This window comes from Rhincodon typus, chromosome 9 (genome assembly GCF_021869965.1).
Source record: "Rhincodon typus isolate 14 chromosome 9, sRhiTyp1.1, whole genome shotgun sequence".
Taxonomy (NCBI): Eukaryota; Metazoa; Chordata; class Chondrichthyes; order Orectolobiformes; family Rhincodontidae; genus Rhincodon; species Rhincodon typus.
The window spans coordinates 27,281,461-27,396,123 of NC_063340.1; the positions used below are offsets into that span (position 1 = coordinate 27,281,461).

Consider the following 114,663-nt stretch of genomic DNA (forward strand, 5'->3'; position numbering starts at 1 on the left):
TCATCAACTTTCCTGCTCCTCTGATGCTGCCTGGCCTGCTGTGCTCCTCCAGCTCCACACTGCGTTATCTCTGACTCCAGCATCGGCAGTTCTTACTATCCCTGATGTATTTGGAACAGCTGTTCAACTGACCGCAAGTAAAATATTAAGAGAAAAACTGAAACATGCAAAAGAAAACAAAACAAAATGGGTGTCAAGCTTAGACTCCGAAGTGTGATTAAGTCTAGAAGGCGGCTGTAAAGTTCTGAACTGAAAGATGAAGTGCTGTTCTTCAAGATCACACTGAGTTCCATTAAAACAGTACACTAAGCAAAGGTCAGAAATGCTAAAGTGAGAGCAAGATGGGAATTAAATTGACAGGGTACAGAAAGCTGTGGGTCATGCTTTGGGAATCTACACAATGAATACTATTTGATAGCCTCAGACTCAAATGGAGTCAGGGAGGTCAAGGAAGAGAAGTGAAGAGTTTGAGAAATGAGTGGAAATTGAAAGCAAAATTGATACAGTCATCAATGCACCTGAAGAAGAATTTAGGGAGAGGTCCTCAGTAGGACTGGAACAAGAAATGTTAAAATATCAGACAAAAAGACAAGCAAAACTGGGACCCATAGGGTGCCCTAGCAACATATTTTACTTGAAAAAAGTGAGATAAATTAAAAGAAAGTTTGTTCAATGAAATAATGTTTGACTAGGTGGAAAAGGCTGACCTAGTGGGGAGCAGAACTGTAGACTGATTGGATGTCCAGGGTGAAGAGGAGAGATCAAGGCCAGGTATTTGGAACTTTTAAAGTGATAAAGGACATCAGAAGAGTCATGAGACACGATAAGCGCAGATAAAATAAAGTCAAGGTTCAGTTGGGCAAAAACAGACTGAAATAATATATAAGCCAAGACAATTCTGTTTATCGTCTTGAGAAGGAGGTAAAAGTGAGGCAGACAAGGTTGAAAAATTACAGGATGAGAATGTGTGGAGGAAAGACCACTGGCGGAGATGAGGTTGGTAATTCAGCTATCTCCTTTCATTATATGTGCTGTTGTTTGAAGGAGTAATATTGGTCAGAATGTCAAGAGAAATTTGGATTTGTTTTCAAATAGCATCATTTTTAATATTCATCTCAGCAGGCAGGAGAGAGCTTCAATTGAAATATGGCACATCCAATAGCGCAGCAGAATAGTTCATTTCATCACGATGATGTGGAGGTGCTGGTGTTGCACTGGGGTGGACAAGGTCACAAATCACACGACACCGGGTTATAGTCCAACAGGTTTATTTCAAAACACAAGCTTTCAGAGCCTCACTCTTTCTTCAGGTGTTAGTGAGAGAGGTAGTACCAGGCACAGAATTTATAAGTAAAAGATCAAAGGGTCACACCACTAATGAGGATATATTAAACAAACCTAAGACGCTGTTAAATCTTTAATGAGTTATAAGATTTTAATTGATTAATATGTATATGTAAATCCCCAAATTCCTTTCAAGCCACAATCCTGAGAGAAATAAAGGTCTTACCAGTGTAAAGAGGAAGTAACATTTTAGGTCAGACAATGCATGTTAGGTGTGAGACCTTGTTTAGAATCTGTTTGTGCTTTGGTTTGAAGTCAGACTGGTTTTATTTCTAAAGTAGGAATGTATAAAATGCCACATTGACTGACTGTCTATAAATTGTGTGCTTTTTGAACAAAATAGAATGTATCTGCAAATACAAATTCACCCCATAGATTCACATGTGTGTGTGCGTGTGTGTGTAAGAGACAGAGAGAGTGTGACTGTGTTTGTGTGTGTGAGAGGGGGGGAGAGAGAGAGTGTGTGTGTGCATACATGTGGGGGTGGGAGAGAGAGAGAGTGTGTGGAGAGTGTATGTGCACGTGTGCATGTGGAAAAGTGTGTGGGAGAGGGTGGTGTGTTTGTGTGTGTGTGTGTATGTGAGAGAGACAGACAACGTGTGTATCAAAGAGGATCTGTGTGAGAGTGACAGTCTGTGTGCGTGTGTGTGTGTACGTGCGTGCATATGTGTATGTGTGAGAGAGAGACAGTGTGTGTATGTGACAGGATCTGTGTGTGTGTGTGTATATGCGTGCTTGAGAGGTAGTGTGTGTGTGTGTGAGAAAGAGAGACAGTGTGCATGAGTGTATGCATTTGTGTGAGAGCTTATAGTGCAGTGGGGTCACATGTGGTTCAACATGAACCCAAGATCATGGTTGAGGCCGTCCTCATGGGTACCAAACTTGGCTATCAGCCCCTCCTGGGCGACTCTGTGCTGTTGTGTATTCCAAAGTCCACTTTGGAGGACGTTTACCTGAAGATTCTGTGTCTGGTACTATCTCCCTCACTAACACCTGAAGGTGGAGATAGGCTCCGAAAGTTTGTGCAATCAAATAAACCTGTTGGACTATAACCTGGTGTCGTGTGATTTCTGACCTCATTTCACCACGACACCACGACACACGAAAGCAATTATTTTGAAGTGCAGTCAATGAAAATCATTTCCCATGTTGTTATACTTCAATATCAAATTTAAGACAATCAATGCTATAATTTGAATATCTCTCATGTTTTCTATGGCAGTACCTATCACCTATCATAGTTTTTTTTGGCGTACATTATAAAATGTACAGGGGGAATGTTAGATCTCATGTTTTCAATGAGACTCTGAGTCACGGGCGGATTTAGGTGACCTTTATTTGCAATTTATAGCTCAGTTACAGCATATAGCAAAAAGCACACACAAAGCTTTAAAATATCTAAACTTTTACATTTTAGCTTAGAGCGCAAACAGCTCCCTTCAATTACTATTGGTCAGTGGAGCTGAATTATCTTTTTGTAATTGGCTCTCTCGTACAGGATGTTCACGGAGTTGGAAAGGCTCGTGGCCCAATCATGGTCCTTCATGATATACTTTCTTATCTTTCTCCTTGAGGCTTACAGTATTCAACTAACATTTGCCAGTACTGCCAATTAATTAGAAATTTATCAGTTCCGACAAAGTTGTGTGGTTTTCGCCTTAATGTTCAACCCGCATTCCTCTATGCAATAAGGGGGGTGGGGGGAGGTATTTTTACAGTATGAAACTGGTTTAAATCTTTTAGTAATTCTTTTTAGTAATAACAGATTGGTTAAATAATTCAAGAGAAACAACTAATTATGCAACCTTAGATAACAAGGTGTAGAGCTGGATGAACACAGCAGGCCAAGCAGCATCAGAGGAGCAGGAAAGCTGATGTTTTGGGGTCTGGACTCTTCTTCAGAAACGGGGGAGGAGAAGGAGATTCTGAAATAAATAGACAGAGAGAGGGGGAGGCGGATGGAAGATGGATAAAGGAGCAGATAGGTGGAGAAGAGAAGGATAGGTCAAGGAGGCAGGGATGGAGCCAGTAAAGGTGAGTGTAGGTGGGGAGTTAGGATGGGGGTTGGTCAGTCAAAGGGAAGGTCAGTCAAGGGAAGACGGACAGGTCAAGGAGGCCAGGAAACTTCTCTACTGACAGGAAGGTAGTGAGAATATGGGACTCACTATTACAAGGTGTAGTCAAGTGAATAGTGTAGATGCTGCATTTAAGGGAAATCTGGGTAAATATATTCGGGAGAAAGGAGTTGAGGTGTAGGAAGAGGATCATTGCAGCATAAACACAAACGTGTCAAGTGGTTTGTTCCTATGCTGAAAACAATGTTTGTATTTATGTGTGAAGGTAGGGGATGCTATAGGTGTGCAGGGGTATACGTGTGCAGGGTATGAGCAATCTGGAAACAAATCCTGATCCATAGAATAGCAACTGCCAAGTGACGTTTGCTCAAAAGTGATTTTTTAATTTTCCTTCACAGGATGTGGGCATTGACTCAGTCAGCATTTATTGCCCAGCCCTAATTGCCTTCCAGTGGGTTGTAAAAAGTTGTCTTCTTGAATTGCTTCAGTCCTTGGGGTATAGGGACCACCCACATGCTGTTAGGAAGACAGCTCCCAGATTTTGACCTAGCCACAGTGAAGAAACAGCGATACACTTCCAAGTGAGGATGTAATGTGGCTTGGAGGGGAACTTGCAGGTGGTGGTGTTCCCAAGAAGCCACTGGCCTTGTCCTTCTGGATGGGTTTATATATGTGGCAGACAGAGTGGTTCAATCGGGATAATTTCTTTGATATTTATGCTACATGTGGAAAACTTCAGCTAGTGGTAATGTCAGCTGTAAATGTATGTTTGAGCTGTGTAAAATGTCCTTTAACGGTCAAATTGGAAGGCCACACACAGATCCAATGCAAATGTTAGTTACGTACCACTGATTCCTGTCAGTAGGGAAAACTTTTTTAAAAATCCTCTTTTCACGACAAATGAAGTTCACAATACATTTTTAATAGCATCTACTTGACTGCTTTGGGTGAGTAGCAACTGACCTCAAGTCTGAAAGCAAAACTGTGCCATGATGATAAAAAGAAAACAAAAATGCTGAAAACTGAAACAAGCACAGAAAGCCCTAAAACTCCATCCTGAAACTGTCAGCAGTAGTGAAGTGTCTATAGCTATGTTGCAGCTTAAAGGCTATGTTTCTTTTCTTTGCACAGTAGCTAATGGATCTGGGGCATTTCATCTGAAATATAGCATCTGTCTTGAAAGCTGAACACGCACCTTTTGACAGAGTAAACTGATAAAGATTGCCCAATTAAAATCAGGGTAAAAGTTGCTAGTGCCACTATGATGTTAACATCCATGACCTTTGTTAGACAGTGTCAGGATATGTTAAGGCTGCAGAACTACTAGTGAACAGGCAAACAGGCTGCATCGCACAGCAGTGCCATAAGCTTCCTATTCTTTTATAGTAACCTTTAAAAAACCATACTCATTTTCTGCATAAAATGGGCTGCTTCTGACAATAGTTTTTATCGGTTATAATGAACTAAAGTTTGTTTGAAAAATGACTTAATGATATATTTCAGTTATACATTTGAGTAATATTGCATGACTTCAGCATATAGGATACAGGTTGTAAATCAACTAACATTTAAACAAAATAATTTCATAACTGAAATGATATGGCACTGAGATCATGGGCTCAAATTCCTTTACATGCGCTGTACTTTAGAAGTGAAGGGATCCTTGGACTTTGGCATAAAGATTGCTTATGCCTGCTTGTAGTTAGTTTGCCATGCAGCCATTTTATAGAAATTTAGCCATTGTTTGATCAGTTCTTTTGTTCCCTGCAGAGAAGTCCCACCACCAAGAACTGCCAATCAACCAAATAGCCTGCAGCTTTTTTTTTGTTTTAGCAGAGGCACCATGAGAAGTAGCCATCGCTAGTTTACAGACAGACCCAAAAAGGCGGTAAAATTCCAGAACAATGCAGGAAAACTTTAGGTTACCCTTAATTGGCTTAAATGCAACATTGGTGTTTAATACAACTCTTAAATTGTTATTTTAAACAATTTCTACAAAATTAATATTAAGAAAATCAGATTGATTCACCAGTAACAACTCGGAGAAGTTTAAGAAATTTAATGAAAGACCTCGGAATTAGCTAGTGCCCAAGCTGGAGGAGCTGTCACCGCTCTTACTATTCCATCATTATCATTCCTGGATCTGAGCAGGAGAGACTCAATAGAGGTGAATGCAAATTAACATAAGCAGTTGGAAATGGCCCTAGGAGCTCTCAACATTGAGTTAAAACTTCATTTCATAGATTCATAAAATCCCTACAGAGTGGAAACAGGCCCTTTGGCCCAACAAGCCCACACCGACCCTCAGAGCATCCCACCCAGACCTATCCCCCTATAACCCACCTAATCCACTCATCCCTGAACACTACAGCAATTTAGCATGGTCAATCCACCTAGCCTGAACATCTTTGGACTGTGGAAAGAAGCACCCAGAAGAAACCCATGCAGACACGGGGAGAATGTGCAAACTCCACACAGACAGTTGCCCAAGGGTAGAATCAAACCTGGGTCCCTGATGCTGTAAGGCAGCAGTTCTAACCACTGAGCCACCGTGCCGCCTGTTCAGGTTAAAAAGACACAAGGAAACCTCTGAAGATCACCTCCTCCTGCATCCTTTAACTGATGAATCGGTACTCCTCCATCTTGAAGAAAACTAGGACACCAAATGTAGTCTGGCTGGAGTACTTTAACATGAAGAGCACCTTTGCGGATTTGCCAGTCTTAGTCTTGTGTAAGCATTTCAGGATCTTGGAATTATGTTACAATGATGCCACAGAGCAAAAATCACTGAGCATAAAGAGCACAAGTGGGCAGAGTTAGAAGAGACTAGAAAACTGAGAGAACACATGGGCATAACATAAAGAAGACAGATTAATCCCCACCTAATCTATAGTGGTAATTAGTGTTGACATGTAATAAATAGTGTTACATTGAAGTTTAAGCCTGAAGATGGTTCTTGTTTTTGTTTTCTCCTCAACCAGTTTGTCTTGAGCCCAAATGCATAGAGTGGCATCAAACCACACAATAAAAGATGATGCCTAAAAAAATCATGGCAGAAGTGAAGATCTGGAAACAGAACTGAGATGGTCTGGAAAAGAGAAGAATTCAAAACTAATCTTTCAAGAAACTTTGAAGAAATCGTCAGCACAGTTTTAACCAACCAGCAGGCTGAAAATCCATAATGGTGAATAATTGTTGTGAAGGAACTATTTCTGAACAGAAGATTCCCTCCAGAAAAACCACCAGAACACTGAGTCCTGAAAACCCCTTTTAAGTCAGTAGTAGGGAAAGAAAACTTTTTAAAATGCAGCGAGATCAATAAAAGCCCACTTGCAGCTTATTGATAAGTTTAAATTGAATACCCATGAAAAGAGGCTGATTATCAGATACTCAAAGCAAATTTGGTAAAATGGAAAGGATAAAAGAATTTTGTTTCTACACAAAAAGATAAGCTAAGGACCGCAGTTAAGACTTCTAAAAGCGAGTTAACAAATTTCTGAACTATTCACTCTATGACAAGGTTAACAACTGCAAGTTCAGATAATTCTTTAGGTTTTTTTTATTTTATTATGTTATAGGTTTAAAGAGAGTAGATTGGAAAAGGAAAACACAGTCAAGAACAAAAATCATCATTGCAATTCAAAATAGCAGAGTGCTCATTGTGAATTTAGTGAAACTTTTATTATTTTGATGGCTTGAATGACAAATTTAAACTTGGTAACTTTTAAGAAATTTTATTGATTATATTTATTAAAATATGAAAAACTAGATAAAGGAATAGAGTGTGAAACTGATTACATGGTGTTAAATTCAGCTTGAAAGTACCTCTAATAGATCCATTGTGTTTTATTTTTATTCATTTGTGGGATGTGGGCGTCGCTGGCTGACCAGCATTTCTTGCCCATCCCTAGTTGCCCTTGAGAAGGTGGTGGTGAACTGCCTTTTTGAACCGCTGCAGTCTTCCTGCTGTGGATTGACCCACAATGCTATTAGAGAGGGAATTCCAGGATTTTGACACAGCGGCAGTGAAGGAACGGCGATATATTTCCAAGTCAGGATGGTGAGTGACTTGGAGGGGAACTTGGAGGTGGTGGTGTTCCCATATATCTCTGCCCTTGTCCTTCTAGATGGAAGTGGTCTTGGGTTTGGAAGGTGCTGTCTGAGGATCTTTGGTGAATTTCTGCAGTGCATCTTGTAGATAGTACACACTGCTGCTACTGAGCGTTGGTGATGGAGGGAGTGAATGCTTGTAGATATAGTGCCAATCAAGTGGGCTGCTTTGTCCTGGATGGTGTCAAGCTTCTTGAGTGTTGTTGGGGCTGCACTCATCCAGGCAAGTGGGGAGTATTTCATCACACTCCTGACTTGTGCCTTGTAGATGGTGGACAGGCTTTGAGGAGTCAGGAGGTGAGTTACTCACCACAGTGTTCCGAGCTTCTGGGCTGCTCTTGTAGCCACTCTGTTAATGTGGTGAGTCCAGTTGAGTTTCTGATCAATGGTAACCCCCAGAATGTTAATAGTGGGGGATTCAATGATGGTAACACCATTGAATGTCAAGGGGCAGTGAATAGATTGTCTCTTATTGGTGATGGTCATAGCCTGGCATTTGTGTGGCACGAATGTCACTTGCCACTTGTCAGCTCAAGCCTGGATATTATCCAGATCTTGTTGCATATGAACATTGATTCCTTCAGTATCTGTGGTGTCATGAATGGTGCTGAACATTGTGCAATCATCGGCGAACGTCCCCACTTCTGACCTTATGATGGAGGGTAGTCATTGATGAAGCAGCTGAAAATGGTTGGGCCTAGGATACTACCCTGAGGAACTCCTGCAGAGATGTCCTGGAGCTGAGATGATTGACCTCCCACAACCATGACCGTCTTCCTATGTGTCAGGTATGACTCCAACCACCGGAGTGTTTGCCCCCTGATACCCATTGATTCCAGCTTTGTTAGGACTCCTTGATGCCACACTCGGTCGAACGCAGTCTTGATATCAAGGGCTGTCACTCTCACTTCACGTCATTGTGTCGTACTACTCATTCAGAGTATGTGGTCAGGCTGCCAAAACAATTGAATCTCAGATCTAATAGAAACCAGCAGAGGAAATACAAAATCATCTACTTTATCTCAAGTGTTTTAATACCTGGTCATAGGATTTCCTGGTCCACCCGTAAAACATTGAATCAGGTCAACAACTTGGGGAAGTATTGAAGTGATAAGGAAAATATGTACAGTAAATTTTGCAAAAAGGTGTAGTCCGGGTAATTAATTTGAGAGTGTATATCACCGTTAATCAATGAATTTGACAAGGGGAATAAAGCTTATGAAAGAGAATTGTGCATGACCTTGCTGTAACCTTGCAATGATGTCACAGAACTGCACACGACTGAGTATAAATAGCAGACCAGAAAGATTTGGAGAGCTCGTGGACATGAACAAACCAAGGAAGCTGACAGCCTTGTGGTATGATTGTTAGTCTATCAATCCTGAAATCCACATAATGTTCTGGGGCTCCAGGTTTGAATTCTGCTATGGCAGATGGTGATGTTAATGTGAAATGAATTTTAAAAATTCTGGAATTAAGAGCCTTAACATTGCCAGTTGCTGGGAAGAAACAGAACTGGTTTTCTAACGTACTTTAGGGAAGGTAACAATGTGGTTGACTCTTATCTGCCTTCCAGTCAATTAGGGATGAGCAATAAATGTTGGCCTAGCCAGTGACTCCCTGTGAATGAATTTTAAACAATAGATCAGTCCCTACCTTTTTCTCCTTGGTGTTCTTTTCCCTTCTTCGCTCCCGGCCTTAGATGATTCCTGGCCTCAGACTCGCGGCGTTTGAGGACTGCCAGCCTCCAACGACTCTTGACCTCAGCACAGACATGACAAGAATTCCTCTTAGCCTGCCTCCCATCCTAGCGTAGCAAGCCCCTGTGGTGGCCTCCCAGCATGGCATGGTGGCTCCCTGGTATGGTGTGGCAGCCCCCCGGCATGGCGTGGCAACCTCTTGGTCCAGTGTGACGGCCTTCTGGCAATTTGTCACGGTCTCTCAGCCTGGTATGGCCTCAGCATGGTTTCAAGGTGATTCCAGAGTGAACCTTGAGGTGAAGTCCGGCGTTGTCTTAAGCCAACACCCGGTGTGGAATGGGGTCTAGGTGCCAGCATGGTCTGTGTTGGAAGCCCATTGCTCTGAACATTTTGCAATGCTGGACATTTTATTTCACTATTTTTCTAAGATTCTGTAACTGAAGAAACTGTGCCTAGGCACCCTTGTACCTAAGATGGCACTGAAGTTGCAACTTATAAACCTTTCACTGTACTAATTTGAGTCCATGTGACAATAAAGCTGATTTGAATTCTAATTCTGAGATAACAAAGTGTGGAGCTGAAGGAACACAACAGGCCAGGCAGCATCAGAGGAATAGGAAAGCTGACATTTCGGGTCGGGACCCTTCTTCAGAAAATTTTGTTATCTCTGACTCCAGCATCTGCAGTTCTTGCTATCTCTTTAATTCTAATTCTACCTAGTATATTTTTCATTCTCATCAGTAGCAGTACTTAGCATCAATGTATAATAAATAACTTTGATGTCTAAACCTGAAGACAGTTCTTGATTTTGCCTTCTCCTCAACCTAAACTCATAGTTTGTTGTCAAACCACATGATAAAAGACCATTCACAAAAAAGACTTAGTGTGGCTCAGTGGTAAGCACTGCTGCCACACAGCACCAGGGACTCGAGTTCAATTCTAGCCTTGTGTGAAGTTTACACATTTTCCCTGTATCTGCATGGTTTTCCTCTATGTGTTCCACAGTCCAAAGATGTGCAGGTAAGATGGATTAGCCATGGTAAATGCAGGGTTACAGGGACAGGATAGTGGGGTAAGTCTAGGTAGGGCGCTTTTCAGTCAGTATAGACTTGTTGGGCCAAACAGCCTGTTTCCACACTGTAGGGGTTCTATGGATTCTATGAAAGAATGTGACAAGTAATCTGCTTGTCACAGACAGGTTTGCCCCTAGTAATATCAGAAAAAGTATCCATTGGACAGTCTTTGTGAAGACAATGTCTTATTTCCATGAGGTCACTTTCAATCATATAGAGTGGCACTAATATTATGCTAGATTGAACAGACTAAGGAAGATCTGGAAACTTAAAAATGAACATCCATTAGCATCAGCTATAGTAGAATCATACAACAGCACAAACTGTGATCATACTATCCAGCACAGCCTTCATTCTTTGATCAATATTAATCCAAACCAATCTTGACAGAATGTGGAACATAGAAGGATGCGCCAAGAGTAAAATAAGAATGATAAATAAAAATGAAGTTCCTATAACAAGGCTGACTGCATACTGATCTTTAAAAGCAGCATATATAGACAGAAAGCAGTCCCAGAAAACTGCTTAAGGCCTATCATATTTAGTCATGGATGCCAGTGGAGAATCAGGCAACTTACAGGAGGAGGCTCCATGACTATTTCCATCCTCATCTATGCTAAGATTTGCATGAGTGCAAGAAACAAGTCTGAAGCAATGCTGAGTGGGTGACCATGGTTTACTTCTTCCATTTGTCCTCACTGTAGTGAATGTAATAAGGTCAGCAACGTGGACCTCACAGAATGAGTTCCCTGATTCGGGCTGTAAACCTAGTGCAATCAGGGACCGCTGGCTGACGGATATAAACAGGTATGTTAGAGGTTCTGTTCACTCTGAGAGCTTGCTCTGAGGAAGCCTGATCAGTGTCAAGTACTACGTACATGTAAATAAAGGGTGACTTGGTGATGGGATACCAGCCCCTCTGGAGTTCTTGCAGTGGTGATGAGAGAAAAATATGCTCCTGAAGAAATTCGCTCACAACAATTGTCTGAGTTGGGGTGAGCATTTCCGGCACCATGCCATTATTTGGGAAGCTTGACTTGTTTGATCCTGCCATTGAAGACTAGGCCCAGTACATGGAAAGAATGCATTACTTTTTCCAGGCAAATGACATTGGAGCAGATAAAAAGCGACAAGTAATTCTTCTGCCAGCTTGTGAACTCACTGCTTTCTCAGTTATTAGGAGCCTAATGTTTCCTAAGGCACCAGATACTAAAACCTTTCAAGAGTTGATGGATTTAGTTGAGGAATATTGTGACCTCCAGCCTCCTCTAATTCTGAAATGTTATCAGTTTTATTTGGAAGTTCGGGAACCAGGGAAATCTGTTTAGGATTTTGACGAGGTTAAGATGACTGGCAGAGGCAAGTGACTTTAGTTCAACCCTTAATGAGATGCTTAGAGACTGCTTGGTATGTGGGATTAATGATGTAACCATGCAAAAGCAGCTACTAGCTGAAGCCCAATTGGACTTCAAACAGGCACTACAACTGATTTTGTCCTTAGGAAATGCAGCAATGGAGCATATGAGTTACAGGGTATGCCAATTTAAGTGGACATTCTTGCCAGGCCAACTGAACTTGGGGAACGCCACATGAATTAAGGCAATTGCATAGCCTCACTCAGGACATATCCCGAACAGAGGCAAAATGCCAATATAATGCCAAGCCTCAGACAAACAGTTAAAATTTTCTTCAGGATCCTGGCTGGCAAGCGATTGTAGTTGCTGCTGTTGTGCAGACTCAAGACAGCAAAATAGTTCCACTAGGCTTGGATTGATTAAGATAATTCATAGGCCGATATCCAGAAGAGTGCACACTGTGGAAAACCCACCTACATCTGGGTTGGAGAAGTTATATTGCTTAACAACATCCAAATCAGAACCAATCAAAATAAATTTCTGAAGAAGGGTCTAGACCCAAAACGTCAGCTTTCCTGCTCCTCTGATGCTGCTTGGCCTGCTGTGTTCATCCAGCTCTACACCTTGTTTAATCAAAATAAATGCCTGGTTAAATGGTCATCTGGTTGTCATGGATGTTGATATAGGCGCGGCTGTATCAGTTATTGCACAACCAGTCTTTAACAAAATTCACTCTGGACTCCAACCCTTAAGTCCACGTAAGACCTTGGCTAGATTGAAAACCTCTACCAGGGAAGAGATTAAGGGTACAACTTTGATTCTGGTCTTGTATGGGAAGCAGCTGGTTCAGTTATCACTGATTGTAGTACTGGGCATGGGCCCAAGCTTGATGGGGTGAAATTGGTTGAGAAAGATTCATTTAGATTGGATCAACATTTTTTGATTAGAAAACAGCTGTCTAAGCAATGTCCTATTAAATACCTGGACGTTTTTCAGGAAGGTCTAGGCTCTATTAAAGTAGCTAAAGCCACCTTGCATGTTGACCAGGAAGCAATTCTATGATCCTGCAAGGCTCGCCCAGTGCCATTTGCCTTACATGTAAATGTAGAGGCAGACATCAGGAGGGTGGAGAGGAAGGAATTATCAAACTAGTACGGTCAGCAGAACAGGCAGCACTGATCGTACCATATATGAATCCCAATGGATCACGTTACTTTTGTGGGGATTTTATACAAATGGTAAACTGCAGCTGGATAAATACCCAATCCCTTGCATAGCAGACTTATATCAAAGCTAGCAACAGGGCTGTACTTCACAAAGCTGGTCATGAACTGTGGGTATCTGCAACTGTGGTTAAGTGAGGATTCCCAGATGTCTGCTACAATTCATTCCCATATGGTTTGTACCATTATACGAGAATGCCATTTGGGGTATCATCAGTCTGTGCCATTTTTTAGCGGATGATGGAGAACATTTTACAGGTCTGCCCTAGGTCATCATTTATATAGATGTTGTGCTAATAACATGGAAGACCAATAAAGAGGACTTAGAGAACTTGGACATAGGCTTAGACATTTCTCTAAGGCGAGCAGAAGCCTTGGGAGAGAAAAATGTGTGTTCCAGCCACACCAAGTGACCTACTTAGGGTACAGAGGCAACAATACCAGGTTACACCCATTGGAAGATAAACTGAGGCCAACCAAATATGCCCCAGATCCCACGGCTATATTGGAACTTAGGTCTTTCCTTGTATTGGGAATTATTGCGAAAAGTTCATACATAACCTGGCCTCCACCCTGATGGCCTTGCATCAGATATTGGAAAAGGGTCAGCTGTGGAAATAGCATAAGGAAGTTCCACCAATGACTTTACAGATGTGAATTTGTAATTGTGACAGATCACAAACCCTGCTAGGGATACTCAAAGAGGACAGTGCCGTGCTGCTCATAGCTTCAAGTCAATTCAGTGGTAAGCTGTCATTCTAAGTCCATGCAATTACAAGTTGGAACACTATCCAGGAGGCCAGGTAGCACATGCAGTTACCTTGAGCAGCATCCTGCTAGCTGATACCAATGGTGCAGCCATTGAAAGAGTCCATTGTGGTTTGAAGCTTTCTGGACACCATTCGGTCACCACTGACAATATCAGATAACAAGGTGTAGAGCTGGATAAACACAGCAGGTCAGGCAGCATCAGAGGAGCAAGAAAGCTGATGTTTCAGGTCTGGACCCTTCTTCAGAAAACTTTCTAAAGAAGGGTCCAGATCCGAAACGTCAACTTTCCTGCTCCTCTGATGCTGCCTGACCTGCTGTGTTCATCCAGCTCTACAACTTGTTATCTCAGACTCCAGCATCGGCAGTTCCTACTATCACTGACAATATCAAGCTGTGGACTCAAAAAGATCTGGTCCTAGCAAAACTAAAACAGCTGGTGATGGAGGAAACAAAAGGGCCATCACAACCAGAATTGAAACTTCTCTGGACCCGACAAGACCAGATCACAGTAGGGGACGGTATTTTATTATGGGGAGCAAGAGTGATTGCACCGAGCAAAGGCTGCCGTCAGATACTGGCGGAGCTCCACCAGGGTCATCTATGGATGAACAAAATGAAGATGTTAGTGAGAAGTTATGTCTGGTGGCCAGGATTGGATGTAGGAATAGCTGCACTGGTGGGGCAGTGCCCAGAGCGCCAACAAGGACAAAGATTACTGCCAGCAACTCCCCCACATTTGTGGGAATGGCCAGGTAAAGCTTGGACTCGTTTGCACATCACCTACACCAGCCCTTTCACGGGCTCAACGTTCTTAGTCATTGTGGACACTCACTCAAAGTGGTTAGATGTGCATAGAGTTCATTCGTCAAACATGGGGATGATGATGGAAAAGCTGCGAGTATCTCTTGCAATACACGGGCATCAAGAAGTGTTTGTCACAGACAACGGGCCATCATTTACCAGCAGTTATTTCAGATACCATTGTACAGCCCATTTGGTACATTCCATTAAGAAACACAGTTATTTAAAATGTAAGGGCATAGTAGGCAATGGACAAAGTGCAGATAAATATGAATAATGTAGTTTGGTCCCAAAGGGCCTGTTTTTACACCGTATGACTCTATGACTTTACGTCCACTGGAAAAAGCAAAAGCTATGAATTCTGGAGCCATCTTGACTGTCGTTTAAAAGACAGCACCAGAGCTTGCTGTTCCTCTAGCCTCTATCTTTGTCCCTGTGCCTTACCATGTATCAGAAGAAGCACCCAGCAAAAAAACACACAACTTAGAAAAGCAACCAATCATCGAGAACTGAAGACTGTGCAAATCTCACAAAAACTGAAGAAGAAAAGAGAAAACAGCTAAATAGTCATGGATAACAAGGTGTAGAGCTGGATGAACACAGCAGGCCAAGCAGCATCAGAGGAGCAGGAAGGCTGACGTTTCGGGCCTAGACCCTTCTTCAGAAATAGGGGAGGGGAAGGGGGTTCTGAAATAAATAGGGTGAGGGGGGAGGCGGACAGAAGATGGATGGAGGAGAAGATAGGTGGAGAGGAGACAGACAGGTCAAAGAGGCGGGGATGGAGCCAGTAAAGGTGAGTGTAGGTGGGGAGTTAGGGAGGACGGAGAGGTCGGGGCGGGGGGGGGGGGGGGGGGGGGTGGCGGGAAGAGGTTAGTAGGTAGGAGATGGGGGTGGGGCTTGAGGTGGGTGGAGGGGATAGGTGGGAGGAGGGACAGGTTAGGGAGGCGGGGACGAGCTGGGCTGGTTTTGGGATGCAGTAGGGGGAGGGAAGATTTTGAACCTTGTGAAGTCCACATTGATACCATTGGGCTGCAGGATTCCCAAGCGGAATATGAGTTGCTGTTCCTGACGGTTTTTAGTGTCCAATAAAGCGGAGTAGAATTGTGGGTTCAGTTTGTGGATCCTGGCTCCATCCCTGCCTCTTTGACCTGTCTGTCTCCCCTCCACCCATTTTCTCCTCCAGCCATCTTCTATCCACTTTCCCCTCTCTCCCTATTTATTTCAGAACCCCCTTCCCCTCCCCTATTTCTGAAGAAGGGTCTAGGCCCGAAACGTCAGCCTTCCTGCTCCTCTGATGCTGCTTGGCCTGCTGTGTTCATCTAGCTCTACACCTTGTTATCTCAGATTCTCCAGCATCTGCAGTTCCTACTATCTCTAAATAGTCATGGACTCAGGTTTCATTCTTTCAACTCAGTACTGCAAGAACTTTTAAATTACATTTGCTTTTATTATTTTGGTTGTATAGCACACTCTTCTCTCTTTTTATTTTAAACTTATTACATGTTTGAATGTATGTTTGATGCTGCATTTTATTATACTTTCAGCGTAGTTGATTATACAATTCCACCTTATTTCAAGGAATCCTTGGTACTTGGGTCCTTTATTTTCTAGCAAACTACATTTTAATTGAAGTATGATAGCTGTGTGTTAAAAGAAGGAAAAACATTTTTTACAATTTAGTGAGAGGAGTTTAAAAAAAGCGGAGCTAATTCCCCTGTCTCACCAGGTCATAACAATGTGTAAGACTGCTGAGCTAGATCCTAATCAAGAGAAATTATAAATCTAATCCAGCTAACTATTAACCTATTATCTCCTTACTAAACATTAGTAAAGTGATTGAAGGAGTCATCAAAAACTAGCCAGCAATCGTCTGCTCACTGACACTAAGTTTAGGTTCTTCAAAAACCACTCCGTTTCAGATTTTATCGCAGGTTTGATTCACGCATGGATCGTGAGGAGAGGTTACAATATGAATCGTCAAGATCTAGGCAGCATTCAACAAAGAAAGATACAATGAAACCTTATGATGACACTTGGGGTTGAAAACAAAAAAAAAATGGACTTTGGATTTATATTTTGTTTTTCACAATGACTGGATGGCACAAACTGACCTACAAAACTGTCATTGCTGGTATCTAATCTGACCATCTGTAGTTGCTGTATCTGTGAGCCTCCCTCTCCCATAAAATAAGAAGTGGTGTTGCTTGCTCATAATGATACTCAGTTCAATTTCACTCCCACTTCCTCTATAATAAAGCAACCCATGCTAGCCTACAGAGTTGCTGGATAATTTCCAGGCTTGGACTGGTAAGTGCATAAGACCAAAAGATATGAGAGCAGAATTAGGCCACTTGGCCCATCAAGTCTGTTCCATCATTGAATCAGGGTTGATATGTTTCTCAACTTTATTCTCTTGCCTTCTCCCTGAAATCCTTGATTCCATTACCAATCAAGAACCAACATTTTCTGAAGAAGGGTCCCGACCCGAACTGTCAACATTCCTGCTCTTCTGATGCTGCCTGGCCTGCTGTGTTCCTCCATCTCAATACTGTGTTGTCTCTAACTCCAGCATCTGTAGTTCTTGCTGTCTCTGAAGAATCATATCTGCCTTAAATGCACTCAATAACTTGACATCGACAGCACTCTGCAGATTCACCACCCTCTGAAGAAATTCCTCCTCATCTTAGTTCTAAAAGGTCTTCCCTTGGGTTCTAATCTCTCCTACTAGTGGAAACACTTCTCCACGTCCACTCTACCCAGGCCTCTCAGTATTTTGTAAGTTTCAGTCAGAACCGCATCCCCACCCCCATCCTTCTAAACTTGTCAAATGCCTTCTGGAAATACAAATAGATTGTGTCCACTAGCTGTCCTTTGTCTAACTTGCTCATTACCTCCACAAAGAATTCTACCAGATTTCTTAGGTGTGACCTCCCCTTAATGAAGCTGTGCTGACTCAGCCCTATTTTACCATGGACTTCCAAGTAATCCACAACCACATTCTTAATAATGGAATCTAAACTCTTACCAATGACCGAGGTCAGGCTAACTGGCCTACAATTTCGTGTTTTCTGCCTCCCTCCCTTCTTGAACAGTCATTTTCTAGTTCTCTCAGACCCACCCGGACTCCTGTGATTTCTGAAAGATCCGCATGAATGCCTCCACAATCTCCTCAGCTACCTCCTTCAGAACTCTGGGATGTAGTCCAACTGGTCTGGGTGCTTTATGCACCTTCAGACCTTTCAGCTTCTCCTGCACCTTCTCCTTAGTAATGGCCACTAAACTCACCTCGGCCCCCTGACTCTCTTGAAGTTCTGGATGCTGCTGGTGCCCTCCACTGTGAAAACTGATGCAAAGTACCGATTCAGTTCTCCGACATTTCTTTGTTCCCCATTAGTACTTCTCCAGCCCTCGCTTCCAGTGGTCCAATGTCCACTTTTGCCTTTCTCTTACTTTTCAGATTTCTAACAAAACCTCTTGTAATTTTTTTACATTACTAGATAGCTTACTTTCATATTTCATCTTCTCCCTTTTTTTTTTAGTTATCCTCTGCTAGTTTTTAAAGGCTTCCCAATCCTCTGGCTTCCCACTAATTGACACCACATTATATGAAACATAGAAATTTAGAAGATAGGAGCAGGAGGCCCTTCAAGCCTGCTCTGCCATTCTTCACAATCATGACTGATCATCCAACTTAATAGCCTAATCCTGCTTTCTTCCCATAACCTTTGATTCCATTCAAACCAAGTGCTACATCTATTTGCCTCTTGAAAACATTTAATATTTTGGCATCAACTACTTCCTGTGGTAATGAATTCCACAGGCTCACCACTTTTTGGGTGAAGAAATGTCTCCTCATCTCCGTCCTAAATTGTCTATCTCAAATCCTCATACTGTGACCCCTGGTTCTGGACACACTCACCATCGGAAACATCCTCCCTGCATCTACCCTGTCTAGTCATGTTAGAATTATATAAGTCTCAATGAGATACCCCTCATTCCTCTGAACTCCAGCAAAAACAATCCCAACCTAGTCAATCTCTCCTCATACGTCAGACCTGCCATCCCCGGAATCAGCCTGGTAAACCTTCGCTGCACTCCCCCGAGATCAAGAGCATCCTTCCTCAGAAAAGGAAACCAAAATTGCGCACAATATTCTAGGTGCGGCCTCACCAAGGCCCTGTATAACTGCAACAGCACATCCCTGCTCCCGTACTCAAAACCTCTCGCAATGAAAGCTTTTACGTTGCTCCAACTTCCCTTGTCGCCTCATTTTCCCCTCAGTATGATTCATAGAATCCCTATAGTATGGGAAGAGGCCATTTGGCCCAACAGTCCACACTGCCCCTCCAAAGAGCACCCCACTCAGACCCATCCCCATACCCTTTCCCTGTAACCCTCCATCTCCCATAGCTAATCTACCTATCCTACACAACCCTGGATGCTACGGGCAATTTAGCACAGATAATCAACCTAACCCGCACATCTTTGGACGTGGGAGGAAACTGGAGCACCGGGTGGAGACCCATGCAGACATGGGGAGAACGGGAGAAATTCCACACAGACAGTTGCCTGGTGGAATCAAACCTGGGTCCCTGGTGCTGTGAGGCAGCAGTGCTAACCACCGAGATACCATGCTGCTTCTTCTTCCTTGAGATGATTTTATGCTGTGCCTTCCAAATTATCCCCAGAAACACCTGCCATTGCTGCTCCACTGTCGCCCCTGCTAGGATCTTCTTCCATTTAACTCTGACCAACTCCTTCCTCATGTGTCTGTAGTTACTTTTTCTCAACTGTCATACCATTACATCTGATTCCAGCTTCTCCCTCTCAAACTGCAGGGTGAATTCTATCATACTATGATCACTGTCTCCTAACGATTTCTTCACCTTAAGCTCCTTAATCAAGTCTGCCTCATTACACATCACCAAATCCAGAATTGCCTGTTCCCTTGTGGGCTCTACCAAAAGTTTCTGCAAAAGACCATGTTGTAGACATTCCACAAATTGCTTTTCTTGAGATCCGCTACTAACCTGATTTTCCCAGTCCACCACAATTGTAAATAGAGATTTTCTTATATGCCTGTCCTAGCTCCTGATTTATTTCCTTCTCCACATCCTGGCTACAGCTAGGAGACCTGTACACATCTCCCGTCAGGGTCTGTTCTCCTTTGCAGTTCCTTATCTCTATCTGTACAGATTCTACGCCTTCCGACTCTATCACTTTCGATTTCATTTCATTTCTTACTATCAAGCCAACCTCACGTCCTCTGTCCATCTGCTTGTCATTTCTATAGGATATTTAGTTCCCAGCACTGTTGCCCTTGCAGCCACATCACTGTGATATCTACAACAGCACACCTGGCTATTTCAATCTGTGCTAAAAGTTCACTTGCCTTGTTTTGTATATTGCGTGCATTTAAGGACAATACCCTCAATCCTGCATTGACTGCCCTTCTTCTCATAGCTGTCCTCTTAATGAATGCACCTGAAGTTAGATTCCTGACCCTTTCCATGCTCTCTATCCTATTACTTTTTCTGGAAACTTTAATAACCTCTGCTGAGCCCTCTTCCCACTTTAACTTTTAACATAATTTTCCATGCAACTGAAACCACCCATCCAATATTTAGTTTAAAGCCTAATCCACATTCCTAGCTATGCAATTCGTCAGGACTCTGGTCCCAGCATGATTCAGGACGAGCCTGTTCTATTAGAACAGCTCCCTCCTTCCCCAGTACTGGTGTCAATGTCCCATGAATTCAAACCAGTTTCTCCCAAAGTAAGCTTTCAGCCTCGCGTTTACCTCTTTAATCTTGTTGGTCCTGTGTCAACTTGCTCATGATTCAGGTAATAATCCAGAGATTACTACCTTTTAGGGTCCGCTTTTTAATTTAGCCCCTAGCTGCGCATATTCCCTCAGAAGAACCTCTTTCCACCTGTATCACCTATGTGGACCGCAACAACTGGGTCTTTCCCCTCCTACTCCAAGTTCCTCTGCATCCCAGATAAGATATCCTGAACCTGCGTACCAAGCAGCCTTCCAGCTTTTTGGATTCTTAATCCTGGCCACAGACAGCACTGTCTATTCCCCTGACTATAGTATCCCTGATTACAATTACATTTCTCTTTTCTCAACCCTCTTGAATGGTTGCCTGTACCATGGTGCAATGGTCAGTGTGCTCATCCTCCCTACACCCCCGCTCTCACCCTCACTGGGAGCAAGAATTTCAAACCTGTTTGACAAGATCAAGGGCTGAGACCCTTTCAGCACAACCTTCTGGATACCTCTAACTGCCTTGCTCATAGTCACACTCTCCTGTCCCTGACCGAATTTGAGGTAGTTTATTTAAGGAGTGTGCTGGAGTTCCTCAACTGACCAATACTTGCTACGGGTGGCTGCTACGAATCACAGTGAAGTCCACCAGCTCCCACGTCATGCAGTGCCATTGCCATTGATGTTCTTCCAACATTAGCATCTCAGGAGTCACTACTGATTAAGATAATACTTGAACAACCACACCAATACCATAGTTACAAGAGAAAAACACAGACCAAGTACTATGACAAGTGGCTCACCTTTCAATTCTTCAAAGTTTTTTAATCAAAACAGGAAATGAAGATATGTATGACATATTTATATTTATATATTATAAATATATACTCTGCAGGGATCAGTGCTGGGAACTCTGTTGTTTGCAATATATAAAAATGACGTGGAGGAGAACGTGATTCATAAGTTTGCAGATGACACAAAGATCGGGGAGCTGCGGACAGTGAGGAGGATCGCCAGAAGATACAGCATCTGAGGTGATACATTTTGAAAGGTCTAATGCATGAGGAGGGTATACCATAAATGGCACAAGCATTAACTTACAGAGGAACCTAAGTGTACAGGTCCACAGGTTCCTCAAAGGGGCAACACAAGTGGTTTAGATGGTCAAGAAGGCATATGGCATGCTTGCCTTCATCAGTCAGGCCATTGAATATAAAAATTGGCAAATCATTTTGCAGTTGTATACAACTTTAATTAGGCCACATTTGGAATATTGCATGCAGTTTTGATTATCACACCACCAGAAGAATGTGGAGGCTTTGGAGGGGGTACAAAAAAGCTTTACCAGGATGCTGCCTGGTTTGGAAAGTATATGCTGTGAGGAGACAGTGGACAAACTTGGTTTGTTTTCACTTGAAGATCAGAGGCTGATAGAAGTTTACAGAAGTATGAGAGGCATGGATAGAATGGATAGTTGGAGTCTTTTTCCTAGGTACAAATGCCAATTACTAGGGCCATAGGCTTAAAGCAAAAGGGAAAAAGTTTAAAGGAGATGTGAGAAGCACGTTTTTACATAGTGCCTGAAATGTGCTGCCAGAGGTAGTGGGTGGAGGCAGATACAATCGAAACATTTAAGAGGCATCTTGACAGAGACATAAATAGGCAGAGATTAGAGAGATATGGACCGCGTGGAGGCAAAAGGCAATTAAGACTACTTGCAGTTCTGAAATAAATGGATTAACTGCAGGAAAAGCTATGTTTTAAACAGACAGCTGACCCCGAATGGAACAAGGAACAGGGGGCTACTCCTGATAAGAAGGCAAGCCACAGACTTGAGGTCTCCAGGAATGTAATCAATGTTGGCAATGAAAGAATCCATTGAATTATCAATAATGTCACACCACACCAACTTGAAAGAGTGAAGATTGTATAAGAATCCAACACCAGAACAAGTCAGTATCAGAACTTTGAAGAACAACATTGCCCAATGATCGAACCCTGGACACTTCCAGAGACAGGAATTGTTGGTGAAATCCTGGCTGGATTCTATCATTAATCAGACAATAGCCAAAATAAATTGTGAGGGCTTAAGTTGCTTACTTGAGGGATCTTATTTTGGTTGCTACATGCAATAAAGTTTAAATCATTGTTTCAGTACTTGATTGTGAGATTTCTTAATAACTAGCTGAATTAAAGGTAACTTGTGGTGATTTACCCACAACAACATTACAATCTACTGTACCTATATCACTTTTCACCACCATACAGATACCTTCCTTTATTAAGTGTTATCCCACCTCTTATTCCTTTTGTCCTATTTTTCCATGAATGTTGAGTATCGATGAATAGAGTTCCCAGTCGTGGTCACCCTCACGCTCCGCTCCCCAGGACACTAATCCAGTTTGGTTCAAATGAATCCCATCCCAACAAAACTACTCTCTTTCCCCAGTAGTGGCGCCGGTACTTCATGAATCAGAACCTGATCCTCCCACACCAATCTTTCAACCACGTATTTAACTCTGTAGTCTTATTCACTTTGCGTAAATTTGCACATGGGTCAAGTTGCAATGCTGAGATTATTATCTTTGTGATTCTGCATTTTTATTTAGCTCAGAGCTGCTGTGATCTGTGCCCCTCCAAGCTCCTCTCAAGCTCAGAAGAGATGTCCTAAACCTTGGCACCAGGTAGGCAACTCATCCTTCACGATTCTGCCTTTGCTGCAGAGAGCAATATGTATTCCCCTCACTGTGCTATTACTTATTATTACACTTCCCATTATTCTTCCAACTTGAATGGCACTTTGGACAATTCACTCATCCTGCCTTCAGTCTGTGCCCTTGCCCACACTGGGAGCAAGAATCTCGTACTCTAATGGACATGGGCACCAGCTCAGACTCCTTCATAGCTAAATTCTGGACCCCAATACCTGCTTCGCTCACAGTCACCTCTACTGACCAAACGTGACTTATTTAATCTAAGGGGTATGATTGCCTCCTGCATCACAAAATGCAGGTAACTCCCCCTCCTTTATGTGTTGCAGTGTTTGCTAGTTGGACTCCAGTTTATCAACAGAGCCAAAGTTCCTTGAGCAACCAACATTTAGTGAAGATGTTGTCACTAAGGATCTCAAAGGCAAACAGCAACTTACACATACTACAGTTTTAACACATTGCCTTCACCACTATCACCACCCCTTTTACCTCCTTCCTGTGCCCTTTCCCCTCAACCCCATCACCTCGCCCCTTTCTTTCCCTACAACCTTCACTTGCCCCAATCCCTTTCCCTCAATTCTTCTTTGCTTCCCCTGCCCCTTCTTCACATCCCCACCCCTGACCCATGACTCTCTACCTTCACCCACCCTCTTCTCTATTCCCAGTCCCTGCTCCTGCCAACAGAGTTCACCTTGCCCACCCATTTCCCTATCCTACTAGCTCAATCCTCATTTCCTTCCCCGATCTTCCACCCTACATTCTTCACATTGCCCCCAACTCCCTTCACTTCCCCATTTCACCTCAACCCACACCCTTTCCTCAATTCCCTTCACTCACCCAACATTCACCACAATCTCTTTCACCTCCCCACACCTATTCCTTCAACATAATTCAATTTCTCCACCCCATCCACACCCTTTGTGCTATCCCCTTCACCTCTCCCACCCCCTTTCACCTCCCCCATTCCACCACTTTTCTGCACCCCCTTCACTTCCATCCCCTTAACTTCCCTATTCCCATCTTCCTCCACTATCTTACCCCCATTCTCTCTCCCCCCTAACCCACACACTTAGCCCATTTCTCTACCCACCCCATACTACTATGTATTCAAGAGGGAGCTAGATGTGGCCCTTGTGGCTAAAAGGATCATGGGACATGGGGAAAGGGTGGGAATAGGATAGCAAAATTGCATGATCAACCATGATCGTATTGAATGGTGGTGCAGGCCCGAAGGGCAAAATGGCCTACCCCTGCACCTCATTTTTATGTTTGCCATTCTCCCTAATCCCGTTCCTCCCAACCCTTACGACGTATTTGCGCCAAGCTTATTCTCCCCACCCTGTCCCATTTGAAGGAATATTAAGAAATAAGGGGTGATAGAACGGTGAACTTTAAACACAAAGAACATAGTCCCATTACCTCCTCCCCTTCCGCGTCTCCAAGTCCTCAGCCCGAAGACGTCACGGAGGGTGACGTCCATGACCAGGTGTGAAAGCGCGCGAGAGGCTTGAGCGAGCGGGTGACAGTGTTATGGCAGCGGGCGGACGTGGCGCTTACGGGATGGAGCAGATGCGAGCTGCTGATAGTGAGTCTGTGCCCCGAAACGGTGAGGGGAAAAAGGAAGTCCGAGGGCTCATAGGCGCCGAGGAGGCCTCAGCGTCAAACAGTAGTTGGTAATTGCCGTTTTAGCCGCTGCGTTGGCAGCAGTTTGGTTTGCAATCAACTTTGAATCTTTTGATTCAAAAGATCTGTCTAAATTTCCCAGAGCGAAATTATACTTAGCATCATTTTCAAATCCACAACTATGATTTCCATTCCAGTTGAATGGGACATTTGCAGCTGAATTGTGTGCTTGTGCTGTAACAAGGCAGCACCATCATTGGCTGCAGCAACTAGAGTCATGCATGAATTTTGCAAATATCTTGTTATAACTGGGGATTTTGTAATGAACAAATTTGTTGTATCTTGACAACTATTCAAATTGTAAAAGTTTATGAATTAAGTGAAATTAAAAATGAATGGTTTGTTTCTCACCAATTTTATTCAGTAACTGCCAGAGACCATTTTCTTGTTCTTTGTGTTCAAGGTTCACCAATCTATTATCCCTTATTTCTTAGTATTCCTTCAACAGCTTGCACTTGGAGGTGAGGGCAATCTCCCATGGAGGTGTTAGGTCTGTAATTTAAACATCTGCTGAGGCTTTAGTCTGTGACCATAAGGGACCCAGTTTTAATGTGTTATCATGAGGATGCACAGCTGAGGACTTCTCACTGGAGAGGCTTTGTGTTGATAATGAGAGACGTGCATTTGTCTCGCTTTCTTCCATTCCAGCTGAAAGTGCAAAACAAGCCAAACTGAAAGAATGCTAATTCTATTCATCATATAAGAGATTCATTGCATTCACCTGTTGAGGAAACGGAGGAGTTTTCCCCCTCAGGTTTACAGTGTGTGGATTTGCTGGAATGTAGACATGGCTGTGGTTGTTGTGTGTCAAAATGGGGTTCCAAGTTGCTCATTTGCTGATGATCAAATCAAGGTAATGCTGATGCCTTGACTTCGGATTTTTCCAGGACACCTTATGGCATAGTTTGTTCGGAAATAGAGTGTCAGTTATGCAAAACTTGAGAATGACTAAGCTTTGCTGCCTGCCGCATTTAACTTGTTTAGGCCACGATGCTACATGGCCCACTCCCATTTGTTGTTGAAATCCCCCAGATGTAAAGATGAACTAACATTGGTTGTGCTGTCAGCAGAATCCCTATCTCTCACAAAATTGGTCTTTTATCTGCATATGGAACGCAGCATTGGTGCATGGATACATATGAGGTTAACTAACTGTGTTTGAATTGAGGCAAATCATAGAATCACAAAATCGTTACAGTGCAGATGGACGCCATCCCATCCAGACTAAGCTCCCAACCCCCATCCCTGTAACCCTCCATTTACCATAGCTAATCCGCATAGTTTACATATCCCTAGACACTACAGGGCAATTTAGCATAGCCAATCCACCTAACCTGCAAATCTTTGGACAGTGGGAGGAAACCCATGCAGACATGGGGAGAATGTGCAGACTCCACACAGGAAGTCACCTAAGGCTGGAATTGAAACCGGGTTCCTGGTGCTGTGAGGTAACAGTGCTAACTACCAACAAATGCTTTACATAAGAATTGACTGCAGTGGTGCAAATAATTATCTTACGAGACACAAGGCTGCCTCCACAATTTAAATATTAGATCTACTCCAAAACCTTAGAAAGTTGTATTGTCAACCCAGATTAGGGCCTTAACTGACAGCATGTAGGTTTCCCAAGCAGTGTGGATCTTAAGTGAGGGCACACTGAGAAGTCATTGATCAGTGAAATTGACAGCCTGAAACCCCTTCATAAGTGAAACTGCATTTTTTGCTTTTCTGCCAGTGTGAAAACCTGTATTCACAGGCCTTTTGAAAGCATATCTTCACTGATTTACAAGTGGTTTCCAAACTTTTAGAAATCATTTCACTGATCTTGGAAAAGCTAGTTTCCTGCTTCTCCTGTTAATGTTCACCATAGCATGGAAGTAGCTTAAGTACCACTGATCTCCGATGACAAAACTGCTGTGCATAAATTCATCTCTTTAGTCTATTTTGACATCGATAAAGCAAGTCAGATGCAGGGCTGTCATTTTGTATTGGCTGTGTAAGATCAGGGATGCAAAATAGCTTCTGGTTGGTGGAAATGCAACTTTTGGGTAATGGAATTCTGTCCTTTTAACTTTTCCAACTTCTGCCTCACTTTGGGTGTCGTCACCAACACTGCTAAAGCTCAGAGGAGAGAGTTCCAGTTAGTCTGGACAATCTCTGCCAACAACGAAAGGAACGTATTTGTCTGGCTGCTTAGCAGAAACCAGAGTTCAACAGGCCAAGGAAGTGTGAGCAGCAGTGGTTTTTTTTATTGTTTATTCATTCACAGAATGAGGGCATCGCTGGTTAGGCAGTATTTATTGTCTGCCCCTAACTGCCCAGAGGGCAGCTAAGAATCAACCACATTGCTGTGGATCTGGAGTCACATGCAGGCCAAACCAAGTAAAGATGGCAGTTTCCCACCCTAAAGGACGTTAGTGAACCAGATGGGTTTTACGGCAATCAACAAGGTCATCAGAAGATTCTTAATTACCGATAATTTAAAACGGACTGCTTCAGTATGTGAGGAGTTGCGAATAGTTCTGAACATTGAGCATCCCCACTTCTGATCTTTTTGGAAGGAACGTCACTGATGAAGCAGATGTAGATGGTTGGGCCTAGGACACTGCCCTGAGGACCTCCTGCACAGATGTGGAAGGGTTGGAAGAAGAGCTACTGAATGAAAGTGTGTGGGTATGGTGGGGGACAAGAGAAAGAAAAGAGGGGCATGTGTGATGTTTGTGGATGTGATTCCAATCAAGTGGGCTGCTTTGTTCTGGATGGTGTCCAGCTTATTGAGTGTTCGAGCTACACTCATCCAGGCACGTGGGAAGTATTCCATCACATTGCTCTCTTGTGCCTTGTCAATGGAGGTCAGGCTTTGGGAAGTCAGGTGCGTTACATGCTGCAGTATTCCTAGTCTCTGACCTACCCTTTTAGCCACTGTATTTATATAGCAAGTCCAGTTGAGTTTCTGGTCAATGGTAACTCCCAAGATGTAGGTAGTAGGGGATTCAGTGATGGTAACACCATTGAATGTCAAGGGGCAGTAGTTAGATTGACCATGTCTAATAAGAGACATTGCCTACCATTCGTGTGGCGTGAATGTTACTAACCACTTGTCAGCCCAAGCCTTGATATTTTTAGATCATGTTGTATTTGAACATGGACTGCTTCAATAACTGAGGAATTGAGAATGGTTCTGAACATTGAGCATCCCCACTTCTGATCTTATTTTGGAGGGAAGGTCATTGATGAAGTGGCTGCAGATGGTTGGGTCTAAGACACTACCCTGTTGACCTCCTGCGGAGATGTTCAAGCTGAGGTGACTGTCCTCTTAACAATCACAACCATCTTCCAATGAGCCAGTTTCAGTTTGGCCATGGCTTCTTGATACCAAACCCAGTCAAATGTGGGCTTGATGTCAGCGGTTGTCACCCTTGTCTCACCTCTGGAATTCAGCTCTTTTGCCCATGTCTGAACTAAGGCTCTATTGTGGTCAGGAGCTGAGTAGTCCTGGCAGAACCCAAATTGGGCATCAGTAAGCATGTTGTTGCTAAGCAGTTATTTGACGAAACATTCTGTCACTTTACTGTTGACTGATGGTAGACTGATGGGGTGGTAATTGGCCAGGTTGGATTTGTCCTGCTCTTTCTAAAGGACGTACCGGCACAATTTTTAACATTGTCGGGTTGATGCCAGTGTTGTAGCTGTACTGTGGCAGCTTGCTTGGGGATGTGGCAAGTTCCAGAGCACAAGCCTTCAGTCCTGTTGCTGGAATGTTGTCAGAGCCCATAGACTTTGCAGTATCCAATGCCACCAACCATTTCTTGACTTCACTTGGAATGAATCAAATTGGCTGAAGACTGGCATCTGTGATGCTGGGACCACTAGATGAGGCAGAGATGGATCATCCGCTTGGAACTTGTCATATCCACTCTAATCCTGCCTGTTGTTTTTCCTTGTCATGTTGCCATGCCCTTTTGCATTGTATAATCATCTCTTTTGTCACTTATTCTCTTCTATCTTTCATCCTATCACAGAATTAACCTTTCATTCTTTCCTCTTCCTCACTACCCTGTCACCTCTATAAACTTAAAACCTTCTATATCTCTATAACTTTTTCTGTTCTATTGAATTGCTATTTATCTGAAACAATTAGTTTTGTTTATCCCTCCTCTAGTGGTGCTGCTTAAATTGTTCAGTATTTTCAGCATTATCTGTTTTATACTAACTTTTATTTATAAACGGCGATAAACAGACCTATTGCTGTTTTTAGAGATAACAAGGTGTAGAGCTGGATGAACACAGCAGGCCAAGCAGCATCAGAGGAGCAGGAAAGCTGACGTTTCGGGGGTCTAGGCATTCTGCAGCATCTGCAGTTCCTACTATCTCTATTGCTGTTTTTGCTGTTTCTGTCCTGAATTATTATTGTTTCTGTTCTTCCTTGACATGTTTTAAATTTCCTGTATATCCTGAATATGTAAAATACTGATATTACCAGGAATAGGGTGCAGTTTGCCATTGAAATTTCAGATTGTGAATTTTTAAAATGTGATATGGGTATTAAATAATTTAACAGCATAAGATAAACCTTGACCTAGATTTTGTTAGTTGGTAGTTAAAAATGCAATTCATTTTGCTGAGTAGTATAATTCTATCTGTTAAATTTATATCTTTTATATCAGACTTAATGTTTCACAGTGATGTCTCTTTATATTTCATGGTAATAAACTCCTATAGATAGTCTAAAAGCACAGAATTTTCACAATAGAACATCACTGATGAAACTTGAAGCTCAACTGTTTTGGCCTGGAATCATAAATCATTTTTATTCTTAATATATTTAGAGGAATAATTTTGAAGTGTAACAAACAATCTACCTTAATAAATGTAGATTAGTATAGTGCAAGGTTTGTGTAACTCCATTTGAAGTGTCATGAGACTCAATTTGCAACAAACAACTTGTATGGTTTACTAAGCTATATTATAGGTGCACAATCTACTTTGAATTCTATTAAGGAAAGTAGTTGATTTTTTGAAACTAATTTTAAATCTGTTTATTTATGGGCCTCAGTGGTTTATTAAGTGTGATTTTGGAACTTTATGCACCATGTGAAATGCGATTCTATTCATCAGCTATTTTATATACAGTAATTATATTAATGAATATTAAAATAAAAAATCTAAGAAATCTGAATGGGTGATATTGCTCAAGGTTATGCACAGCAGGGTGACATAAAACATACTTCAAAATAACTGAGATAATAAGATGTAGAGCTGGATGAACACAGCAGGCCAAGCAGCATCAGAGGAGCAGGAAGGCTGACGTTTCGGGCCTAGATCCTTCAGAAAAAATCTTCAACACCTTCAAAACCAACACCTTCAAAATAACTGCATTGCTGTAAGATTTAATTCCCACAGACTATCAAAAGTTTCTAATATTGCATTGTTAATTTTAATTTATTGTTTGCAAAACAAAATTTATAGTTTTAACTTCAAACTGGCTATTAGAATTATTTTCAGAGAATCATAGAACCCTACAGTGTAAAAGCTGCATTTGGAGCATTGAGTCCTCACCACCCTTGAAGATCATCCCACCCAGACCCAACCCTCCCTACGTTATCCCTGTAATCCTGGATTTCCCATGGCTAATCCACCTAACCTACATCCCTGGATAATTTAGCTTGACCATTTCCATCTAACCTGTGCAGCTTTTTACTGTGGGAGGTGACCAGAACACCGAGAGAAAACTCACACAGTCACAAGGACAGCGTGCAAACTCAAAACAGACACTTGCCCAAGGCTGGAATCAAACCTGGGTGTCTGGTGCTGTGAGGCAACAGTGCTAACCACTGAGTCACTGTGCCACCCAACAGAGACAATTTTAGTCAAATAATCATGTTTCATGACAGTATTGGAAGTTGTGATGGCTCATCTTAAATGTGTAATTTTGGTGATGTTTAACGTAATTTCTTCTGTCTCAACAATAGAACAACAGCTGAATGAAGATGTGCTTGCATGGTACCTAAAAACATCAAAGTTAGCATTGGCTTTAGCTGTAATTGGCGATACCCCGCCAGAGAAGAGCAGCAGAGAGTATGCAGAACACTTGGCTGAAACCTTGCATCAGAAGGAGGTAGACTGGAAGTTAAAAGCTGAGGCTTGGAAAGCTGAAGCGTTACATCTACGCCAAGAATTGTTTCTGAGTCGAATGAAATCTGTAGCAAGATCAAGCAATGGTGAGCATATCACAGTGCTCCATGTATTTAATAACTTAGTTAATTTAATTCAATTTGATGCTGCCATGTTGACTGACACTTGATGACCTGCATGATAGGGAGGCAATAGTTTTCAATTTTTGAGACATTTCAGAGGCTATGTGTAATGATTTTGTCACTGGACTGGTAATCCAAAGACCTAGGTGATGCTCAAGGGCCTTGGGTTTGAATCCCACCACTTTGCCTGTCAGGCCTACATGTGGTTGTGGAGCCACAGCAATATGTTGATTCTTAACTGCTTTCTGAAATGCCCCAGGATGTCACTTAGTTGTATCAATGCCTCTTAGAAATGAATCCAGATGGACCGCCTGGTATCAGTCTTGGCACCGAAAACAACAGCGGCAAATTCAGAGAACTGTATCATTAGATTAGTCGAGCAACAGCCTAACATCCTTATTCTCCAAATCATATGTTACAATGTCCCACACGTGACCATCACCATCCTTGCATATGCCCTGTCCCACAAGTAGGAAAGATACAGGACACTATTATATGGATCAGTGTTAGGGACTTGCTCTGGGAGTCCTTAGTGTTGACTTCGGACCTGTAAGGTCTGATGATATCAGGTCAATGTGGGCAAGGAAATCTACTGATTTACCAGGTTACCACCCCAACCCCGCTCGGTTGATTAATCAAAGCTGCTCCATGTTGAATACCAGAGGAAGTACAGAAGGCAGCAAGGGCCAAGAATGTACTCTGGGTTAGTGACCAAAAGACATAGGAGCAGAACTAGGCCATTCAGCCCATTGAGTCTGCTTCACCATTCAATTAAATCACAGCTGATCTAAATCCTTAATGCCACTTTGCTGCCTTTCTCTATAACCATAAATTCTCTTATAAACTAAAAGTTTGTCTATTTCAGCCTTCATATACTTACTGACCAAATCTCAACAGCCCTCTGTGGATTCACTACCCTCTGAGAGAAGAAAGTCCTACTGATCTCTGTTTTAAATGTGCGACCCATATTCTGAGATTATGGCCTCTCGTTACAGACTCTCCCACAAGGGGAAAATCCCTTACTGCATCTGCCCTGTCAAGTCCTCTATGGATATTGTATGTTTCAATAAGGTTACACCTCTATATTCCAATAAGTGCAGACCATAATTATTCAACTTATTCTCCTCATAAGACAGTCTCACCATGTCTGGTGTCAGTCTAGTGAAACTTTTCTGCACTGCCCCAAACGTCTGTATACCTTTCCTTAGATAAGGGGCCCAAAACACGCCACAGCATTCCAGCTATGCTCTGTTTAGTGCCTTGTATAGTTTCAGCAAAACCTCTCTATTTTTATAGTCCATTCCCTTTGAAATAAAGACCATAATTTCATTTGCCTTCCCTGTTTCCTGCTGAACTAGGATGCTGGCTTTCAATGATTCATAAACAAAGACTTCCAATCCCTCTGTTTTCTGTGTTCTTTCTCCATTTATATAACATTCAGCTGCTTTATCCTGAAGTACACAATCTCCTATTTCTCCACATTATATTCTATTTGCTAAGTTTTTGCCCACTCACTTAACCTGTCTATATCCGTCTGCAGACTCTGCATTTTATGGGGAGGCGATGGTCAGTTAATCCAGAGACCCAGATAATGTTCTAGGGACCTGGGTTCAAATCCTGCCATGGCAAGTAGTGGAATTTGAATTTTAAAGAAAATCTGGAACTAAAAGTCTGATTGTCGGAAAAACCCATCTGGTTTAGTAATGTCTTTGGGGAAGGAAACTGCCGTCCTTACTGGTCGGGACTACATGTTACTCCAGACACTTCTGCCCTCTGGGTTGGACAATAAATGCTAGCCTAGGCAGTGATGTCCTTGTCCTGTGAATAAATTTTAAAAAGTCAGAGTGAAAAAGAGGTGTGATGGTATACTGACCACTTGCCTGAATGAGTGCAGCTCCAATAACATTCAAGAAGCTTGATATCATCCAGGACAAATTAACCCACTTGATTGTCACCACATCTATGAATATTCCTCCACTGACACTTAGTAACAACTGATATGCACTGCAGAAAGTCACCAAGACTCCTTAGCCTGCATTTTCTAAGCTGATGACCACTACCATATATACACGGGAGGGCTATCACCTTCAATTTCTTCTCTAAACCACTCACCATCCTGATTTGGAAATATATCTGTGTTCTTTCATTGTCACTAGGTCAAAACCCTGGAATTCCCCGTCTAATTGCATTAAGGGTTCCCCAAACCCAAATGGACTGCAGCAGTTTGAGTAAGCAGCTCATCTCCACCATCTGGAGGGCAACTAATGATGGCCAGTAAATTCTGGTTTAAAGCCCATAAATGGAATTAATAAAAATAAATATTAGAATTACAATGATTGGAGGAACTGAGGAGTTAATTGGTATATCGTTTATGAAAGAAAATTGGCTTTACTGTTCAAGGCTGTTGGACAAATATAATACTGAAAGTTTCTTGGAAATTTAATTGAATGGCATTATCCAGATATATATAGTTACAATGAGTTTTGCAGATCAAACTTAAGCAATGTTGAGCATCCGATATAAAAGTGGGAGGTGGTTTTTGAGGGAGGTATGGTGGAAGATGAATGGGATGGTGGGAACAGAGCAAACAAAATAATGGCCAGGAGGGAATGGAGGAAAGAGATGGATTGAAGGGAAAGGGAAGCTTGGAATGGATTTAATATCTGATTGGACTCTACAAGTGATAAAGCTATAGAGTCACAGAGATATGCAACACGGAAACAGACCCTTCGGTCCAACCCATCCATACCGAACAGATATCTTAAATAAATCTAGTTCCATTTGCCAGCATTTGGCCCATATCCCTCTTAAACCCTTCCTATTCATATAACCATCCAAATGCCTTTTAAATGTTGTAATTGTACCAGCCTCCACCACTTCCTCTGGCAGCACATTCTGTATACGCACTACCCTCTGCATGAAAAAGTTGCCCGTTAGGTTCCTTTTAAATCTTTCCTTTCTCACCTCAAACCTATGCCCTCTACTTTTGGATTCCCCCACTCCATGGAAGAGACTTTGTCCATTTACCCTATTCATGCCCCTCATGATTTTATAAACCTCTATAAAGTCATCCCTCGGCCTTCGATGCTCCAGAGAAGATAGCCCCAGTCTATTCAACCTCATCCCTAAAGCTCAATCCCTCCAACCCTGGCAACATCCTTGTAAATCTTTTCTGAACCCTTTCAAGTTTCACAACATCCTTACTATAGCAGGGAGACCTGAAATGCACGCAGTATTCCAATAGTGGCCTGTACAGCTGCAACATGACCTCCCAATTCCAAAATCAGTGCACTGACCAATAAAGGAAAATATGCCTCCTTCACTATCCTGTCTACCTGCAACTCCACTTTCAAGGAACAATGAACCTTCACTTCAAGGTCTTTTTGTCAGCAACACTCCCCAGGATTTTACCATTAAGTGTATAAGTCCTGCCCTAATTTGCCTTTCCAAAATGCACCTCTCCTTGGCCCATTGGCCCATCTGATCAAGATCCTGTCGTCCTGTAAGGTAACCTCCTTCGCTATCCACTACAACTCCAATTTTGGTGTCATCTGCAAACTTACTAACCATACCTTCTGTGTTCGCATCCAAATCAATATAAATGATGAAAAGCAGTGGACCCTTGTGGCATGCCGCTGGTCACAGGCCTCTAGTCTGACAAGCAACCCTCTACCACCACCCTTTGTCTTCTACCTTTGAGCCAGTTCTGTATACAAATAGCTAGTTCTTCTTCTGTTCTGTGTGATCTAACCTTGCTAACCAGTCGACCATGAGGAACCTTGTCAAACGCCTTACTGATGTCCATATAGATCATGTCCTCTGCTCTGCCACCATCAATCCTCTTTGTTACTTCTTCAGAAAACTCAATCAAGTTCAGGAGACATGATTTCCCATGCACAAAGTCATGTTGACTATCCCTAATCAGTCCTTGCCTTTCCAAATACATGTAAATCCTGTCCCTCAAAATTCCCTCCAACAACATGCCCACCACTGACCTTAGGCTCACTGGTCTATAGTTCCCCGGTTTTCCCTTACCACCTTTTTTAAATAATGGCACCATGTTAGCCAACCTCCAGTCTTCCGGTACCTTGCCTGTGGCTATCAATGATACAGATATCTTTGTAAATGCAAGAAATCAAAGTCTGTATTGCCTTTCTCATCGATGAAAAAATCATGGACTCTTGAAGCACACCAGCTTAAAAAAAAAAGTCCCTGGCCTTTATCAAATTATATTCTACAAGCAGTCTGCAATCCACTGTAATTTATTGAACGTTTAAAAATTGCAGAGTCAACAGAGGAGATTTCAGTCAATTAGAAAATTTTTAACTTGTACTTATTTCTTGAACATGGAAATAATATAAGTAATGAAACTTGATCAGTTTTCTTAAAAGTACTGAATCTGAATTAGCATCTATGATATGAACTTACATGTGATGATTAATCTTTCCTGAGCATTATTATGTCTTTACTGACTCCATGTACACATCTATAACTCTGAGCTCAAAATAACAAATTATCTGCTGGAAGCTTAAGAAAAGTACCTATCTCTGTTTCCCTTTTGATATTCATACTGTGTCAAAGGCAGTCATGTACAAATATTCATGATTAAATATAACTGCCTGTCATCTGTAGCATTAAGGAATAGAAAATGTGTGGAATCCTATCCTATGATGTGATAGCAAAGTCAGTTTGACTAGCTTGTTTTTCTGTTTTAGATTTATCTGTTTTTGACACTAGGATTGACTATGAGATTTTAATCCTTTTGAGAGAAATCTTCATAACTGACTAATTTCAGGAGGCCTGTGTGTTCGTCTAAGTTCCATGTCATAGAGTAATACAGCACAGAAACAGACCCTTCAGCCCAACATGTCCATGTTGACCAGGTTTCCTAACTGAACTAATCCCATTTGCCAGCAGTCGGCTATTCATCTTATCTCCACCTCTCTTTAAACGTCACTCCTCAGCCTCTTTCGTTCCAGGGGAAAATGTCCCAGACTATCCAGTCTCTCCTTGTAACTCAAACCCTCCAGTCTCACTAACATCCTTGTAAATCTTGTTTGTACCTTGTCCAATTTAAGAACATCTTTCCTATAGCAGAACAACCAGAATTGCACGCAGTACTCCAAATGTGGCCTTACCACTGTCTTGTACAGCCGTAACGTGATGCCCCAACTCCTATACTTGACTGATGAAGGGCAAGCCTGCCAAATGCCTTCTTCACCACCCTGAATTTTCAACATCCTGATCTGTCTGAGGCAAGGAAAGAATAATGTTGTATTCCTTAATCTTCTATATGTTAGCTGGGAGCAGTATGGAACAGTGAATGCTTCAATATTATAATGCTGATTTTTCTTACCTGACTAATTGTTAAGGGTCACTGGTCCTGAAATATTAACTCTGTTTTTTCTCCACAGACGCTGCGTTACCTGCTGAGTTTTTCCAGCAATTTCTGTTTTTGTATTTCCAGCACCCATATTTCTTCCAGTTTTTTTCATTGGTATTTGGGCTCTGTTTGGGAGCAGAGTCTCAGCTGTATCCATAGTGTGTATCTTTATGCAACAAGTGTTTAGCAGTAGTGTGACAATGACATACTGTGACACATTCCTGATCCCTACATTTGTTTCACAAAAGAAGATTTATTTGACTTTTAGAATTAAGAATAAAGTTGTTGTAACTAAGCAAATTCAGTGAAAGTCAAAAATGGATAAATGATTATTCTTCACATTTAATTGGTCGTGTTATGGAATTATTAGTTTAGTGTTTCAAATGTATCAATGTAATGCCATTAATTTGATGAATGATGAGAAGAACTAGGTTTTCTGTACGTACCATGTGTTCAGCTCCAGCCTAAATGAGAAAGAACATCTCACTGCATTGCTGGCTGAAAATTGCAGCTGATAGTGGAATGTTTAATTGACATAAGGTAGCAGAGTTTAAGCTCCAGTTGCAAATGGCCCTTGTGCCAACAATATGTTCAGTAGCATAAACCAGATCTCAAGGCACGTTTGTATTTATTGACATGTTCCTTTTCAAATTTAACTTGGGACTTGCAAAATATTACATAATGTATTTATGGCATAAACCATAAAAAACTTCTTCAACTATTTGACTATTATCTTTTTCAGGAGCTGACTGTGCTTTTTGCCCAGACTTTACAACTCGAGGTTCTCTGGAATCTAGGAATGAATCCACTCATCTGGAGGATTCTGGTTGTGATACATCTAATGGACAAGAGTCAGATACCCAGGATCTACTAGCTAATCATAGTCTGGGATACCTCGATTCTTATTCGCTAACTAGTGAAAAATCTAAGGCATTAGTCAGTTCCACATTGTTGCCTCCTGAATCTAATACTACCAGGAGAGACAAATTAGATGAAAAGGAGGAAGTGCTCAGACTGCACACTCGGTTTTTACAGAGTTTAATAAGAATTAGAAAAATTGCAATGATCAGAACTCAGTTAACAGAAACATCGATTCTAGACAGTGACCATTCAGTAGTGACAGATTCAGTCTCACATCTTGCTCAGAGTTTGTTGGCTTTCTGTGTGGAACCTAGATCTCTTCTCCCAGATTCTTTACTGATGGAAACAACATGGACTCTTGTCCACTTAGTGCACGATGGAAAGTTGCCAAAGCGAATCCTTGTACAATGCACTAAGATAGTGGAGGAACTTGTGAAGGAGTTGGTGAAAGTCATTTTGGATAACACAAAAGTAAATAGGGTAAGTACATTTTGTGTAACTTGTTACTCTTATATCTACGTTTATTCAACAAAAAACTGCAGCTTAACTATTGTATATGAATTTTCTCATGAGCAGCCTAAATCCAGAGACATTAATTTCACTACAGAGAAATTTTGCGTACCTTTTAAGTGGTGCTATTTTTGAGATGAATTCATGACACATCAAATATGAAAATTAAAACAGTAAGACCTGTAGGTATCAAACACTGGCACTGTTACTGCACAGTTCTTCTGTCTGCTGTTATACGGGATTGATGATCCATTTACTTAAATAGTGTTATTGTTTCCATTAAAATAGCAGACACAGATTTCAGATGAATGTATTTTATGACTTAAACTATTTTCATATGGCTGGTTTAAGACCTTGCTGTCCACTAAAATACAAACGTGCTTGAGATCTGGTTTATGCTACTGCACACATTGTTGGCACAAGGGCCATTTGCACTGAAAATGCCATCCTTACCTGGTCTGGCCTACACGTGACTCCGGACCAACAGCAATGTGGCTGACTCTGAACTGCCTTCTGGGTAATTAGGGATGGGCAATAAGTGCTGCCTAGCCAGCGATGCCCCTCATCCCATGAATGAATGAAAATAAACTAAAAGCAAACCAGTATCTCTGCTCATTCATTTGCGAGTGGCAAGAGCAATAATTATGCTGAGCATACAGATATGTCTGCAGTAGAGTTTGATCTAGACATTCTTTTGTAAAAACTACATACATGAAATTAAGTTAAAAATGCAATTGAGAGACCTTTTCCACTGAGGAAATGAACTCAGCAACTGGTCACATTCTCTCTCTGAAGGGATTGAGTTGCAATGAAGGCTATGCTTTCTTTACTAAAACATTGACAAGAGATGACAATTAATGCTCATCTGTACCAAGGTTACATGAACTGCTTGAGAATTTCATGATAAAGTAAAATAAAAATAAAATTCCATTTGTATTGCCATAGGTTGAGAAATAATTGCAGGAATGAAGGCCCAGTGTAAATACTTAAAAATGAAGTCATGATCACAGATGGGTATCCAAGGAAACAAATATGGCTACTAGTTCATTTAATATTATTGTTTATTTTTGGTACAGCAGCTTAAGAATTGGGCAAATCTAGATGATTGTGTTGCATTTATAACACTTTACCATCTCGCTTTTACTAATTCTGGGGGTAATTTTGAATATAGGCACATAAAATTTATACAATAACTATGCATACATAGATAAAAGCTTCATGCTCACCATAACATTCACCTTCATCATGATGGATGTTAGGACTCAAGCATGCATTCAATAATACTTGTCATTTCTTGCATTCTTCACATGTTTGCTTCAACTTAGGAAAAAATGACCAAGGTCAGTGCAGCAGTTCTGTGAACACTGCTGCCAGAAGAAATAAGTGCAGATGAAGGGGCGGTATGGTGGCACAGTGGATAGCTTTGCTGTCTTATACTGCCAGGGCCTCAGGTTTGACTCCAGCCTTAGGTCAGTGACTGTTTGTAGTTTACGCATTCTCTCCGTCTCTGCATGACTTTCTGCTGGGTGCTCCAGTTTCCTCTCTCAGCCCAAATAATGTGCAGGTTAGACTGGCCGTGCTAAATTACTCCTAGTGTCCACTGATGTGCAGGCTAGGTAGATTAGCTATGGTAAATGTAGGGTTATGGGCATGGGGATGGCGGGGTGGTGATGGAGGTTGTGATTGGGTATGAGTCTGGGTGGCATGCTCCTTGAAAGGTTGATGCAAACTCAGTGAACCAAATGGCTCCTACTTGCACTGTAAGAATTCTATGATTCTTATTCTATGAAGACAGCACAGGGAACAGCATCTCCGGGCCAAACACAGTCAGTAGCCACTACTGGCTGCTGTACAGCATCCAGTGAGAGAAGAAGCAGGACCGAGGTGACAGAGAGCTCTGCCATAAAACTGTTCTACAGACTTTGATGTAGATCTTTGCAGATAACAGAGGCCCATAGAAGAAAAGACATGGGATGTCCCAAGACATTGTGTTACAGATATGTTACCTGTTGTATGAGGAGCTGCACTCATAAGGACTCTGTGACAAACCCTGCAGGTAGATCTGATAGTTATAGCTGTCCTGAATTTTTTTCCGAGTACTTATTTCAGGGACCTACTGGGATCTTTAGCATTTTCTTGGCCTCCATCCATAAGTGTGCTCGGGATTGACTGGACCAATGCCGGGCCAACAGGATTCTCGTTCATCACTGGCTTCCAGCAGTTGCAGGGTACAACCTGCAGAGTTTTGAATGCATCCTATCACCAACTCATAAACAGAAAAGGATTCCACACCCTTAATGTCTGACTCATTTGTGACCAGAAGAGCCAAATTTTGCACACTAACACTTGATATCCAGGGAGTAAAGGTACTGGCGAACTCTCAGATGCCAGCCTCTTTGCAACGTCCTCAATAAAAACAGATGTTTGGTGGGCAAGAAAGGTTCCATTCAAACCTGGTGATTGGCACCTCTAAGAAATCCTCAGATTGCTGCAGAATAAAATTACAATGCTGGCTATGCTTCCACAAAGTTGTTGTGGAACATAGGCCACAAGAAGGTGACATACAGAATCCTGGACTGGGCAGATGATGCCATGCATTACAATTCTGTGGCCATTACAATGGCCGTTACCTAAAACGACCAAACAGCTTGATGAGCACCTCACCCGCACCTGGCCTCTGCCAGTCTTTGCCCTCTCTGCTTAGTTATGGGTAGTCTGTCCTACAGTGACATAACAGGAAAGATTGTGTGTAATGAAAATGGGTGCAGCAGTAGTTTGAGTGCTTGATGAAGCATCTCCAGTGAGTAGGAAGTGCAGAAGGTGAAGTTAGTAGTTTGAGCATCAGGTGGGTGTGATTCTTTAAGTGCATATCATTTTGTGGATGTAGTTTGAGGCTTTGTGAAATGTGTGTTCAGTGGCAAAGTTAGTATGAGTGATAGCTCTGAAAGTGTGAGGTATTTAGAGCAAATGGTGTCCTTTACATTTGTGGAATGCAGGAAATTATTCAGCACTGTCTGTCACCTCCTTTGTGGAGTTCAACTGTGATGACCTGTGGCCCCACCTGTGGCCATTTATTCAGCCTGGAGAGGATGTCCCTTCTTCCTTTGGACCCATTTAGAATATGCAGGGCAGGTTTTATGAAGGAGGGAGTCAACAAAAGGTTTTTTTTGTTGGCATCTGTAGTATTGTACAAATGATCACCATTGGCTGAGGGACAGTTTGTGATTGCAGAATCTGAGGTGCTGTCCAGCTATATTTTAAGTTGGACACTAGAGCCTTTTGGTTGTGGATACAGCAAAAAGAAACAATACAACTGTTAAATTTCAGTATGTTTGGTAGAATCAAAGATGCTGGAAATCTGAAACAAAAGCTGAAATTGCTGCAGAAACCCAGCAGGTCTGGTAGCATCTGTGGAGAGAAAGCAGAGTTAGTGTTTCAAGTCCAGTGACCGACCTTCAGAGCTGTTCTGAGGTATAGAGGTATTTATGTGTTCAGTTGTACCTGTCACAAAAAGATAGCATGTAGGTACAGTATGTAATCCAGATGGTTAATGAGATGCTGTCCTTTCTTATGAGAGGAATTGAACATAAAATGAAGGATATTATGCCTCAGTTATAAAGAGCATTGGTGAGACCATATCTCAAATATTGTATGCAGTTTTCGTATCAGTATTTAAGGAAGGATTGAAATGCATTGGAGGTGTCAAGAGGAGCTTCACTAAATTAATACCTCGAAAGGGCATGTTGTCTCATGAGGATAAGTTAGACAGCCTGGCATTGATTCAACTGGAGTTTAGAAGAATGAAAGGTGACTTGATTAAAGTGCATAAGATCCTGAATGATCTTGACAAGGTGGAAGTGGAAAGTATGTTTCCTCTTGTGTGTCAGTTCAGAACTAGGAGACACCATTTTAAATTAATGATTGCCCTTTTAGGATGGAAGAAATTTTTTTTCTGATGATGAGAGTCTTTAAGGTCAACAGCGCATTGTGTCTGTGCCGGCCAAAAAAAAAGAACCTAACTGTTCTAATCCCATTTTTCAACACTTGGCATCACAAGTACACATCTAGATATTTGGTAAATGTTATGGGGGTTTCTGCATGTAGTGCCATTACAGATAGTGAGTTCCAGATTCCCACAACACTCTGGATGAAAACATTTTTCCTCAAATTTCCTCAAACCTCCTACCCTTACCTTCAATGTGTGCCTCCTGGCCATTGATTCCTCCCCCAAGGGGAAATGTTCCTTCCTGACGACCCTATCAGTGCCCTTCATAAATTTATACATTTTAATCATGTCGCCTTCAGTCTCCTCTGCTCCAAAGAAAACAGCTGTGCTGTGACTTTGGATTTCTCTGCTTGAGAAGGTAGTGGAGGAAGGGTCATTGAATATCTTTAAGACAGAGATGGATAGCTTCTTATTCAGTGGTGTGAGATCGCGTTCAAAGAACCAGACGACCAGGATCAGTGAGTGGTGAAAATAGCCTCTTTATTTAACATTCACAGCAGCACGATGTAAAGTGAAATAGAATCCCAAAATCATAGCTCAAGCAGCCGTTTTTATACAGAATTCAAGCATACATTAACATTCTAACACTTGAGTGTTAAGCAGTAGATATTGTTCAAAAACCGTTTTGCAAGAAATCAGAGATGGTTTAAACATGTGCTAAATGTTAATGGTTATTTTAATGAGATTAGAGTGTCTGTCTGGTTTGCCTTTGCATAATTCAAAAGGTGTTAGTCTTGTTATTTTCAAGGTTAGAATTTTAAAGTTAGAAAAAGGCATCTCATGTTTCTTAAATAAAAGTCTGAGTTCCCAACAGTTTTGATGGTCTGTGGTTTTTATTTACTATCATTTGTTTAGTAAGTTTCATGGTTGCGTTCATCTGTGGGTTCTATTTACTATCATTCATTTATTCAATCGGTTTTGTGGTCACACCTGGTTATAGTAGTGCTGTCAGTTTTATTCATTCATTCATTCATTCAAGGTTGCGCGGGTCTGGACATCGCGCTGTTAGTTTGTTAGTAGGTTAAAGGTTGCTTACATACACTGCATAGCTTTTGTTAGTTTTATTAGTGTGGTAAAGTTTTATATACATGTTGAATAAAAACTTGGGACAAATACCTGATTACATAATATACAGGAAAAGTCTGCAGGGAAGTTACATTTTACTTTCAAGAGGGCTAATCCAATTATTACCTTTGACTGATACTTGGAGCTACTCTAGCTGGAAGGAGAAGATTAAAGGGCTTGGTAATAGCACCTATTCACAGTTGGATTTAATATCAAACAGTATTTTTGGTGTGGGGTGCAAAAAGATTTCATCTTGTAGTGTCTGTGCAGTTTTATTAACCATCGCATCTGACTGCACCTTTGAATGGAATGTCGGTCTTGTTAAATGGGGTTGTTTACATAGCGTGTTATGGATGGCTGCACTTTCAAGTGGGGTGTAACCGCAAATTGAAGTGGTTGTAACCTGATACGGTAGCGAGCCCCTGAATTAGTTTGAATGGGGGGTGGCTGGTACACGGAAATCTGCAGTTAGTATTATAACCAGGAATTAATGGGTTAATGGATTAATAGTTATGATTTATGGAGTTATATTAAAAGTTGTTAATAGACATGAATTCTGATATATTAGCGGGAGAAATCGAGGGTTATTGGGGTAGATGGGAATGTGGAATTTGAAACACAACAGATCAGCCATGATCTTATTGAATGGCAGACCAGACGCATGAAGTGAAATGGTCTACTTACATAAAAGCTAAATATTGCTTAAACAAAGTAATGAGATCTTGCATCAAAAATTCAGAGAGCTAGGCAGTAGATTTAAAAGCAGGACTTCAGTGGTCATAATCCCTGGATTAAGCCCAGTGCCATGTGCTAGTGAGTACAGGGATAGGAAAATAGGACAGATGAACTGCCTAGATTGAGTTGGTGCAAGAGGGAGGCTTAGATTCCTGAATCACTGGGGCCATTTTTAGCAAAGCTATGTTGAATGTCAAGAGAGTAAGGGAAGGCTGGATGGTCTTTACTTTAATGCAAGAGTGTAATAGGTAAGACTGATGAGTTAAAGACATAGGTTGACACAAGGAAGTGTAATTTTGTTGCCATCACAGAACCATGGTTGAGGGAAGGGTACAGAGGTGAAACAGAGGAGGGTATAAGAAGAGTGGTGGAGTAGCACCATTGGAAAGGATTCTTGGAAAGGTCTTCAAACAAGGCTTTGTGGGTAGAATTTAGGAATGTTAAGGGGGGGGGGGGGGTGTCAGTCACATTACTGGGAGTGTATCATAGGCCTCCCAAAGAGTCAGCGGGAAATAGAGGAGTAAATATGTAAACAGTTCACTGAGATGTGTAAGAGTAATAATCTGGTAATTATACTAGGCGATTTCAATTTTCCCAATTTAAATTGGGATAGTGTTAAGGGTTTAGAGGTGGTGGATTTCTTGAAATGTCTCCAGGGGAGTATTTTGTATTATGGTGTGGATGGCACAAAGCTGGATCTGGTTCTGGGGACTGAAGCCAGACAACTGTTCAATGTGGTAGTGAGGGAACTTTTTGGCAATAGCGACGACAACACTACGGTTCAAAAATGTTCTGGATAAAGACAAAGGTAGCCTGCAAGAGTTGGCTTTGGACTGGGGGAAGGCAGATTTTATTAAAATAAAGTGCAGAGAAGCTGAATATAGATTTGTGAAGTGATTAGTTTGACTTCATTTGACTGTAGTTACGCAGAGATTGTGTATATATAATCCTCCCTTACTTGTATAAAAAAAAAGTTTTTCCTGGTTTCAAATGGCCTGACATGGGAGGTCACTTATGTTATGACCAGGACAGCCTCAGAACTTATACCATTTGATTACCGCCATCACTGAAGATGGGTGAAGATAATGCTTTTACCCCTGTTGGTTTATTTTTATGTAAACAATATGAGCAGCAATATTGTGGAGAAGGAATGATTCTGGAGATATGTAAAATCGTAGGTGAAACTCGAAGGCAGAAATCCTGCCACTGTTTGATCTGTTACCACTTTTGCTGCTGGGGAAATGTGGCAGGACATGAATCTCACAGGCAGGAAACTCCATCTCATCGGTGTTATTTTGAGAATAGCGCTGAATTTAAACAGACTCTATTTTGATTTTTCAAGGGCCTTAACCACCAGTGTGGAAGTCATGAATTTGTGCATCTGATGTAAAGGCTCCTCAAAGGCATACAAATTCAAAGAGACCCTTCAACCCACCATGCCTATGCTCACCAACAAACAGCAAACTACACTCATCCCAACCCACTTGATCCATAGCCCTGGTATTTTAAGTATTTATTCAGATGATTCTTAAATGTTGCAAGAATGCCTGCCTCCTCCACCGTCTCAGGCAGCTCATTCCATATATGTACCAGCCTCTGGTTGAATTTTTTTTCTCTCTGATCTCCTCTGAACAACTTGCGCTCACCTTAAACTTATGCCCTGTGGTCGTGCAGAAGAGATTCTCATGATCCACTCTGTTCATGCTTCACAATTTTGTATACCTCAATCAGATAGCCCTCAGCCTCCTCTACTCCAAGGAAAGTAAACTCACCCTATCCAGTATCTCTTCATAACTTGGACTTTTCATTCTAGGCAGCATCCTGGTGAATTTCCTCTGCACCCTCTTCAGTGCAATCACGTCATTCAATAGTGTAGTGATGTGAGCTGCAATGATATTCTATCTGTGGCCTAACCAATGTTCTAATTTTTGCAGCAAGATTTCCTTGTTCCTAAATCCTATGCCCAGGCTAATGAAGGCATGCATCCCGGAGGCTGCCTTCAACACCCTGTCTGTCTGCGCTGACTGATACCTTCAGTGATCTATGGACTTGTACACTAAGACCCCTTTGTTCCTCAGTACTCCCTAGGGACCTACCATTCATTACATCTTTCCCTAATTAGACCTCCCAAAATGCATCACCTCAGCGTTATCAGGATTAAATTCCATCTGCCATTGCGTTGCCCAATTTACCACCTGATCAATATCAGGCTGTAGCCTGAGACCATCCTCCTCACTATCAACACCCCCAATTGTGTCATCTGCAAACTTGCTAATTGAACCTTCTACGTTCACATCCAAGCCGTTAAAGTACATAACAAACAGCAAGGATCCCAGCACTGGTCTCTGTGGCACACTACTGGTTCGAGGCTTCCAATCACAAAAACAATCCTTCACCATCATCCTTTGCCTCCGATTTACAAGCCAATTTTGGATCCAGTTTACCAAGTTGCCTTGGATTCCATGGGCTTTTACCTTTTGGACCAGCCTTCCACATACGACCTTGTCAAAGGCCTTAGTGCAGTTTATGTAAACCACTTCAACAGCTCTACTTTCCTTTTCAAAAAAAAATCAATTTAATTTAGTCAGATAGGATCTCCCTGTAAGAGTCCGTGCTGCCTATCTTTGATTAATCATGTCCTTCAGAATTTTTTCCGATAATTTCACTACCACTGAGGTCAGAATAACTGTACGGTAATTACCTGGCCTATCCCTTCTTAAATAAAGGAATCATATTAGCTATCCTCCACTCACTTGGCACTTCGCCTTTGGCCAGCAAAGTATTAAAAATATTTGTCAAGACCCTAGCAATCTCTTCCCTTGCCTCCCCATAGTAGCTTGGGCTATGTCTCATTAAGCCCTGGGGATTTATGCACCTGTGTGCCCTCTAAAACATCTAATACCTTCTCTGTATTAATCTTAAGGTGTTCTGGAACTTCACCATCCCAACTGAAATCCTCAGCTACAATGTTTTTCTCCTTTGTGAATACAGATGAGAAGTATTCATTTTAAAACTTTACCCATGTCCACTGGCTCAAAGCTCAAGTTGCTCCTTTGGTCGAAAATGCTTACACTCTTTCTTGGTAATCCTCTTACTCTTAGTATACTTATAAAATGTCTTGAAATTTTTCTTGATCCCATCTGCCAAAGATACTTCATTCCCCTCTTGGGGTCCTCCTAATTTCTTTTATAAGCAACTTCCTCCACTCTATACTTTTGAAGGGCCTCACCTGTTTTTAATGTGCTGTATGTGACATATGCTTTCTTTTTCTTTGTAGAACTCTTAATATCCCTTGACATCCAGGGTTCCATGAACTTGCTGCGCTTGCCCTTCACTCTTAGAGGAATAGGTAGGCCCTCAATTCTCACTGTACTACTTTTAAAAGGCTTCCACTTTCCAACTGTAGACTTGCCTACAAGAAGCTGCTTGCAGTCAATGTTTGCCAGATCCTGTCTAATGATGTTGAAATTGGCCTCTCCTCACTTAATTTCTGCACTATCCTTATCCCTTTCCATAATGTCTTTGAAACTTAGAGTTATGGTCACTATCCCCAAAATGCTAGCCCACTGAAACTTCAACCACTTGACTGGCTTCATTCCCTAGGATTAAGCCTAGCTCTGCCCCATCAATTAGGATTATCTATGTAGTGGCACAAGAAGATCTACTGGATGCACTTTATAGATTCCACCCCATACAATCCTTTCACACTAAGGTGATCCCTGTTAATGGTAATGGTAGGAAAGTTGAATTCCCCTACAACCATAACCCTGTTTCTCTCACAGCTTTCTGTGATTTGTCTGCATATCTGCTCCTCTACTTCTCTCTGACTGTTGGAAGGCCTATAGTATAATCTGAGCAAGGTAATCACCCCATTTTTATTTCTAAATTCTATGCATGGCCTCATTTGAAAACCCTTCCAGGTCATCCTCGCTCATTACTGCAGTGATGATTTCCTTTATCAATAATGTAATGTCCATAGAGCGCAGTCCTGCATCAGGGACCTTCTTGGGATGAACCTTGACAAAAACTATTGCATTTCTCACCAGATTCACTGCATTCCAGAGGAGATGAGTGGCAGTTTCCTCACCTGCACAGCTGCTTTGAGGGCAATGTGCGATGACACACCGATACCGGGCATGCGTGAAGGATTTGACGGCAATGCTCTTCTCACCATCAGTCCAGTCACATCTTAATGCTTTTTGGAAAGTTCTGGTGATGACGCATTCTGCGAAATTACATTGACAGTCTGCTCAGAGAGCCACATAACAGGATTCACCCTCCTTGTCCTGCAGGGTCTCAAAGACACTGTGCTGACCACTTTCTTATGGGCTTGTGGTTAAAGATGTTTTTCTTCTCAAATTTTTCCACGAAGGACAGTGAAATAGAAGAGTCCAACTACTTGGAAGCTCTATGGAACTGAGGCCAGACACATTCTTTGCAACACCGGGGATAGATCAAATCTCAGTACATGGTGACACTTGGTGCTTGTGTACTGAGGGTCTACGTGCAGCTTGATACAGCCACAGCCAAAGGTAGCCATCAGGATGAGGGCAATATTGGGTACATTCTCCCCTGTCTACTTATCCAGAGCTTTGCACATGGAGACCTCATGGACATGGTCTATCTTTGACTTCCAGATGAAGTGGAAGATGGCTCAGGTGCATGTTCAGGGAATGGCCAGACCTGTGCCTTATGTAGTAGTACTGACAGTACCTTGCACCTGATGACTAGGTTTTTACCTGCAATGAATTGGGAGCGGTTCTCCATAGCCTATTTTCTGCCTCATCTTGGCGATGTTCTCCTCCCAAGTTTTTAAGCACAATCCAGCTCCTCTGAGCCATATTCTCACTACCTCAAATAATCTGCCCTGACAGTGAAGGGGTTAAAGGATTGGTTGGCCCATTTCCCAAAGAACATGTTTTTGTTCTTGCCTTGATTTGCCTTGGCTCCCAAGGCCAGTTCACACTGGTCGCATATGCTCATGAGTCTGTGCACTAACAGTGGATCTGAGCAGAAAACTAGTGATGCCACCCATGTACAGAGAGGGTATGACCAGCAGGGCTTCCACTGACTGGAACAGTCGCCCTTCTCAGGCTTGCATCCTTCCTGGTGGACATAGCAAAAGGTTCTATACAAAACACAAATAAGACAGCAGCGAGAGGACAGCCTTGCCTGACTCCAGATCCAATCAGGAAGCTTTCTGATTCCCACAGGTTGATTGAGATTGCACTAATATGTTGGTGTGGAGTAGTCCAGATTCAATTACAGATTTCCCTCCCCAACACCCATTTTGGAGACCACGTCCCACACACGTACGTGTGTGATATCCTGTCAAAGGCATTCTGGTCCAGTCTGATGAGGTAGGTATCCCACCCTCTGTCCTGCTGTAGGCAATCCTATCCCCAAGGGGTGTGAGGTTCTGAGAGATCTTCCTGGCTGCCACAGCACAGGTTTGGTCGGGGTGAATTACCAGTCCCAAAGCAGACCTGACCCTGTTGATGATGATGACTTTGGACAGGATTTTGTAATCTGCATTCAGCAGTGAGACTGGTCGATAATTTCTGATTTCCTTCTTCCCTTCCATTTGTAGATGAGGGTGATATGCCCATCCTCATGGATTCACACATTCTGCTGGCCAGAAGCATGCATTGTACCCCTCCATCGGGTCCTGGCCAATCAAGTCCTACAGCACTGATTACAACTCAGCTAGCAAGTCATTATTTCTGGGAGTTTTACTCTTCTGAAAGGAACCAAAGGCCTTGTTCAGCTCATCGAGAGATGATGGCTGGTCGAGACTCTTCCGCATCCTGTCCTAGAGGACAGGAACAACTGAGAGGCTATGTTCTTGGTGGGTTTAGGGTCAAACAGTCTGGCATAAATGGACTTGCTAATCCTCAGAATGAGGTGATGTTACCAAGCCATCATCTTCCTTCAGGCTGCTGATAACAGAGCTCTCCCTGTGCACGTTCTGGAAGAAGAAACGCGAGCACCTCCTGGACTGGAAGATTATTTTGGAGACTTCCAAGGCAATGAAGTGCACTGAACAGCTAGAGATCCTCCTTGACATCGACTCCATTGTCTGCAGTAGGAGCAGGTTCTGCATTCTTTTTTGGTGTTTTGACAATTCTACCTATGTCTCCCACCTTTGGAATGCCCTTGAGGTTCCCCACCAGTTTGGTGGAAACTTATAGAGCTTTCAGTGTTCCAACCTTTGTAATCTCTTTTGAGTTCCTACGTATTTTCTGGAGTCAAAGGTTTCATGTTCAGCTTCCACATTCCCTTGCCAGCTACCTGATTTTACAGCGGGAGGTAGTTGGCCAGAAGGAGGCAGTGGTCAGAGATGAACACTGGCTTGACATCAGTGGATCTGACTGATGCGCTCGGACCCATCTAACTGCGATAACTGTATTGATGCCATGCTATGCCTGAAGGGCTATTGAAGACGTCATGCAACCTGGCACCTTTAACCATTTCCATCAGGAATCTGGACATGGTGTCCAGTTTGCTGTCAGCCCCTCTGGATTGTCCAGCTGCATTGATGATGCAGTTGAAGTCAACAGCCAGAATGACCAATGCTAAAGGATGGTGAACCTCTTGCTTTTTACCACTGGGGTGTACATATTTATTAGCCATAGAGAACTTTTCTGTACGTGACATCTGCTTTGTGGATGTGTGAACCCTCCATCTCCTTAGTTTCAGAGATGGTGACATTGCCTCCTCACAACAGAATACCTAGGCTGGAGGAATGGCAATCGTGACCCCCCAATCAAATCAATGGCCCATGGGCCCATAAGCTGAACCATTTTCTGTAACTGAGGTGTGGTATCCTGCACTCCTGCAGAAACAGGAGATCTGCTTTGACATTGGCTATGTATCTCCAAATCACATAGTGGTTTTTATGCTACACACATTTATGTCGGCAATTTTCAAACCCAGCTTAAGATTTTTCAAACGCCATACCATCCAAGAAAGGTTAAATATGGTGCTGTTGTTGGGTGAGCTCCTGTGTCTATACCTATATCTATAACCCTGTTTCTTCTCTCACCTTTCTCCGATTTTGCCTACAGGGAGGCCTGTAGTATAATCCCAGCAAAGTAGTCACCCCTTTTTTTATTTGTAAACTGTCCTCACATGGCCTCATTTAAGACCCTTCTAGGATGTGAATAGATTCTAGTTATGGTTTCCTTGATCAATAATGCAATGCCCCACCTATCTTACTTCACCCCTGTATCATACGTGAAACTTCCAAACCCTGGAATGTTGAGCAGCCAGTCCTGTCCTTCCTTCAACCATGTCTCAGTGATTGCAAGAATATCATATTCCCATGTGCTGATCGATGCTCTAAGTTTATCTGTCTTACCAGTCAAGCTCCTTGCATTAAAATAGATACAATTTAGCTTTTTAGATTTCCCATGTGCCTTATCCTGCCATTCGAAACAAAGAAAAGGTGGCAATTGTCAGAGTTGAAAAAACACATTTTCCACATTGCCAATGTGCAATATTGGCCAGCTATGTCCTGTCAAAAGATGGATCAAACCATCCTACCTAGTTACTGCCCATCAATCTATTCTCAGTTATCAGAAAAGTGATGTAAGTCATTTTTGTTGCACTTACTCAACAGTAACCTTCCCACTGATGATCTTTGGGTTCTCCCAGGCCAATTCAGCTCCTACACCATTGGTCCACCGTGGACATTGTTAATCAAGGATGGCAGTGATGCCACTGTTACAGATGATCATTTTGGAAGAGATGAGGATGTAAAATCGTTTGGTGGAGGTGAAGAATCAAATTAGGGATGGTCCACATGTTCCCTAACAGTGAATACAATACAGGATGGAGTACACAGCAAGAAGTATTGGGTACTTTTGATAAAGTGATGACAACACTCATGGGTAGTTTTAATCTACCTGTAAACTGGAAAGATCCGATTAACAGTGGTTGTTTATGAGTAGTACATAGAATGCTTTTGAGAAAGTTCCTCAAAAGCATGGATTGGAAGCAATAGAGAGCAGGCTATATGAGACTTGGTGTTGTGTAACATGGTAGGATTAATTTTTGACCTCTGAGTAAAGGGATGTCTTAAAGTAGCAGTGATGACAATATGACTGAATTTTGCTTTCACTTTGAAAGGGTAAAGAGTGGGTACAGAATTAGTATGTTAAACTCAAATAAAGGCGACCTTGTGGACATAAAAGCTGAGCTAGCTTAGGTGCACTAGGATATGAGACTAGGGGATAGGTCAATAGAGAAGCAGTGGCAGACATTTAAGGGGATGTTTGAGAACACCTGAAAGAAGCATATTGCTATTAAAAAGGAAAATTCTAAACAGGGGTGGTGCAACCAGCATTTCCTCTAAGCTGCTTCAAGTGTCTGCACGTGTTGAAGGGTGTGCTAACACCATTCCCAGAATTGATTTCCAGTTTCAAAAGTTGCAACCATGTATGGACCTCGTAGGAAATGTTTCTCTCCTGTCAGGTTTTAGTTCAGAGGAAACAAGTCGCTGCAGCAGTTTTGTTTTAGTTTCTGAAGTTTTCTAAGCCAGGAGAGTTTGAGATAGAAATCTAGAATTGGAAAAGTGTAAGCCATCAGACTCAGATAGGAATCACAAAATTGTCTCAACAGTTCCAGAAAGAGCAGCACGGTGGCTCAGTGAATAGCACTGTGTGCCTCACAGTGTCAGGGACGCGGGTTTGATTCCGCCCTTGAGCTACAATCTCTGTGGGGTCTGCATATTCTCCCCATGAATGTATGTTTTTCCTCCAGGTGCTCTGGTTTCCTCCCACAGTCCAAAGTTGCACAGATTGGATGGATTGGCTTTGCTAAATTGCCCATAGTGTCCAGGGAGGTACTGGCTAGGTGGATTAGCCATGGGAACTGCAGGGTTATGGGGGTGTGGGTCTGGGTGGGGTGCTGTATGGAGGGTCAGTGCAGACTTGATGGGCCGAATGGCCAGCTTCCACACTGTAGGGATTCTATGATTCTATGAAAGAAAAAACTGAAAGGAGTGATTTAAATTGAGGCAGTTGACTAATTTCTCTGGATTGAGCCAATGTAGCAGGTAGTGTTGAAAAACAAATTGAGATTTTGTTGAAATGTTTGGGCTACGATCTATCTAACTGTAGTATAGTTTGTTTTTCTTTTGTGGAATGAAGTTATATTAGGCTGTAAAATAACCTCTGCTTCATTTGAATGTATTTCAGTGACTTGCTACCACATGAATGAAAACAAACAAAAATATTAAACATTCAATCTATCAAGCCAGGTTCCATTCAGATCTGACTTATCCAGTTCTACCTTCAGCTGGGATCTTAAAACTGGAAAAACATTAAGCACAATGAGTGCTGGCATTCTAGAAAGTAAGAATGGAGAATCAGTGGTAGATAATAAGGAAATGGCAGATGAAGTGAATAAATATTTCATTTCTCTCTTCTCCATAGAGGATACAAAAACAATCTTCAGCAATTGCTTTAAGTCAGAAGATAAAGGAAGAGAGGAACTTGTTGAACTTACACTCATCAGTGAGCCAACTGATTGAACTGTGGGCTGACAAGTCCCTGAGTCCTGATAGACTTCAGTCTAGAGGCTTAAAAGATGTGGCTAGTAAAGTCATACAAATGTCACTGATATTTTTCAAAATATGCTAGATTCAGGAAAGGTTCTAACAGACTTGAAAGTAAATTTATAAGAATGTTTTGAAGATAACATAACAAAAATGCACCTGAATGTATATAGGTTGAGTGAATGGGCAAAAAAATGGCAGATGGAATATAATATGGCAAAATATGAAGTTGTTCAATTTTGTGGAAATAGTATAAAGTTGGAATATTACTTAAATGGACAATAAATGTAGGGTTCCAAGACACAGAGAGATTTTGTTCTACTGTATGAGTTATGATTTATAACAGGAGGAATTGAAATGAAGGTAAGGATTTAGTGCTACAGTTATATAGCATGTTGGTGAGACCACATCACAAATACTATGCTGTTTGGACTCTTTACCTAAGGAAAGATTTTAATGCATTGGAGATGGTTCAGAGGAAGTATACTCTATTGATAACTGGGATGAGTGGTTTGTCTTATCAGTAAAAGAAGGACAGACTGGATTTGATTCCACTGGAAAGTTTCCAGCTCCTCTGATGCTGCCTGGCCTGCTGTGCTCCTCCAGCTCCACACTGTGTTATCTCTGACTCCAGCATCGGCAGTTCTTACTATCTCTGAGTGAGTTATTATTCTTACAGATGATTGTGCAGCTTTAGAACTCTCTACCTTCAGGAGGTAGGGGTCATTGAATATTTTTAAGGTGCAAATAGACAAATACTTGTTAGGTAAGGACATCAAAGGTTATTAGGGTAGTCGGAAATGTGAAATTCAAATAAGCAAATAAGACATGATTGTACAAAAGAGCAGACCATGGTTGAGGGGCTGCATGGCATATTCTGCTTCTGTTCATATGTTCAAAAATAGACTGAACTCAGGGAGAAATGAGGAATACTGACGTTGACATCAAGGTAGCATTTTACTGTGTGACATCAAGAAACACTAGACAAACAAGTCATTGGAAATCAGGGAGAAAACTGCCTGCTGGTTGAAGTAATCACTAGCACTAAAGAAGATGTTTGCGGTTGTTGGAGGTTAATCATCTCAGTCTGTGGATATCACTGTAGGATTTTTTTAGGGTAAACATTTTCCAATCGGTCTGTTCAGAGTTGTTATTACACACCTCTGCAGCAAGGTGGACTTGAATCTAGGTCTCCTGGCTCAGATGGGCACAACCAATGTACCACCAGAGCCCTATATTCTCAGGATATTTATTTTTGTAAATGTGCTGAATATTTGCTTTCTAGATCTGTGCAATAATATATTTTGTTTTTTTAATCAAACTGTTCATAGATGTTATGACACATCACAATGGGGGAAACATATTAGTTTTTGTTTTCACTTCTAATTCTTATGGCAGGTGAGGCAGTGAGTATTTAATTTTTTTATCCAGTGATCACCACAAGTCAGTTTGTTGAACTGTTGTTTTTCTTACACACTAAGAAGTTGATATAAGTGGTATAAATAAATGGACTGAGATGGCGGAATTGATTGCATGATTAGTCTGGAGCATGCAGGAGTTTGTGAACAGTGAATCCTTTGAGTGAATGATTATCTCTGCAGCAGGTGTCTTTGTCTTGAATCTCTCCAACTTGGAGCCATTGAGCTGGACTGAGAGTCCATAAAAGAAGGGGAGCAGTTGCTGGACCATTTGGAACAAAGTTTGGTAACACAGCTTAGAGACGTGGTAAGAATAACCTAGGTAAAATAGAGAATAAGGAACCATTGAAACTGATCCCCAATAATTACTGTTTATCTCTTACCTGTGAGGATAGTGACAGTAAGGGTGCAGACCAAGGTACATTGCAGCAGGGGGCTATCCAGTGTGTGGTAGGAGCTGCTGGCAAGAGAAAGTAAGGTGGGGAGCTTAATGTGACCATTGGAGGGGATTCGGTAATTAGCATACTTTTTAAGCAGACTTGGAAGTCCCAGATGGTTTGTTGCTGCTGGTGTTCAGGTGAAAGTTATTGTTAAACTGGTTTGAAATAATATTGTAGAGGCTTATAGGGGATCCAGTTGTGGTTCAGTGTATTACTAGTGTTAAACTTACATAGAAGTAGTATTCAGTTAAATTTTCAGATCCAATTTCATTTTTCTTTGTGGGCAAAGTCTAATGCAAGATATGCAATTGACATATATTTTAATAACATTCATTTGAGTTTTGAGCTAGTGGCATGTGGGTTTTTATCTGTGTGTAAAAAGGGCTTAATGCTTGTCAGGCTTTCTGCAGCCATGGTGTTTTGAACAAAAAAACCATAGTATGAGGTAAATAGTCCCTGGAGTGTTCATGACAATTTGTATTGGGAGAGTTACTTTTATTTGAACAAAGTAAGCATTGGTGAGTATTAGCCTTTTAGTCAGAAAGATTTTTTTTTTTTTTTTTACTTAGGGACAACATTCCTAGCTTGGAAAGCCTTTTGGTTTCAGCTTGCAAAAATCCTTCTGAAGATTAGATGTTTAACCAGTTTTTTTCCTGATGAGTTGGAATAGTTTAACACTAGAACGTAGAATAATATATCATATTACAGGTCTTTTGGCCTGCCATGTCTTTGGCAACCATGATGTCTTTTTAAATTAATTCCATCTGTCTGCATGTGTGCTATATCCCCAATTCCTTGCCTGTTCATGTATCTCTATAAATGTCTCTTGTTTGTTGCTATCGTATCTGCTTTTACCACCTCCCTGGCAGCTGTTCCAGGTACCTACCACCCTCTGGGTAAGTAAAACTTTTCCTCACACACCACCTTTAAACTTTCCCCTCTCACCTTAGACCCATTCCCCTCATATTTGATATTTGTAACCTGGAACAAAAGACTCTGACTGTCCATCCCATCCACATCTCTCGTAATTTTATATACTTCTATCAGGCCCTCAGCCTCCAATGCTCTAGCAAAAACGATCCAAATTTATCCAACCGCTCCTTGCAGGTAATACACTGCAGTCCAGGCCACATCCTGGTAAACCACTTTTGCACCCTACCTAAAGCCTCCACAGCCTTCAATAGTGTGGCGACCAGAACTGCACACAATGCTCCAAATGCTCCACAGGCCTCACTAAAGTTTTCTACAGCTGCAACATGACTTGTCAACTTTTGTACTCAATGTCCTGACTAATGAAGGCAAGCATTCCTTCTTTACCACCTTATTCACTTGTGTTGCCACTTTCAGGGAGCTATAAACTTACACCTCAAAATTCCTTTGTGTAACAATGGTCCTCAGGGTCTGGCTGTTCACTGGATATTTTTCTCTTGCATTTGACCTCCCAAAATGCGTCACTTCTGCCATTTTTCTGCCCAACTTTTCAACTGATCTATGGCCTTTTGTATCCTTTGACAACCTTCCTCTCTTTCCCCAACTCCACCAATTGTGTCATCCTCAAACTTACTAATGAGACCACATTCATTTTCATCCACACCATTTATACAGATTGCAAGCAACAGAGGACTCAGCACTGATCATTGCAGAACATCACTGGTCACGCACCTCGAGTTAGAAAAACGCCCCTACACAACTACCCTCAGTTTTCTGTGGCCAAGCCAATTTTGTATCCAACTCCCTGTGGATCCCATGTGACTTAATCTTCTGGACTAGCCTCTCATGAAAGACCTTTAATAAAGTCCATGTAGACTGCAATCACTTCCCTACCTTCATCAATCATCTTTGTCACTTCTTCAAAGAACTCAATTACATTGTGAGATATGATCTCCCCTCATAAAGATATGCTGACTATCCCCAATAAGTCCATTCTTTTCCAAAGCGAGTAAATGTGTCCCTTAGAATCTTCTCCAGTAATTTCCCTATCACTGATGTAAGGCTGACTGACCTGTAATTTCCTGGATTATCCCTATTACCCTTCTTAAAAAAAGGAATAAAATTGGCTATTCGCCAGTATTCTGGGACCTCGTCTGTGGCTAAAGAAATAACAAAGATATCTGGCAAGGCTCCAGCAATCTCCCCCTCTGCCACCTTCAGGTCCCATCATTCCCTAGGGACTTTATCTACCTTACGTTTTTCAGGATTGGGATTTTCCTTAATCTTACTTGCCAAGAATATTTCATGGACCCTTTTAGGCTTCCTAACTCCTTGTGTAAGTTCTTTTCTGCTCCCCTTATATTCCTGAAGGACCTTGTGTGATTTCAGTTTCCTAAACTGTATATATGCTTTTTCATTTTGACTAAACTTTTAGTAGCTCTTGTCATCTAGAGTTCCTAAATGTTGCCATCCCTGTCTTTCATCCTCACAGGAACATGCTGGACCTGAACTTTGATCAGCTGGCCTCTAAGATTCTCACATTGTCAGATTAACTATCTTTAAACTTACAGAAATATGAACACTGTTTCCAAAATTCCGCCCTACTGAATCTTCAATAACCTGGCCAGGCTCATTCTCTAAGGCTTCTTCCCTAGCTGGACTATCTACATATTATTTCAAGAAACCCATAATAAATTCTGCTCCATCCAAGCCCCTGGCATGAAGAGAGCCCCAGTCAATCTTGGGGAAGTTAAAATCACCCACTACAACAATCCTGTTCTTTTTAAATCTTTCTATGATTTGCTTACATCGTCTGTTCTCCTACTTCCTGCTGGCCATTGGGAGGCCTATAGTATAACCCCATCACCTTGCACCTTTCTTATTCCTGCGTTCTATCCAAATGGCCTCGCTGGATGGGTCTTCCAAGATACTCTCTCGCAGTGCAGTTATGACATTCTCCTTAATCAGTGATGCAACTCCTCCAGCCCTTTCACATGCCTCTGTATCACCCCTGGAACCTTGAGCACCAGGTCAAGAGGAGAACTGGGAATGTGATTTCATAGTCTTCTGCAAATTTCTTGAAACATTCATTCATGAATTGTCTATTGAACAAATATGATCTGGAAGAAATTGGCTGAAAAGATATTCTTTAATGCTTTTGTCTGTTTCAACTGTTAGTGTATAGTCCGGTAATTTTTAATCACCTTGAATAATAATCCATAGTAACCAAGCACATTTTGCCTCCAAACTCAAGCCTTTGCAAGGGGTAAATGAAATGGTAATCAAATTTCTGTTGGATATTTACTGCACAAGTATATTAAAAGAGTGTGATGTCTTCAATTAATTTGCAATTCCGGACCACAAACAGTGTTGTATATGAGCTCTCCATTTCAGTATTCTCGAGTGACCACAATGAATTCTATGATGAATTTCCTCCATCATAATCTTTGATATTACCATTCTGTAGCTAGAAGATGTTTCCACTGAGGTTGTAGACTTGCTCACTGAGCCGGTGTGTTTGATTTCAGACGTTTTGTCACCCTGCTCGGTAACATCGTCAGTGCGCCTCTGGTGAGGCGTTGGTGTTCTGTCCCGCTTGTTATTTATATACCTCGGTTTGTTGGGGTGGTTGGCATCACTTCCGGTTCTGTTTTTCAGTGGTTTGTATATTGGGTCCAGTTCAATATGTTTGTTGTTGGAGTTCTGGTTGGAATGCCAGACCTCCAGGAATCCCCTGGCATGTCTGTGTTTGGCTTGTGCTATTATGGATGTGTTGTTCCAGTTGAATTTGTGTCCTTCTTTGTCCGTGTGTTTTGAGACCTGTGAGAATTGGTCATGCCTCTTGGTGGCTAGTTGGTATTCGTGTATCCTTATTGTCAGTTTTCTTCCAGTTTGGCCTATGTAATGTTTTTCATAGTCTTTGCATGGTATTTTGTATATAACGTTAGTTTTATTGGTTGTGGGTGTGGGATCCTCTACATTCATCAGTAACTGTCGTAGGGTGGTTGTTGGTTTGTGGGCTACCCTGATACCTAAGGGTCTGAGTAATCTTGTGGTCATCTCTGATATGCCTCTGATGTACGTTAGGGTAACTAGTGTGTCTGGCCGTGTTGTGTCGTCTTGTTGTGGTCTGTCGTGGAGGTAACAGCGGATTGTACTTTTTGGGTATCCCAATTTTGTGCTGTCTATTTGGTCGTCCTAGTGTATCTGACCATTTGTTTGAGTATTAGGTCTTTGTTTGATCGTGTACTTCAGCTGCGATTTGATCATTAATAAATTAGTCTATCAATACTCCATATTCTCAAAAGTTGCTAATCCAGGTAGATTGATAAAGAACAATTCAGTAGACTCCCCTGGCCTTTGAAATCTCCAATTGCTCATGTAAAAAGTTCCACTTTCATCTAAGGCATGCATCAAATGCATTTAGGAAGGCTTTAAAGAGGTCTCTTTTGCCCTTGTCTCATGAAGGCGACATCTGCAGCATATTGCACGACATACAGGAATGTACTTAACTGGTACTTCTGCCTTTTGACATCACTTCCGATTTTCAGTGTACTTGTTGTCTAATTCTTCCTTTTGTAGAAGTCATTCGATTTCCACCTTGTGGATTCTGTTGATGCCACTAAATTATTGTTAAATTGGTGTCACCAATACTAGTACTTGTACTTTTGGCTAAGTCCCACTTTTGGATCTTATGTGAATGTCTCTCGGGTAACTTGTGGCATGATATATATTTGGAAAGTTTCCTTTTCCTAAGAGTGACAATAGTCTGACTTTGGTAGGTTTCTGCCCAACTCCTTTTATTTATTCCTTACATTTTCATTATAATACACTCTAAGTTGTGAGGCAGTACAATTTTCTCTGCAAAGGATTATCTTTTCCTTGTTTGCAGAAACAAGCACATGATGTCACAGTTGCATTATCATGTAAACCACTATCTCGTAACCCTACAGCGTCCAGCTAGGCAAGTGACAGTACTCCATCAGACTTCTGACTGGCGGCTTACAGGTGGAAAGGAATTAAAGAGACGGGAAGTGAGTTACTTGCTGTGGAATTTCTAGCCTTTGTCCTGCTCTTGTTGCCACTTTATTTATGTAGCTGATCCAGTTCAATTTCTGGTCACTGGTCAGTGGTCATACCCAGTATGATGATCGTGGAAATTCAGCAGTAATAATGCCATTCAGTGTCAAGGGGTGATGTTTTGATTCTCTTTTGTTGGCAGTGGTCATTGCTTCGTTCTAGTTGTGTATGTTTTATCATTTATCAGTCCATGTCTAAATATTGTTCAGAGTAAGAAATTGGAAAGACATTAAAATGATCCACGCCATGACAGGAGCTGAAGACTGCTGGGTGGACCTGATCTAAGCCAGGAGCAATCACAAACATAGCCCCGCCGCTGTGGAGATAACAGAAGCAGTGCCGCAAAATGTTCAACATTGAGGCACTCGAATACTGGGGAAAAAAAGTAGCCTTATAGGACCAGCTCCTCTCCACAAACCTAGCGACCCTCGGCTACACGGAGTCATATGATCCCAACAGCTTCTGGTCCGCCCTTAAGATTGCCATCATCAATTTCTGCAATAACTCGGTCAGCCACTGAACCAGGAAACACCAAGACTGGTTTGATGAGAATGATCAGGAGATCTGGTTGGCATTTCTGAGCATAAAACAACAACCACCCTTGGAAGAGAAAAGACGGCCCTGTAGGTGACTGAAGACTGATGTCCAACAGCAAACCCGCGATATAAAGAACATGTAGTGGGTAGAGAAAGCACTGGAACCAATGAATGGCCAACAACCATGATATGCATGGTTTCTTCTGTGCTGTCAAGACTGCATAATGGACCAAATGGTGAAAGTCCCATGCCACTGCTGACCCAGGACAGAGTGACTCTTATCAAAGATAAAGAAGTCATCAAACAACAAGGTGGGGGGGGCACACTTCAGAGACCTCCTCAACCAAGGTTCTGTCGTTGATCCAAGCATCCTTTAAACGCACCCCATGGCATGCTAAATGCCATGAGCTAAACAGCACCCAGCCCTGCACAAAGTAGAGAAGGCCATCTGCCAGCTTCAGAACAACAAGGCTGCTGGAGCAGACGGTATCCCCGCTTACACTTTAAAGTGTGGAGGCAAAGAGCTCCTGCTGCAGCTACACTCTCTTGTCTATCTTACCTGGAAAGAGGAGGGAAATCCCTGGGGAGCTCCGAGATGCCACAGTCGTGAGTATTTTCAAAAAAGTGAACAAGTCCGACTGTGGTAACTACACGGGAATCTCCCTGCTGTCGACTGTTGGAAAAGCCATCTCCAAGGTCGCCCACAACCGTCTCCTTCCTGTGGCTGAGGAACTACTCCAGAATTGCAATGTGGCTTTCGGTCATGGAGGAACACTGGACAGCTACAGGAGGAATGCAGAGAAAAGAATCTACCCCTGTACATGGCTTTCTTTGACCTTACAAAGGCCCTTTGACACTGTCAATTGGAAAGCATTATGGATCATCCTTCTCCGCTTTTGGTTGCGCCAGGAAGTTTGTCACTATCCTTCACCTGCTCTATGATGATATGGTAATGACAAATGGCTCCATCACCAACCTTTTACCCATTCGGACCAGTGTCAAACAGGGCTACGTCAACTCCACAACACAGTTCATGATCTACCTCACTGCTGACAAGCTCCCTGCTGGAGTGGAGCTAACTTACAGAATCTGCGGGAAATTATTCAACCTCTGCTGCTTTGAAGCTAAAACCAAGTCACCCCAACCAGTGTCTTTGAGCCGCAGTAGCAGATGATGCTTTTGTATGTGCAGTCTCGGAGAATATGTACTCCATACTATCATCAGCACTTTTATGGAGACATATGAGAGCATGGGTCTCACTCTGAACATGCACAAGACGAAGATCCTCCACCAACGTGACCTAGTATTGTGGAGTGAACCCTGATCATTAAGGTCCATGGGGAGGCCTCAGAAAATGTTGACCACTTTTAATACCTCGGGAATGTCCTGTCAGCTAAAACAGCTATTGATGTAGAGATTCAGTGTGCTAGCGCAGCCTTCAGCTGCCTGAGGAGAAGGGTGTTTGAGGACAACAGCATCAGATCCGACACCAAGATCATGGTTTATAGAGCTATGGTGGTTCCCGCCCTCCTGTAAAGCCCTGAGACGTGGACTGTCTACAGTAAACACCTCAAGGCATTGGAGCAGTACCACCAACGCTCCTCCGAATGTTCTGGGAAGAAAGATGCACCAAAAGCAGCATCCTTGACCAGGCTAACGTTCCTAGCATCGAGGTGCTGACTATCCTTGATTGGCTATGATGGGCTGGGCACGTTGTCCACATAACCAACACGAGACTCCCCAAGCAGTTGCCCTACTCCCAGTTTCAAAATGGCGTTTCGTGGACGGAGGAAGCGCTTCAGAGAAACCCTCAAGGCTTCATTGGCGAAGGGTGGCATTTCCACAGATGTTTGGGAATCACTGGCCCAAGACTGACCAAAGTGGAAGAGGGGTATCTGGGAAGGCGTCGAGCACCTCAAGAATTGCCGTTGAGGGGGATAAAATGGAAGCCAGGCGAAAATAGCAAAAGGTCCACGCTTGCCACATCAACATCCCGCTCACCGTTTCCAGCGACCACCTTCTGCCCCAAGTGTAATAGAGCCTGCAGTAGCTGTATTGGTCTGTACAGCCACCTATGAACTCACCCTGAGAGTGGAAGAGCCATCCTCATCTGTGAGGGACCACCAATGAATGAATGAAAACTGGGAACTTAACATTCAGAGATATTCAAACTTTTGGAGAGACAGGAGGTGTGGAAAAGGTGGTGGGGTAGCACTGTTAATGAAAGATGAAATAAGGACAGTTGTGAGAGATGATCTAGGCTCAGATGCATAGAGTCCATTTGGGTGGTGGTAAAAAACGGCAAAAGAAAGTAGATACTGATAGGAGTGGCTAACAGACCCCCCAGACAGTAGCCACTTTGTGGGAAAGGAGATAAGTCAAATAATAATAGGAACATCTAAAAAGAATAGAGCAATAATTAGAGGTGACTAAAATCTTCATGTTGATTGGGTTAATCAAATTAGAAAGGGTAGCTATGACAATAAATTCAGAGTGCATTAGGGATGGTTTCCTGGAGCAATATGTCATGGGGTCAACTGGGGAGCAGGCAATCTTGGATTTGCATGATAATTGCTCAATAAATTAGTTCCCGTGTCCAGGCATTGTAATGTCTGCTCTGTCACTAACACACTGCAGACTGAAGTTATCACTCTGAACTTGAAGTCAGTAAATTGAGATTCCATCTCTTCCTCTTGCCCCTTCCCCTTTTTAATTAAGGATTTCTGCCTGCACTATTTCCCACTCCTGAAATCCTCATTAAATGCAATCAAGGATTTACCAGAGAGAATTTTCATGTTGGAACTCAGTTTGATGATACCCTGGAGATTAAGTGAAGGGACTTCCAAAGTGGACATTTGAAGACTCAGCCTGCTTTGTTGGTGGGAAAAGAACCTACTGAACCATTGGGAATTTGGGACTACATATTTGCTTATAGTGTGATGTAACATTTAACCTGGTGTGATGTTCTTAGTTAAATTAATTACTCAGTCTTACACTATAAGATGTATTGGTTGCCTTGTTTAGTAAATATTGATTTTAGTTGATTTGTTGGAAACAAAGTCTTAAAGCTTGAAATTCTTTCATGTAATTTAGCCACTGGTAAATTTACGAATTTTCATCGGTTTGTAACATATCAAGTGGAAGGAAGCTTAGAAAGCTCCCTCCTCTGCCAATGTGCAAGATCTTAGTGGATGTGATAGTGGGCTTTCCACTTTCCTGCTTGCTTGCATAACCTTTGAGACTCTAGTAGGTCAAAAAGAAATCTGTCTACCCGTACAATCTGTCAGCCTTGAATACGTTCAATGACCCACCCTCCACTGCTCATTGGAGTAGAGAATGTCAAAGATTGACTACCCTCAAAGAGAAGAAATTCCTTCTCTTATCTGTCCTAAATAGACAATTGCATATTTTAAAACTTTGACCTCTGCTTCTAGATTCCCCCCATGCACCTACCTATTAAGTCTCCTTAGACACTTATCTTGTAATGAAATCTATTTTCTGTATTCCTATTTGCTGAGAAATCTAACACATGTAGAGACCGTAACATACAAACACAGGATGTTCCACTGCTAGTTACACTTGATTCTGCCTAGTAAAGAAAGCATAATGCTCTAGAAGTATTTTAGTACACCATTGAAAATATTTGAAAAGTAGCTAAATTGCTCAAGAATCAGGTTTTGTTTTGTCAATCAGAAATGGTGGTTTCACATAACTGAAACTCACTGCATGCAAACACAAGTTCGGAGAAATTCTGTGACAGTGACATCTTAACTAAAATGAAATGTATGTCTGCTTCATGGATCTTCAATTATTTTTATGAATCCAGTGGGAGCAGTTTCAGGAAAAGAGTTTGAGCAACTAGGTGTTGAGTAGTCACAGGGCATTCTGAATTTAAATTCTGTACCTGACAATTACTTGCTGGCAAAAGGAGGAGCAGGTAGGACTTCAAACTGAGTAGGAGTAGTTGTTGAGGGAATTTTAAAGCTTGAGGTTAGATAATTTTTCACTGTGACCCTTTTTCAAGGAGGCAAAGTTTTGATGAGATTTGGTGTCCCACACAGTGACATTAACATCTGGCTTGCCTAGAAATCCAGGTCTGCATTTGCTGTTTGATACGTTTGATTGCAGTTATTAACTCATATTTTACCTTGTGTTAATTCTGAATGGTAGGTTGTAAGCTGGTGAGCAACAGAGATTTAAAACTTTGGCCTTTGAAACGAAACGTTCACTGACCCCTCCTGAGATTGTAACAGCATTGGCAGCTTTATCTAGTTTTGTAACAGAATTAGATTGCCTCCCATTCTCTAAATGTGACTTAATATAAACCCAGTCTGTTTAGCTTACTTTATAAGACAATTCATCCCAGCAGGAATCAACCTGGTAAACTGTCTCTGAACTGCCCCAATGCAAGTGTATTCCTCTATAAAGTAGATGAAAGCTGTACACCATGCCTCAAATGTAGTCTCACGAATAACTTGTACAGTTGTAGCAAGCCTTCTCTACAGTTATATTCTGTTTAATTATATGTTGAACCTGCATGCTAACTTATTGCTGTTCATGTATAAGGACACCCTGATCCCAATGTACTGTGACTTTACCCTTCACTTTAAATAATATTTTGCTTTTTCATTCTTTCTGTCAAAGTGGTCAATCTTACATGCTCCCAGTTATATTGCAACTGCTAAGTTTTTGTCCAATTTCTTAAGCGATCTATATTCATTTGCAGTGTCATGACTGTGCAGTTTAAATATTGTGTATTTTTGTAAAGTAAGCTAATCTGTCTTTAAATGGGTACTGAATCTTACAAAATGGCCACTCGTGGATTTTAGCTGATATTGGAAATAGACTATGCTCATTGCAGGAATGAATCATGAGACCTTTTGAAATTGTGTTATTTTACCGGGTGAACAGAAACTCCTTGCCCATATAGGAGCACATTACTGCAGATGCTGGAATCTGAACTGGAAACAAAACAAAAAATTGCTGGAGGTTGCAGCAGGTCAGGAAACATCCTTGGAGAAAAAGCAAGCCAATGTTTCAAGTCTAGAAAACTCTTTATTAGAGCTGAAGTGTGGAAAGGACAGCATTTATGGAGTAGTGGGTGGGGGAACGGGTGGTTTGGAGTGCTGAAGGAGAAAGGATGTTGATAGTTCAGATTAAATTAATGGAATGTGAGAATGGCAGAATGATGGTGTGTCTTACTGCGAGACTGGAAAGAACACAGTCCCACTGAGGTGGGAGAAGGGAAGACAGGGCGACAGAGAATGTAACTAACAAAGCTAAAAGAAAGGGAAGGAATGAGTTCACAATTTGAAGGTGCTGAATTCAGTATTGAGCCCAGAAGGTTGTAAACTGCTTAGTTTGAAGATGAGATGTTGTTCCTCCAGTTTGCATTATGATTTGCTGGAGCATTACAGCAGGCCGAGGACAGACAAATGGGCGTGTGAGCAAGACACTGCATTAAAATGACTGGCTACGGGAAGCTCGGGATCATGCTTGCGCACAGACCGGAGGTGTTCTGCAAAGTGGTCACCTAGTCTGTGTTTGGTTTCTCCAGTGTAGAGTAAGCCACGTTGGGTGCAGCGAATACAGTATACAAGATTGGAGGAGGTACAGGTGAAATGCTGCTTCACCTGGAAAGACTGTTTAGGCCCTTGGATGGTGAGCAGGGAGGAGGTGAAGGGGCTGGTCTTGCACCTTTAGTGGTTATGTGGGAAGAGGGTTGGAGTTGGTGGTCAAGGAATGGAAGAGTGTGACCTGGAGGGAACAATCTCTGCAAAATGCAGACAGCGGGATTGAGGGCAAGATGTGTTTGGTGGTGGCATTCTGCTGGAGTCATCTGAAAAGGCAGAGAATAATTCTTTGAATGCAGGGGCTGGTGGGGTAAAAAGTGAGAACAAGGGTGACCCTATCACGCTATTGTGAGTGATGTGAAGGGGCAAGCAAGGGCAGAAGCACAGATGTTAGGTCAGATGTGGTTGAGGGCTCTGTCAACTACAGTGGGCGGGAAACTTCAGTTATGGAAGAAGGAAGCCATATCAACGGCACTTTTTTGGAAGATGGCATCATCTGAACAGTTACAAAATAGGCGAAGGAACTGAGGGAATGGGATGGAATCCTTGCAGGAAGTGGAATGGAATGAGCTGTAGTGATGACAGCTATAGGAGTAAGTGGCTTTGTAATGGAGGGCAGCGAAGAATTTATTCCCCGAAATGGAGACGGAGAGCTCAAGGAAAGTACGTGAAATGTGAGAAATGGATGAAGTTACAGAGGAGTGGAAATTGGAGGCAAAATAAACAAACTTTTCAAGGTACAGGCAGGAGCATGAAGTGGCACCGAAACAATCGTCAATAAAAGTTGTGGGAGGGGGCCAGTGTAAGACAGGAACAAGGATTGTTCCACATACCCCATAAAGATCAGTTGCAGATATGGGCAGAGAAATGGCAGATGGAGTTTAATCCAGGTAAGTGTGAGGTGCTACACTTTGGAAAGTCAAATATTAAAGAAAAGTAAACAGTTAATGGCAGGACCCTGAACAGAATTGATGTACAGAAGGATCTTGTGGTTAAAGTCCATAGCTCCCTGAAAGTGGCAATGCGAGTCAATAGGGTGGTAAAGAAGGCATATGTTATGCTTGCCTTTATTGGTTGGGGAATTGAGTACAAGAGTCAGGATGGTATGTTGCAGCTTTATCAGACTTCGGTTAGGCCAAAATTCAGTTCTGGTCACCACGTTACAGGACGGATGTGACGGCTTTGGAAAGGGTGCAGAAGAGGTTTACCAGGATGCTGCTTGGATTAAAGAGTATGAGCTGTAAGGAGAGGCTAGAAAAACTCAGGTTGTTTTCTCTTGAGCGGCAGAGGCTGAGGGCAGACTTGATAGAAGTTTATAAAATTATGAGATGCATAGTTAGGTTGATAGTCAGAATCTTTTTCCCAGAGTTGAAATGTTTAGCACTAGGGGAAATGCATTTAAGGTGAGAGGGGGAAAGTTCAAAGGAGATGTGAGGGGCAGGTTTTTTTTCCCACAGAGAGTGGTAGGAGTCTGGAATGCATTGCCAGGGGTGGTGGTGGAGGCAGATACAATAAGAGCATTTAAGGGACTTTTAGATAAATACATGAATATATAAGGAGGGAAGGGAAATGGACCAAGGGCAGGCAGAAGGGATTAGTTTCATTTGGTGCCATGTTCAGCACAACATCATGGGCCGAAGGGCCCGTTCCTGTGCTGTACATTTATATGTTCTAAAGAAGCAGGCATAACTGGGACCCATGTGGGTGCCCACAGCCATTCCTTTGACTTGGCAGAAATGACATGAATTAAAGGAGAAATTGTTCAGTGAGAGAACAAGTTTAGCTAAGCGGAGGACAGTGGTGGTTGATGGAGATTGTTCAGGCTTCTGGTTAAGGAAGAAGCCAAGAGCTCTGAGACCATCCTGGTGGGGAACGGAGATATAGAGGGATTGGACATCCATTGTAAATACGCGGCAGTTAGGGCCAGAAACTAGAAAACGTCAATACTGTGGAGGGTGTCAGAGGAATCGTGGATGTAATGGGGCAGGGTCTCGACAAGTGGAGAAAGGATGGAGTCAAGGTAGGAAGAAATGAGCTCAGTGGGGCAGGAACAGTCTGATTTGAAGTGCCTACCATGGCAGTGTGGTTTGTGGATTTTGGGAACGAGTTAGAAGCGAGCTGTCTGGGGTTGGGAGACTGTTAGGTTGGAGGCAGTGGGGGGAAGATCTCCGAAGGTAATGAGGTCGGTGACAGTCCTGGCAACAATAGCTTGATGATCGGAAGTGGAGTCATGGACGGGAGGGGGGGAGGCGGGGTGGTGGGAGGTAGGAAGAAGTGTCCGAGAACTGGCGTTGAGCCTTTGCAAGGTAAAGGTTAGTGCGCCAGACTACAACGGCACCACCTTTGCCAGTGGGTTTGATTTTTAAAAAAAGTTAGGGTTGGACCTGAGAGAGCAATGTGCGGCAATTTCAGAAGGGGACAGATTAGAGTGAGTGAGAGGAGCAGAGAAATTGAGACGGCCTGTACATTCTTTGTCACCCTCTTCCCGGCCCCCAAGTGGGACTGTCTGTTCTTTCTAGTCAGGCGGTTAAACACACCATTGTTCTGCTATTTACACATTTTGATCACTTAATCTGAACTATAAACATCCTTGCTGCCTCAGCACTCCAAATCTCCCCCCTCCCATCCTTCATAAAATTTGCCCTGTCCATACTTCGCTTCAGCTTTGGTGAAGCGTCATCTAGACTCGAAATGTTAGCTTGCTTTCTCTCTACAGATGCTGCCTGACCTGCTGTGATCTCCAGCATTTTTGTTTTCACTGCTTGCCCATGATTTCCTTGGTGGTCTATATAGCTCTTCCTAGCTCATTACAACAGACAGCCTGAATTGTAAAGCCAAGAAAACCACTGTATGCAATGCAAACATCATAAAATAACTATAGACCTTTTCAGGAAGATAGAAGTGTGATAATTAAAAGAAAACATTCTCATTCAATCTTTCCTTTTAAATGGAAACACAAGCAGTTAATGTTTCCTGAAAATAGTTAGCCTGTTTTGAGTATTGATTCGAAAGACTGAGGGAAAGGGTTATTGTGGCACAGTGATAGTATCCCTGCATCTGAGCCTGGAGGCCCAGATTTGAGTCTCACCTGCTCCAGTGGTGTGTAATAGCATCTCTGAATGGATTGATTAAAAATATCCAGCAGGAATGTAATAACTTGGGATCTAGTGGTTGTATCCCTACCTCTGAACCAGGAAGCCTAGGTTTAAGACCCACCTGCACCAGGGATGTTTAATAACATCGCTGGGTAGGTTTGTTCAAAATATCTGGAAAGATTGAGGTCGTTGGCACTTGGCAGGATGTGTTCTACCAGATTGCCATACTCTCCCGAAATGAAAGAGAATGTGGTTAAGGATACCATGGTTAGTATTTGTGATACGAGTCACCGCATCAATGCAGAAGGTAGAATTTATAACTGAGGAGAGAGAAAAACAGACTTTAAACCTCTTTGAGAATCTCAATAAGTTTCTCAATTTTTGTCTTCAGGTAGTCTTCATTGTGCTCCCATCACGAGATGTTCAAAGAGTAACCTACCTTTCTTTTTCAAGAAAGGAGAAGCTCGTGGAGTTCTACAGAGGCTGTAGATGATATGTTTGAGGGAAGCAGGGGCTTACAGAACATACAGTTCCCAATGCAGATAATGGGCATGTTTGCGCTAATGCAGTTTTCTTGCTTTATACAATCAATAGTAGAACCATGTGAAAGAAACTGTTCAAGTCTCCACTTTTTGACTGCCTCCCATGAAAAGTGAAAGCTGATTGACAGTTCCAGAAATCAGACTGTTCCCAGTATTAACTGTTAACAACTATTGATTGTCAATTAATATTTTACAGCACTCATTTTAATGTGAGATTAGGTCAACTTCTTTTACAATACAAATAGAACAGAAATTCCTGGAAATACCCACTGGGTCTGTGGAGAGAGAAACAGAGTTGACATTTCAGGTTGAATATGACCCCTGTTTGGAGTCTAAAATAGTTAATACCATTCGTCTGATATAGGCAACTGTCTGTATTAAGCATGTATTATGAAGACTGTACTGTTACTTCAGGTTCCAGGAACCACCAAGAGGGGAGTGCTGGTACATACAAAGCAGAATTACAGTAGGGATAATGCTTAGACCTGGAACAGGACCTTGGATTTTTGGAGCAGGACTGTGCCAACGTTCAACAGCAACAGCTACATTTCACAGTACCTGTCAAAAAATCCATGTGAGATTTACTAGTTGATCTGAAAAAAGCAAACATTTGAGGCAATGATTCAGCCTTTCTGACAATAGATGATTACGCTTTCTGACAGATACACTGCTCTGGGTAAATTGTGAAATAATTGAAGCTCATTGGACTGGAAACACCATCCCATCCCATCCTGTCCCAGAAACTGATGTGCAAAAGATTACAGATTCTTCTCTTGAGACATGACTGATGACATACAAAAAGAAATTGTTGCAGGCATAGCCAAGAGACATTGCCCACATTCAAAAAATGATATTTCACCAGCTGAAGTCATGGTGTTTCTCACAGGCAATAAGCATTTACCTGTTTTACTGTAGATGCGTTTCACTTTCTGCACTTGTGCTTTTCTTGCGCACGCTCTGTATGAAACTCACACCTTTTATCATCTGTATATTTCCTTGTTATATTCTTCCACAAGTCATGGGAGCGGCACGGTGGCTCAGTGGTTAGCACTGCTGCCTGACAGCCCCAGGGACCCTGGTTTGATTCCAGTGTTGGGTGACTCTGTGTGGAGTTTGCACATTCTCCCCGTGTCGGAGTTAGTTTCCTCCGGGTGTTCCGCATTGCTCTCACAGTCCAAGGGTGTGCAGGTTAGGTGGATTAGCCATGCTAAATTGACAGCAGTGTCCAGGGGAGTGCACACTAGGGTGGATTAACCATGGGAAATGCTGGGTTATAGGAATAGGGTAGGGGTGTGGGTCTGTGTGGGATGCTGTTTGGAGGATTGGCATGGAATCGATGGGCTGAATGGCCTGCTTCCACACTATAAGTATTCTATTCTACTGTACACATTGGGAAGAATTTCAGAGATGCACTAGGAGTCCATTGCTGGGACTTGTGGTAAGGTGTTACTCCACTTTTGCCGGCAGTGAAGGCTGAGCTACGCTTTTCCAATTGCAGCCAATTAAGTGGCTCAAAGATCTGTTGGCCAACTTAACAGCCTCGGTTACACCATCACTAGTAGTGGACATTTCTTAGTATGTACATGATGGATAAGGAACAATGAATTTCAGGCTGACACCGAGTACAGGTGGTACTTTTACTTTGGGAACAGTCAATACGGCCAGGTCTCCCCTTTGTGAATCAAAGTGTGCTCAAAAGGAGTACACCATGGTACCCTGCTGGTATGTCTCGAGAGTTTATTAGGTAGTTTTCCTTTGATGCTAATAGACTCCCTAGTCACTGGTCAAATACCACTGAGATGGGAAAAAGCTAATTTAATTGCAGTTTAATGGATGGGCCTTCTGCCACTTCTGTCATTTTCCTGTGCCATTTTGTTAGCCTTTCTGACTGTCAGGCCATAACCAGAAACCTCAGATCTCTGTGTCACTGCTCATAAAGAATTTATGTAGATATTTAATTGTTGAGATATCTTTTCATGATTGTCAGAGTCTTTCTTATTTATTTTGCCAATCCACTGTTTTTTATTCCTACTGTTATTTAAAGTTTTGCTGATTAATTTACTAATTTCTTGTTCTTGCTGCTGTAGATCTCACTTCCTTCTGCAGTTATTTTTTGCTTATTTCCTTTTTACTCTTTGACTCCCTATTTCTGAATTCATCAAATTCACGGGTCAACAGGGAAATGCAGAAGAGAGAATAAAGTTTGCCTCAGAGATCAAGAAGGTCTGAGTTGAGATCACTGAACAATTTAGGGGCAGGACTGGAAACAGTATGTAAACAGGGTGGAAAAGATTAGTAGAATGGTGCATTCAACTGCATTCTGATGTGTATATCATTCCAATGCACATCATCTCTTGTACCAGTCCCACGCTTGCACATAATTTCTCATTAACCTACTTTCCAAGTACATCCATTCCTCTTGTGTGATGCAGAATATTCCAAGCTCTGCGCAGCTGGATGCAGAGGCTGAGCCTGAGCTGTCAGTCAAGGGGATAATACTGGGACAGCAGCAAAAATTGAGTGATGCAGGCTTTTCAGGGGCATCCTGGGCATTTGGAGAGAGATTGGAGGAATCTATTTCAAATATGTCTTAGGCCTTTGTAATGATGTCCTTGTCCATTGGAAGAGTGAACCCTGAACAGGGCATCAAGTATGACAGTTAACAATACACTCTTGAAGGCCATTCTAAAAAAAGAATGGTCAAACCTTGCCTGGATTTTTCATGGCCCCCCCCGCCCGGCGTGCAGGTCTTTTGCTCATTGCTAGGAGGGAAAAGTGGGTGAGACAGATGGAGAAAACAGATTTGGAGGTGGGGCTGTGTGCAAACCACTTCTAATTCTCAATTGTCACCCTCACTTTGGCTAGTGGCCCAAAGGCTTGATTTCATGATAGACTCTTGACCTCCAGTATCTCCTCCACATCTTGAGGGGACAATTTGGAGGTTATTCGGCAGTTACCGGATGTTGCTGCTGATCATGAGCTTGCTGATGCATTTGTCCTTCCTCTCCTTCTCTGCTCGTTCATTGCACTGCAGGAACAGCGATTGATAACCCCTGCTGTGACCAGAACCATCAGTCACACTTCCAATGAATTTGGGTGGGAAAATGTAAAAAACAGCAGAGGTACTTAGTAATGTCTGGTTCATGAATTGTTCCCTGTCTGATTCACTGATGCTCTTCAGGGAAGGAAATCTGCCATCCTCACCTGGAGAGGTCCACATGAGACTCCAGACTAACACCAAGGATTGATTCTCAATTGCCCTCTGAAATGGCCAAGGAAGCCATGCACTTGTACCAGTCACAACCGAGTCTCAAAGAAATGAAACTAGACAGATTGCCTGGCATCAGCTTAGGCACCGGAAGCGACAACAGCAGAAGCAGCCCTGATGACCCTGCAAGACCCTAATGGAAGGTATCATCAACAGTGCTACCAAAAGTCTCTGCTGCACAATAACCTCCTCGGTGACGTCCAGTTTGGGTTCCACCATGGCCACTCATTTCAACCTTAGTTCAAATATGGACACGAGCTGAAGTCCAGAGGTGAGGTGAGAGTGACAGCCCTTGACATCAAGGGTGCACTCAACTATGTTGCATCAAGGACCCCTAACAAAACTGGAATCAATGGGTATCAGGGGCAAACTCTCCGGTGGTTGGAATCACACCTGACACATGGGAAGGTGGTTGTGGTTGTTGGAGGTCAGTCATCTCCCCTCCAGGATATCTCTGCAGGAGATCCCCAGGATAGTGTCCTTGGCCCAACCAACTTAAGCAGCTTTATCAGTGACCTTCCCTCCATCATAATGTCAGAAATGGGGATGTTCGCTGATTATTCAATGTTCAGCACTATTCATGACTCCTTAGATACTGAAATAGTCCATGTCCAAAATCAACAAGATCTGGACAATATTCAGGCTTGGGCTGACAAGTGGCAAGTAACATTCGCTCCAAACAAATGCCAGACTATGACCACCGCCAATAAGAGACAATCTAACCATCACCCCTTTACATTCAGTGATGTTACTATCACTGACACACCTTTACACCCCTGTCACCACCACCGCTGCCTACATCCTGACCAGAAACTCACCTGGACTCACCACATAAACACAGTGGTTACCTGAACAGATCAGAACCTAGGAATGCAATGGTGAGTCATTCACCTCCTGACTTGCCAAATTCTCTCCATCATTTACAAAGCACAAGTCAGGAGTATGATGGATTACTCCCCACTTGCGTGGATGAGTGTAGCTCCAACAACACTCAAAACGCTTGACGCCATCCAGGACAAAGCAGTCAGCTTGATTGGCATTACGTTCATAAGAATCAACTCCCTCCACTACCAACGCCCAGGAGCAGCAGTGTGTACTATCTACAAGATACACTGCAGCAATTCACCGAAGATCCTCAGACAGCACCTTTCAAACCCATGACCACTTCCATCTAGAAGGACAAGGGCAACAGTTCCATGGAATACAACCACCTTCACATTCCCCTCTAAGCCACATATTTTCCTGACTTAGAAATATATCGCTGTTCCTTCACTGTCACTGGGTCAAAATCCGACAATTCCCTCCCTAATGGCATTGTGAGTCAATCCGCAGCAAGTGGCCTGCAGTGGTTCAAGAAGGCAGTGCACCACCCACCTTCTGAAAGGCAATTAGGAACGGGCAATAAATGCTGGCCAGCCAGTGACACCCAGATGAATGAATAATAATAAAAAAATTAGAAGGGAACATGTGATTCACAAATTATGATCCTCACAAATTATATACAAATTAGCATCCCCCTCTGTACAGTGGGACATGGAAGATTCCTGACAAGGACAGCCATGGAATACTTTGACATGGACCTTCGATATAGGGACTTGATTCCAGTGAATGTGGCACAAGCCATTTTGTGCAAATACAGGGCAATAATTTAGATGCTGTTACCTTGTCTCCTCAACTCCTACTGTCTCATCACCCAAGAAAGGCAGCTTTACATATTAGAGCATGTTGGTGAAAACTTGCAGTTCAAAATGAGACAAAGTAATTTCTGTGCCCTTGTACAGACTGTGGGATCTTGAATTATCTTGGTAAGTTGTGGCCTGCAGCTGCCATTTTTAAGGTTGTGTGTTGTGACTGCATTTAATCTGCAATGACCAATAACATGGCCAAGATTGCTTGTCGCCAGGATTTGTATCCCACACAGTTTGCATTATCCTACATGTAAAATGCATGTACAGTCGATTCTGCTATAACGTGTGTTCCGGCAACGTGAATTGGCTATAATGTGACTGACGAATAGGGGAACGCTTTTACTCAAATGTGAACTTGTGCTGGCTATACGTGATTCCATCGGTGCATGGAGGAGTACACGTTGACATGACCTGATCGTTTCGCGGGCTTTGTCCTGAGCATGCATAAGTATGTGGATAGAAGATCAAACGAAAAAGCGATCTGGGGCCACCTTTCTCACCATAAAAGAAAAAGTCTTATCAATTTATGAAGGTCTAACAAAATAAACTGAAAATATTGCAGATGTGCCTGCCCTTTTGTGCTAGCAGTGGCTGGTTTGCTGATTTTAAGAACCATTATGCTTTTCATAACATCAAGTTATGTGGCAAAGCTGCCAGTGCAGATGAGGAGCATGCAATGGCATTTCCTCCCATAGTAAACAAAAATTAATTGATGAAGAAGGCTACAAGGTATTTCACATTTTCAATTTGGATGAGACCAGTTTATACTGGAAGCGAATGCCATCAAGAACCTACATTTCTATGAATGAGGCACACGCTCCAGGCTTTAAGGTGGCAAAGGATCATATGACTGTGCTGCTGGGTGCCAATGCCAGTGGAGACTCAAAGTTTAAGCTTGTGATGGTGTACCACTCTGCCAACCCTTGAGCCTTGAAAGGTTATCTTACGTTTACTCCAAGTGGCTACTTTAGGTCAAGCAAGAGAGGTTGGATAACAGGGCAATTTTTTCTGACCTTATTTTTGATGTTTTGGAAGATGATTTTAGAACCTATTGCAGGAAAAAAAATTTGGATTTCAAGATCCTCCTCATCCTGGATAATGCGCCAAGCCATCCTCACACCATTGGTGAGCTTTCTGAAAACATCAAAGTGATATTTCTATCCCCAAACACAATCTCTCTCTCCTTCAACCCATGGACCAGGGTGCAATAGCAGCTTTTAAAGCTTATTATTTAAGGCTCACATTTAAGAGGCTGATTGCAGCCACTGAGGGGGATAAGGAGAGTGTTCTTCAATTTTGGAAGAGCTTTAACATCAAGAATGCAATAGACATTGTCGTGGAGGCCTGAAGTGATGCCAGTGAGAGCTGCTCGCATGCAGTTTGGGGGAAGCTTCTCTTAGATTTTAAATGCTTTGATCTGTCTGAGGAGCTCAAAAGAAATAAAGAACATTGTGTTGATCTTGCAAAGCAAGTTGGATTTGAAGAAGTGGAGAATGAGGATGTTGAAGTCCCACTGTGAAGACCTCTCTACAGCTGATCCACAACAACTTGCTGCTGAGGGGGAAGTGGAAACTGGAGATGAAGAAGATGAAGTCCAGGATGTAGCACCACAAGAGCTTTCCACTTTTGTTTTGTCTTCTATCCTGAGGAAAATTGAGAAGCAGTTGCAGCTCTTCGAGGACAACGATTACAATACAGAATGCAGTAGGGTAGCAGTTCCTGGAATAAGATCTTATTTGGCACCCTATGAACAGCTTCTTCATGAAAGAAGAAAAAGGGCAAAGCAGCAAAAACTGAATGTCCTTTTTAAGCCAACCCCCAAGAAACAGTCAGAAGACAATGAACCACAGCCATCCACTCCTGGATTAACTATTTTTCACCCTAACCATGCAACCGCAACTGCACCTGAAGGTGATAATGATGATGATGATGACCACCCTCAGCCCCTGCATTAACAACAGGGCCACCTCAAAACCTCCTCCCCCATAAAGTCATCTTGACATTTTTCCAAAGTAAGGTGTTAAGTTTATTTTTATTTCATTATTAGATATGAATTAAACATTCATTCAAACTGTGTTATTCTTTTGAGTTTTTTTGGTGGTCTGCCCCTAACCCAGCTTTTCCCATATACCCCGTTATTCCTGTCATGCAATTTTCTGTAATGCGATGTTGCCCAGGAATGTAAAAATCACATTATAGTAGAATTGACTGTACTCTGATTTCAAAGGCCTTTAACCTATACTGTAAAACTGCTTGATTAATGCAATTGCCACCCGAAAAGTCTCTCATCACTCACAAGTAGAGTCCTTTTGCTCAGACAGAAGAACCACTACTTATTCCACTAATTCCATGTGTGATTGTGGCCAATTTCTGTTTGTAGTGTGCATTTATGGTTCGCAGGAATATGGCAGGCTACATAGTTCATGCTTGGCAGCGTAAGTCACATGCTCAGACAGGAAATGAAGGGGGTCCCCTGAACCTCCATGTCCCTTTCTTTCTGGCACTGTCTGTCAAGCTCATCGACGCTGAGGTTCCACACATTTACACACGTCTTTGAATTACAACTTAATTTCGCACTATTAATGCCTGAGCCTTGGCTATACACCTTAACCATGTCATCCCTCATGCTGTGCTGTTCCCCCATTGAAGCCAGGATGGTTATGACTGTTGATTACCTTCCCTCCTGCAGCAGCCCATGTTCTCCAATATACTATTGTCTCCCTTTGTTATATGTGTGAATTGACATCTCCAACTTCCTTACCACAACAGTGGCCCTTGATTTTCATTGAGCTGACCCAAATGACTGACTGTCGCTCATCTTCCCCGATTGACTTGGGTGGACAGCTCTGACTGATGATTAACCAGACCCCGACTGATCTCAGTGTAGCTGCCCAAATGACTTACATAACTCCTCGAGCTTGTTGTACTGGACCTTCAGAATTGTTGTGGCCCAGTCTCTGAACTGTAATGATATAGACCTCCTGGTCCTAGACATCCCAAATTACCACTGACGGTGTCCAAGATTCTGGACGGATGTTGAATGCTGCCCTTGACTTAGTGTGGTGGGAATCCCTGACTGAAGGTTATCTCCCTTAGTCAAACCAAGGACTACAGTCCTTGGTCTTTGAGACACGGCCATTTGGTTGATGTATTTCCAATGTATTTACTATGTACCCTGCTGGTGCATGGTACAGATGTTAGATTGAAGTAAAGTTTGTCCGTATTTGGGCACTTCAACTAGTTCCTACATAAACTCATTATATTGTACCCATGAAATGAACAAAGAGTCAGAGTTGACTTGCAATTCAATGCAGTTTTGTTCACAAAGTGCACTGAAGACAAACAAGGGGCAATATAGCTGAATAATATCTCACACCCTGCTCTTTCGTAATAAACCTCCTGATTTTTATATTAATTACTCTACCAATCACAATGTTAAATCTTTGTTGCAGTCCTAATCTATTGGCCACCAGTACAGGGCCAGGTACTACTCGTGAAGTTAAACTTGGCCAGGATGTGTAGTCGAATCTGATGATCTTGGTGAGCTTTGGTCTTGCACGTAGTAATCTTCTCTCTGTCTCTCTAACTCTCTCTCGCACACTCTCACTCTCTACAGGTGGTCAGAGCTCAGCTGCTTGGCCTTTGAGTCTTTGCTGAGGGAATGGTCCCCAGGTGTCCTTTCTTATCCCACCCTACTGCGTCCTTCCAGAATGCCTGAGGGCTAGAAAACAATCGATCTTCCACGCCAAGGACACAACATTCCATGCGATTCCCGATGTCATGTATGGAAGATGCTGGGGCTGCTCTCAGTGTCCATCTTCCAATCATCAAGGGCATATCTCCCCTCTCCATACATGGGCATGGTGGGAACCTGGGGCAACAGTGAGTCTGCTCACCATACTTCAGTACACAAACTAGATTCATTTTCCAGAGCAAGACCATGTTTGTCCTTGCCTGCATTTGTCTTGTGTTTATGCTTTATGCTTGACCTGTTCTGAAAGTACCATCAGACCTGGCTGCTCAAAGGTTGCCCATTTGGATTCGTTCTGAGCCTTCAGACCTTGGACTGTCTAGCCACAGTAGTATGGTGCTGTACATCGCATATCCATCTCCTTCACTGCTGACTGCTAATATCCATGATGAGTGCCTGGCTTTGTGCCTGCGCTATACAGCATGACAAGACAGAAGTACTGCAAGCCTTAGCGCTCTGGCTGAGGGAGCAAAGCGCAAAAAGGACTTCACAGATGTGAGCATCCAAGCAGGCAAAAAGTGAGCAAATGTGAAGAGAGCAAGTGGGAAGCCCTGAGTCTGACCCTGGTAAGTCCATATGTTGGGTGCCTGTCACTGTGTGCACAGTGACCTAGCAGCAGTAGTAGAATGAAAGGTGCTGGTGTGCTTCAAAGTGCAACATTGGAGTACAGAACTGTATTGCAAATGGATTGGAGATGTGCCATGAGGTTTAAATGAGGCTGGCAGATATCCAATCCATGGACAGGGTGTACAGGCAATTGCTGCTTATGGATTGTGCCTTGTGATATTGGTGACTGCTGTCCAAAGTGGAGGACCAGAGGATCAAGCAGAGAGCCGGTGTTGCCGGGTATCCATGTGGAGTTTTATGTTGTGAATTGTTGCCATCTAGTTTCTATTTTGCGGTTGAACGAATGGTAAACTGCATATCAGTGAGGAAAAGTTAGGTATTATTGGATGTAAATAGGCCTCTTGCTACTCACTAGTGAGATTTTCATCTTTCCATTCAAGACTTGGTTGCAGAATCTGATCTTTTTCTATCAATATTGAACATTGCATTGTTGTTGACCTCAATCTATTTTCCCAACTTATTCAAGTTGTTCAAATGCAAGGAAGATTCTGTGTAAGCAGCACAATACTAAGTTTGTTCACTATTCCTGAAAATATCATATCTCACAATGGGCCACAGCATACAGGCATATCTTTTAGGGTCACGGGTGCCAATTGAGGCACAAATTATGTGACAATCTCACCATATTATCTCAGATTCAATGGTCTTGCTGAGTGAATGGCTTGCACCACTCAAGCACTTATAATGAAGTGTAGGGATCAAAACAAGATCATCATGTTATATTATACCTAAGCAGTAGACCTTTGGACATAGGCTTACCATCAACAGTAGAGATCATATTTGGAAAGCAATTTAACATACCTGCCAAACCATCATGTGTCCAAGAAATACAGGGCACACTTTTTGAAAAGCAAGAAAGAATGAAGATTGTGCATGACCAGCATGCTGATATAGACCTGCCAAACCTGTGCCTAAAACAGAATGTCACAGTTGTGCATCCTTCTTAAGGAAACTGGTCACCCGCAGAGGTGCAGTGAAACTAGATCCTACGAAGTCACAACACCTAATAAAGTGACAATAAGGAGAAACAGAAGTCAGTTCAGGGAATGGTACAGTTTTTCAGCTGTGTGTAGAACAGGCACAAAGATACAACAAGGTGTAGAGCTGGATGAACACAGCAGGCCAAGCAGAAGAATTTTCTGAAGAAGGGTCCAGACCCGAAACGTCAGCTTTCCTGCTCCTCTGATGCTGCTTGGCCTGCTGTGTTCATCCAGCTCTACACCTTGTCGTCTCAGATTCTCCAGCATCGGCAGTTCCTACTATCTCAGGCACAAAGATACACTCAGATTATGAATGCATGGAAGACATTAATGAGAACAACCAACACTTCAACAACATGTAAGAGACCAACACATAAACAAATCAAGAACAACTAAGTGTGACGTTTGGATCTCCAGATATTTATGACATCCAGAAAGATTCAGTATAACCCATATATTGTAAAAGCTGTTAGATTAGGTCTAAAATTTTCCAATTCTTTTTTTCCCAAAGGTCTCCCAAAACCATATTCAATAGAGTACCTTCCCTCTAGAAAGAATATTTATAAATTCACACCTTCTCCTGCTATGTCTAAAGTGCAGGAGTCAGGTCTTTGATACCCCAGTAATAAAAATTGTAGACAGCTGCCCTTTTATATCTGCAGTTGTCTCCATGGGCCATGGTTGTGCAAAACCCAGCCTGCTGTTGTTAAACTCTGCCTTCCCACCTGAAAATGGTGGGGTAAGAACTTCAGTACAGTATATCCAGATTTGAGCCTCTGGTGCTGTTTTTGTTAAGAACTCAATGTCAAATCAGCACATAAAGAGCTCAGGATCAAACTTGTCTTTGCAATTTTGCTAATAGTTATACAAGTCATGACACGTTTTTATTCATTCAGTGACTGGGGCAGCATTGTTTGATTCCTCATTGCCCTTCAGAAGGTGATGAGCTGCAGTCCATTTGATGTAAGTACACTTACAATGCTGTTAAAGAGGGAGTTCCAAAATTTTGACCCAGCAATACTGAAGGAATGATGAAATGTTTCCAAAATGGCAGTGGTCAAAGCTTGGAAGATGCTGTTTAACAGGTTGGTGAATTTTGGTGTTGTACCTTACAGATGGTTCACTGCTGCTATTGAGTGTTGGTGGTGGAGGAAGTGAATGTTTCTGGATGTAGTATCACTCAAGTGAGGTGATTTGTCCTAGATGATATCAAGCTTCTGAATGTTGTTGAAGTTATACTCATGCAGGCAAGATCGGAGTTCCATCATACTCTTGACATGTGACTTGGACACAGTTGTCAGGCTTTGGGGAGTCCGGAGGTGAATTACTTGCTGCAGGAATTCTAACTTCTGTAGCTACAAAAGTGGGTCAGTATTTATATGACAAGCCAAGTTTAGTTTCTGGTCAATGGTAACCCTGAAGGATGTCGATAACATGGGATTCAGCGATGTTAATGCCATTGAATGTCAGGGGGTGATGGTTAGATTCTCTCATTAGAGATAGTCATTGTGTGGCATGTGTGGCAGAAATGTTACTGATGACTAGTCAGCCCAACCGAGATATTCCCATTTGGGCATAGGCTGCTTCAGTATCTGAAGAATTTGCAATTGATGCTGAACGCTGATATCCTCAGCAAATATCCCCACTTTTGACCTTAAAATGGAAGGAAGGTTGTTGATGAAGCAACTGAAGATGGCCCCACCTAGGACGCAATATTGAGAAATCCTGCAGAGATGTCATAGAGATCTACAGTACTGAACAAGGCCCTTCAGCCTATTATGTACAAGCCAGCCAAAAACAACCACCTGACTATTGTATTCCTGGGTGTCCTGGTGTTGAGATGACTGACCTCTAACTACTGCAGCCATCTCCCTTTGTTCCAGGTATGACTTCAGCCATTGAGAGCTTTCCCCTCATTACCATCGACCCCACTTTTGCTCAGGCTCCTTGATGCCATACGCATCACTTCTGTCTGTAGCTTAATACAAACTGTGAGTAGTTTATAGGTTTTTATAGGCATTAGTATTAAGAAAAATCAGGAATTCTTATTTCTTTTTTTATCAGCTTGATTTCTTACAATTAGTTAATTTAATTCCTGGAAATGAACATAGTTGTGTCATTTTTAAAATGGAAAGAAAAGCTGTTGAAAAGAACTTCAAAAAATATGATGAATAATAATGTACACATAGTTGAGACCTATTCTCCAAATTGTGGATTTAATGGCGCTGGTATTAGTTACTCAGAACTCAGTAAATAACAAGCAATTATATTATACTTCAGACTCAGGAATGAAGCCTGTTGTCAAAGTGCTATCATTGTCTTGGAGTTTAAATCAATTGAGCTATCATCTCAGGTTGTGGGAGATTTATTCTGTCATTTTATCCTTCTCAGGTCTTTAAGTCTTGCAAATCATTTCATGTTACCTGTATGGCCTTTTTCAGTGCCATTTATCCAATGTAGTGCAGTAAAGATCAGGAAAGATTTTTGTTGAGTGTACAGAAAACTCTACAGAAATATTAACTGTGAGAAAATGGTTTTGAGCTGATTGACAAAGTGGCTAAATTCAGAAGTGTTGAAATGTTTAAAAATGTTTATTATTTATTTTATTTGAAAGAGCAAAGCAGAGCTTTATTTGTGAAGTTTATTATCCCAAAGTAAATAACCTTCTCAGTGAATTGTGAGTTTATGTGCTACTTAGCTCTACGTTTTCCAAAATATTTTTAGTATAATGAGTTGGATATTATGACAGTTGCAGTGTGCTTTCATTTGATGTCCAGTGTCACCTTTGAAGCAGTAGTATTAACACTATGTTACAAAGGATGCTGTGTTAATATTTTATGCAAAGTTAATAAAGCAAATTATGAAATATTATGAAAAAGCTAATCTTTCAAGATCTGCAGGCACATTGTTTCATTTTGCATCTGTGGCCTCTTAAATCATGATTTTTTTTTACTATCCTCAACTTTGTATAGATTTGTTAGTACAGAATAATTTTATTTGGTAGAGTGCTGGATTCACAGAATTATAATGGGCATGATCATTAGAGAAGTGTAAACACGATTTTGAATAATTTCGATATGCATAACTATGCAACTTCCAGAAATTTTAGTGGAATTATCTGAATATCAGGCTATAGACTATAATTATCTCTCAAGTTATCAATGTCATTTGAGTGAATGCGAAAAGGATTTTTGAAAAGGAAAAAAAGGAATGTGAGTATTCGTCCTTTAAAGAGTGGGAATGGGGAGTTAATTGTAGAAAATAAAGAAAGAGACCGATACAATAAATGAATATCTTGTGACTGTTTTCACTAAAGAGGATAATAAAACTGTGATTCAGGGTTGAAGGAAGAGAGGATTTTGATAAATTATGGGGAAGTAGAAGAGTCATGGAGGTCTATAACACAGAAAAAGGCCCTTCAGCCCATTGGATCGGTCCAGTCAAAAACAATCTCTGAATTTCAGTCCAGCTAGTTCTCCTATAATACATTCTTGTGTAACCTTGTTGCGAAAATTTGTTATAGGGAAATTACTATAAAAAATCACTGTACCTGTACAGCAGAAAGTTCACGTTATACAAACAGCGTTCGCTATTCATCAGTTGGGTTACAACCAATTCGCGTTAACAAAATTATCTGTAATTCCATTTTCTAGCACTTGGTCCATAGATTTGCATGCATTGGCATCCCGGTGCACATCAACATACTACTTAAACATCATGATGGTGTCTGCCTCTACAACTCTTACAACAGAGAGTTCCAGAGTGCCATCACCCTCAAGGTGAAAAATTCTTTCCTCACATCCCTTCTATACTGCCCGGCTCTTACCTTAAAGCTATGCCCCTTTGTCATTGATCTCTCCATAAAAGGTAATATTCATTCTTGTCATTCTGTTCATCCACTCATAATTTTATACACCTCCCTTATTTCCCCACTCAGTCTCCTGCACACCAAGGAAAACAACCCCATTCTATCTAGTCTCTCTTCATAACTAAAACTCTCCAGTCCATGAGTAATGGGTAAATCTCCTCTGCATCCTCTCCAGTATAATCACATCCCTCCCATAATGCAGATTCCAGAACTGCTCACAATACTCCAGCAATGGCCTGACCAACTTTAAAAATTTCAAGCATAACCAACTTGCTCTTAAACCCTGTGCCTCAGCTAATAAAGGCAAGTATAACTATACGCCTTCTTAACTATTTTATATACCTGTCCCATTACCTAAAGGGACCGGTGGACATGCAAACCAAGCTCTCTCTGATCCTTGGTGCTCCCCAAGGTTCTACCATTCATCATGTATCCCCTTGTCTTATTTATCCCGCCCCAGTCTATCACTTCACACTTATTTGGATTGAACAAACTGGGAGCTATGGGTTGATAAGTCTCCAGGTCCTGATGAACTTCAACATAAGGACTTAAAAGAGGCAACAGATAAAGTTTGAGGTGCATTATTGTTAAATTTCTGTTAAGATTCTGGAAAAGTTTGATCAGACTGAAAAGTAACAAATATAACCCCTCTATCCAGTAATGGAGGGAGATAGGAAACTGGAAACTATAGGCCAGTTAATTGGGCACTCTGAAGGTATTCAAGAAGAGTCCAGCATGGTTTTATGAAAGAAAAATCATATTTAATCAATTTGTTAGAATTCTTGAAAGGAGTAACATGCATTGTGGATTAAGGGAAGACCTTTGATGTATTGTAGTTGGAATTCCAGAAAATATTTCACAAAATGCCACATAGAATGTTATTACAAAGCAAGAGTTCATGGTATTGAAGTAACATAGATGATAGATGATTGGCTGGCTAACAGAAGCTAGAGAGTATTGATAAATGAATCTTTTTCATGTTGGTAGCATGTGATAAGTAGAGTCCTTCAGTGGTCTCAGCTAGACCTTCAGCTTCTTTCTGTTTATATCTACGATTTAGATGAGGAAAGTGAAGGCATGGTGGCTAGATTTGCTGGTTTCACAAAGATAGAATGAACATATGACGATCTGAATGTATGTAATAGGACTACAGGACGACCATTCAACCCCTTGAGCCTATTTTGCCATTGAATAAGATTGTGGTTGATCTGTTTGTGTTTTGATTTTCACATTCCCATTTTCTTCCTCGATTTTCCTCCCTTCTTGTGTGAACTGAATGACGAAAGAATTAGAGTGGGGACAAGTGCTCAAATGTGGAAAGGTGTGGTATATCAAAAAACAGAGACATGATGAGAGGGGAAAATAGTAACATGGGTAAAGACAGTCAGAAAATGGCAAGAGGGAGTGTGGAAGAAATGGATACAAAGAGTCCTCTCACTACTCAATAGTAAGATTCTCATCTTGCTTGGTTGGAGAATTGGATGTTTTGTTCTTGATGTTGAGAATCTCATTATTGCCTATCTCACCCACTTTCCTAATTTTCATTTCGTTCAGTAGTGTGGAAGATTCTGCCCTACATTTTGCATACTTCATACAGGTTTGGTCTCCTTATTTAAGGAAGGATATTAATGCCGTGGTGACAGTTCAGTAGATGGTTTATGAGATTGATACCTAGAATGAAGGGGTTGCCTTAGAAGGAAAGATTGGATAGGCTTGCTTTGTGTTCACTTGTATTTAGAAGAATGAGGGGTAATTTGATTGAAAAGCATGGTGGATGTGGAAAGGATATTTTATTCTTGTGGGCAAATCTAGAATTAGGAAACACTTCAAAATTAAGTATTTCCCTTTTAGGACAGAGAATAGGGGAATTGTTTTTCTCTCAAAGTATTGTGCAGTTTTAGAATTCTCTGCGTCAGTGGGCAGTGGAGGCAGCAGCACTGACTATTTTTAAAACAGAGATACATAAGAACATAAGAACTAGGATAGGAGTAGGCAGTCAACCTGTCGGGTTTGCTCTGCCCTTGATAATCATGGCTGACCTCATCTCAGCCTCAACTCCATTTTCCTGCCCACTCTCCATAATCCTTCAACTCATCAATAATTAAAAATCTGTCTATCTCTCCTTAAATTTACTGAATGTTCCAGTATCCACTGCATTCTGGGATAGTTAATTCCACAGATTCATGACCCTTTGATATAAATAATTTCTCCTTATCTCTGTTTTAAATTTGCTACCCCTTATCCGAAAACCTCTGTCCTGATGATGAGTTAAATTGATTCCTGTTAAGCAGGAGAATCAAAGGTTGTTGGGATCAATGGGAATGTGGCATTTAGAATGCAAGACAGATCAACCATGGTCTGATTGAATGTCAGGGCTGACTTGAAGATCTAAATGGCCACAATCTGCCCTTAATTTGTAATATGCCCGTACTGTCTGTCTAATCTCTCTTCATAACTAAAACTCTTTAGCCCAGCAACATCCTGGTAAATCTCCTCTGCACACTCTCCAGTGCTATCACATCCTTCCTATACTGTGGATTTGAGAACTGCACACAATATTGTAGCTGTGGCCTAACCAACGTTATACAGTTCCAGCTTAACCTCCTTGCTCTTCAACTCTGTGCCTCAGCTAATAAAGTATTCCATTTGCCTTTTTAACCACTTTATCCACTTACCCTGATACTTTAAACAATCAGTATACAGGCACACCAAGTCCCTCTGATCCTCAGTGCTTCCCAGGGTCTGACTGTTTGTCATATATTCCCTTGCCTTGTTTGTCCTGTCCAAGTACATCACCTCATTCTTGTCTGGGTTGAATTCACTTTGTCACTGATCAGCCCATATATATTCTCCTGTAATCTAAGGCTATCCTCCTCAGTATTTACCACTCCATTAATTTTTGTATTGTTCACGAACTTACTGATCAACCCTCCTCCATTCAAGTCTAAATCATTTATATTAATAACAAACAGCAAGGGCCAAATGCTGACACCTGTGGGACACTGCTGGACACAAGCTTCCAATCATAGAAGCCATCACCCTCTGCTTCCTGCTAGTCAGCCAATTTTGGATCCAATTACACAAATTTCCTTGGCAACCAAAGGCCCTTACTTTTGTTATCAGTCTCCCATGTGGGACCTTACCATAAGCCTTGCTGAATGTTTGCTATCAAAAAGGATTGCGTAAATTATGATTAGACACATACTTTTCTATTCCTAAGGCGAGTGGTAATAATTTCAAAATGTTACAAATTTCCAAGTTCAAAGCAATTTATATGCTCTTGGATTTGTCTACTTTCTTCTGAAAAAAGTGCCCAGGAATCATCGATTTAAAACTTAAAAAGCACGAATAAATGTCTTCACTGGGTTCATTAGATTGATTCCAGAATTGAGAGGGTTGGCTTATGAGGAGAGATTGACTAGACTAGGACTATATTCATTGGAATTTAGAAGAATGAGGAGGGAAATCTTACAGAAACATAAAAAATTATGAAGAGAATAGATAAGATAGAAGCTGGGGGATTGTTTCCACTGGCAGGTGAAACTAGAACTAGGAGGCATAGCCTCAAAATAAGGGGAAGCAGATTTAGGACTGAATTGAGGAGGAACTTTTTCACTCAAAGGGTTGTGAATCTGTAGAATTCCCTGTCCAGTGAATCTGTTGAGGCTACCTTGTTGAATGTTGTTAAGGCAAAGGTAGGTTTTTGAACAGTAAACGAATTAACGGTTATGGTGAGCGGGCAGATGATGGAGCTGATTCCACAAAAAGATCAGCCATGATCTTATTGAATGGTGGAGTGGGCCGGACGTGCCAGCTGGCCTACTCCTGCTCTGATTTCTTATGTTCTTATGTCTTTACTCAAAATTTTAGTACAAAACAGTGTTTCACTTGTTTAAAAAAATGAATTTGCATGACCTCCAGATCATACTAATGGAGTACTTTTGAAGTGCAATCAACTTTGTAATTTAGGACATGCTGAATCTAATTTGCATGCAGCAAAGCTACACATACAGTAATGTGATTCCTCACCAGATCATTTGTTTTCATAATTTTGGTTGAGGGATAGATATTGCGCAGGACAATGAGGAGAACTTTGAATGGAATATTTTATCACTTAATAGCCCATCGGAAAGATAGAACTCCAGCAGTGTAGAAGTACTGCAGTGAATTGTCACAGTGTTGTATCGAACTTCTGATCTGGGACTTGAGCCCATGACCTTCTGAGTCACAGATGAAAGTTCTATCAACTGATTCAAGAATGACAGCTTTGGAGTGGACAAGAGCAGTATCACTTTTGAAATGCTGAGAGGAAGGGAAATGAGATTACAGTGGCTTCATGAGCAAATTAGAGTTTAGGAACAGGGAGTTTTGGGGCAGTTAGGCTGTTCAAGCCTGCTCTGCCATTTAATAACATTATAGCTGATCTGGTTCTGATTACAGTTCCATTTTCCCACCTGTGCCCAATAACTGTTGACTTCCGTGACTTCTAAAAAATTATCTAAAGTCACCCAAGGGCACATTTAGAGACTACCTCCAGGGGAAGAGTTTTCCTTTGAGAGAACAAAATTCTCCTCATCTTTGTGTTATAAGGGATTATTCTTAAATGGTGTCTCTAGTTTATAGTTTTGCCCCCACAAAAGGTCTTGAGGAAATTGGATAGCACAAAAAAGAGGACAGTGATATACAAATTTGATTCATTCCATGTGTAATCTAGTATCTGGAATAACAAATGTGTCTTCAGCTGTTTCTTGATAATATGTGGAGTGAATCAAATTTGTGTGTCACTGTCCTCCATCCACGCTATCCAATCCCCTCAAGATCTTGTAAGTTTCGACAAAATCACCTCTCATTCCTCCAAATTCCAATGGACAAGGGTCTAATCTGTCCAAACTTTCTTCATAAGATAAGCCCTTCATCTCAGAATTGAATTAACTCAAACTTCTATTAATGTGTCTCTGAAGCAATTATATCTTTTTTTAATTCAGAAGACCAAAATTATACAAAGTACTCCAAATGCGGTCTCACCAAAGCCCTGTACAACTGCAGTAAAACTATTGTGGCAAGAAACTGACCTCCTGATTTTCCAAAGCCTGTCCATCATCCACAAGATACAAGTTACTGCCCACTTGCTGGATGCAGACAGCTCTAATAACACACACGAGGTTTGACAGTATCTGGGGCAATGCAGCCTGTTTGATTGATGCTCCATCCACTACCATAAATATTCACTCCCTCAACTGCTGATACACAGTGGCAGTTGTGTGTACCATCTATAAAGTGTGTTGCAGCAATTCACTAAATGTAGTTCACCTTCAGCAGCACTTCCAAATCTGTGACCTCTACTACCAAGAAGGGCAAGGGCAGCAGGTGCATGGGAACACCAGCATGTGGGGATTCCCGTGCAAGCCACATACCATTCTAACTTGGAATTATATCATTGTTCCTTCATTTGTTGGGTCAAAATCCTGCTGCACTAACTGCACTGGTATGTCTACACAGTTTACATGAGCAGTTAGTTCTGGAGCACGTGTATTTTTAGACTAAAAGTACAGAACAGGTTCTTTAAGGTCTGATCAAAATGATTACACATGCATTTAAATATGTAATAAATTTATTAGCTTAGTCTACTTAATATATACAAACCAATTAATTTGTTATCTGAAATTAATTTATATGTATGCAAACTAATGATTCTCACTGCCTTGTCTTCTTTGGACACCTGGCACTTGGGGCTCTATCTCAGGTTCCATGGCACTGGCCTCACAAACCCCAGTCTGATGGTGAAAGCCACGAGTGGGACCAAGTCCCTGATATTAATGCTATTCTGGCTATCTACTGTATCACCATTTTGCAGTACTTTTAGTGCTTTTCCAGAAAACAAGTGCAGAAAACAAGTTGAAAACATTGCCAGGTGGCTCCTTGTTAACTACATAAAAGAATGGTTGGCACAGACAATCAAGGTTATGCAGTTACCTTCTAGCCAAAACAGGCTGTTTTTACATTGTTTCAATTTTTACACTGTTTTAATCTTTGTTTCAATTGCTCATTGTCCTGTCCAATTAACCCTAACAATTAACCCGAATGGTCTGGTTTGGAGATGTAATTTTTAAATCCTACACAACTGCAAGTCATCAGTACTATTGCTGGAATATTGTCGGGGCCCATAGCCTTTGCATTGTCCAGTGTTCCTTCACCTTTTCTTGGTATTACGTGGAGTGAATCAAATCGATGGAAAAATGCCAGTTATGGTAGTGAAGACTTAAGGCAGAGGCTGAGATGGATCATCCACTCAGCACTTCTAGCTGATGATGGGTACAAATACTAAGCCTAGTTTCTGCACTGAAGAGCTAGGCTCCTCCCATCTTTGCCTCTTCCTGTTAGTTGTTTAATTGTCTACCCCATTCATGACTGGATGTGGAAACACTGCAGAGTTTAGATCTGATTCATTGCTTGTTGGATCACTTAACACTGTCAATCACATGCTGCTTCGTATACAAATAGTTCTTTGTCATAGCTTTACCAGGTTGACACCTGTCATGATAACACAGATCAGAACCCTGAAGTACTATGGGCATTTTTAGCTTTTAATTCTAAAACAGGTTTTTTGAAAGAGGACATTTACAGATTAAGAAAAAAGACTGAGTGTATATTCAGTGCTGTCTGGCAGAGCTCTTTGTGGGATCTGCAGAATGCCACACCTGTAAAGTATCAGAAATTTCAAACAGATGGAGAGATGTAACAGGAAGAGATAATGAGGAGGCTGTGGCAGACTTTTGTTTTGCTGTTCAGGAATATACTTAAAAAAAGAGTTAAAAACCAACTGCAATCTTGGTCTGGGTGTGCTAATGGAGGAAAGTGTTATAGTGAACTGTGATTCATATGTACTGGAGTAGGTCTGAACACTAGTGCATTGAGAAGTCTATGGGTGAAGAGCCATCACTAATCACTCGGCATTGCGGGTAAAGTAGTTTTCTTCCCTGGTCACCAACCACTGTCAGAAAGAAAGAAGTCAAAAGAATTTCAACTAACTGCAAAGCCATGAATCACAAAATCAACAGTTAACTATCAAACCTACATGAACTCTCCAGAGATACAGAACCATATATCTTTTAAATGTTTCTTTTACACTCACTTCTTATTCCTAATCCTTGTATATGTGTATTGTATTATTTCTGTCAAATTTAGGAACTTAATTTGTTGTTCAAGAAAGCCTTGTTAAATGAGCTCCTTTTAAAACATAAATTCATTTGTTCTGGGAGAAAGACATTCATTTCTTTCAGCCTCACTGCAGCCAGAATGCACATAATCTGTAAAAAAAAACTTAAATACTCTTGTTATTTAAGAATTGCTTTGGCTCTGTCATACCAAAGTGAAGGTAGCTAAGCTCTGGAATGTACACATCTTAAAAGCAACATAATGGCCCAGATATTCCAAAGTCACATTCTGCCCCAATTCAGCAACACATCAATCTGATACCCTGACTGGACATGATCCCCTTATCTACACTAGGCATTATTTCACTTTCTGGCCACTCTACCTGCTTCATTCAACTGGAGTCTTTACCCTCAGGTGCCTAACACCCTGCCCAACTCAACCAACTGGCACTACCCCACTACCCACTTGGCACCTCACTCCTATATCCCATTCTACCCCCTACCCAATTTGACGTCCAATCCCTTCACCCACCTTCCTCCTTCCCTCCCCAAACTATTTGGCACCATACTTCTCAATTGTCTAACATCCTGCTCACTTCAATTACTTGGCATCCTACCCCCCAACTCACCTGACATCCTATCCCAAACACATCTGGCATCCTAACCCCTCATACATTTGCCAAATTGCTGCCTCACCCACCTGGATTCCTATTGTCCCACCAACTGCAATCCTTCATCCCCAGCCTACCTTGCACCCTATACCACAACTACCTGACCACCTCACCGCCTGCAACTTTTTCTTGCTCAGCTAACTGGTGCCCTAATCCTCACGTACCTGCCACTGTACTCTCTCTACTGCCCCTCCACTTTGCACCCACACTTGTGCACTTTCATGGTAGCTGTCAAAGTGGCTGGTAGTGCTGCTGGACATTTAAACTTAAGAATATAACATGCTGACAGCTGCAATAGCGGGTATTGTTTCTGTGCCAATTCTCTGTGCAGTGCTGGCTGCAAATATTCCTCCACTGTTTGTAAACTGGGGCTCCTGTTCAGGAAATCCAACATAGTACTGATCAAAAGATGTCTATTTTTTAGTTTGATCATAGTCAGAAAAGGAAATTACAGCCATGATTGGAATTACTGGGATAGAAATCTGAAAGAAAACTGATATTTTAGGAAATGTTGAGCAGGTCAGGCAACATCTGTGCACGTAAATGACATTTCTGTGCATTTGGTCGAAGAAGAAATACCCCTGGTCACCTGCACTCAGAGGATTGCCAGGGACGAGACATCTGCTCAGTCCAGGCAGAAGATGAGCCCATGATCTTGCTCGTTAATGCTTTGACAAAATGCACAGGAACAACAGGCAGGTTTGCTAGATACGAAGAATGGAAGAATCGATATGTTATCAGTCCCACACTGGCTCCAGCTTGTGTGCTTTTTGCTGTTTCCATGGATACATTATATACTCCCTTAGAGGTCCAAGTCTAACACAGTCTGTTTTAGGTAGATAAACATACAAACATGCACTCTATTGCACTAGCTATAGAATCTCTGTATTAATGTCAAGGCAAGAGAAGGATGAGATACTTCAACCCCACTGCAGGTTCCTCATTCGAAGAACAAGGAAGAACAAAGAACAGTACAGCATAGGAACAGGCCCTTCGGCCCACCAAGATTGTGCCAACACATGATACCTTTCTAAACTAAAAACCTTTTGCTTCTAAGTGATCTGTTTCCCACTATTCCCTGCCTATAAACTGTTTCTGTACCCTCTCCAAAATCTCCATATCCTTCTAGTGATGTGGCAACCAGAACTGTACGCAATATTCCAAATGTGGCCTAACTAAAGTTTTATACAGCTGCACTATGACTTGCCAGTTTTCATACTCTGTACTCCAACTGATGAAGGCAAGCATGCCGTATGCCTTCTTGACCACCTTATCGACTTGTATTTCCACTTTCAGGCCTATACAGTTACATCCCGTTGTATTTTGATGCTACTAACGGTTCTACCATTTACTGTATATTTCCCTCCTGCATTAGATCTTCTAAAATGCATCACTTTGCATTTGTCTGGATTAAACTCCATCTGCCATTTCTTCACGTCCAGCCTATCAAATCCTGCTGAAACCTCTGGCAATCCTTCTCACTATCCACAGCTCCCCCAAAGTTTGTGTTGTCTGCAAACTATTCAAGCCATCTACATTCTCCTGTAAATCATATATGTATGTAATTAACAACAGAGGTCTCAGCACTGATCCCTGCAGAATACCATTGGTTGCAGATCTCTGGTCAGAAAAACGCCCTTCCACTGCTGCTTGCTATCTTCTATGACTAAGGTAGTTCTGTATCCATGTAATCAGCTCATTGCGGATCCCATGTGACTTAACTTTTTATTAGCCTGCCATGAGGGACCTAGTCAAAGGCCTTGCTAAAGTCCATGTAGACAACTTCTACCATCCTGCGTGTCATCAATCATCTTTGTCACTTCCTCAAAAAACTAATCAAGTTTGTGAGACACGACTTTCCCAGCACAAAGTTTCAAGCTGACCTGAAAAAAAATGATATAATTTAAGTCTATGCTGCAGTTCCCCAAGCTGAATCAACAGCCTGCTGCCAATCTACTTTAAGCTCTTAAGACTAAGTCAACAAGATCTCAGTAACATTTGCAAGAAGTTTTTTTTTCCCTAAAATGCCTATTCATATTGTTATGACCAGGTGATGATTAGTGAGTTAGTTCTGTCTTTCCCACTCCTTACTTGAATGCAACAGGTGTTTTGATTTTAAAAAGGGATGTTTTGCCAATTATGTTTTACTTGACTGTATGGATATTTATAAACAATTATCCAGACAGGTAATCTTGAGTAAAACAAGTGCATGTTAGTTTTATAATGTTAAAACTGACCCAGATAAAAACATTAAAGGTATTAAAAACATAAATCCGTCCTGAGTTTTGCAACTTGCCACAAACACATACACTTCGAACCAGACATTTTAAGGTACAAATTACAGAGTAGAAATTAACTTTGACTGAGTTAAATTTCGATAAGAAAATAACTAAGTAAAAGTTGTTACATCCTACTTGGACTCCTCCCACAATTTTTTCTCCAGTACATTGATGATATCAACAGTGCTGCTTCCTGCTCTTGTCCAGAATTAGAAAAAAATAATAAATTTTGTTTCAAATTTCCGTCCCCCTCTCACCTTCACCAGATCCATCTCTGACTCTTCTCTTCCTTTCCCTTTCTTGACTCCTCGGTTTCTATTTCAGGGGACGGACTTTTCACCGATATTTATTATAAACTACTAACTCCCAGTTACCTTGACTACACTTGCTTACATGCTTTGTAAGACTTTATTCCGTTCTCCCAGCTTCTCCATCTCTGTTGTTTCTATTCTGATGATGCTACCTTGCATTAGGTGCCTCCAACATATTCTGTTTCTCCTCAAGTGAGGATTCCTCTCACTGTAGTTGACTGAGCCCTCTGTCTAACCTATTTTCCATGATTCTGTCATTACCCCTTGTCCCATCTAGAACAACAATAGGATTCCCCATGTCCTCACTTTCTACCTCATCAGTTTCCATGTTCAAAGGATAGTACTCTACCATTTTCGCTACGTTTGGCAGGATGCCACCATTAAACACATCTTCCTTTCTCCTCCTTTATCAGCATTACATAGGAACTGTTCCCTCCATGACACTCTTAGCCACTTCTAACGCTTACTTACCATTTCCATGGCACCCTCCCTTGCAATCACAGAAGGCATAGCACTTACCCTTTTACTTCTTCACTTCTTACTGTTGAAGGCCCCAAACACAACTTCCAGCTGAAGCAGCAATTTACTTGTACTTCTTTTAATCAATGTGTTCGCTGCTCACAGTGTGATCTGTACATTGGCAAGCCCAAGTACAGATTGGGTGGCTGCTTTACAGAGCACCTGCTCTTTGTTGGGAATGTTGCTTTCAGTTGCTTCCAGTTGCTTTCCATTTGAATACATCAACTTGCTTTCATGCTAACATGTCCATTTGATGCTTGCTGCAGTGTTCCAGCAAAGTCCAATGCAAGCTGGAGGAATCTTCCTTTGTAGCCTTCAGGAATTGATGTTTTAGTTCATTTTATAATATGGAGATTAACCCCCCCCCACCCCCAGAACTAAAACTGAAACACCCCATAGAGGAGTGCCTCGCTCTATAATCTGTAAAAAGAATGTGGAAAATGGTGTAACCTGCCTTTCAGCATCTTCTAGTGGTTAAATAAAATAAATCCCTGACACTCACTTTAAAATCAACAAGTAAAAATTTATTTACCTAATTCTAACAGTGAACAAATTAATGGCGCCTCACAGCACCAGGAACCCGGGTTCGATTCCACCCTTGGGCAACTGTCTGTGTGGGTTTCCTCTGGGTGCTCCGGTTTCCTCCCACCGTCTAAAGATGTGTAGGCTAGGTGAATTGGCCATGTTAAATTGCCCATAGTGTTCAGGGATGTGTAGATTAGGTGGGTTATAGGGGGTTAGGTCTGGGTGGGATGCTCTGGAGGTCAGTGTTGGGCCAAAGGGCTTGTTTCCACACTGTAGTGATTCAATGGAATTTCTAAACTATTAACAAACCGAATAAGTCCCTTCTAATTACTAACTATTTCCAAATAAAACAAGATTCTAATAGTATGCTGCTCCAATAAATACAAATTCCACTTATATATAAAAAAATTGAATTTAATCTCTCGAAATTACAGCCAGGTTACGTGACTTCCAGAATGTTCTGTGCCTTCTCTATCGATTCTTCTCTCAGGAATGCCTTCTCCGTCAATTCTTCTGTCAGGAATATTAACCAGTTGTGCCATGGGTACCTTTGTTATTTAAATGGTGCTTTCTCTACGACTTAGCAGAGGCTGTGAGAACCAGCGATTCTCCCTTGAGAGCTGAGGGCTATTAGCTATGGCGGATGGCAGTTAGCTCTGGGGTTTTGTCCAAATGCCCCCTTCTTTTATACCCTTGATGACATGTCAGTATTTCTTACTATGTTGTTAAAACCATCAGATTTAAGTTTAATTTTTTTTTGTATCCAAGTGCCTGGTTTAAATTGATTGGATAAATTCAAAACGTTGTCTTGGTAAAACTGCTTCTTGGCCTGCTAACTGTACGGCCTTTTGATACAAATATTTCAATTTAGGTGCTGTCTGTGTACTTCCACACTGTCAAGCTGCTGCTCACAGACATCAATTTAAATCTCTAAGCATAGAAAAAGCACATCATCTTTTAAAGGGACCACACAATGTTTTCCTGCCCTAGCATTTTACAAACACCAAATTCTAATTTCCTACCTCCCAATCCACAAGTACTGTCCCCAACTTCACTACGTTTAGCAACTCCAGGGCATGAGCACTGCCTTTTTCTTTAATCGTACACAGCCCCCCATCCCACCTAGTGCCTCATTTACATGTTTCTTAGTAAAGCCAATCTATTTTTGACTATTTGTGCCTACCATTAACACTTTGATTTCTCCTTTCCTACATTAACATTCCCTTTGTATTTTGTGGTGGACACCCTCACTATTTGTTCCACTTGCTCCTACTCTCCCTTTGTCAACAGCATAAAAAACATAATTTTCCAGCACTCTTCAGTTGCAAAGCAGAGTAATTGAACTTGAAATACTGACTATGTTTCTCTCCTTATGCTGTCAACCTGAGTTTCTCCAGCAATTTCTGTTTTTATTTTAGATATCTAGTGTCTACAGTATTTTACAGTTATTTAATATGTAAACATTTACTGGTTGAAAGGCAGGAAAAATGCTGTTAATACCTTTCCAGGGGTTTATTGCCTCTGCCCTAGGGTCTTCATTGATGCTTTGTTTCTATTATGAATAAATGGGATGTGATTACATAATATTGCGAGTACAGTCAGCCCCTAAGTTACGAACAGGTTTCGTTCCTGAGTACGTTCATAAGTTGATTTGTATGTGAGTTATGACATATGCAGTACAATATAAAATAGCTGTTCATAAATCCAAGCATATGTTCGCATGTCAGACCTAGGGGTTCAGGTACTTTGAAGTTTGCATCACTTGTAGACAGGGTGGTTAAGAAGGTGTTTAGCATGCTTGCCTTCATTGCTCAGATGTTTGAGTATAGGAGTTGGGATGTCATGTTGAGGTTGTGCAGGATGTTGGTAAAGCCTCTTCTGGAGTACTGATCCAGTTCTGGTTGCCTTGTTGGATGAAGGATATTATTAAGCTGGAGAGGGTTTAGAAAACATTTACCAGAATGTTGCCAGGATTGGAGAGTTTGAGTTATAAGGAGAGGCTGGATAGGCTAAGAATTTTTTCACTGGAGCATAGGAAGTTGAGAGGTGACCTTATAGAGGTTTATAAAATCATGAGAGGTATAGATAAGCTGAATGGCAGGTGTCTTTTCCTTAAGATGGGGGATTTCAAGACTAGGGGGCACATTTTTAAGGTGACAGGAGAAAAATTAAAAAAAAACACGAGGGACAACTTTTTTACACAGAGAATGGTTCATGTGTGGAATGAACTTCCAGCAGAAGGGTGACTGCAGGTACAGTTACAACATTTAAAAGATATTGGGATAAGTGGATGAATAAGAAATGTTTGGAGGGAAAGGGGACAGGAGCAGGCATTTGGACTAGTTTAGTTTTGGATTATTTTCGGCATGGACTGGCTGGACCAAAGGGTTTGTTTCCATGCTGTATTACTGTATAATTATAACTTCACAAATGCTTTTTAGCCGTGTTGAATGTCTCTAAAACTTGAAACATAGGCTGCATGAGTAGGATGGAATTTCCTCAGCTCTGAATGACGTGGCAATGGTGAGACATTTGGGAAAATAGTGGGAGATTGGAAAAACTAGATTCTCAATGTCACATAAAGTTTCAACACCCAGATGAGAATCTAGCTGTTGCTAGTATGCAGTGAGGGGCGTTTTTGAGTGCATTAACATATCATTATTACCTAATCTGACTTCATTTATCTCCCCTCCCCCTACCGCATCCCAAAACCAGCCCAGCTCGTCCCCGCCTCCCTAACCTATCCTTCCTCCCACCTATCCCCTCCTCCCACCTCAAGCCGCACCCCCATCTCCTATCTACTAACCTCATCCCGCCCCCTTGACCTGTCCATCCTCCCTGGACTGATCTATCCCCTCCCTAACTCCCCACCTACACTCACCTTTACTGGCTCCATCCCCACCCCTTCGACCTGTCTGTTTCCTCTCCACCTATCTTCTCCTTTATCCATCTTCTATCCGCCTCCCCCTCTCTCCCTATTTATTTCAGAACCCCCTTCCCCTCCCCCATTTCTGATGAAGGGTCTAGGCCCGAAACGTCAGCCTTTCTGCTCCTATGATGCTGCTTGGCCTGCTGTGTTCATCCAGCTCTACACCTTGTTGTCTCTGACTTCATTTATATGTAGGTTATGATTTTCCCAGGTAGCAAAGAGAATTTTGAATTCCAAATGATGCAAGAGTACCAGTTCCGGACATGAAAGTCAGACTGGTTACCTGGCTGCTGCACCTCTCAGGTGTGTTCTCCAGATCTCAATCTTGGCCAACGTTCTCCAACATCTCTTTTTACGGTCTGTGGCCAGTGACTGCCTGCATACTCTGTCCACAGATGCTGGCATCAGCAAAGCACCAGCCTCACCACATCATCATTGCACATTTCAGACTCATTTATATTACAGTTCACCACTTTATTACTGCACTTTGGAGCTCAGTAATGCCTACATTAAAGGGCTGTTGTCAGGCTTCTTGGCACACATGGTCAGGCAACCATCTCATGCATCAGAACAGGGTACAAGCAGGACTTTTAACTTTCTTTCTTAGTGCTCCTCACTTTGTGCCTGCTTGAAATCTAACAACATCTTTGCCTTGCCTTGCCTCTTTGCGTATTGCTACCCTATTCAGGTAATACCTGCAGCACATGACCGCATATTTTATTTTAGGTTTCTAGTATTTGCAGAATTTCATAGTACGCAAAATAATTAATATGATGCAAAGGGGTTGCATTAAAATAAAGCTGTGTGGGTGAAGAGCAAAATTAAAGCTAAACTGCAACTAAAGAGGAAAAATGTGATGAAATTTGAGTTCTAATGATTTATTGCCTATCTCTGATTGTCCTTGAGAAAGTGACGGTATGCTGCCTGCTTCCTATGTTCAATCCATGTGGTATAGGTACACCTCCAATGCTGCTTGGGCAGTAGTTCCAGCATTATGACTCAGTGACAGCGAAGGAGTGACAATACAGTTCTAATTTTGGACAGTCACATGGCATGCAGGGAAACATGCAGTTGGTGATGTTCCCATGCTCTTGCCCTATTAGGTGGTAAAAATCATTAAATTTGGAAGGTGCAGTCTGAGGAAAATGGGGGAGTTGTTGCAGACATCATGCAGGTACTATGCACTGTGCAATAGTGTTGAAGGGAGTGAATATTGAAAGTGTTTACCAGGTGCCAATCAATCAGGTGCTTGATTCTGGATGCTGTTGAGCTTCTTGAATGCTCTTGGAGCTGCATTCATCCAGATGAGTGGTGAGTATTCCATCACACACCTGACTTGTGAATTTTAGATAGTGGGCAGGCTTCAGGGAGTCAGGAATTGAGTTACATACCTCAGAATTCTTATTTCTGGCCTGCTGTTTTGCCACAGTATTTGAATGGCTGGGCCAGTTCATTTTCCAATGGTTACTCCCAGGATGTTGATACTCAGGGCTTCAATGATGGTAATACCATTCTTTGTCAAGGGGCGATATTTGGATTCTCCATTATTGGAGGTGATTATTGCTTAGCATTTGTACGGTACAAATGATACTTTATATTGTCTGGGTCATGCTGCATTTGAATACAGATTGCTTCAGTATCTGAGGTGTCAAGAATGATGCTGAACATTGTGAATTTATCAGCAAAATTCCAACCTGTGACCTTAGGATGGAGGGAAGATCATTGATGAAGCAGGTGAAAATGTTTGGGCCTAGGACACAACCCTAAGGAACAATTGTGGTGATGCTTGTGGCTGAGATAATTGACCACCAGCAACCACAACATTCTTCCTTTGTGCTAGATGTGATTCCAATTAACAGATTTTGTTTTTGCCCTGATTCCCATTGAGTCCAGTGAAAGTGGAAATTAGAATGGCTAAAAAATGAATAAAAATAGGATTCCTCAGGGGCTTGACACGATAAATGCTGAGAGGGTGTTGCCCTCATGGGAGAGTGTAGGACTAGAGGGCATAATCTCAGCAGAAAGGGATGCCAGTTTAATACTGAGATGAGGAGGAATTTCTTCTGAGGGTTGTGATTCTTTGGAACTTCTTGCTATAGAGATCTGTGAGGGTAGAGTGCTTATGTATACTTAAGGCTGAGATTGATAGATTCTGAATCAATAGGGGAGTCAAAGGTTACAGGAAAAAGGCAGGAAAATGAACACAAGGAATGTTGGGATCAGCTATACACAGCTGGCTTGAGGGCCTACTCCTGTTTTCCTATTTCTTATTGCCTTAAGATATCCAAGCAGATATATAAAGAGATTTATAATAATATAATAAGTAAATGAATTGTTGAATAAGGTTAGGTTCATCCTGGGCTGAAGCAAATGATGAAGCTGTGGAAAGTAATGTCATGACAGAAAAGTGAGACAAATATATAACACTTTTTTTAAGTTCACGATAGCCATAAAAAGCATTAGTAAACTTTAAGATGCATAATCACAGCGTATAAAAGAATCAGACCTGTTGGAGGAAGAAATGAGACAGAGGAAGGCTTTGGCCACAATTTTTCAATTCTCCTTCCACATGCAAACTTCAGAAAGAGTGTAGACAGCATAATATTTTTGTTCAATGAGGTAGAAAGAATAAATCAAAGAATCTGACTAGACTAATATCTGCTATAACAAGCCATTGAGCCTTAGCAAATTCACTGTATATAAGTTTGATCTCTAGGTCAACTGACTATTTTCTGGAAGAGGGCCTGCAGGTGCTGTAAGTGTTTTTCCCATGTCTTTGCATACTAGGGTGTCATCTATACGGTGCAATTAGATAAACCAAAATCAAGATTGATAAATTAGAAACAAACACAGAAAAATGTTGGAAAAACTCAGCAGGTATGACAACATCTGTGGAGAGAAAAGCAGAGTTAATATTTCGAGTATGGTATGATTCTGCTTTAGAAGTAGAAGGTGTTAGAATTTGTTTTTATACTTTTGACAGATGCAGGGGAACAGTGAGAAAGAGAAAGAAGTTGTTAATGGTGGAAAAAAAAGAAAACAAGATGTAAAGTGGCTGTAAATTAAGATGTATAAAGGAGCAAATGGGTCCTTTCTACCAAGAGCAAAGTGAACAAGACTCAAAGAAGACAAGGCTGTGGAGGGAGGTGGTGGGGAACAAGCATAATACAGTCAGTTTCTGAATTTATGAAATTCAATATTGAAATTTTGAGGCTGTAAAATGCCTATGAGGAAAATGAAGTGTTGCTCATTGAGCTTGCATTGTACTTGTTTGGAACATTGCAGCAGGCCCTGACAGAAGTATTAGTGTGAGAGCAAAGTGGTTTATTGAAATAGCATGCGACTGAGAGTTCAGGGCCATTCCCACTTTGCACGCTTTTGTGTATCAGTTAACCTAGTAGTAACGGGTTCAATGCGGTCTCGCCCATGTTTCATTCCGATTCATCCCTGCTGCTACCCTCATTCTCTCGGTAGGTGGCAATGGGGTCAGACTGTTATCTGTTTGGTTATTTCTTGACATTGACATTGCTTTATCATGTTGAAATGATAGTACCTTTACTTTTCTTCCCAGTCTGGAGTCTCAGTCAAATAATTCCCTTTCCAAACCTCTTGGCTACTCTGTACAGGACACTGCACAAGGCTTTTAAGGGTTCACAGATAGTGTTGGGAGCACTAACATTTTGCATTTTGGCTGAGAGGTTTGGGCCCTGGCATGTGTGTCTAACTTCCTTATCATCGCTCCTGGGAGATTTCCAAGCTTCTGAGAGTCATTCCTGGAATTCTGCTCTGTAGTCTAACATGAAGACGTTCTCCTTCTGTTCTAAAATCTCACCTTGATTAATTTCAGAGGCCCTCGCACTTGGTGCCCATAAACTGTCTAAACGGAGTGAAACCAGTGGACATATTGCAAGAGTTTCTGGTAATGAACAGAAGGAAATCTAGCCCTTTATCCCAGTCATTAATCAATATTTTGGGGTCCAGCGATACTGTTTTAACATTTCTATGACTGTGGGTGATATGCTAAAAACTGCAACTGCATTATATTCCAGTTACCCATGACTGCCTGGAATATTTTAGACACAAAACGTGAGCCCTCATTTATATGGGTCATGTGGGCTGACTATTCCAAAAGAAAAATTGGGTCAGTACCCTCAACAATGTCCTGGCAGATTTGATTCTCAGGGGAACAATGTCTGAGAAATGGATAGCTATGTCCATGATGGTTAGGATATGCTGGTAGTTCCCTCGTGTTTTAGGCAGGGGTCCTAGACAGTCCATAATGCTTTCCTGAATGGTTCCCAAAAGCCAGCATGGGAATCATAGGTACAAGTCTTATTGAAGGTAGGGATTTTCCCACGAACTGGCAGATATGGTTGGTTCTGCAAAACTTTACAATTCCCCTATATTTGAGATGTGACCAATAAAAATGCTGGCTGATGTGGGCCTGGGCTTTGCCTATTCTAACATGCTGAGCCATTGGAATTTTGTGAGCTAACCACGATATTTCCTTACAGTACTTTGGCAGCTATCCGGTGGATCACTGTCCACTCATCATTTGAAGGTCTGTGAGGGGGCAGCACATTTTTAATATAGTAGCATTTGTAATTTATTCAAACAGTTTGAATGGGAATATAGGAAGCATGGTTAGTACATTTGCGTATGACACCAAAGTTGGTGGTATAGTAGACAGTGAGGAAGGCTATCTAAGATTAAAGGGATCTTGATCAATTAGGCCGATAAGCTGAGGAGTGGCAGATGGAGTTTCATTTAGATGAATGTGAGGTGTTGCATTTTGGTTAGACAAACAAGGGCAGGACTTACACATTTAATGGTAAGGCCCTGGGGAGTGTTGTTGAAATTAGGGACCAAGGGGTTCCAGTACGTAATTCCCTGAAATTTGCGTTACAGGTAGATAGGGTGATAAAAAAGGCTTTGACACACTTACATTTATTGCTCAGACCATTGAGTAGAGGACTGGGGACATCATATTTGGTTTACAGGACGTTGATGAGGCCATTTTTAGAGTACTCTGTACAGTTCCAGCTGTAGGAAGGGAATTATTAAATTGCAGAGGGTGCAGAAAAGATTTACGAGGATTTTACTGGAACTGGAGGGTTTGAGTTATAAGGAGAGGCTGGATATGCTGGAACTTTTTTCATTAGAGCATAGGAGGTTGTGGGGTGATTTAAAGAGGTTTGTAAAATCATGAGAGGTATAGATAAGTTGAATAACAAAGGTTTTTTCCCTAGGGTGGGCGAGTTCAAAACTAAGGAGCATATTTTTAAGGTGAGAGGAGAAAGATTTAAAAGGGACCTGAGGGGCAACTTTTTCACGCAGAAGGTGGTTTGCATATGGAATGAAATGCCGGGGAAGTGGTAGATGCAAGTACAGTCACAACATTTAAAAACATTTTGGCCATGAATAAGACAGATTTAGAGGGGTATAGGCCAAATGCAGGCAAACGCGACTAGTTCACTTTGGGAAACTTGGTCGGCTTGGATGAGTTGGACCAAAGGGTCTCTTTCTGTGCTGTATGACTCTAGTTCTGTCTCAGCTTCAGTGTGAGTAGCCTTAGATACTCTCTTTCACAGTGGTTTTACTTTTGGGCAGCTGTCAAGTAAGTTCCATGTGTTGTCTCCTTGAGGAATTTTAGCCTGTCAGAAAAAATTTCAGATAACCAGTGCAGTGCCATTTGAGTTTTCACTGGCTCGACTTGTCTGGATAGAAACTGTATCCACACGTTCAGGGAAATTAACAGATAAGTTCTCCTGCAGCCGTTTGCCCCTCTGTGATAGAGGGAAACAGATTATTGGCTGAGGTAGAGAAGTTCAGAACCATGAAGGATCACCGAATTCAAAATGTTAACTTTGCTTTTCTCTCTAATGAGGCTGCCAGACCTGCTGAGCCTCTCTAGCACTTTTTGTTTGTATTTCAGATTTCCAGCAGTTCTTTTACTTTATTTAGGATAAAGTACAAAATCAGTCAAATTTATACATACAACCATGCTACCAAAGTGGCATCAACAAGTTTTTTTACTTTCTCTCTCTCCCAATGCACCTAAATTTACTTCCAGGTTCCACAGCTGTGGTAGCAGGGGTTTGCTCGCTGGTAAATGGGGCAGGCAGAGTGAAGCTGGAGGGCTTAGCTGCCCCAAAGGTGTCCTGAGAGGAGATTTCTGGGAGGCCTGTGTGTGGTTCATCTTCTGGGTGGGTTCCCCCTGGCACTTGCCTCTTTGTGAGGAAGCAGTGCCTGGAGTGTGTCTCAGGTTTCCGGTACCCCTGTTGTCATGCCTTCAGTTTTGAGGACCACTGGGTGGTGTGCTGGAGTTTGGGCCTGTGCACATATTCAGAACTGCGAGAGTGCAGGACCAGACCCATTGTAGAATTGCCAGTCTTTCCATGGAGGTAATCAAATGATTACTGGGATCCTGTACCATAGGCTACTTCTGTAGCCTATGAGCAATAAGGGCCATTATCTGATATTCCTGTTCCTCCCGATACTTTCTGACAAAGTTTCTGAGTGCCAATACCGCAGGGTCCTGTCTGGACTCGGGCTGACTAGGCCCTTGGTCTCCAACAATCCTCTAAGTACCAACAGCCTAGGACAGTTCTTCCTTGCCCAGCTGTTGCCGTGATGTGCTTACCAGCCTGTACTCCAAATCTTTTAAGCTTGACATTCTCTTTTCCTACTGAACGTAGGATGTTCTCCCTTTGGCCTCTGGCTATCTGGGTCCTTTAACTTATTATGAGCTGTCTTCTTGTGGAATGCGAGAAAGGGAAGGATTGAGTGAGATGTAAGTAACATGGTGTTAGTGTTAGTGTCTAAAGGTGGTCTAGATAAGTGAATAGGCAGCACAGTGACAATGGAGGATTAGAAGTGTGGGGTGACAGAATGGGTGAGAGAGTATAAGAGAAGAAGTTGCAGGAACTGATGAGAGTGGCAGAGCACAAAGCTTGGTGGGAAGCAGGTGCAATAGCAGAGATAGACTGAGTATGAGCTAGCAGAAAGAAAAATGTGACACCTACCTTGACAGAGCAGAAAAGATCATTGATCTTCTTGTGATACTGCTGGTGTTCCTCTGTACTATGGAGACTACATTAAGCTTGATGGCGACCTCGCACAAAGCTGCCTGGTGTCGTGGTCTTCTCTACTGGTTCTCCAGGAAGGGGACACACCTTCTCTACACTGCCCACTTCCCTAGAGTCTCTAATGAATGAACAAATGAATGATTTATTGTCACACATGTCTTGATGATACAGTGAAAAGTGTTTTGTGCCACACTCTGGCACCATTTTGGGTTACAATAAGCTTAGAAAGGTCATCTTCTGTTCAAATTGGAGTCAGGGCTTCTGCAAGATCCCTGCAAAGTGTTCCTGTCTTCAAGGAGTCCCACTCCCGGAGCAGCAACGACAATGCTGATGCCCCAGGAGACCACAGCTCCGCTGCCGCTGCTGCCTTGCCAACACCACCAAGAGTCCAGGCTCCAGGCACTGCCATTGTTACCACAATTCCTGATCCATACTGCTGATGCCATATCCACCGCCCAGCTGACACTCCTATGGCCTTGAAGATGAAGAAGAAAGAAGGATGTGGAAGAAAAAAGATGAAAAGTATGTGGATTAAATGATGTTGCCAGCCTGAAGTGGACATGCTGTGACGAGCCCAAACACTATATACCATACTGGCACCACACTGTAGTTGACCCTGTCTGAGAATTGCACCACCATCTTTCCTTCCTCCAACATCTTTACAGTGACTATCCATCACTGAGCAGGGCAGTTTCGAAATGCCAGTGCTCATCTGAGTACACAACCTTTCAAATATGGCACAGATGCCAGCGGATATCCACCGACTTGTGAGTTCTTCCCAGAACAACACTTGGCAAAATGGGAATAGAATCAGGATGAAAGGAATGCTGTAGCAGAGGGGTAAATAGTAAGTAAAGTGATTTTGGTGAGATATACTGAGACATCTCAGAAGGCTTCACAGTGAAAAACCGTCCAAAATCCAACACGATTGGCACTTCCTCAAAAAGCAAGAAGGGGTACTATAGGCAAGTGAGCCTGACATCAGTGGTGGGAAATTTGTTGGAGGGAATCCTGAGGGACAAGATATACATGTATTTGGAAAGGCAAAGACTGATTACAAATAGTCAACATGGTTTTGTGTGTGCAAAATTGTGTTTCTCTAACTTGATTGAGTTTTTTGAAGACGTAACGTTTAGGATTGATGAGGGCAGAGCGGTGGACGTGATATATATGGACTTCAGTAAGGCATTCGACAAGGTTCTTCATGGTAGACTGGTTGGCAAAGTTAGATCACATGGAATAGGTGGAGAACTAGCTATTTGGATGCCGAACTGGCCTGAAGGTAGAAGGTAGGTTGAGAGTTGCTTTTCAGACTGGAGGTGTGGGACCAGCGGTGTGCCACAAGGTTCACTGCTGGGTCTACAGCTTTTCATCATTTATATAAATGATTTGGATGTGAACAAAGGAGATATGGTTAATAAGTTTGCAGATTACACTAAAATTAGAGGTGTAATGGATAGTGAAGAAGTTTACCTCAGAATACAATGGGATCTTGATCAGATGGACCAATGGACCAAGGATGGCAGATGGCAGATAAATGTGAGGTCCGGAATTTTGGAAAAGCAAATCAGGGCAGGACTTATACACTTAATGGTAAGGTCCTGGGGAGTGTTGCTGAACAAGGAGTCCTTGGAGTGTGGGTTCATAGCTTGTTGAAAGTGGAGTTGCAGGTAGGTAGGATAGTGAAGAAGGCGTTTGATATCCTTGCCTTTATTAGTCAGTACATTGATTAGAGGAGTTGGGAGGTCATGTTGCAGCTGTACAGGACATTGCTTACGCCACATTTTGAATACAGCATGCAATTCTAGTCTCCTTGCTGTAGGAAGGATGTTGTGAAACTTGAAAGTGTTCAAAAAAGATTTTCAAAGATGTTGCCAGGATTGGAGGGTTTCAGCTAAAGGGAGAGGCTGAATAGACTGGGGCTATTTTCCCTGGAGTGTCGGAGGCTGAGGGGTGACCTTACAGTGGTTTGTAAAATCATGAGGGGCATGGACAGAGTAAATGGACAAGGTCTTTTCCCTGGGATAGGTGAGTCCAAAACTAGAGGGCATAGATTTAAGGTGAGAGGGGAAAGATATAAAAGGGACCTAAGAGGCAACTTTTTCACACAGGGCGTGGTGAATGTATGGAATGTGCTGCCAGAGGAAATGGTGGAGGCTGGTACAATTATAACATTTAAAAGGCATCTGGATGGGTATTTGAATAGGAAGGGTTTAGAGCAGGGGTGGGGATCCTGTGGCCTTTTGGAGTACTAGTTGGGGCCTTCTGCCTATTTCCGCAAATACTAAATCCGCTTTTTTAAATCTGTGTACCATTTTAAAAATTTTTACTGGTAACCCAGCCATGTCAAAAACTAAGAAAACATCATGAAAGAAAGAGAACTGAGTATTCAATGAAGAATGGAAATTGCAGTATTACATAGTTTCTGTGAAAGATAAAATGATGCGTTTGCTCTGCGATGCTATAATTGCAACAGTGAAGAAATACAACGCATATCAGTATTATGCAACTCATAAGTACCACAAATATGCTAAACTGGAGGGAGAACCCTCAAAGTCTGCACTTACGAAAATGAAAGATCAGAAGCAGTAGCAGCAATAAGTATTTAAAACAATGTCACGACAAGGGACTGACATCACTGAAGCAACTTATAAAGCAGGAAGAAGAGTTAAGCCATTTAGCGATGTGGAAATCATAAAAGAATGCATTGTTGAAGTTGTAGGATGTTTAGATTCAGATAAGGTTAATAAGTACAAACAGCTACCTCTTTCAAGAAGAACCATAACTGATCAGCAACATGAATTAGCGCTCAATGTGACAGAACAACTTCATACAATATGCCAAAGCAAAGACATTTATTATTCGATCACCTTAGATGAATCCACTGACATTACTAACTCAGCGCAGGTGTTATTTTTTATTCATGTTATAACAGTGGATTTTTGTTGCCACGAGGAGTACCCTTACAGAGAGGACACGTGGAATTGAAATCTTCACTATCCTCAAAGAAAAATGCCATGAAGCGAAACTGAATTTATGTAGTTTAGTAAGTGTGTGCACAGATGATGCACCTTCCGAGAGAGGAAAACATGAAGCAGTTGTTGCCTTACTACAAAAAGAATTGCCAGATCCAGATACTTTGATTTCCTTTCATTGTCATTTGCGTCAACAGAATCTCTGTGCCAAATCTACTGTTTTAAGTGACACAATAAATAAAGTTATAGGTATTGTAAATACATTTGAGCGAATGCATCATGGCAATGCCAATTTCACAACATGCTTCAGCTTGATGACGAAACATTCGCAGTGAATTTGCCATATCATTCTAAAGTGCCTGGTTGTCACAAGGACAAATGCTTGTAAAACTTCTATCTTTGCGAAAACAAATCACAAGACTTTTTGAGGAATTGAATGAACCATATGAATTGTCAAAAGAGGCTTTATGCAGAAGTGCTGCATTTTTGTATAATATAATGTCAAAGCAAAATGATCTGAATTTTTTTTGCAGGGTAAAACTAAATCTATACATGATATGTGGCTAAAATCCCAGGCATTTCGGAAAAAGCTGACCTTTTTCAAACCTCTCCTTACCCAATCGGGACTTTCAGCTGAACACTTTCCTGAACTGGCAAAGGTAATTAATGAACAGGATACAAGCAAATCATTAAGGAAATGTGACATGAAAGAATACACAGCTGTTCTAGGCTCACTGAGTGAAGAATACAATGAAAGGTTTGCAGATTTGAGAAACATGATCTCACACTGAAGCTAGCTTTTCAATCACACCTGGTTGATGTCTCTAAAGCACCTGATGATTTACAGATAGAGTTGATTGAACTCTTAGAAGATAATATTCTGAAGCCTCTATTTGACACTAAGAAGGATCCCATTGAAATATGAAAAAATGCTGTTGAATACCCACGTCTAAGTTAACATGCTTGTCAAATGCTGTCTTGTTTTGGCACAACCTAAACTTGTAAATCAACATATTCAGGTGTGACACAAATTAGAACGAGCTTGAGATCTCAGATGACGGATATTCACCTGGAGGACCAATTAAAGCTATGGTTAATGATGTTGAAACCAAATATCTGATTCCTATCTCGCAATAAGCAATCACAAGAAAGTCATTAAATGGTTTGTTGTCTAAGTTTTTCACATTATTAGTTCTATTGTTAACTTTGCCAAACAAATAAATGTGTCTTTGCTGAATTTTTACTTGGTTTAAAGTCCTCATGTAATAGCAGCCTTTAATTACAATAGTAAATATGTAAACAAAAATATGACACTTTGTTGTATGTGTTAAATTCTCAACATGCAGCCTAATAGGATCTCAGTTAAATAAAATGTGGCCTTCCAACATAAAAAGGGTCTCCACCCCTGGTATATACAATTATCTCAGACACATTACTGGTAATATAAATGTTGAAATGTTGTAATGCCAGCATCAAGCTCAAGGTTTCCTTCTCAATTGTGAAAAATTTCTGTTAATGAGTATTTAACTTTCTGGAAAAATACCCAATAGGTCTTTCTATCTTCTTGTTGTCTTCTTGTAAGAGTACTTCAATGATACCTACATCACTCACAGTGATAGCTACCTTGAATGGCTTTGCGTAATTAAGTGTGGCTAACACTAGGGAGTAGTTAACACAGCTTTCATGATGTCAAATGCCTTTTGACAGTCTGCCATCCATTCATAAGTAAATAGTTTAGGAAGATCGGGCACTTCCTTCTCAACCAACCCCTGACCAGGTTGTACATTCTGGGGCAGCTTTTATAGCTTCCACTGTGCTTTCCTTTACCACTTCAACAAAATTCACTGGTAAATCCTGTTTTCCCACATCCGCCTTCCCAGTACTTTTTCTAAACCACCAACACAGCGACTTCATGTCACCTATGTTATTGCAATGAAAACACCTGAGCTTCTTTACTTCTCTTTCCCCCTTATGGATTTCCTTTTTACCCTGTGGTAAACTGTCTTTATTATCTTCAATGAGATCTCCTTTTCCCTTACCACCTGAGGATTTCTCTTTTCCTTAATTTTTATCCCTCACAAATTTAAATCGATGTTGGATGCCAAACTTTGATTTATGAACCAACTCATAATCGTCGGCCATTTTGGCTGCTCATCTTGTAGTTTTAACTTCCTACTCTTCAACTTGGGTTCTCACTACTTCACTAAGTGAATTTTTGAACTGCTCCAAAATAATCATCTCTCTAAGAGCGTCATATATTTGATCTATTTTCATTGCCCTTTTACGTTGACTTTCCTCTCTAATTGCTAACTTCAAAAGTTCAAATTCTCTATCTTTCTGCTTTTCTCCTTTCTCTTTCTCTCTTTCTCTTTCTTTTGCTAGGGCCTTCCTCTCCGTTTTTCCTCTGTTTGTAAATGTAATTCAAACTTTTTTCATTTTGATTTCTCTTTCATTTCATTCTACCAGGGCTATTCTTTCCTTTTCTTTTGCCTCTAATTAAAGCTGCTTCATTTGCAACTGAATTTTAGCTATTTCCAAAGATGCAATCTCCAGCATTTTAAAATGCTGCGCAATTGCCACAACTATTTCCCTTTCTTCGCAGACAAAGGCAACCCCAACTCCAGCTGGTCTGCCAATTCCAACAGCTTTGCTTTGCTTACTTTTCGTAAAATGCCCAAAGTCATTTTCTCCACCCTCAGGAAACTCATTGATTGAAAGAGCCATCAATACACAAGGCAGATGCTGTTTAAACCAAGCAAAATCAACACCCAAAATAAAGGAAGTACCACTCGCAGCCTTTGAGTTCAACAATCCTAAACCTAACTTGTTTTGGACCAGACCTTGTCAAAATATTTTAAGAAGGTAGCCTAGACCCTTTTTCTTATTTTAAAGGTACATGTGAAGTGCTGTGTTCCAGACTGATGCAACTTGTCAAACTACTCGATGTCAAGCAAAACCCAACCCAATTTATTTAAACAGTATAGTTAAAATATAAACAAAAGAAAGAGGAACTTAGAATAACTTAACTATTGGAAAACTTAACCAAATAATAGATTCAGTACCTATTACTAATTAACTGTTCCAACATAGCAACATCCCATAAACACACTCCCTGGCAAAAAGGCAAATTCAGGCACAGATTCTCACGTGCAGTTCTCCAGACCAGGAGGAAAGAAACATTAAAAGAAAATTCAGAGAAAGTAGCAGCCAAGAGACATTCACTGAAGCTTCCAACTCTTTTGAGACCTGAAGAACATCTCACGTTATTGAAAAAAACAAAACCCAGAAATCTCTGTCTGTGAGAACTGGCCTTACCCATTTAGGCTGTCTTAAAAAAAATCCTAAGGCCTCACGAGTTGTTTACGTGAGTCATCTTCAGTAGGCAGTTCGCTACCTCTGCCTTACAGCTTCTCTTCAAACAAAACCAAGACAAAATGACCTTTTAAAGTCATACTGTGTCATACCATGACCGCATATTCCGGATTCTTCAACTAGTTTAAACAATCTCTGTAATTACCCTAACACGCCTCTTCAGAATCCTGTATTCTTCGGTGAAGTGATCACTCATTCTTCCAACCCACCACAGCATTAAATCTGACAAATGCAGCTTCTCATCATACAACAGCCTTCTAATTCCAGTATCCATTCTAATGAACTTTTCAATGCAAATGTTTGTATTGCCAATCAGAAGACTGTGCACAGTACATAGAGCAATAGGCGTAATTGCACCAAAGCCCCACAAAACTGTAGCAAGGTTTCCTTATCAAAGTATTTCAATTCCTTTGTAATGAAGGCAAACATGCTATTTACCTTCATAATTGTTTGCCGTACAAACATATTAAAGCCTGTGATCCTTCCATGAGTCCAGCCAAATGTAGAACATAATATTTAGAAGTTTCACGCTTTTAAAAAAATATTGTTTTTCTACTCCTGCTACCAAAGTGAATAACCTCATACTGCCTGACAATATATGCAATCATTCACTTTGCCACCTATTCAGTTTATCTGTTTATATTTCTTTGTGTTTTCCACACAGTTTACTGCCCCATCTAGCTTTTATTTGTCAGCAAACTGCCAACATTAAGAAGGAGTGTGCCTTGAAAAACTAAGGTAGATTAGTCCCCAGGACCTTAAGGGATCTATCCCAGGATACTGAGGGTGGCAAGAGAGGAGATTGCTGGGGCCATAATATTTTTTTTCTCCTTTTTAGCCACAGCAAGGTCCCAGAAGTCTGGAGAATAGCCAATATTGTTCCTTTACTTAAGAAGGGCAACAGGGATAATCTAGGAAGTTATAGACCAGTGAGTCTTATATCAATTGTAGGGAAATTATTGGAGAAGATACTTAGGGGCAAGATTTATCTGCATTCGGAAAGGAATGGACATATTAAGCTTCGTCAGAATAGCTTTGTGCAGGGCAAGTTTTGTCTCACAAATTTTATTGAGTTTTTCAAGGAAGTGACAAAAATAATGATGAGGATAGGGCACCATGGATAGGATGTTGTCTACATGGACTTTACTAAAGCATTTGACAAAGTCCCTCATGGTAGGCTGGTCCAGAAGATTAAATCAAGTGGGATCCACAATAAGTTGGTAAGTTAGATACAAAATTGACTTGACCGTAGAATGCAGAGAGTAATTATGAAGGGGTGTTTTTATGACTTGAGGTTTGTGGCCAGTGGTATTCTGCAAAGACCAGTGCTGGAGCCTCTGTTGGTTGTAATATATATTTTCTTATATATATGATTTGGATGAAAATGTAGGTGATCTGATTCCATTTAAATTAAATTAGATGAGATTTAGATTTATTGTCACGCGTATATAAAAATACAATGAAAAGTGTTTTATCATATGCAAAACACAAAGTGTCACCATGCTCCAGCGCTATCTTGAAACATTGAATATAAAGCAAGATTTTACTGCAATAGGAGTTCATCTTTCCCTCTTCTTCCTGTCACCCTCTGCTATTCCTTCATTCACTACTTGACATCAGCCTAAATCTCTGTAATGGGCTCTGGGTTCTTGGTTACAGACCCGCCTCCCGCGTTGCTGCCAGTCCTGCAACCGCCGTGTCCGAGCTGAGCCATGAGCATGGTCTCATGCTTCCTGCTCCTTCTCCAATCCTCCACCAGACACTGCCACCGGTCATCGGTCATCAGCTCTGGGTTCCTCCGCCTCTGGCACAAAGCCTCTGCAACCACATTGCCAGAGCTGGAGCTGGTCATGGATCTGGAGCTGCATGAGGCCTGGCCTCAACTGATTCCCCGCACTATAGGAAGGAGTTAGAGGCTTTGGAGAGGGTGCAAAGGAGCGTTATGTGGATGGAGTGTAATAGCAATAACAAGAAATTAGACAAACTTAGTTTGTTTTTGCTGGAGCATCAGAGATTGAGGGAGGGTCTGATAGTATTTAAAATTACAAGAGGTGTGGAAAGGCTGGATAGTCTTTCTCCTGGGTGAAAATTTCAAATCCTATGTGGCATAAGTTTAGATACAGACCACATACGGACCAGGCAAATGGGATTAGTTTAGAATGGATCGTGAAAGACACAGACATGGTGGGTTGAAGGGTCTGTTCCTATGCTGTGATAACAAGGTGTAGAGCTGGATGAACACAGCAGGCCAAGCAGCATCAGAGGAGCAGGAAAGCTGACGTTTTGGGCCTAGACAACAAGGTGCAGGGCTGGATGAACACAGCAGGCCAAGCAGCATCATAGGAGCAGAGAGGCTGATGTTTCGGGCCTACACCCTTCATCAGAAAAGGGGGAGGGGAAGGGGGTTCTGAAATAAATAGGGAGAGAGTGGGAGGCGGATAGAAGATGGATAGAGGAGAGGATAGGTGGAGAGGAAACAAACAGGTCGAAGAGGCGGGGATGGGGCCAGTAAAGGTGAGTGTAGGTGGGGAGTTAGGGAGGGGATAGGTCAGTCCAGGGAGGACGGACAGGTCAAGGGGGCGGGATGAGGTTAGTCTGTAGGAGATGGGGGTGCGGCTTGAGGTGGGAGGAGGGGATAGGTGGGAGGAAGAACAGGTTAGGGAGGCGGGGACGAGCTGGACTGGTTTTGGGCCTAGACCCTTCTTCAGAAAATTTTCTACGAAGAAAGCCATTAATAAACATATAGAACTCAACCCCATATACACTCCACTACAAAGGAAAACCAGAAGTGAGGCAATCCAGCTCAACGGACTCCAGATTTTAAAATCTAAGCGGGAAAACACACCAACACTTCATCAGACGCTGCACTGATGATGTTACCCAGCATGGTAACGAAATGTCTGCGGAACAACAAACCAGCTCGGCGAGCCAACCAACCTCAACACCCACAACCCGAGCTACAAATCTACTCCAAAATCTTCCCCTTGATATTGGGATCAATAACCGGGGGCATAGGTTTAACAAAGGGGCAGAAGGTTTAGAGAAGATGTGA

At 41.8% G+C, this 114,663-nt stretch overlaps 1 protein-coding gene across 2 annotated transcripts; it reads left to right on the forward strand.

Annotated features, from left to right (window-relative positions):
* Positions 1 to 24,464: 24,464 nt before the first annotated feature.
* On the forward strand, positions 24,465 to 109,308 carry mei4 (meiosis-specific, MEI4 homolog (S. cerevisiae)). 2 transcript variants are annotated; one of them, XM_048601233.1, is made up of 4 exons: positions 24,465 to 24,539; positions 30,589 to 30,837; positions 36,999 to 37,597; positions 108,773 to 109,308. In XM_048601233.1, the coding sequence occupies exons 1-4, from the start codon at positions 24,494 to 24,496 to the stop codon at positions 109,028 to 109,030; spliced, it is 1,152 nt and encodes a 383-aa protein (XP_048457190.1). In that variant the 5' UTR covers positions 24,465 to 24,493; the 3' UTR covers positions 109,031 to 109,308. The 2 variants fall into 2 exon arrangements, with proteins under 2 accessions (XP_048457190.1, XP_048457191.1); XM_048601234.1 differs by lacking the exon at positions 108,773 to 109,308 and adding an exon at positions 108,172 to 108,425.
* Positions 109,309 to 114,663: the final 5,355 nt, after the last annotated feature.

What these genes read in the sequence shown, in the direction of transcription:
- mei4 (XM_048601233.1), top strand. Translation starts at nt 24,494, where the DNA reads ATGGAGCAGATGCGAGCTGCTGATAGTGAGTCTGTGCCCCGAAACG. An exon ending in TGTAGCAAGATCAAGCAATG is followed by an intron (nt 30,838 to 36,998) that starts GTGAGCATATCA and finishes TATCTTTTTCAG; the next exon opens with GAGCTGACTGTGCTTTTTGC. An exon ending in ATAACACAAAAGTAAATAGG is followed by an intron (nt 37,598 to 108,772) that starts GTAAGTACATTT and finishes TTTTTTTTGCAG; the next exon opens with GGTAAAACTAAATCTATACA.